Source organism: Astatotilapia calliptera, chromosome 18 (assembly GCF_964374335.1).
Source record: "Astatotilapia calliptera chromosome 18, fAstCal68.1, whole genome shotgun sequence".
NCBI lineage: Eukaryota > Metazoa > Chordata > Actinopteri > Cichliformes > Cichlidae > Astatotilapia > Astatotilapia calliptera.
In genome coordinates this window covers 34,187,621-34,302,675 of record NC_137439.1, presented here as the reverse complement: position 1 = coordinate 34,302,675, position 115,055 = coordinate 34,187,621, and the positions used below count along the sequence as shown (strand labels likewise).

The 115,055-nt window shown below is 42.5% G+C and overlaps 4 protein-coding genes and 2 long non-coding RNA genes across 13 annotated transcripts; 3 read left to right on the top strand and 3 right to left on the bottom strand.

Annotated features, from left to right (window-relative positions):
• Window positions 1–1,214: 1,214 nt before the first annotated feature.
• LOC145421790 (uncharacterized) lies at window positions 1,215–2,093 on the bottom strand. Of its 2 annotated transcripts, XR_013903157.1 has the most exons (3): window positions 1,745–2,055; window positions 1,461–1,671; window positions 1,215–1,377 (listed from the first exon to the last, which is right to left on the bottom strand). It is a non-coding gene; the product is annotated as an uncharacterized LOC145421790 (long non-coding RNA). The 2 variants fall into 2 exon arrangements; XR_013903156.1 differs by having other exon boundaries at window positions 1,461–2,093.
• Window positions 2,094–9,710: 7,617 nt separating this feature from the next.
• atg10 (ATG10 autophagy related 10 homolog (S. cerevisiae)) lies at window positions 9,711–16,315 on the bottom strand. Of its 5 annotated transcripts, none has more exons than XM_026148440.2 (7): window positions 16,195–16,315; window positions 12,585–12,689; window positions 12,362–12,508; window positions 12,112–12,286; window positions 11,604–11,701; window positions 11,433–11,530; window positions 9,711–10,248 (listed from the first exon to the last, which is right to left on the bottom strand). In XM_026148440.2, exons 1-7 carry the CDS (start codon window positions 16,270–16,272, stop codon window positions 10,158–10,160), a joined length of 792 nt encoding a protein of 263 aa, XP_026004225.1. In that variant the 5' UTR covers window positions 16,273–16,315; the 3' UTR covers window positions 9,711–10,157. The 5 variants fall into 5 exon arrangements, with proteins under 5 accessions (XP_026004225.1, XP_026004224.1, XP_026004226.1 ...); XM_026148439.2 differs by having other exon boundaries at window positions 9,711–10,278; window positions 16,195–16,307; XM_026148441.2 differs by having other exon boundaries at window positions 9,711–10,278; window positions 16,106–16,265.
• Window positions 15,274–19,021, top strand: LOC113009873 (THAP domain-containing protein 6-like). Of its 2 annotated transcripts, XM_026148442.2 has the most exons (4): window positions 15,301–15,921; window positions 18,184–18,376; window positions 18,456–18,542; window positions 18,624–19,021. In XM_026148442.2, exons 1-4 carry the CDS (start codon window positions 15,842–15,844, stop codon window positions 18,834–18,836), a joined length of 573 nt encoding a protein of 190 aa, XP_026004227.1. In that variant the 5' UTR covers window positions 15,301–15,841; the 3' UTR covers window positions 18,837–19,021. The 2 variants fall into 2 exon arrangements, with proteins under 2 accessions (XP_080148709.1, XP_026004227.1); XM_080292583.1 differs by having other exon boundaries at window positions 15,274–15,921; window positions 18,456–19,021.
• An 864-nt stretch (window positions 19,022–19,885) lies between these two features.
• Window positions 19,886–75,677, bottom strand: fam110b (family with sequence similarity 110 member B). 2 transcript variants are annotated; one of them, XM_026148438.2, is made up of 5 exons: window positions 75,540–75,677; window positions 47,356–47,471; window positions 31,035–31,617; window positions 28,639–29,042; window positions 19,886–25,723 (listed from the first exon to the last, which is right to left on the bottom strand). In XM_026148438.2, the coding sequence occupies exons 3-5, from the start codon at window positions 31,155–31,157 to the stop codon at window positions 24,814–24,816; spliced, it is 1,437 nt and encodes a 478-aa protein (XP_026004223.1). In that variant the 5' UTR covers window positions 31,158–31,617; window positions 47,356–47,471; window positions 75,540–75,677; the 3' UTR covers window positions 19,886–24,813. The 2 variants fall into 2 exon arrangements, with proteins under 2 accessions (XP_026004223.1, XP_080148706.1); XM_080292580.1 differs by lacking the exon at window positions 47,356–47,471 and having other exon boundaries at window positions 75,540–75,653.
• On the top strand, window positions 31,614–44,591 carry LOC113009874 (uncharacterized). The gene is made up of 3 exons (XR_013903155.1): window positions 31,614–37,638; window positions 37,721–39,200; window positions 41,321–44,591. It is a non-coding gene; the product is annotated as an uncharacterized LOC113009874 (long non-coding RNA).
• Window positions 75,678–101,859: 26,182 nt separating the features above from the next.
• On the top strand, window positions 101,860–114,469 carry LOC113011112 (tissue factor-like). Its single transcript, XM_026150495.2, has 7 exons — window positions 101,860–102,047; window positions 103,266–103,380; window positions 107,145–107,234; window positions 108,066–108,157; window positions 108,520–108,698; window positions 109,223–109,388; window positions 113,232–114,469. The coding sequence occupies exons 1-7, from the start codon at window positions 101,981–101,983 to the stop codon at window positions 113,366–113,368; spliced, it is 846 nt and encodes a 281-aa protein (XP_026006280.2). The 5' UTR covers window positions 101,860–101,980; the 3' UTR covers window positions 113,369–114,469.
• The last annotated feature ends 586 nt before the right edge of the window (window positions 114,470–115,055 follow it).

Below are 115,055 nucleotides of genomic sequence, written 5' to 3'. Positions count from 1 at the left end.
ACTGTGCCATGATCATAGGGCATAGACTGCTGACCAAAAAAATCATTTCAGTCCAATTAAGTGTTATACTGAACACTTGAGTATAATTAGTTGTTTGTTTCTTTTCTCTAGCCGCTAATCTCCTTATTCACCTTATATTCACCTCTGCACTGCTGTTCATGACAGGGAACAGAGCCAAACAGCTGAGGAAGTAGAAGAAGAAAGTCAGCGAAGGTGATGATCTGGGGCCATAAGGGAGAGTGAAGAGTGCTGAGATGGGATCTGGACACTGCGCTATTCCATGTCAGCTGAAGGGCTTTTTCCATCATCTGTCAGTTTCCTGTAGAGAGAAACCTGCTGATGGCTGGAAGATCCTCTCAGCTGGGTCAGTCTCCTCCATATGTTTCTTGCAGGCTGTGTCAGAGTCTGTTAAAGACTGCGAGGAGCCCTGATGGCTGACAATATCCAGAGTTAACACAGGGCTCTTAAGGCTCTCTACTGTAAAGATGGGATCCCACCACCACAATTCAATTCATTTAATTCAGTTTTACTCATACAGCACCAAATCACAACAACAGCTGCCTCAAATCACGTTATATTGTAAGGTAAAAACCCTGCAATAACACAGAAAACACAGTCTATGAGCAAGCACAAAAAAGTTCCCTTTTAACAGGAAAAAGCAGAACCAGGCTCAGGGAGGGGCAGTCATTTGCTGCAACCATTTCGGGGTGAAGTGAGGGAGACAGGACAAAGACTTACTGTGGAACAGAGCCAAAGATTAATAATAACTCGTGATTAAATGCAGGGTGGTGTGTAAACACCTATTAAGTGAAAAAGGTGTGGAAAAGAATCATGAGAGGCCTCCAGCAGTCTACACCAAGGATTCATATAGTCCTAACTATATGTTCTGTCAAAAAGGAAACCACTAATGGCATGAAAGCATGGATAAGTCTAGAAGTGGTATGTAACTGTGTACATTCACTCAGTACATTTATATTTAAGAACTTTACTGAAGCAGAGTTTTAGTGTATTTCTGTTTCTGCATTTTGGTACTTTCTACTTCAACCTCATATTTTGGATGCAATATTTGACTTTGTACTCATACAACGACCAAGGAGGAGAGGAGGCTGCAGTGGAAGCGGGTCACGAGAGCACCCCGACTGTCACAAAACGGCCGGAGGCCGAGCACCAAAAATCAAACCCACGTGCAGAAAACCCAAAGCGGAGGCTGAAGAAAGGGTTTAGCAAAGGTTTATTAACTAGCACAGAAATGACGTTTACGATAGTCCTTGATTTAAAGCTTGACACATGGGGCGTGAGGGTCTTGGCCAGGGGAGAGGGATAAGCAAGGGGACAGGTCCAAGAAAGCATCGGGAGCTGCTGGTGATTAGGTACGTACTGGAAGAGAGGAGAGCAGTGTTAGAGCGGTAGCCAATGAGGAGTTCTGGAGAGGGTGGAAGCTATGAAAATCTTCGTCTTACTGTGCAGGTGGGAGATGGAAGTGTCGAAGGAGAGGTGGTGCGGTTCAGGTGGGTTTGGTGGTGTGTGGCAGCTGTCCTGAGCGGTGAAGGTCCAGAGGTGGTGTAAGGGCAGGAGGGCAGGCAGGTGAGGCAAGGAGATGATTCTGAAAGCAGGCGGGTTAACCAGATTTCCAAGACGAGAGGTTCAGTGTGATGGAATTTCCAGGAGTAACTAGAACACAAGATGCAAGCTAAGTAGAGCACTTGAGATTCATGGACATGAAGCATGAGGCCTGGTTACCAACATAGGGTAGTTGACGAACTGGCGAGGAAGCAGCGTCAGCAAGCAGCTTAAATCTCCAACCTGATTGCCTCAATCAGCTTCAGGTGAGGGAGGCAGTAGGCCCTGCCCATGGGTGGATACCAGGGAGGGCCAGACCTTCAGTGGAATTTTACAGCCACACACCCAGACCATGACACCGACCTCCTCGAGCACCGGAGCTGCCTTCAGCTGTTCAGCGCCAACTTTAAAAAGAATGAAGAAATTAAGAGATATTGGAGAGCAACAAGGAACCATTTACACTGAAGAGAATTCTCGGTCTCACTGCCAAGGAGGGTCTCCAAGTTGTTTTCTGCTGTGGTAAAGAATGTTGCGAGTGAAAATATTGAACTCAAGAAGCTGGTGTACGTGTACCTGATGAGGTATGCCGAGGAGAAACAGGACTTGGCATTGCTGTTTATTAGTATATTCCAGCGGACCCTTAAGGACCCAAACCAGTTCATTAATGTCATGTATATGATTCTGAAAAGCATCTTTCTATATTATTATTATTATTATGTGGCCTTGCAGCAAGAAGATCCCCAGTTCAAATCTGCTGGTCAGCAGGACCTTGGTCTGTGAAGTTCGCATGTGGCTTCCCTCTGTTCATCGTGGTCTATGGACCACCATGAACTTAAAAGGCTGCAGAGACAGATATCACCGTGTGATCCAGGTGATGGCATCCTTCATGCATCCTTTCATCAGGTCCAGCATCCCCCACAGCTTTCTGCCAAACACTAATTCAAAGGGAGAAAATCCTGTGGAGGCCTGGGGCACCTCCAGCACTGCAAACAACAAAGGGTCTAACCAGCGATCCCAGTTGCGTTCATCTTCGTGAGTGAATTTATGAATCATGGACATGTCAGAGGTTGGTAGATGCTGGTCCAAACAGATTTAATGTCCAGTAATTCATACAGTTCTTTTACTTTGTGAGACATGAATATTGTGCACTGGTCAGTCGATATCTCTTTCAGGATGCCAAGTAGGGAGATGACCTGAAACAGCGCCTGTGCTACACTTGGCTCGACAAGGTCCATGCTAATGTGCTCAAATGGGACTTCCATTAATGGTAACGGGCACAAATGCGCTTTTGGAATTACCAACTAGTTAACTAGGCTGAGCTGAGCATAGGGTGTCGTCACAAGTCTGTTCTAGTGGAAAATGTTCCATGAAGTGAGTTACCGGGACCGGCGGTGCCTTCACGCCCCCCTCAGTGTCGGACGACTGCTTCGCTGCTGAGCTCAGCACAAACCCTGTATATACCCTTTGGCACCTTATTACACTCAACAAAAATATAAACGCAACACCTTTGTTACTGCTCCCATTCCCCATGGGATGGACGTAGAGACCTAAAATTCATTCCAGATACACAATATAACCATCCCTCCCAAACAGTGGTCACAAATCAGTCCAAATGTGTGGTAGTGGGCACATCTGCTATATTGAGATAATCCATCCCACCTCACAGGTGTGCCACATCAGGATGCTGATCTGACATCATGAGTAGTGCACAGGTGTACCTCAGACTGCCCACAACAAAAGCCCACCCTGGAATGTGCAGTTTTTTGCACTATTGGGGGTCTGGGGACCCAGAACCGGTCAGTATCTGGTGTGACCACCATTTGCCTCATGCAGTGCAACACATCGTCGCATGGAGTCTATCAGATTGTCAATTGTGGCCTGTGGAATGTTGGTCCACTCCACTTCAATGGCTGTGCGAGGTTGTTGGATATTCGTGGGAACTGGTACACGCTGTCGTATACGCCGGTCAAGCACATCCCGAACATGCTCAATGGGTGACATGTCCGGTGAGTATGCTGGCCATGCAAGAACTGGGACATTCTCAGCTGCCATCTGCCCTGAACAATGTGAACCATGATTCATCCGTGAAGCGCACACCTCTCCAACGTGCCAGACGCCATCGAATGTGAGCATTTGCCCACACAAGTCTGTTACGGCGACGAGCTGGAGTCAGGTCAAGACCCCGATGAGGACGACGGGCATGCAGTTGAGCGTCCCTGAGACGGTTTCTGACAGTTTGTGCAGAAATTGTTTGGTTTTGCAAACCAATTGTTCCAGCAGCTGTCTGGGTGGCTGGTCTCAGACGATCTTGGAGGTGAACCTGCTGGATGTGGAGGTCCTGGGCTGGTGTGGTTACACGAGGTCTGCGGTTGTGAGGCCGGTTGGATGTGCTGCCATATTCTCTGAAACGCCTGTGGAGACGGCTTATGGTTGAGAAATGAACATTCAATGCACGGGCGACAGATCTGGTTGACATTCCTGCTGTCAGCATGCCAGTTGCACGCTCCCTCATTGCTTGTGGCATCTGTGGCATTTTGCTGTGAGACAAAACTGCACATTCCAGGGTGGCCTTTTGTTGTGGGCAGTCTGAGGTACACCTGTGCACTACTCATGATGTCAGATCAGCATCCTGATGTGGCACACCTGTGAGGTGGGATGGATTATCTCAATATAGCAGATGTGCCCACTACCACACATTTGGACTGATTTGTGACCACTGTTTGGGAGGGATGGTTATATTGTGTATCTGGAATGAATTTTAGGTCTCTACGTCCATCCCATGGGGAATGGGAGCAGTAACAAAGGTGTTGCGTTTATATTTTTGTTGAGTGTAGAACCCAATACGTCTCTCTGGGGGAGGGTGTCAGAGGGCCAGCAACGCAGAACACTAGTCCCACCTCCATCAGACACTGATGCGATCGCCAGCCTCAGCTGTGAGCCTTCCAGCCACACTGACAGGTGGTCCTCGGCCAATTTTACAGCAATTTCCAGGATAACCAGCCGATGAAAGTGGACCCACTCCACCGTTCCAGCCCGAAGCCACTCGTTCCACATCCCTGAAGGTCCTCTCCATGACAGGGAGGCTCATGGTGTAGTCGGGCCTCTCCCCACAGGAGCGGCACCAAGCGGTAGGGCCCACTCCTCCTCCGGCCACCAGCACACCTCCACCATGGGCGCAGAGATCTCCTTCTCCTAGGCGTCATCTCCCTCCACCATCCGGTGAAACATCACAGGGAGTTTTCCAATACCTCTGTCTGTCGCTCGGCTTGGCCCTGCACTGCCTTCAGTCATTTACGATGACTGTTACATTACCGCAACTCAAATCACCATTTGCGCCAGTGACTCAGACGGCTGCGCGGGACGAGGCTCCGACATGCCGGCCGGGTTTTGGCACCATTTAAAAGGGCCGGCACAACTCAGTACTAAGCCTGTGTTCTTTGTGCTTCTTTCACACATGCCTGCTTTTCCCAAGACCTCGCACCCAGAGGTGGAGTGCCTGCTTGGTGCTCCGTTCCAGTCGTTGCTCCATCAGCTTCTTCGCACTCTCTCCTCTTCCCAGTGGCTACTAAAATGTGGAAGGCATGATTAGATGACGTTCACCATCTGTGACAATCAGCCTCCCCCTGACACCATGCCCTAAACCCACTGCTCCACCCGTCCTCTGCAGTTGAGCCACCAACCACACCCCACGACAAATTCATTCATTTCTCATTACTATGCATTACTCTCATATACTGGATCATGTATAACATGCCTACAGTCTCACACACTTACCTAAATCCCTATCTAATGAGGACACGCTCCCTTTGAGTGTTTATGTTTTTAACACAAGCTAACAGCATAGCTGAAAATGACGATGCGTGCACTTCAGGTGTTCATTGTCAGCCAAGGTTTTTCTGTCTTGTGCGTAGTTTGCACTTTAAAATCACATTCATGTGATTAAAAATAAAATCAGTCCAATGGCTACTCCTCAGATGTTGCAGACCTCTCTTCCATATCCTCCTCCTTCCATATGAAATGAGCTAGGATGACTTTATGTACTTTAAATATTCTTTAAAGATAAAATTTTGTTACTGTGTCAGGTGTGTATGTGAATTACGTGCACATACAGTGTGTTGGTAAACTTAAAAGCATAAAAATGCGGTAATTTTATTTTTCTGTTTTTGTTGGCCATGGCACCTAAACTATGTAGCATTATCTGTCTGCACTGACATGAGAGTCAGAGAAGTATTAGCACACAACTTCTGAGGCCAGTAAACAGCCCCCTCTGCTGGGTATCCTAGCAAACTACATGGAGCCGGTCTCTGGTACCTCTGCAGCCTCTTGATTTTCCAGGTAATTTCCAACCGCCTCAAAAGTTTGAAAAAAAAATCTCACCTATACAATCTAAAACTATACAATCCATTTTTTTCTATCCATCCATCCATTTTCTTTTCTTTGTCTGTGGCTGGGTCGCAGGGGCAGCAACCTAAACTTATCTGAGGGAGCACGAGGCATATCGAGGCCAGTCGAGAGCTGGGGCCTTCTTCTGGTAGGTAATGCCTGAAACACCTCACTCAGGAGGCATCTTAGTCAGATGCCCAAACCACCTCCTCTCTCAGGTTGCTGAACGCCTCACCCTATTTCTAAGGCAGAGCCCAGCTACCCTTGGAAGAAAGCTTTTTTTCAGCTGCTTGTATCTACAATCTCATTCATTACACTAAACACATAAGTGATTGTGGTGTCGTCCAAATCCAGCATAACATTCTGCCTACTGACAGGTAAATTGAATAACAGTGATTATCTCTTCATCATGGCAGCTGTGAGTGGGTGGAATATATTAGCGAGTAGTGAACATTTAGTCCTCAAATGATGTGTTGGAAGCAAGAAAATGTGCAAGTAGAGGGGTTTAAGAAAACAAAGCCCAGATGACTGGATCAGAGTATCTCCAAAACTGCAACTCTCGTGGGGTTTTCCTGGTCTGCAGTGGTCTGTCTAACAAAAGTAGTCCAAGGATGGAAGGGTGGTGAACCAGAGACGGGGTCATGTAGGGCCAAGCACCACTTAAGCCCACGTGGTCCAATCCAATAGATGAGCTACTGTAGCTCAGACTGGGAAAAAGGTTCATGTTGGTTCTGATAGAAAGATGTTAGAATACACAGTGCATTGCAGTTTCTCAACTTACAACTTAAAGGACTTAAAGGTTACGGTTGTCACTTAATTGTCCAGGCTTTCTTCTAGTTCGTTTTTGTAGTTCATGTGTTAAATCAGCTTGCCTTGTGTTTGATATCATTCACCTACCTGCTTTCACAGACCAGTGGATATGGGCTTTGGACTCATAGTAGACACAGTAGAAGCCTGCCTCCACATCAAGCCTGCACAGCATGTCATACATGCTCTTATTCCGGTCTGAGGTGGTGATATCCACCGCTCAGCCGTGATAGTGCAAAGACTCTTCAGAAAAATAGCCATCCTGATATTTCTTTCCATTAGCTTCAAAAATAATTTTAAGTTAAGCTACACCTCATGATATAATAGTTTTCTGTATTTTTGTATTTCCACTTAGTTTTTTTTAACTAAACAATGACCTGGTTTAATATGTCTTGTTGTTGATCTGACTTTGCATTTAAATCATTTTAGAAACTGTTTCGGACCAGCTGATTCTTTTAAATAGCATCCTCATATGCAAACCATTAAAGGTGGTTGGGTGTCATCAAGGGGTGTAGACTAGATCTCCTGAAAGCTGCACGCTCAGTCCTGTCTAAGTTTACATCCACAGTCACAGTTTGTATTTGTGAACATTGCAGCATCTAACCTTTGGATGAATTAACTGGGATATGTGCATTACCCGTAGATTAAACAGAATATAAAAGAATTTAAAATGAGCTTTAAACCTTCCCCAAAGGTTGATTCAGTTCATCTGGACGCAGCGTTTTGTGGGAGAAACGCTTCGTCACTCATCCAGTGACGTCTTCAGTCTCAGCTGACTGCAGGTTTCAATCTTATAACAATATATTTGCATAATGACTGAAACCAGCCCACTGAAGGAGCAATGGACTGGGAGGTCATTTCCTTTAACTGACCTCCCAGCCCATAATAATGAAAACACAGATGACATCTGACCAGGATTTTTACATTTAGTCTTCAGTATGAGGTCCATTTTGATTTGTTTGAGTTTAGGTACCAGAACTACATCATTCGGCTTTGGAAAATATTTAGAACTGGGTTCAGACACAGCCATTTAAACCCTTCAATACATTCAAGAAAAGTCCATTCTCTTTGATCCGTGTCGGTTCTTAGCCATCCAAGTCATTGTAGAATAAGAAGCTTGGAAAGAACGCAGCTGGACTTGTTTAAGTTTCGTGGAGAAGTTTCACTTCTCATGCAAGAGGACTCTTCAGTTCTGAGAGTACTCTGAGCAGGTCATCTTGAATACATCTGGATGCCTAAATACACTTCCTGCAATTTAACTATCCAATTAGTATAACCGCACAGTAATAAACGGGTATGCCTAATGAAGTGATTGTTGAGTATTAGTACACTGTCTAAAAATACCTTAAGCTCAAGTATAAATCTTAGGGGTTTTTGTTTGTTTTTTAAAATAAGGATTCCAATTCCTTCATGTTCAAATGACATCCACCTATACAGTGTGTAGTGTTACTTTCCTAAACACTTAAGTCACCCTCGCCAAACTCCCGGTGGCGCCATCTTACCTAAGGTGTCCTTCTGTTCAACTTCCCTGTCAGACATGCACCATACACACAATGCAGTTAACTGATAGCATTATTTAAAAGCTTTATTCAACTGAAGCTGGATATCTTAGTTTAATATCTTAAGTGACCTAGCCTACCTACTTCCAGAGGCGCAATATCCACAGACTCAGTCAATACAGGCTGATGGACATCTCAGCCTGCACGCGTGCGATTGTGACTTTATGACGACACTTACCTTTGGTTTCAGACGTGGAGCACCTGAACTGGCTGCTTTCCAAAGCAATGCTGAATGGTCTGTGACAGACAGGGTAAGGCTGTAGCTCAGGAGGCTGAGCATCTACTGATCGGCAGGTTAATGGATCAATCACAGGCTGTTCTGGTGAAGCGCTTTGAGTGCTCAGAGTAGAAAAGCACTATATAAGAACTGTTCTAAATATATTCAAATTTTGATAATTATCAATACAAATTTATATACTATGCCATCCAGAGACCTGAAAGCGGCACTGTTTAGTGCACAATGAGATGGAAATGTCCAGTGAGATCCCATTTGTGGTCGTCTGTCCTTTCACAGTGGCCTGACATCTAATTATGACACCTTATTTATTCATCATTATCTGTTTCTTATGTCATGAACTGGCTCAAAGAAAGCAGGAGATTGCAGGGTTTACTTTAATATCGAGTCAGCAAATCAGTGTATGCTACTCGCTTCAAAGTCCGACACATTTTAAAAATGCCTTTTATGCTTTACACTTCAGTGTACACCATTTTAACCTGCCTGTCACTCAAAGTACTTGAGTTTGCTTTACAGTAAAAAAAATGCAGCATTATCATTGGCAGTGTTCCAGTCATCCTTCAAGTCAAGACCGTAAGCAGAACTACTGCCTACCACCTACGTCATCAGCAAGATTTACTGTATACGGTCCACGTTGACTGTGCACCTGAGAAAACCGTGATGATGGCTTGATAGTATTCTTACTTTCCGGAACACTAAGCAGCAAACAAAAAACCTTAAATTAAATAGAACTTGAATAGTTACATAATTATCATTAAAATACAAACTATTTATTCAGAAAGGTGTTCTGCACTTGCACCGATGGATTGAACATTTCCCGTGAAACGCTAATTACATCTATAATAAAAATATCTCACAGGCTACACTGATGTGGCTCCGTTGAAAACTCACCACCATCAGCTGACCATATTACTGTATTGACTATATTTAAAAGAATCAAATGTTGAACTGTTTTCCCACTCAGAAAGATTCTGTGGAATACTCGGCCACGCCCACTTGTTGGAGATTTCCCACCAGGTGTTTCTTTCAGCATTATACAACTTCTCTTAACTCTCCTCCAACTTCTTTTGAAATGTTTTGCTGGTATAAAATGTACAAATGCATTTCAAAAAGGTCGTGATTGGTTTCGTTTTGTTTTTGTATCATTTCAATGAGGTCTGCAAATCCCAGGATTATATTTTTATTACATTTTGCACAGTTGAGTCTAAATTCTAGCACAATATGTATTGTATACATTACATCAACACAAATATTAAATGTATTAATAGCACAGGGCATCTCTCCAAAGCACGGAGTTGGTATCTAATCAAAACGCTGATTTTGACAGTGGTCAAATTAAAGGAAAAAGAGCATCTCACTACGAGTTCAAGCCGCCATGTGCCACTGATTCTCCATGTCTATGGATCTGTAGTGGAGAGATGGGCCGCAATTCTTCTGTAAGATATTCCATGTTTTGATGATGAAAGTGGAGAGCGTTATCTAACACTGGTCCAAACTCTCCCCGGACGGGGGAGATGTCACTCATTTGCAAGTCTTCCTTGCAAAATGTCGCACAGAGCCGCCTCCCGTCTCCATGGTGCTGCTCATCAAATCTGAAGCAGAGCGCTGTAGCTCTAGTCAGGCTCACTGCTGCTGGGAGAGGACGGATGGAGCTGGGTGCAGTACTTCAGAGGGACGTCCAGACCCACCACAGGACCCACCACACTGAGCCACAACAACACATAGTTCACTGGCCTGCCCACACACACACAGACACACACACACATATGTATGAATCCAGCTTTTCAAAAAAACAGAGGAAGCCACAACTGCATCAAAAAGAAAACTGCAAAGAGTCACGATGTACAGAGTCGACACCCTCTGTCAGCTCAAACTTTTATATACTGGGACAACAAAGGAACCAGATCTTTACCAGGTTTTAAAATGATTTAAATACAGACTCGGATAAACAACAGAACATGAGGTATTATACCACGCTGTTACTTATTGAACAAAAACTAATCCAAAACGCAGAAGCAGAGATGTCGACAGCAGGACTGTATTTCATGTTACTGTTCTCAGACTGGTTTGATGTTTCAACGCACGATCGTAGTGATGTTAAACTCGTGTTGCAAATGACTCTGAAAAGCAACGAGACTGAAAATGTAACGAGTTGAAATCACAGATATTCGTATAAAAATGAAGGAAGATGTTAGAAAAGTAAAGAAAAAAGTACCTGAAAATTCTACTTAAGTACAAAATCAAAGTACTTGTACACACACACACACACACACACACACACACACACACCTGTATTTCTGCTTCGTTTTGTTAGTTCCAATATGTCTTGTTGTTGATCTGACTTTGTATTTAAATCATTTTAGAAACTTTTTAGGATCAGCTGATTTTCTTAAACAGCATCTTCATATGTCACCATCAGAGGTGACAGAGGGTGTAGACTAGATCTCCTGAAAGCTGCACGTTCAATCCTGTTTAAGTTTACACCCACAGTCACAGAGTAACAACCAGAGCTACGAGTGGACAGCTGCAGAGTCCTACGGTTCCCGAGTTAATACTTTGAACCAAACTGACATTCAGTTAGTGAAAGCAACAACACGGTGTATGCGTCAGTGTGACACCATGTGTGTTGATGTGATCTGATTTTGCAGCAGCAGAGTTGGTCTTGAAAAAGCATCCAGTTTTCACTAATGTGGACCTAAAAATAAGTTTGTTTTTTGAAATGCAATCCAAATCCAACCAGGCTAAAAATACAAAATCAGAAACATGCCACAAAAGCCTGAGAAATATTTTAATACAGGAGTCAATGTTCCCGAGCTGCCTGATCAACAGAGCAACACTGAGCTACCTCAGAGTTTTACATCAACAGCGCTGTGGTTCGGCGACCCTACCTGGGCTGTTCCTGAGCCTCCTGCAGCACAGGCCTCATGAACTCCTCCGTTCTACAGGGGTGGAGCATAAAGAAAGGCTGACCCAGCAGAGGATGCTCCTGGCACACAGACACAAGAGTAAGTGGACTGTCAGGAGAAAAGTAGAGATAATGATGCCGAGACTTCCTTTACCTGTTGAGTGATTGCAGTCAAAGGACTGTTCTGAAGGCAGTGTCTGAAGTTTGGATGAACAGAGCTCCACACGTCCTCTAACATCAGACTCCGACCCTCTGACAAAGAGCAGTGCAAAACGGGTGAGTTTATACCACAGGGACCTGCTGAGGGACGACCTCCTGCCACAGGTTAGTGCATCATCACCAACATTAAGTCTGAGTCGCCTTCATACTGATGAGTTTAGTTTTCATTCTTCTGCCCTTTGTTCTGCTGTTTATGTTTCGTGGTTGTGTTACTCGAGTTTAACCAAACATCATCACTTCCACCTGTGTACTTGATTTACACAAAATACCGAGTCCCTTGAAAGAGCTACACAGCAGTTGTGGAGAAAGCTGCTGCGGTGAAACACAGCTAACATCATGTTGGTGGCGAGTGGCAGCAAAGGCAAACGCTGCGGTATCCTGCTCAAACAGGAGGACACGGGGGTAGGTGTGTGTGTGCCGTGGCTGCCGTATGTGTGACTAACCCAGGGTGAAAGCTCTGAAATACAGCACAGGAGCGCTGTAGCTGCAAGAGTACAGGATGTGATACTCGTACTGAAGCACGTGGCTGCTGCCTTCAGACAGCACGCAGACTGCATCGTCCTCATCACCGCCGTCGCCTGTGATGCCATCAGAATGAAAACGGGTAGCAACAACAGGCTGTGGAGGAAGAGACACATTTAGTGATATTTACTGGAGAGACAGCTGGAAAATGAAGCGCTGTTCAAGTTTCACCTGCGTCCTTTCCTGCTGCTGCAGTTCTTGGATGGGGTGAGCGAAAATAGGGGAAACTGAAGCAGCTTCCTTCTGTTTCTGTGCATCACAGCAGTCAGCTACGACTGACCTGAGAACAGTCTTCCTGAGGTAGCCCTCTTCTGAACCCTGTACCAAAATCAGACTGCCTTTAAAGCACAGCTCCAGGCTGCTCATCAAGATCAAGATTGAGAGGCCTCCTCACCTGGACTGCCTCCCAGCTCCAGCCATCTCTCAGATGCTCAGACTGCTGCAGGAGGAGCTGACAGCAGGAAAAGAACTCCTTTTCATTCAGCGCACACCCACTCATCTATGCAGAGGACACACAAAAACAAAACAGTATTTCATGTATAGTCAGACTGTGGATGCACGTGTGCCGATATAAGTTGGGTGCATAAATATCAGGACCAAGACAACTCAGATGCAGGTGAAGTGCAGCCTTTCAGCTTTCATTCAGCAAGTTGAACTAAAAGTTTGCATAAAAATATAAGTAACTAAAGCATTTATTTAACACAATCCCATCATTTCAGGGGCTCAAAAGTAATTGGACAAATCAAATAACTGAAAATAAAATGTTCATTTCTAATACTTGGTTGAAAATCCTTTGCCGGCGATGACAGTCTGAAGTCTTGAACTCATGGACATCACTAGATGTCCTCCTGACTCTCCCAGGCCTTTACTGCAGCAGCTTTCAGTTGCTGTTTGTTTGTGGCCTGTCTGTCTTCTACATGTGAAATGCTCAGTTGGGTTAAGATCAGGTGACTGACTTGGTCATTCAAGGATATTCCACTTCTTTGCTTTAATAAACTCTTGCAGTGCAAGCTGTCCAGCGTTCTTCATGGAACACTGGATATGGACACGCCTTACTCATGGAGAGTGTTGTTCATGTGATTGGCTGTTGTGAAGTCTTTTCTCATCACCATGGTAATGATTCTGCAGTCATCTGTAGACGTCCAGGTCTTTTTGTGTTTCTGACTTCACCAGTGCTTGCTTTCTTTCTCAGGATGTACCAAACTGTAGATTTTCCATATTGTGAAGACATTTCTCGGATGGGTTTGTTTTCGCAGCTTCAGGATGGCTTGTTTCCCCTGCATGGACAGCTCCTTTGACCACATGTTGTCTGTTCACAGCAAAATCTCCAAATGCAAGCACCGCACCTCAAATCAGCTCCAGGCACAAGGAAGGAACTGCCCACACCTGCCTGTGAAACAGCCTTTGAGTCAACTGTCCAATTACATTGGTCCCTTTAAAAACAGGGTGGCACATGTTAAGGAGCTGAAATTTCTAAACTCTTCATCCAATTTGAATGTAGATAGTCTACACATCATGTCCACGTCCATTATAGAACTATAACTGGAATATGTTTCAGTAAACAGGTTAAAAAACTAAACTTGTGTCAGTGTTCAAATATATATGGACCTGATTGTCTTTGAGCTCATTTTACGTACAGATGCACTGACCTCATATTTAGATGGAATATTGCTTAAAGGCAAGATGACTCGTGTATTTCACCCTTGCTGTGACAGCGTTTTTCCTACGTTTGCATAAGTGTTTAAGTTGACTGCTAACTGTGAGTTACCAAACCTAAATGCGCTCACGCTAGAGATGCTCTTCTGCTTCTTCACTCCCTCTTGCTCATTATGGTTGATGTAACAGTTGTTGGGACACTTTTGTTACACTTACAGTAACGTAAAGCATAGTCTTAATTGATATTATCCCTTATTGTCAGGGATTCCACATGGGAGGTGAAGAACCACAAATTGTTCATAGTTAAAGCAAAGTTACGTGCTACATATCTTTATGCATGCTCAAACAACTGGGTAAGTACATCCCAGAAAGTTGATTCTTTTCATCTGGATGCAGCGTTTTTGGTGGGAGAAACGTAATGCAAGCTCTTCAATGCAACCACAGCATTGTAAGAGCTTGAAAGTACCCTTAGTGCACAACCAGCCAAAGCGCCACAAAGACTGCGGGCGCGACACGTGATGGGACACAATCAGTCTCCTCAGACCGTGACCTGTCCTGATGATAAGAGGTTAAAAACAGAGCCAAAGGGTCCGACTGTCCAAGGTGGACGGCTGTGCAGGTCTTGGAGGATCCTCTGATGTTGGTGTAAACCTGATCCAGTGGTTTTCCATTCCATGTTCCAATGGGAACGTTTTTGTGGCACTTTGGTAACACAGACTTCAGGTTTGTGTGGTTAAAGTCCCCCGCCATAATAAAGGAACTAGCCGGAAGTCTTGTTGTTTACTGATGGCATTATGCGGTCTACTCACAGCTAATTTTGCACTGGTCCATAGATGACTGTACACAGCAAAGACAAACAGTGTGCTACGTTCAATGCTGAGATGAAAAGGTGTCCATTTTAGCAATGTGAACTCCGAGTCTATGGAAAATGTTTTTCTCCAACAGCAACATCAGTCCAGAAGTTGTCTTTCAACAAATGCACACACCTCTTCCTTTGTTCTTCTCAGCCTCTGGTGTGCAGTCCACTCTGTAGACACTGTGTCCCTGTGTTTCCACAGCTGCATCTGGCATGTTCTTAATACAGCCATGTCTCGGAAATTATTGTTCCACACCTGTCACTGACAAACTAGAGCCTCAAATCATCCGTTTTGTTGAAAAGTGAGCGAGAACTAAACTGTGCCGAGACTAACGTAGCCCGGCTCTAATCAGAGAGTGTGCAGGTCCAGTCGGTTTTGATTCCAGGGCCGAATTTCTAAAAAAGAGATTTAGCTTTGAGGTGGATCAGTGTTCTTTTTGTACTGACGAAAATGAAACCCTAAAACATTTCTTCCATGCCCTATCACACAATGCTTTTGGTGTGACATAAAAAATTGGATTTCTCTAAAAATGAATGATGTGCCACCATTTGAACTATATCATGTTTTTTTATATGGATCATCTAGCTTTGGATGTCTCTGTCAGAGATATTTACCCAACATGGTATTGAGTAAATATCATATCCATTGTGCTAGATGGGGGAACTCTAAGCCTTATTTCCCTGGTTTTATTAATGATTTTAAGTTTTTTTTCTTCGCTTAAAAAGACAAAGAGCAAATATGCCAAACATTTTTACCAGGGTATTGCCCATCTCCTGCTATTCTAAATTTTGACTTATTTTATGTTTTTTGTTTCACTGCTCCCTTTTATGCACAATTTAAATGCCTGCCATGTATCTTTTGTTTTTTTAATTGTACTTTTTTATTCATTTACTTTTTTATTATTCCCCTAATTCTGTATTTCTTGTACTGTTTCTAATTTTCATTTGCATTATTATCCGTGTTCCTCTTTGAGAGTTTGTATTTTGCAATTGCTCAATAAAAAAACAGTTTGTTTTCCGGATCACGTGACCACTGCGTTCATGATTCATACGTGGGTTCCTCATCCGGCTCCTGAGACGTGTTTATACCGCCGCCATATTGCAACGGGGTTCCTCGGGTCAGCCCAAAATAACAGAACATGCCAGACTTCTGTGCCGCTCTCGGGTGCTCTAATCAAAGGAACGCCAACACCAAGCAGCAGGGAATAACTTTCCACAGGTGAGCCGCTACAATACTACTGCTGTACGAGCATAGCATCTAGTTTACGACTATTAGCGTTTCTTCACACAGCAGAGTGTCAACAGCTTTAACACAGTTATTTAACTTTAAGCTGCCAAACCATTAAAGCGTCAGTGAGGCTGAACATGGAAGCTGTGAGTCAGCTGGGTGCTGTAGTACTGACCCACGGCACGCGACGGATGCGTTGTCTGTGGTAATGTTGCTCCTGTGTGCGGGTAGAAAACGGCTCCAGTTTATTTCATCTGCACTCACCAAGCACAGCACTGCGCGACGGGTCCCGTACGAAACTGCCACATCCGTTTTACGACAGTTCCTACCGCTTTCTGTCATGGCATGACGTTGCAGCAAACGTATTTATTATTTATGCCACAGTGATGTGCGACACCACTGATTTCCTTTCCGATCCTTTGTACAGAAACTTAATGTGTGATTTAAACTTCTAGCTTCATAACGATCACAGGACATCAGACAACTTGTCCTTGTTGTTTAATTATGAAGGATTATCATGTAGAAATAAAAGCCTGAAGTTGTGCGTTAACTGACGTTATGTGAACACGTATATCGTGTCATTTAACATGTATGTACTTGCCTGGACATTTCAACAAAAATACTCTATTCACACTTTCCCTCATCCACGGTAGTGCAGCGCCACACTACAAATTTTGGTATCAATCCAATACCAAGTAAACACAGGGCCACTATTGCCGATATCCGTACCAATAATTGTAAGTTATTCAGGCAGCTGATTGGGGGAGAGTGGTGTGCCATCACTTACCAGATTAAGTCTCAATTTGCAAATTCTGAGCACATTTTGTTCACCACTATATCACTGTCATTGTTACTTTGCAGAATAATTAGTTCACACAACAAAACACACCTTTCAGCTTGTCATGTGTTTTGAAACTGGGTTTTTGGGGACCTGGAATGTAAATGTTTCTGTCTCTAAAGCACACAAAAAGGTTTGGAAATTTTTTGTAGTGCATGTTTGAGGTTTATTTTTTCAAAGAAATAATTAACACAGTTCAGCGGGCTACATACTGAATTTGAAGGATGAAAGCGAAGTTGGACCGATCCACCCGCCTCTAACGTTTACGTTGTAAAGTGGGACTCCAGTTATTGTTCAGACAACAAGAACAATGAATTGCATGGCCTTCTAAAAGTGATATTGGAAAAAAAATAATAGCTGATTTTTGAATCCAGTAAGTTCAGGTAACAGATGTCTTCATGTACCTGTATGGAGATATTTCCCCATTCAAACAGCAGTGCCCACTTTGTCCCAATGCGCCTAAACAAGAGGAAAATGCTGCTCGTTTGTTTCAGGCAATCCAGCACACCCAGATCTTTGGAGAGTCTCAGCTGCTGGAATAGTTTTTGATCATTTCAGTTTCTTCAGATGTTAACTGTAATTATTAGAGAGATTATTATATTTTTGTCACCACTCTTCCTTGAATACTTGAGATAAAAAAAATCTAACTTTAGTGCTTTGTATGTTAGAACTTTACTCTTCTCATTGACTGAAGCACCAACAACAGCACAAGCAAGCTTGGGCCGGGGGCTAGTTACGTGGTGCAGACGGGGGGGCCTGTGACTGCCCCTGCCATGCTTTGTGTTCCCCTGCTGAAGCATGAAAGAGGCTGGGGGTTTATGAGTCGTGGTTCAGTAGAGCACGCCTGTCCTTGCAGTGGTTTGTAGCCTCTTGGATGTTGATGTGACTCACAGCCACAGGTTCAGATTCAATGGGGGAAAACAAGAGACAGTTCAACACGAGAATGTGCTGAATTTCAGATCTTATCTTTCAGATATCAAAGTGAACATGAAGCTCATTTTCCACATTATGGTCATTCTAGGAGCCAGAAAAGAGAATTCTCCTGGGTATGCCCACTGGGTAATGACTTGCAGCCAATCAGTGCACAGTGTCCTTTGTTTCTCAGTCAGAACCAGCACTTCCACACGGTCAAGGGAAAAACGGCTTAAGGCTCCATAATGGGATATGGTGAACACAAAAACAGGCAGCTGTGTTGAATCAGCAGTGCTAACATGAAATGAGAAAAGCTGAGAATAGTTCATTAAAAGGAGGACAGGGTGCATCAACATGTGGTTGTGTGTATACAGCGTTGACTTTGAAGCTCAGAGGGGGGAAACCTCTGAGTTCTGAGGGACCACAGTAGTGTACTGTGTACCTTGTTGCTACAGACAACAGGACTACATGCTGTTCTCCTCATAAGGCTCTTATCTCTGTAGGTTCCCGAAGGACAAAGTTAAAAGGCAGTTATGGAAAATGGCCCTGAAGAGAAGAGACTTTGAGCCAAATGACCGCTCGGTTGTCTGCAGCTGTCATTTTAAAGCAGAAGACTTTGACAGGACTGGACAGACAACTCGTATAAGAGAAGGAGTGATCCCATCAGTTTTTTTATTTACAAGACATCTTGGCAAGGTGAGTATCACATATCACAGGCTGTGTTGAACCGAGTGATAACTGTGAGGAAAACCTTTTGCACTCTGAACCTTCCCAGGCACATACTGCAACCAGAACAAGCAGGACCTCTCAGAAAGCTGCAGAAGAACCCCCACAGGTGCAGGATGTGGAGCAAACAGCATCTGTGAGTGACAGCTGCCGTTTACACATTCTGGACCGTCATCAGTTAGAAAGCCACTTTTCATTCAGTCGTAATATTTTTCAGGATCATCAGTATGCGCTAGACCCAGTGCAAGTAAAAAAGCGGTTAAATGAGGCCCGGGAGAAGTTGGAAGAATTGCGTCGGGACTTAAGAAATGCTAAGGATCGGGAAAGAAGGCACAAAAAGACAGTAAAAAGCTTGCTGGAGGATTTGAAACACAAACACATGCTCTCAGAAGAACTGCAGCAAAGACTGGATGATATTCTGCTTGGCTAAACTGTGGCCTCTCTTTGTCGCTCCACTGGCCTGCGATGTTCCTACAAAAACAAAAAAACGTTGCTCAGATTTGATATTAAAGTTCTTAAAAAAACAGTGTTTCCGTGACAACATGTGGGTTATATTAGTGTGATCCTTTGTAAATGTTCAAAATAAAATCTATAACACTTTTTTAAAAACCATAACAAGTGAAGTGATAAACAGTGATAGAAGTTTATCAAACATAACATTCATACTGGAAGCAAAGGAACCTCTCACTCATGTCTCATTAAGTGCTCGTCAGCAAGCAGTAGACTGCTTTGACAAACGTAGCAGCACAGGTCGCTGTGTGCTGCTGTTCCAGGCTTTAGAGCAATTTAATGGAATAATCTGACAAATAATCTGACCTGCTGTGTTGTGGTTTCAAGGCCTGATATTGCACATAACCTAAGTAGTCTTGCAGACACAGCATGCTAACGATGTCTTAGTCAGGAGCGTCTAAGATCCACTCCAGAAGGCTCGGCTTGTATCTCAGGGCAGAGTTGTGAATAATCCCGCAGCTTTTTACTTTCACATTAGATTTTATGTGACTATTATCAATTCTTTCCCGTTTTGTTGAACTATTCCATTGTCTGCTACACAAACCCAGATTCTTAAGCATTAACAAGCTGTTCTTTTAAGCTTGGTTCATGCGTGTTATAGAGCTCAACCTTCGTGCAGCTCCTCTGCAGTAACATTAAGCACACCTTTGATCTCACGAGTATCCAATCAGATCTCGAGACATATTTTTGTACTTACAATAAATCATTTCATCTCTTATAGTCACTCCCATTTATATTTATTTAAAAGCCCAGCTCTATCATTTAGAGTTGCTAGTATTGAACCGATCATTGTAATACTTGAAGTTAACAACCTTCACCTTGAACGAGTTCAGTTTATTTCTGTAGCACCAGATCACAGCAGTCGTCTGTGCCAGCCCAGCTTCACGTTTGGACTGAAGAGAGCAGCCGCTGCTCAGGTTCCACCATCTTAGTTTAACAGGTCAACACTTACAAACATGAGCGGCAAGACATGGGAAAAGAAGACATTTATTGAAATAATGCAAAAGAAACTAAACACGAAGACATTTTTGTAATTTTTTTCTCCCAATCAAGCAAAATGTAACAGTTTCCACATCAAAAAACATGATCAACACTGAAACAGTCATGCCCGGCTCAATCCGACAGTTCTGTTTGAGGGCAACAGCAAAACAGCAGAGCTTTGTTCCCGGTCTTTTATAACACAGAAAAAACTGAAACACAACACACCGTCCTTTGAAAATCAAATATACATTTTCTTACAATATTTACACTTTGAATGAAAAGTAAAACAATTACCACTCTACATCCTTCTGTCCCGGAGTCAAAGGAAAAGCACATCATGTCGACAAAAGTGAAAATGGCACACAATGTCGCTGCTGCCGTACCATGCTGTCAGGGAGAAGCAGCAGGGTTTGCTTGATTCCACAAAGGATGCTGGGAAGACGTGAGACAAATGAAGGGTCAGGAACATGCTCAGCCTCAGGACAGGGCCAGTCCTCCAGCTGGCTTCACTTCACATCCACTGTCTTAGGAACATTAAACATCCCGCAACTCATGACAACTGTGTCCACACACTTTAGGATCACTTGGTTGGTGTTTTGTCTAATAACTCTGAGCTAGGGGTGGGGTTGTTGCTATTGTGAATGGGTGTATGTTAACCTAAATCATCAGAAGCCCCTCGGACACTGCACGACTATGGTAACGAGTGTCCTGCTTTACTGTTAATTATCTTTTACACAGGAAGCATCGCATTGTGTTCACTAAAACATCAAACTAGTGACTAAGACCAAAAACATAGTAAAAAAAGGGTTTAGGAGAAGTGGGCTAATTGTGTCACACATTTGCATACATGCAGTTGGAGGGCTCCCCCTGCTTGTCATTAAAAACAATGCTTTGACTTATTAAACATTTTAACCCAAACCACATAACCTGCAGCTGATAATCGGGTGTTGTCGCTGCATGTTCCTAACCAAACAGAGTAGAAAAGCGCGATATAAGAATCAGAGTTTAACAATGAATTTCATGACTTTTTTTTAATGTTTTCAGAGCACTAGTTTGACATTTTTAGAGGTCATATTTATATTCAGTATGCTGACAGTATCACTGTTCAGCATCATCTAATTATATCCTCTCCAATGTTAAGTGGGTATCTTCAGTTGCTTTCATGTTTACTACCATTTTCACTTGTGCTGGCAGTGTGTGCTCGCTGACTGAAGAATCAAGCGCTGGTTCGGGATCTGACGAGAGCCTTTTATACTGACACTTGGACTCAAGACACAACTCATTGCGTCTCCTCTAAGGTGCAGAGGCTGCTGGGAGAATGATGAGTCCTCAGAGAAAACCACTGCTTTCCTGGTACTTGTTTCCTTGCAGCTGAACTGAGTTTTTGTGTTTCACGAGGCACGTGTTATTTTCAAGAATTTGATGTTTGGAGGGTTTTTGAGATTATTACAGCTGTACACTTTGTTCATAATTACTCAGAAGAACAAGCATTATACTGTGACCCTAACTGCTCCAGCTCAGCAAAGACACGTCCCTGTGCATCATTTCAGGAAACAAGAACTTGTTCCTGTACCTGAGAGCACTATGTGAACAGCTAACCAGTGATGTACATTTAGAAATGTTTCATATGTTACATTCACTTATGACTGCATCTACGCTGCACCTGGAGTTCTGCAAGTATGAAACATTCAAAGCTGTAAGACATCTGGCAGCAGCTGTGTCCATTAGGTGAAGCTTTTCCATTCTGACACTGATTGTAAGCACGAAGGTGCTTTGAGCAAGCACCTTGTTTTTGGTTGCATTTGAAAGTGGACGGCTTTATAGGGAGCTTAACTAACATGTGAGTCATCTTACCCCCAACCCAAATTCAGTTTAACGTGGCAGAGCAGACTCCAGCTGTTTCAGACGTTTATGCTTCCACAGCACCAACACTATCTGCAGTGCAGGATGAGGGGCAGTGAAGTGAAGCCAGCAGGGTGCTTGGACCTTTGCAGGCCTGTAAGTGAGCTAAAAGGAGGTGGTGGTGGGGTAGATGGAACTGCTGGCTGAGGCACTGCATTCACACCCATATGGCTTCAGGCCTTCAGACATGTCAGCGGCTTGCAGACAGATGTGAAGGGTGGTGTGGAACTCAGTAATCCGGCCACCGTCATTATTAGGAGCAAACAAAGGCAGAACGAAAGACTTTGCTCCTGTGATGGACTGACTGAGGGTTTGGATACAGTAGAGAGATGGAGTCAGCGCAGGGTGGCAGACGCACTGCTGGAGCTGTGTGTGGCTGCAGCGTGCAATCAGCGTGAGCAACACTTCAGTCTGACACCTTCATACACTGTTCTGCACTGCAATACGGTATGCATAATATTGCTTTCAGTGTAGGTGTTTGCACGTGGTGACACATGATGATTTGTACCAACACTGTTTCGACAGGAGAGTCTTGGTGTCCTGCAGCTTCACTCACGTTCTCAATAAAGGTTTGGACCGTCTGTGGATACATCTACAGGTCTGATTGTTTCAGCTTCTTCAACACCGGGCGTTTGGTTTATTTGGCTGCCACCAAAGAAAAGTCAGTAGTTGTGGTCTGTTTAATAGTCCCACTGACATCGGCGGCATGAAGTCAAGGTTTGGTACTTTAACACTTCTGTTGATGTCACCCTACGTCATGAAAGCAGCCTCACGGAAGAAATCTGTTCATGACCACAGTTAATTTTGACTTGAGTGGTACAATGGCTGTCTGAATGGGGAAAGGCTCCAACCCTCTGTGACCTTAAGATGGAGAAGTAGTTGGGAAATTCCCATTAAAACCACGGCTCTAATATCAAAAGCTTTCAAATTGAAACTAGAGGTCATGGTTTTCTCTAGAATACTGTAGACTCTTCACTTTACAGTGTAAAGTGCTTTGAGGTGACTGCTGTTGTGATCTGGTGCTAAATAAATACACCTGAATTGAATATGTCGTCTACAGATATCCCACCACAGGACACCTAAACTCTCCGCTGAAATGTTCTGTTGGCTGACACGGCAGCGTAATGAGACATTTGGCGATAAAGGCCAAAGAGTGCAATGATTTGATGGTGTAACCACATAAATATGCTCAGAGTTTGTGACATTAGTTTTTGTTTCATGTTCCTTGCTTTCCTTCTTGTCTCACTCACCACCCGCTCCGATGTCTTTATTTCGCAACTCTAACACCGTCTGTATTTCAGAGTTTTTCAACAATTTGCAGCAGCTTCATTGAGGCAAGTGACGAAGTCATCAATCCATCCTTTAACAGTCACTTTACGCAAATATCAAGTGATTTTACCGAGTTTGCTCTGACAGTTCAGTCGTGTTTGCAGCGGCGTCTTTCACAAGGTGTGTTTAGCAGCCTCATCAGCACTGCGTGCGGGCTGTTCTCACAGTGGACATTTGGACTTGTTACTGTAGGAAAGCACAGACGATGACTCCGTTCCACCAACTTATGAACAGTGACAAGTTATGGAAACAGGTGCTACTTGATAAGGATTTTCACTTTTTATTTAAAATTCATGTGCTGTTTAACCGTGGGTTATAGCAACAGGCATTTTATTGGGGCCATTTGTTAACTGCACTGTTACCCAAACCTCACAGTGTTGCTGTCTGGGGTTGCCAACTGCCCCGTTTTAGCTGTATAATGAGCAAACACTGGTTTGCCCCTTAGTCCACTTTAAATGTCCCATTTATTGACCATTACCTACAATGTCACATACAGTGCATATGTGCACTACACCCAGCTGGTTGTGTATTGTGCTTCTGGCATGCCAGAGTGTCCCGTATTTGTTAGCTAAAAAGTTGGCAACCCTATTACTGTAAGTGAATGATGCTACTGATGTTTCTGATAAGGCAAAAAGCTGGAAACTGGGGAGCTGATCACCTCAAACAATCAGAAAAGTACTGTGAGGAAGAACTTCTGTGAGGTGCTAGACAAACCACAACGAGTGTGACGTCATTCACCAATGGTTTAGCAATAAGCTACATGCGCTGCATTGAGTGCAAATTTAGGCAGATTGTGTGAAAGACAGCTGCCTCCGTCCAAGAAATGTGCTGATTTAACGGGTCTTTGTTGTTTAAGCTTTCAGTTTATCACATGTATACATTTACTATGCAAACTTAGTCACAGGGTCAGAGGTTAGGTTTTTTTTGTTTCTTAGTGTCCCAAAGGGAGAACATATCCAAAGTATCTGTAATGAGCGATAAATGTAAGCAAGACTGAGGCCTGTATAAAATATTTCTGTGCTAGCTAAAGACAGTTAACCTGTAGCTTTATTTTTCTAACAGACAGCATTTGTGAGGTAAGATGATGTTCAACCACTTACAACTGGCCGACTGTTTCCTACTGAGGATGTGACCATGAAAGAGCACAAAAGTGGACTGAGGAACATTTCAAAGACGATGAGTGCAGGTGTCAAAGGCTACATTCAACAGAGTGTCAGTCGTACTGATGTCTGACAAGTCCAAATGTCCTCTGTGAGAAACGTCTTCAATCCTTTCTACTGCGATGGCCACATTATGGATCCTTGGACAAATGTAGTGCATTTCACTTTTGTTCCTGTTGCTTACACAACAGTTCATACAGTGTCCACAGAGAAGCAGTTAACGGCCACTCTAGAGTAAGCACTGAATTTGCTTTTCCTCTTCCTGTTCTTGGTGTTTTTCTTGTTCTAAACTTTGGAGGACTGCAGTCTTTGTCTTTTCTATAATCTTCAGACACTATTTTGTCTCTTTCCTTACCTGGCTTGGGTTATACCTGTGCACTCCTCCCTCTTTCATTCAGCTACACACAGTTGAAAAAGTTTTCGTTCAGCAATAAGACAACAGCCTCTTTATCGGTGAGAAATGCCGCTGCAGTGATTCCTTCAGAGATTAGGACAGTTTGTCTTTAGCCTAAAGAACCTCCACTTCTAAACATGGGACACTTTGTGTGACTCTCTCGCCTGCTTAATGCTATATAGCCATTTAATGACCCTTGCATTTCGCTCCACAGCCGAAATGCCATATGGCACACGCTCCCCAGCCTCCTCCTCTTCGTCCTCACCCTCATCCCCATCTGACAGACCATCATTGGAAGATCGCCGAGAACGGTCGCAGTCAGAGGAAATCATAGAAGCTGATCGGAAATTCAAACTGACGATATCCGAGTTGGCCCGTGCAAAGTTCTCCGGACCAACCGCCTCCAGCTCCTCAGGGTCGAGTCCGCAGTAGTTAAAAAAGCGTTCCACATCAGCTCCGGCCCGGGCGTAACGGTCTGACAGGTCTGATTTAGATCTGTGCAGCGAGGAGCGACGTGCCACTGACGAACCAGGTTCTAGCTCGAGGTTAGGATCAGCTAACATTTTTGAAGGATCTCCAAGATCACAAGGTAGCGACTGAGGGGTGGTGTTGTCACAAGGTGAGGGGGATGGGGCAGGACGAGGGGGAGGCAGTGACAAAGAAAGTGCAGGAGGAGGGAGGGAAGCAGGTTTGGGTTTTGGAGGGAGGGGCGGAGCTGAGGAGCTACTGGATCGTGCAGTACGGAGCGGCTTGCCATTGCACAGTCGCAGGAGGTCGGAGGATGAGTGGGAAGTAAGCAGAGGTGGCAGCGGGGACCGAGAACGATCCATAACGCCTCCTTCGCCGCTTCTCTCATCTTGGACTCGTCTGCTGAGATTCAGGTTTCCTCCCTGTTGCGGACTGCGACGCCCCCCGCTGTTGATCGGGGGAACCTTCAGTGAATGGGAGAAGGATCGGAGGGAGTGTGAGGTGCTGGGACTGGGAGTCGAGTCGGGTGGTTGTTCGTTAAGAGTCATGGTAGACCGATAGGTTAACGGCATCCTAGGAGCAGAAAACAGAAAGCTAAAATCCAAGGAGTCCAGCACAAACTAAATAAAGACACAGACACAAGTATTTGGATGGTAGCTTAGCTTTTGAAAACTTGCCTTTATAAACCACCACCATCAGCAGCCAAGTTAATGAACACCAGCCAACTGAGCGGTTGCTATAAGCACAGAGCTAGATTTACTTTTGATGTGCACCAGAGCAAGCCCCGATTTTGATGTTGGAACCTCCTGGTACTAAAGAGAATCCGTGACCGCACAGCTGAATGTTAGCACCGCCCACAGCTCTTACAGTATTTGGCTACGTTAAATAGGTACCATCTGTGGACAGCCGAGTCAGTCTGGGCTGATGTCACCACGTGGATTAGCATTCACAGCGGCGTATGGAACTATATTTATTTCAAAAGTTCAGAGTGAGAAAAAACATTATCTAAAGTCCTGTCACGTAATTTCAAAGTGCGTGCTGTGTGCATGCTTCTGCCGTTTAGCACACGCATGCCGCTGAACGCGCTCAAAGCCAAATCCTGCTCGCCAAATTACTTTTCACAGTTTGGAGGCCAAAGAAAGATGTGACAATGTAAAGTTTGTGAGTGGCATCATGGCAGCAACACGAGCACCGTTTTACATCGGATTTGTTTACAATTTGGAAAATAAGTTATTATCAGCAACTATTGTTTACTGTGTAGCAGTAGAAATGCTGACGACTGTCACTAGATCACTTAAATACTGAAGAAACACTTCAAACCAGAAGATTTTAAAGTGTTGAAACCATTATTCTGGTGTACAATATAACATACCTTTAAAAAAACAAAACAAACAATCGTCATATCAAGGAGCAATAAAAAGGAAAAATATTTTTTGTAGTCAGTTGAGTAAACTTCCTTTTTCAGCAGCAGTCCTGTGAAAACTAAACTGAACCACCCTGAGCAGCCATAGCTGGAGGAGTCGTTTTCTTTATGGTTTTATCAGACTCTCACATTGCTGTGGAGAACTTCTGTCTCCCTCTTCTTTACAAGTCATCGAGGTTTTTGGATCTTTGTTTGTGCTCGGCTAGCTTAAGGTCTGTCCACAGCTTTTCAGTCAGGTTGAGGAAAAGAATCAAGCCTCTGCAGTGGCCCAGTCATTCTGATAGAGTTGTTTCTGTGATTGGGATAACTGGGCCTTATCACTAATACGTCCCAAGAAATATCAGGATTCTTGAAACGTGCCCACCAACCTATTTTGTTCTTACAACTAAACTAAACCAACAGCCAAAGTGGAGAAAGAGGTAATGATGCTGTAAGACAGAAGCCTGCACCGCTGAGGGAAAAAGAAGGACAAAGTTTGACTGAACCTGAAACTATCAGAGGAGGAAGCCAGAAAGTTGTAGTGATGACTGCAGTGACGAGACAGGAAACAAAAGTAATTCACCAAGAAAGCAGCAAAGCTCGAGCTAATAAAAACAGAAACCAGGTACATTTCTATCAGAACAAAAAAACTCACAAAATTGAGATTCTCCAGCATCTCTGGGAAATGAAACTGTAAGACATTCAGCAACAACGGAAATCATTTCATTCTTATTATCATCAGTAATAGCAAAAGCAGTTTTCAGTGTCAAGGCTTGTCTATGACAGCCTGGTCTAAATCGTACTTCATCGTCTTCATCTGTGGGTCTCAGTGAGTGTGAGGCGCTCAGATCATCATCCCACCGCCGCCATGCTGACAGTTGGTGTGAGAGGTTTGTGCCGTTTGGTTTTTCTCTTAAAGTAGAGATGCTGCTGTCTCCACTTTGGTCTCGTCTGTTCATAGGACATTAAACCTAATTGAATCGCGAGTACACAAAAATCTGTACGTAAATTGTGTATACAAACGTTACACGTACAAATGTTGGTTATTTATCATCTAGCTGACTTTGTTTGCGCTTCATGAACACATATTTAAAGTGCAAACAAACAAGTTATGACGGCCCGGCTGTCTTTTGGTCATTATCTATAGGTTTCGAATACACCAGAAGCCACATTTGTCTTCACTGCAGCTCATCTCAGGCTGACACTTCACTTCCTGCTTTCTTATTTTGCTTGTCATATTTTTGTCTTTTGCATATCAACATTGACCTCCAGACTTTTTGTTTAACTTAGTCACAGTGAGCATCTTAGCAGAAACTATTTTCAGAAGCTTTTCCGAGCTGGAGCTTTGATTTTTCATTATTAATATTTTTTAAAACTGTCCTCACAACAGTGGAAACATTTTGGGAAGCTGTGCCTTTTCAGGCTTCCTCTTTGGACACAACTTTTACTTCTTTCAGTCAGAGCTTCTCCAGTTTTGCTGGAGGCGGTCGTGTCTCAGGTGGTAGAGCACGCCATCTACCAATCAGAAAGATGGTAGATCTATCCCTATCAGCACTTTCTCTGCTTCACCTGGAGGTAAACACTACACGTCTTTGGAACTTCATGTCAGGGGTTTGATTCCTGACCAGGGCATCTGTATCCAGTAAGGGTCCCTAGGCTAGACCCCCTTTCAGACTCTGCAGGCCTGCTAACTGAGGCCTGCAGAGTCTGGCGTGTAGCTCGTGGGCTTTTTGCAGTTTCTCTGAAGGCTGCATGGTCTGAGCTGGGGGGAATTTGCTGGAACGTGCACTCCTGGGAAGACTGTGGCATTGTGTTAACACACCTGACTGCTGCAGACTAGCAAACTGCCAAAACCTCTGATTTTACAGCTGCGGTCACACTTGATGATCAGTTAATCAAATGCTTTTGATTAACTGGACAGCAGTGAGGTTGTATATAGCTTTTCACAGGACTGTACCAAATATAACATACATTACCAAGTTACACTCAAAGTAACACGTTTAGAGAAACTTTCTGAATGGAGATATTTGAGCGCCACATAATTATTGATTACATATGTACACAAGATAAAAGTATATTATTTTACCCCGATGGTGTCCAACTCCTGGGCATTCCACCTGTTGACCTCATATGCACAGCACTCTTAGCTCCACCTCCAGATCCTGCTGCTGAAGAAGACGATGAGTTTAGCAGATTTTTTAGGATCTCTAGGTTTAAATTCTCCCGTTTGATGCTGCCACAGCTTGTTGCGCACGTGTCTGACTTGGCATTGTTATTGGATGCTTTGAAAGGTAACCCGCCTCCACTGCCTCCTCCACCGATGCCAGGACCTCTCTTGGATAGCAGGGGATGGCCAGCAGGTGGTTTAACGAGCACAGGTGGTTTGATTGGCTCCTGCTTGGCATTGATGACTTCCTGGCTCTTGACATACTTGGCCTTATCAGCTTCTAGTCTTTCAACAGCACTGAGGCGCTTAGGGTTTGGTTCCACCTGAGACACAGGTTAAAAAAGAGAGATGGCATTGAATCAGTCCCTTACCTTATTCTATATGCGTGCAGCAGGGGTAGGAATCGAGTTGTTTTGGGTTATTTCTGTGTGTTTTTTAAAAATCTGTTATTGTGTTCTTCTCACTCCTTGTCTGAAACAAGCGATAGGAGACAAACATGATACAACCCCGTTCATTTGGTGATGCAGCTGCAGATCATCTCGGAAGAGATTCACGAGTTCATAAAGTCAGGAAGTGTTACACTGCCTAATGTTGGGATACAACGAGTGAGCATTGGAAATTTATCCACTCATCTTTTTTCCCTTTTGCATCACATAACGTTTGGACACTATAGAAACAGACACTGATACATCCTGATTTTTACCAAAGTCTTTCTACAAGCACGTCTCACCTATGCAGCACTGATGTACAGAATCAGCAAATGTTATTAAAAATGCTTTAAAATTTGGCAGCTTTGCCTTAGAAAAAGCTTTAAAACACTTTTTCCCCAGCACGTTATATTTGTACTATACAGGCACAGCTTCGCATCTGTACGAATTCTCTGGCTCGCCTCAGCGTTTTAAAGGAAGAGTGCAGAGGTGATGAGCATTACAGGAACAAGAAAAACGACAGCACGCAGCTCCACCTCTGATGTGCATTTGGAACTGAAACAAGATAATGGCTCTGTGGTGATCGGGGCAGGTTAACTGCCATCTTTGCCATTACACAATTCTATTCTATGCTTATTTATATTTAGGACTTTCTGAGTTTCTCACAGCCCTAAATTTGCAACAAGCTTCCACACTTTAAACATTTACAGCTAAGTGCATATCTACAAGGTCATGTAAAAGTTGTTGCAATTGTGTCTACGAGCAACTTGACGGCAACAGTGACAGCCTACATGATCAGCAACAGACGATGGAGCCCCGTCAGCAGAGCACAGCAATACTTCATACAACTCTAACTGTGACGTGGATTAAGACCAGTCAAAGGAGCTTGCAAAGAAAAGCGTCTGGACTTCTTTAAGTTGCTTGAAGACGTTTCACCTCTCATCCGAGAAGCTTCTTCAGTTCTAAGGTCAAATGGTGGAGAGTCCCAGATATAAACCTAGTGGGAGTTTCCCCCCACAGAGGGACAAAAGGACCCCTGATGATCCTCTAATTGCCTGAGCCAAGGTGTGTAACTGGGTGTGGGTCCCAATCAGCCAGAGTTTCGGGTGTGTTCATTGTGAAACCTGGCCCCACCTTATCATGCGAATTCCTGAGGTCAGATGGCCCAGGATGTGAGTGGGCATTAAGGCGTCTGGGAAGGGATCTCAAAACTGGATTATAGATGGCAGAGAGTTGGTGTCGTAAACCCCGCCTCTGTTCAAAGATGGTCGCTCACAGTGGACATAGATGGCTTCTTTCACTCCTCTTTCAAACCATCTGTCCTCTCTGTCCAAAATGTGAACATTGGCATCCCCGAAAGAGTGACCTTTGACCTTTAGATGCAGATGGACAGCTGAGTCTTGACCTTAGAACTGAAGAAGCTTCTCGGATGAGAGGTGAAACGTCTTCAAGCAACTTAAAGAAGTCCAGACGCTTTTCTCTGCAAGCTCCTTTGACTACAATGACCTGGATGACTGAGAACCTTCACAGACAGATTAAGACCAGTGTTAGTTCCAAATGGATGGACACCTTTTTCTGACAGTGGTACAGTGGGTGTTACTACAACAGGATATTAATTGCATTGTAAAGCGCTAACTAGTTCTTTTTAAGACAAGTTTCACTGTACAATACAGTCACAAATGGTGCAGGCATTTTGATCAGCGCTTATTAAAACACGGTATTATACGACTCACAAATGACCAATTATTATGGAATTATATTGGTTATACAAATGAGCTCGACCCTGGAATTTTGTGGCCAAAACACTTAAAGTTATGACCTCTGATGCTTCAGTTCAATCCCACATTTACCTGAACAGATCTCTGTACATCCTAACACACACAGTACCTGTCTCCTGAAGTACTCGGGGCCCTTGTTGAGGATGCGGAGGGGTACAGTGGAACTGAAGGGCGTTGCAGGGCCAGCAGCCTTGCTATCTGGCAGGGCTGGAGTCAGTGTCTCTGTCGGCATGGCAACAAGGCGATTGGGGTGGTCTGCCGTGGTGGCAACGGGTGTGGGGGGGTCGACACGGGGTGGGGGCACCTGAGGACCCCCAAAGCATGAAGACAGAAGGTGTAGAAGAAAGTGTCTAGAGAAAGATGAAGCTCCTGGCTCGTCTCATCGCCCGTGGGACTGAACCGAACTCTGTGGGTGGGGGCAGTTACATCCACTTGTGTTCTTTCTATTAGCAGTGCTTCTACAGAAACAGCTGAGATGGTCTCCTAGTCTTTGGCGCTTGGATTCTGTTGACCTATTTGTCGAGCAAGATGGGCAGATAGATGATAGGAGAGTGAACGAACAGGAAGAACAGTAGGAGTGTACTGGGCAGTGAGAGAAGTGGAGTTTCCAGCAAAAACACGGGACAGCAGGAGACCAAAGTCCTGCTGCTCTCCACCTTTGCTTCAGCGTTCTTTTCAGTTCACCACACGATCTGAAAGAGGTTAAAAAAACAGAAAGAAAGACAAAAGCCAATCAGATTAGGGTAACACACTGACATGCACCTAGCAACAATAGCAGGAATAGCCAGGACCACAGAGGAAGTCCCTGCAAGGTGTCATGGATGGTTTGTCATCACACCAACAACAAGCTACACAACATTAAAAAGTGACAACAGTTATATAAACATCTTAAAACGTTGTTGCCTTCATCCAATCTGGAAAATACATTTGTTCAAACACAAGGCGCTTATTTTGGGCATTTCATCAGTCACACAAACTGATGGCTGCACCAGGGACAGTTTAGGATTCAATATCTTGGTCAAGGACACCTTGTCATGCTGTGAGCCACAGTGGGCCCACTGTCCACGCACAGTTCAAAGCTAGCATTTTGCACAGCACGAGTAGCTTAGAAGATCTTTGGGGGTGTTAAAGCAACACATGTTGGTACCCAGATGTCTTCTTCTGGAAAAGTCTTGATTACTTCAGAAATTCAGTATCAGACCACACTCCTGATGTACAGCAGCATGGCTCCATATCACAGACTGCTGGTTTACCTGTCACCCACTGAAAACACTGGGACCACTGTAACACAACAACAGTCCTGGATGACTGAGCAGCTGAAATCCTCTATCAAGCACCGATGGGAAAACCTTTGCCTTCCAAAGAGCTTTCTGTTTTCAGAATTTCTTCTCTTTTTATTTTCATTGAATTGCTAGTTGTGCCTTTCTGTTTAGCTAATATCCTGAAACCAAACGCTGTTCTTCGACCATGATTATGCAGCAGAGATTATTCAAAACGTAGAGACTGCAACGGGATAAAGAAGGCACTAAAGGAGAAAGGCATTCGTTTACAGACACTAATAAGAGAATCGACTGTGACAACGGAATCCGAACCTACAGCAACGCACACGAAGCAGCGCTGGAACTAAAGAGACGCAGCTTCAGCGTAGTGGTATCCGCTCTGAGAGAGGAGGATGCCTCAGCTGCAACCAGACGGAAGGAGCAACTAAAATGGCAACGCCTGGAAAAGAGCCAGAAGGAAGGCTGATCTACAGCTGCAGGGAGAGCCAAAGAAAAACTCTGGATATTCAAAAGGAGCACCCCGGAATGACTACGATGGTGTGGTGTGGGAACAACAACGGGTCAGATGTAAATTTGCTTCAGATGCTTATAGCTGGGAGCAGCTTTCGAAATTAAGAGCGCTGGACAAATAGGATGGTGCTTGTTTCATCACTAGCCCCCAGCGTAGGGCCTTGTCTTTACGACAGGCCTTTCCCATGACCCACCAGCAGGGTTATGGAGCAGGACAGTTATCTGCCCCACCATTGGAGTTCACAGTATTATTTGGTCTTCTTCCATGTTAGATGTTCCATTACAGTTCTGGACTCTTATAGAGTATCATTTTTGTTTATAGGGCTGACTGTTGGAATGTTAATGGTCTTGGCAATCCTATAAAAAGGAGTAAAGTCACTGCAAAAATGAAAAAGGCAAGAGCAGCTTCTCCCAGAAACACACATGAAAACGAACATGAGAAGATGAAAAGCTAGGCTATATAAACTCTTTCTGCAGTTCATGTAAGAACAGCAGAAGGAGGGGGGTTATTACACTAATATCTAACCGCGTCAATTTTGAAGTGATGAAAGTGGAAGCCAATAAAGATGGTAGAGATGTCATTGTTAAAGGCAGAATCAACAGCACTGTGTCAATATAGACGCACCTCCAGAGAGTGACCTGACATGTCTCAGGCTTGTTTTTGATCAAGTAGTCTCCCTGAGTGAAGGTATTTATAAGAAGAAGGAATATTATATCAAACTACAACGAGCACTGGACAGCATTCACACAACATACTGTGTCTAAAAATGTGGAAATGTTTTAAAAAATTAAGGAAAGTGAACTATTTGAGGTGCTGAGGGATTTCCATCCAGAAGAAAAAGACATTACACATTACTCTGCAACTCACAAGGTCTATTCCAGAACTATTTCCTGATGAACACTACAGAGAGACAGAGGGTCTCAGATTGTACAATTGGGACAGCTGACACATCAGATCATAACACCATTCACCTGACAGTTAACCTGGAAGACTTAAAACGAAGGACCCAACAGAGACTAAACATTGGAATTTTGAACAAAAAAACAATAGTGCAGGAAATAAAGAAAGAAACTCGAGATTGTAATAATTTAAACAAAGATAATGAAGTGGAACCCACAACAGTCTGGGATACGGTTAAGGGTGTAAACTGCAAACACTGATGAGCATCTGGTTTAATCACATTGTCAAACACCAAAGTGGTCTCTAACAATGAAAAACAAAGCGTTTCTTTAAATACAGGGGTGAACAAAAACACACCTCTTACATATTGTCCCATCGCATGAGCCTATACCCTCAGCTCCCTCCTTCAAACCTTTCCTTTAAACAGAGAGATGCACCCTTGTTTTTCACTTAGCCGTCACCCAGAGATTTACCTCTCGAATCCTCCCTGATAAGGGAAGGAGCCTCACCATCTGTTTAATGTCTCCCATGAACTCACAATGCCCCACTGTGTGTGTGTAGAACACATGCGATGCTATCCTACATGTATATAACTACAGTGGCTTGCAAAAGTATTCGGCCCCCTTGAACTTTTCCACATTTTGTCTCATTACAGCCACAAACATGAATCAATTTTATTGGAATTCCACGTGAAAGACCAACACAAAGTGGTGTCTGTGAAGGTTCTCAGTCATCCAGGTCATCATAGCCAAAGGAGCTTGCAAAGAAAAGCGTCTGGACTTCTTTAAGTTGCCTGAAGACGTTTCACCTCTCATCCAAGAAGCTTCTTCAGTTCTGAACTGAAGAAGCTTCGCAAGCTCCTTTGAATACAAAGTGGTGTACACATGAGAAGTGGAACAAAAATCATACATGATTCCAAACATTTTTTACAAATAAATAACTGCAAAGTGGGGTGTGTGTAATTATTCAGCCCCCTGAGTCAATACTTTGTAGAACCACCTTTTGCTGCCAGTCTTTTAGGGTCTGTCTCTACCAGCTTTGCACATCTAGAGACTGAAATCCTTGCCCATTCTTCTTTGCAAAACAGATTAGATGGACAGCGTTTGTCAACAGCAGTTTTCAGATCTTGCCACAGATTCTGGATTGGATTTAGATCTGGACTTTGACTGGGCCGTTCTAACACATGGATATGTTTTGTTTTAAACCGTTCCATTGTTGCCCTGGCTTTATGTTTAGGGTCGTTGTCCTGCTGGAAGGTGAACCTCCGCCCCAGTCTCAAGTCTTTTGCAGACTCCAAGAGGTTTTCTTCCAAGATTGCCCTGTATTTGGCTCCATCCATCTTCCCATCAACTCTGACCAGCTTCCCTGTCCCTGCTGAAGAGAAGCCCCCCCAGAGCATGATGCTGCCACCACCATATCTGACAGTGGGGATGGTGTGTTCAGAGTCATGTGCAGTGTTAGTTTTCACACACAGCGTTTTGCATGTTGGTCTCATCTGACCAGAGCAGCTTCTTCCACATGTTTGCTGTGTCCCCCACATGGCTTGTGGCAAACTGCAAACGGGACTTCTTATGGTTTTCTGTTAACAATGGCTTTCTTCTTGCCACTCTTCCATAAAGGCCAACTTTGTGCAGTGCACGACTAATAGTTGTCCTGTGGACAGATTCCCCCACCTGAGCTGTAGATCTCTGCAGCTCGTCCAGAGTCACCATGGGCCTCTTGGCTGCATTTCTGATCAGCGCTCTCCTGGTTCGGCCTGTGAGTTTAGGTGGACGGCCTTGTCTTGGTAGGTTTACAGTTGTGCCATACTCCTTCCCTTTCTGAATGATGGCTTGAACAGTGCTCCGTGGATGTTCAAGGCTTGGGAAATCTTTTTGTAGCCTAAGCCTGCTTTAAATTTCTCAGTAACTTTATTCCTGACCTGTCTGGTGTGTTCTTTGGACTTCATGGTGTTGTTGCTCCCAATATTCTCTCAGACAACCTCTGAGGCCGTCACAGAGCAGCTGTATTTGTACTGACATTAGATTACACACAGGTGCACTCTGTTTAGTCATTAGCACTCATCAGGCAACGTCTATGGGCAACTGACTGCACTCAGACCAAAGGGGGCTGAATAATTACGCACACCCCACTTTGCAGTTATTTATTTGTAACAAATTGTGGAATCATGTATGATTTTCGTTCCACTTCTCACGTGTGCACCACTTTGTGTTGGTCTTTAACCTGGAATTCCAATAACATTGATTCATGTTTGTGGCTGTAATGTGACAAAATGTGGGAAAGTTCAAGGGGGCCCAATACTTTTGCAAGCCACTGTAAGTGAGAAAGTGATATTACTATTACCAAAGTGATCAATATATTAAATAAAGGAATTTCCATTACAAGAGGTAAACTGATTTCTTGAGTTGAATATGACAATTTAAAAAAAGGGAACTAGGAACTAGGCAACACCAAACTGACCGGAGTGAGGAATTATCAAAAGAAATAAGAATAATAAAACACACCCTGGACAAAAAACACATGTGAAGAACGGGGAAAGAAAATGCTAAACAAACATTTTATGAATTGGGATCAAAAGCAACACAAATTCTAGCGAGGCGCCTTAGAACACAAAGAACTAAACACTCAATACCTAAAATTAGAGACCTATCTACTAATGAATTCGACCCAGAGATGATTCAAACAATCTTTAAAAGTGCCTATGAGATGCTGTGCTCCACACCTACTGATTCAAATGTGACTGAAATCCAAAACTACTTGTTCAAATTGGACCTTCCAACAACAGACACAAACCTGAGCGAAGCATTAACATCTATGAAGGAATTAGACAACGTTAGCAAACTGAAGGCAAACAAAAGCCCCGGGAGTGACGGAGCTTTTCCTTTAACTGGACACTTAAGGCTACTATCCAGCCCTCAGGGACGCTGTCATCCCAGTAATCCCAAAAGAAGGCAGAAACAAAGACTACTGTGAGACTACTGTTCTCTGTTATAGAGAGGATGGGTTTTAGTAGGAATATACAAGCCCTTTACATTGAACCAATGGCACCCTTCCAGACAGATTGACACTCTATAGAGCCGCTACACTTGCTGTTTAAGCCCCTCGTTGTTTGTCTTGTTCACTGAACCCTTGGCCCAAGAAATCAGGCAAAACAGTGACATTAGAGCAGTGGTTCACAAGTGTGTGGCGCACCCCACCACACACTTGTGAACCTCGCAGAAAAGTCATGCAGAACTAATGTTGAACATCAGAATCACTTTTATGGCGCAACAAAGAAATTTAATATACTATTTAATAATATGTGCATCTGCTGCAGCCGCTGAAAAGCTGCAGCCGCTGAAAAGCTGCAGCCATGTGTGTGTCGACAGCCGCAATAAGAAGTGTACTGAAAAGTGTGAACATGTGGTCGGGTCTGTCATACATCGTTTACAGTGATGCCGAAACCCAGGATTGGGGCACGAGACACCCAGCCACATGTTCGCACTTTCAACTTACACACGCGGCTGCAGCGGCTGCGCATATTATATATTATATAAATATCAGGCAGGCAGGAGGCCAAGGGTTTAATTCAAAACTTTGCAGTTAGAGAAGGAGCACGGAGGACTCTCTTTACCGAATTTAAGATAACGTTTGTGTCATGGTCCGTGGTCCTGTGTCTGTGGAATGCGTGATGCTCGGGTAGCCACACCCCCGGGCTGGGCCATCACCAGCACACCTGCTCTCCATCCCGGTGGTTACACGGAGATCCACTTAATCCGGCGCTGACGGATGCTCCACGCCAGTTCGTAGTCATCCCCACAGTGGTAACCAGACTTCCACGAAAAGTGTGCATTCTCTTCTGCTTGGAACTTTGTTTAACCTGCCTACTTCTGTCCAGGTTTCTACTCGGCGTCTGCTACCTGCCTGTCCTCCGGCTCAACTGGATCTCGCGGTGCTCACCTGGCCCACTCGCCATTCCACGGACTTCCTGCCCCCACGGACTGCCACACTTCCCTCCCGAGCTCCCACGGTTCCGTTCTATCGTAAGCCCCTACTCTAACTCAGTCCTGATATGTTCTCCCCGCTTCCTGGCTCCCTAGTAATCATCTCCCCTTTCTATTGCAGCCCCCCGCCGTCCCGATCCCGGCTTCCTCGTGTCATTGTTTCCCCGGATTTTTAGTTTCTGTTTTGCTCTCTACTTTCCCCGGGTCGCCTTTCGTTGTTTTATTAAAGTGTCTTTTTGTTAGCTCGGAGTCTGCGCCTGGATCCTTTCGTGCCCGCACACCACGGCGCATGACAGTTTGTAGTCCACCCAAATGAGATAAATAGTGTGTTGATGCTCTTCAGACTTCCACTTCCAGAGTTCCACCTCAGGCCAGAATATGAGAGAAATATATCAGACCCCAGGAAGAGGATAACATACTTGTAACAGAAACACTGGCAGTATGGACAGAGATAGTAAAGAGATATGAACTGGAGGGAGAGTGCCATCTGCTGCTGTGGCCTTCACACACCAGGAGAGACTGACCAGACTTTTACAAGTGGACCGACAGAGGCATAACAGCAACAGGCAGCGTGGCTGATGGAAATACCTTTAAGTTATTGGAAAAAGTAAAAGAAACAAATAATTTAAAATAGAGAATAAAGACTTATTCCAGAATCTGCAGACACTTCTATAGTCGTGTCCAAATTCATGGGCTGCATCCTCCTGAGGACCCGGCCTTCGCGGTCTACGTGGGCTGGGTCCTCAGAAGGTCGGGTTGGCCGGAAGTAAACGGCTGTGAAATTGGACGGTCTAGCCTTCTGATTAGCGTCACCGCTGTCTCAGCGTCTGCTCCTTGATATCTAAAATATAACAGGACACTGGTGTAAATTCTCGACCATCTCACACTTCTGTTTAATCAGTTTTCTGTTTGATGTTTATTCAGCTGTGTAAAAACCACCCGGGGGATTAATAAAGTTTTATTTTATCTAATCGAATCTAATAACTTTAATCTCAGCCAAACCGATTTACTCACGAACAAATAAAACACTGAAAAAAGCCAAACATTAACATTTTTAGATTATCTAAGTGAATTATATATTACGTTTAACCTGAGTAGCGAAAGACCGCGGTGATCTGAAAATGATGTGCCGGGAGTTTGCTGTTCTCGGCGGCTCCAGTGACCCTCGAGCTTCCAGCTATCTATCGAGCTGGTGGGTAGCAGACGTCTCCGAAAACGTCGGAGCACTTTTGAAAATATGTGATATCTTGATAAACTGACAACCAACAGCTACATTCTCGCCTGAAAATGTTTATTTATAAAAGTTTATTTTGTGACCCAGAAAGAGTAATAAGAGTAATATTAAAAACTTAGTAGCGTCCGCCATTGTTGAAAACTGGAATTGGCTGAGCTGTGCTATGAATTCTAGGATAAGGTGGGCCACGAAGGACACACTCGACCCATCCTTCAAATTCGGAGAAAAAGAGGACACATTTGTCGGCTGTGTTCAGAGGAGTCTACGAATTTGGACAGCTTTCCGTCGCATCGCTGTGATGTAATCGGCCTACAAATGCCTCAGGAGGATGCAGCCCATGAATTTGGACACGCCCTATGACACTCAGGTGAAACCACAGCTACCAGTTAACTGTAGTATGCTGATGAAGACGATGTGGAATCCTATCAAACAGGTGCCATCTACAGCAGTTTCTAAACTTAACAATTGGTACTTTTAAATACTCTAGGAACAACAAGTAGGCCTGCAGAGCGAGAGCGAAGTGCTCTAATGGGGTGATATGGTACTACAAGGTCATTAAGATAAGATGGGGCCTGATTATTTAAGACTTTGTATGTGAGGAGCAGGATTTTGAATTCAATCCTGGATTTAACAGGAAGCCAATGAAGGGAAGCCAAAACAGGAGAAATCTGCTCTCTCTTTCTAGTCCCTGTCAGGACTCTTGCTGCAGCATTTTGGATTAGCTGAAGGCTTTTCAGTGAGTTTTTTGGACATCCTGATAATAATGAATTACAGTCGTCCAGCCTGGAAGTAATAAATGCATGAACTAGTTTTTCAGCGTCACTCTGAGACAGGATATTTCTAACTTTAGAGATGTTGCACAAATGGAAGAACGCAGTCTTACATATTTGTTTAATATGTGCATTGAAGGACATGTCCTGGTCAAAAATGACTCCAAGGTTCCTCACAGCGTTACTGGAGGCCAAGGTAATGCCATCCAGAGTAAGAATCTGGTTAGATACCATATTTCTAAGATTTTCAGGGCCGAGTACAATAACCTCAGTTTTATCTGAATTAAGAAGCAGAAAGTTAGCGGCCATCCAGGTCTTTATGTCTTTAAGACATTCCTGCAGTTTAACTCATTGGTGTGTGTTATCTGGCTTCATGGACAGATAGAGCTGGGTGTCATCTGCATAGCAGTGTAAATGTATGCTATGTCTTCTGATGATGCTGCCTAAGGGAAGCACAGAGATGAGTCCACTGTCAGAGGCCATAAGAAGATCATTTGTAACCTTCACTAAAGCTGTTTCTGTGCTGTGCTGAGCTCTGAAACCTGACTGAAACTCTTCAAATAAACCTCTGCAGATGATCTGTTAGCTGTTTGACAACTACTCTTTCAAGGATGTTTGATATGGAAGGAAGGTTGGAGATTGGCCTATAATTAGCTAAGACTGCTGGGTCTAGAGATGCTTTTTGAGTAAAGGTTTAACTACAGCCAGCTTGAAGGCCTGTGGTACATAACTGATTATTAGAGATAGGTTGATCATATTTAAGATCGAAGCATTACTTAATGGCAGGACTTCTTTGAGCAGTTTTGTAGGAATGGGGTCTAAAAGACACGTTGATGGTTTGGAGGAAGTAATTATTGTAGTTAATGTGGTTCTCTTATTTAAAACTGAAGTAAAAAAACAAAACAAACAAACCCTGATTTTCTTTTTTTTTTTCTTTCAATTTGAATTAAGCTGCAAGCACCAATCAGCAGGCCCTGGCACCTTTGCTCACCTCCGTAGTCATAGCCCTTTATTGTGAGGATGTAGCCCCAAATGTAGTCATGTAGTTCTAACAGTGATCAGTATGAATACATATTGTGCACAGTATCATTTAAGCAATGCTATCAAACCAGATTAGATCAATATTAAATGTGTTCTATATTTGAAAGGTAAGCAGCAGAGCTGCTCTCCATGCTATTCCAAATAGCCTTCTATAATCTCAACTTTGGTCAGACCCCCCCTAACCCTGACCCTTATAGAAGTGCTCTATAAGGGTGACACGGTACTATGAAGTCTTTAAGATTAGATGGGCCCGGTTATTAATGACTTTATCTATGAGGAGAGGGATTCTATGTCCTTTTCTTTTTCAAAGTCCTCCATTTGGAAACAAATGTCTCTTTGTCCAAATTATTAATTATTAATTAACTGTATAAAATTACAGTAAAGTAACAGTAAAATTTGTTTTGTTCCCAAATGATTCTGGAGATCATCACAATGAAAAGTTAGTCGACACGTTTGCATTGCCCTTTTTAAAATTATGCTTTTGTGACATGAATGTGCGTCAGGTGGTGGTCAGGGCTATCCAGACTGACAAGTGGGACATTGAATTCCACCTCTCTGGTGGGGAGGGAGCCTGAGATTGTCTAAATTGGGGTCTGTACAATAGCAAATGCAGAAAAACATGTTTTAAGAAAGCAAATAAGTTGGTGTTCAAAAGAATATGATCGTTTGCTTGCAGAACACCAGGAGAGACGAGTCCTCCGTCACAGATGGTGTGGTCAGTGAGGATGGTCACCTGCAGGTTCAAGGTCATTGCATCTCCAACCCACATCCACTGCCACTGTACCTAAGGGAAGTTCTTCTGCACATACATTTGGATCACCCAAATCCATGACAGTCGTTCAGGCAGTCATGCCTGGACTGGAAACAAACATCTCTAAAATATTACAACATACCAGCTTCTGTGACTGAATGCAAAACAAATGTGTTGTTTGACCTAGAGACTGCACTTGTGACTGAACAATAAATACATTTTATATTGATTATATCAGTAATGTACCTTCCAATACAAAGTTATGGAAAGTCTAACCTTCAGACTAATTTCAGAATAATTAAATCTTTCTTTCATTGTAAGGTTTAAATTGTCCATCAAATAAATGTAAAAAATTCTTTTTAAGGCAACGAGTTTGCAGATTTTTTAAGTTCAAAAAAGTTCAAACTAATTCGATTGAACAGTAAAATTACAACAGGATTTGAAACGGTGCAGCATATTGAACTGAAGGTTTTAAATTCTAAGGGCAATGGAGAAAGCATCATCGGATGGCTGTTCCTGCTCTTAATGTGTTATAGCCCGGTCCTCTCTGGCACAGCTGGCTGCCGGCAGAGCCCGCGGGCACGCCACTGCAACCCCCTCTGGCCTCTGCTCCGTAGCTGCAGGGTGACCTCTCGTTTGGGGCTCTACTCAGCTCTTCCCAGGATCGTGGCACGCCCCCCCCCCCCTTTGGTGGTCCTCCTCGGGTCCTTGTACTCTGGGGCCTCTGGATATCTGGGGCCTGGATCTCCTCCATACCTGCTTCATGCCCTGGAGGACGGGGCTGTGGCCCCCCCACACCCTAGCAGATTGTTACATGGAGAAACCTTTGGAATTCAAGCATGCTGATCCACACAGGTATGCACACAGGTGTACACACGGGTATTCACAGACGCGGACTACAGCTTTCTTGGCTGCTGCCTCAAAGCACATTGTGCGCTGTCGATCTTGTGTGCTGCACAATATCGTTTATTATTTAATATCTACTGATATCTACTGCTAGCTAGTTTATTGTGATGGTGCTGTTTTTTTTTTTATTATGTTGCTCTTTGTTGTTTGCTTTCTCTTCTGTTTTTTTTCTCCATACAGGTGATCCAGGTGTTTTGTTTGTTTTTCTTTTTTTTCTTTCTTCCCCCCCTTCTCACCGTCTCTTCTCCCCTCTGGTTTTCTTTCTCTCCCTCTCTTTCTTTCATTCTTTCTCCCTGTCCTATCCCCCAGTCATGTCTGTCCCGTTTGTAGCAACTGAAAATAAAATAAATTCATAATTTAAAAAAAAAAAAGTGTTATTGCTACTGTTTTTTATTTTATTTTTCATTATTTTCCCAGTTATTTGGTTATATTGTAGCGTTGTACGGATATTTAAAACAGGTCACGTGTCTTAGTGACAAGCTGAGCTTGCCATTATTAGATTTTGCCAGCAACAAAGATTTGGAGAGGAGATTGCTACGTTGTCAAGTGGGAAAGGTTCTGTGAGCAGACACAGCTCAATTTATAGATTAGATCCTTATCTTGACGATGAAGGCCTCTTAAGAGTTGGGGGACGACTGACAAAGGGCTCCTTATCAGAAGAAATAAAGCATCCCTTTGTTCTTGCAAAGGATCAACATGTAGCAAGTCTCATCCTAAAGCACATTCATCAACAGCTTGGTCATAGCGGTCGTAACCACACCTTATCCACACTAAGGAGAAAATACTGGATCACAAAGGCCAACTCAGCTGTAAGGAAGGTTATCGCAGAATGTAATTTTTGCAGAAAATATCATGGAAAAGCCTTGGAGCAAAAGATGGCAGATTTACCCAAGGAAAGAATTTTGCCAGATAACCCACCATTCACCAACGTCGGAGTTGATTACTTCGGACCTATTGAAGTGAAAAGAGGACGAGGTACAGCTAAACGCTATGGAGTCATTTTCACCTGTTTAGCCAGCCGAGCAGTGCACTTGGAAGTGGCTAGCTCTCTAAGCACAGATGCCTGCATTAATGCTTTGCGCCGTTTTGTGAGTCGAAGAGGTCAAGTTGCTCACATCCAATCGGACAATGGAACCAACTTTGTCGGAGCAGACAGAGAGTTAAGGGAGGCTCTTGAATTGCTGAAACATACCCAAATAGCGGATGCTTTGCGACACATTGGAATAAGATGGAGTTTTAATCTGCCTGGAGCGTCACATCATGGTGGAATTTGGGAACGGATAATTCGTATGATCAGAAAGATTCTGAGATCCGTTCTTCAGCAACAACAGTTGGACGACGATGGATTAAATACGGTTCTATGTGAAATTGAAGCAATTTTAAATGACAGACCCATCCCAAAGCTTTCTGATGATCCAAAAGACCTAGAGCCACTTACACCAAATCACATCCTCCTGATGAAAGGAAAACCATCTTTACCACCCGGACTATTTGACCCTCGGGATATGTATCTGAAGAGAAGATGGAAACAGGCTCAGTACATCTCAGATCTTTTTTGGAAACGATGGATACGCGAATACCTGCCTTTGTTACAGGAGAGACAAAAATGGAACCAAAAGAAGAAGAATCTAAAACCTGGAGATATAGTCATTATAATGGATTCTTCTGCACCACGTGGTTCCTGGCCACTTGGAAGAGTTCTGGAAGCCATTCGTGACAAAAAGGACTTGTGCGATCTGCACGTTTAAAAACAAAGACTAATATTCTGGAAAGACCTGTAACTAAACTTTGCTTGTTACATGAGACTGTAATCTAAAAGTGTGTTACTTATGTTTATTTATGTGAATGTATAGGTCTAAAGTAGACTGTATTAGTGGCTCCTTATTTTCTTTGTGATTAGAATTGCCATGTCTGATAGCCATTTCAATTAGGGGCCGGGGTGTAGGAGCCATTCTTGGGTTAATACCTTATGTGGTCACTAGAGGTCACCTTTTTCTGTTTTGATTATGTAATGTAAAGGTATTTAAGGTAGACGCACGTAATCGGCGTCAGGTGTGTCATTAAGAAGGCAAACAGTTTGTGACCGTTGCGCTGTTATGCTAAGTCGATACGGAATAAAGACCAAAAAGGACAAGATACATACTGCTGGATTTATTGGACTGTGAACTTAATTCATGCATACCAGTGACATCGCGTCACCCCCGTTAACGACCACCTCAGTGGCTTCAAGCGTAGGCTTAGCCTCTACAATCTGTATAAATAAAGGTGAAATAAAAATTAAAAAAAAAAACCCCTCTGCAACAAAAACATAACAACATGGTCAAATACTAAAGCTGTGCTAAAATGATAACAGTCCCCGCTTTAAACATTTCTCAGAGAACCAGTCATATAACAGATAAAAATGTGTTGGTTATTTTGTTGTTTTAGAGCCCGATGGGGAGTTTACAGGGGGACAGGACTGATGGTAAATGGAAATGAACTGGTTCTTATATAGTGCTTTTCTACTCTTCCTGAGCACTCACAAGTTTTATACAACATGCCTCATGATGATGGATGCATCAGAACTTGGGGATAGTATTTTGCAAAAATATATTTGGGCATGCAAACTGGAGCAGCCAGACTGAAAAAACAGCCTTCTGATTAGTACATGAGCTGCTCTACCTCTTGAGCTACAGCCACTCAATCAGGAAGTCAACTGGAATTCACTTTGGAAGATTTATTGGCTTTTTAGTAATCTAAAACTGTATGGGCACAGCCTGGGTCTTCTTTATTTATTTGTTCTTGTCTCCTACATTTAGGCAAAAGTAAAACAGACGCCTGTAGCACTTTGACCATGTTGGGATCTCAGTGTTAGCATGGTTCACACCAGCAGGTTGGGAAATGAAGGGTCTTCTCACTGAGTCGGCATCAAGAAACCGTGTGTGATGACTCAACTCCACCTCCTCTCTTTTTTCTCATTTCTCTCTCTCTCTGTTACTTCTAGGCATAGAGCCAAGGAACACAAGCAAACACACACATGCTCACATAGCCTCTAGCTCTTTCTATTTCCTGAGTTAGCAGCATGGTGAGCAGAGGCAGTACACTCCACATTCCCACCAGTATTCATCATACTTCAGCGTCTCTTTCAGAAATTAGCTTTTGGTTCACAATAACCTGGATGAGCAGAAATATTGATTTACATGACCTCCAAGCTGTATTTTTACCAACAGACAGGTAGTGAGGAATAAAGCAAGCTGACACCCATCAGCTATCTCACGTCAACATTCAGATGCAACATTTTCTTTTTATATGATTGTTTCTGAACCTCTGCGCTCTCTCTACACTATACACTGAGAGGGTACCAACCAAGAAAGAAGGCCCTGCTCTAAGATTGACACCTTCAAGTTTGACTGACATTTTCAGCTGCCCACATGAGCAAGCCAAAAGCCTTCAATCCTAAGAACACTGTTCCAGATGTCAAGCATGGTGGTGGCAGCATGATGCTCTGGGGCTGTTTTGCTGACAGTGGTACATCACACAAAGTACACTGAATAATGGAGGACAGCCTCCAAAATCTTCAACTCATCTTCAAACTCAACAGCTAGACATGTGACACTTGGAATATCAGGCACCTCTGGCAGCTTGGAACACATTGAGGTAGTTACACAGCTGATCAGAGAACCCCAGAGAACACAGGTGATCTAGTCGTGCTGTGGTTGGATCTGGCTAATGCCTACGGATCGATACCGCACAAACTGATTGAACTTGCACTTCACCACAACCCTGTTCCCAAGAAGATTAAAGACCTAATCCTGGATTACTATAACAATTTCAGGATGCGAGTCAGAAAAATCAGAATGGCATTGCCTAGAGAAGGAAAAATAACAGGTTGTACCATCTCTATAGCTGCGTCAGCTGAGGTTGTGTGCAGAAGACCCCTGTCCAAGTCTCAAGTATGGCAGCCCCACCTAAGAGCCTACATGGATGTGAAAGAGTGAGCAGCAAGGAGCATGGTCAAGGTGGGTACACTCCAGTTTAGGATTACCAAACTGAATGCAGGCAGACACACGGTTGGGCATTAAAGGAATCGCCAAGGAGAAGCCCATTCAAGCCACACAGACAAGGTGGCTTTAGATTAAGGGGGCTGATCAGTGGACTGCTCCTGGGACATAAGTCGAGGCCTGATCAACCCCAACCGGGTCACTTGGGTGAGTCAGCTAAGACCCAAAACGCCCCATGACCCCAGGCAACGGGACTGTTCATAAATGGTAAATGTACTAGTGCTTATATAGTGCTCTCTACTCTGAGCACTCAAAGTGCTTTACACAACAACACAATATCAATGATGATGCACACCAGCGCATCCTAGGAGATGTTTCTTGCATATGTACATATCCTTGTTTCTTTATGATCACTTCCACCTAGATGAGATTCCCAGTTCCAGACTCACTGAAGCTTCCCCGCAGCATATTACTCCAAACACCATGTTTCACTCACAGTGTGCACTGTGTCTCTGCAAAAGTGGAGGCAGTCCATTCTTGTCCAGGGTTTTGGTGCTTTCCTTCTTTGAGACTACGATGGCCGACTTGACAAACTCATCCATTAGAGTCTTTCTACAGTTACTCTGTAGAAATTTGGAGCTAACCCTCAGTTTGAACTTGATTTTGCAAGCTTTGTGCCTTGGCTCAATAAAATAAAGATAATTTGTGCTTTCTGAAAAAAATAACTAGTATGTTTAAAAATGCACTTTTCATTTTATTTTTATAGGAGGGAAAATAATTTTACCCTCATCTGCACGCGGCCATTTGGTTATAACATCAGTGATACTACAGCCTGGGGAGCTGCTATTCAAATTCCAAAATAGCATTTTATATGATATGATGATATTGCAACTTAATGAATTACAATTTCTACACTAATACAACACAGACCAGGAATTCTGCTCTCTTGGGTTTTGTTTATTCATAAAATAATTTTGGTAAGCTGTTGGATCTTCAAGCTGCATGTCTCAGGTTTTTTTTTAAACTAATAATATCTTTAAAAAAAATGTCATTACATAAACTGAGTTTTTTTACTTGTTTAGAGCAGTCGGCCTCCCTGGACGCTTTAAGCTTTCGCTATTGGCTGTCAGAGCTGGACTCCTCCTCCTTCTCTGCCAGTTGCTCCAGATTATCAGTCGGTGTCACAGTGCCTAAAGAAAAGAAAACACATTAGAAAATAAAAGATTTGATCATGATGAGTGACATTACTGACATCGAAATAGAGCTTCTTACATCACTGGTGCTGCTTTTACTCCAAACATAAGCAGCGAGCAATATAAGCAAATCGAGAAGCTCGCTATATTCCAAGATCTAGAAATGAAGCCATTTAAGCACATGTTGCAAAACAATCCAGAGAGATAAATATCAGAGAAAAGGATTCCTTGATGCATGTTAGTATCACAGAAAGTCATTATTATTATTATTATTACTATTATAGCGGTGTCATTATTATAAAACATTATAAAAACAGACAGTAAGAGTGGGAGGCCAGTGCTTAATGGAACCAGTCCTGTTGTTTGTCCCAGGATTTGGACTACTGATATGTTACACATATCCATCCATCCATCGCAGCCAGGTCAGCCAAATGTCCCAGAAACAGAAAACTGTGATCTAAAAGGAGTTTGACCACCACAGCTAGAACAAGCTGCCTCCATTTGAACCAGATGCAGGTACGGCCTTTTCTCCTTGACCTTTCAGTGCTACTGATGCTTCAGCTGATTGATGTGATGATAACTGAACTGTACGCATAATGCGTGCTGCTGGAATGACTTTCAGTAGTTGAATAAATTAACAAAAGCTTATTTATCTTTGCTTCTAATCAGGATGAAATATGAGAATTTAAGGCCCTTTTGAAGTGGTTTTCTTTCTTCAAACATTTCAGACATTTGCTATCAACCTCTCTCCTCAGCTCTCACACACTGTAGTTCAGCGGTCCCTAACCATTTTTTGGGCCACGGACCGGTTTAATGTCAGACAATATTTTCACGGACCGGCCTTTAAGGTGTCGCAGATAAATACAACAAAGTAAAATGATACGACCAAGACAAAAACTGTGGTATTTTGTAAATGAAGTAATTAAAGCGAAGTCACTGTGCAACTGTGTAACTTTATTAGCAGCGTACTCCTGAAATGCGGCAACAACACTGAGAGTAACATCCTCCTCTCTGCCTATAGTCTATGGCTGTATCCCAATTCAGGGTCTGCAGCCTTAAAGGCCGCATTTTAAGGCCGATTACGTCACAGCGACGCGACGAAGGCTGTCCCAATTCAAAGGCTGCTCGAAATGCAGCCTCAAATGCGTCCTTCATTTCCCTGAATTTTAAGGATGGGTCGGTCTATCCTTCGTGGCCCAACATATCCCAGAATGCATAGCGCAGCGGTGGGTGTGGATAATTTTGCCAAAAAAACCGGCGGAAACGGGGCGGCCAAAGAGTAAACTTTAAAAAGTAAGTACTGAATATTATGTCACTTATTTATGTGCGAATGTTTAATAAAGAAGAACATTAAAGCATTACTGTTGGCCACATGTCGGCAAAGTTATGTGACATTAGTGATGTTAGTACTGACTTGGTTTTAAAGCCTTTACTTTTAAATATACCCCGTTCAATAGTCGACCTTAATCTTACAGAGATTGTGATGATTTTGTGGATAATTAAAGTCAGTCATATATCCACAAACACAACAAGCTGAAAGTCAGTGATGCTGCTCAGTTTGCACAAGCAGGATCCACTGCACTGTTAATGTTAGCTATGTTATATTGCTGCCTCTGTTCGGTGGTGTCGAGCCAAACGGACTTTAAAGTGTGTTTGAACGAGCTGACGGTTTTTATAGGCCGATGATTTTTTGTAACGGTATAAACAATGAAAGGTGGTGGATTGGCCAGATGCTGGCAGATGTGTAAAAATAACTCAGTTGTTTGGTGGTGGCTATGGCGGAGCTTCCACAGAGGCAGCAGGTGGATGAGAGAAAGGGGAGGCAGGAGGAGGAGAGCCCCAAGGCAGCTGCAGGTCCGAGTGTCAGGTGAACTGAACTTCAGGTAAGAAGTTATGACCTGCAGTCTATCTGGGTCAGATATAAACCAAGTTTAGGTGGAGTTTATTTTCGTTGTGCTGACTTTTCACAGTCAGTTACAATAACTCGTGCTGCGTGCTAGCTAGCATGACGGAGTTTCTATACAGCTGGGTGGGTGCTATGATGTTACTGATGGTGAACTTTATTTTGTTCATAAGGTTAGTTAGTAGAGTTGCCAAATGTTCTGTAAAAAGACGTTATCGTCTCGTATTCAGAGAAAATATTACGCGTTTCATGTTGAGCTGAAAAAGAACAGTTTGTCCCGAACTTCAGCTAGAATGGAAAAAGACACAAAGCTGGAGTTACTCTGTGTTTACGCTGCACAGCTGCCTCTTCTTCTCTCATTCTCTCCCTCTCTCTCCTGTTGCTACTTCGATCATGAAACTGATCAATGATCAGCTGATCGGCTTTTCTCTCTTCTTTGTTTATCGCCCACTTTGCGCCAGAAACAGGAAACCAGTGGATGTCGCGCTAAACAACAGCAGCACGTTTAAGCTTGATCAGCTGTTGTTAGAATTTATTTAATATTACTTTCTAGTATCAGCTGATGTTTGCTGGAGCCACAGCTGTAAAGCTGCTGGTCATGATATGGTTTGGATATGTAGTGAGAGGGAAACATGAAGATGAAACCAGGAGATGTCCTTACTGAACCATCAGAGCTGTGATGGAGAAACAGGTTTACCTTTTAGGTGACATGGATGAGTTGAAGGGAAGTTATGAACTGTTTCTGAGAGACAAATAACACCAGGATCCTTTTCTAAGCAGCTGACAGCTGGTAACTGTGCAGGGGCGGGTCTAGTTCTGCCAGGGGGGCAGGTAGGGCATTAACAGGGAGAGGGGGGCACAAAGAAACACTTTGTTATTCTCATTTAAAATGTCTCGCTTTTATTAATTAATGATCTGAAGCTTACAACCAAAGTTTTTATCTGACGTAAAATGTATAGAAACCAACAAGACTGTACATCACTGTCACAACAGCGTTTGTTTTCATTCAAAGGCTTTATGGCTTTAATACCTGGGGGGCTGGTCTCTCGTCAAAATGCCCGGGCCGATTTTTTGTCCCAGTCCAGCCCTGGACACGACACGCAGTGAGTTAATCCGAGAAGATGCATTAAAAAAATTAATGGCCGGGCCAGCGGTGCACATCGCAAATCAGCTCGCATAGACACATTAGTTGTGCCGCTTCTTAATGACGGTATCTTAGCAACCCCAACTACCAGATTCATCTTATAATTGGCTAAAAATCACTTCGCCTACCGGTGAGAGGGACGTTGCTAGCTGGCAGTTTTTTTTCAGGCAATGTTGAAATTTCTTCATTCCGACACTTCAAATGCTTCAGGAGCTGTCTGCTCAGCGCAGCATCAGCACCGCAGAAATACACGGATACATCCGTAGACTCGAGACAGAATTCACAATGGGTTTTCGGGGCTTTCAGGTGTTTGGACCAATGTTTTCTTTTCTAATCAAATCAAAAAGCTTTAATGAGCAGCTGGATTTGTCTCGCATTAACTGGTTGGACACAGAGGACATCGAAATGCAGCTGATTGAACTGAAAAGCTCGACTCTGTGGGGTCAAAGTTTGTAGAACTACGGACGCAGCTGGAATCCACAGCTGTGCGTGTTCATGGAGCTGCATGTTCACCTGCTGGACGTCACTACCTGACAAGTTTAACTGTCTTCAGAACATTGCAGAGGCCTTATTGACAGTGTTTGGCTCTACATGTCTGTGTGAGCAGATTTTCTCTCACACGAGTCCTCAGGTAGCCGTGTGAATGCTGGACACTCGGAGACCTGTGTGTCTGAGTGGGAGACCAGAGGTCACATTAACATGTGTGTCTCTGTATTAACAAACATGCCATATTGGCCCAGTTTATTTTTCATATCATTGTTGTGAGGAGACCGTAAATAGCATTTGCATTTTCTGTTGTTCAGTTCATTTGCTGTTGTGGATAAAAAGTCTTTTTTTGTTTCAAAATAGCTGATAACTATTCGCTGATAGCTGCCAACATCTGTGAACAAATATAATTCTATAAAGTTTTTCTATATAGTGAGTAACTGTTAATTTAGAGTATTATTAAATTTATTGCTAATACAGTCATATGGCACACTGACCTCTGAGGAAATTTTAGATGCACTCATCACCAGAAAGGTTGCCGACCCCTTTCTGTTCCCTGTTTGTGAAGGACTGCTAGAAAAGTTTAACATAACTGTCTGTGCTGAATCAGTCTTATTAGGTAATGTTCAAATCATTTTATCATCCCAGTGTTTTCAGTGTGGGAGAAAGTACTCAGAGTACTCAGGGCCTTCAAGTTACACACTATGAAAGGCAGCAACAAGTTTAATGTTCAGAAACCTAAAGTCTGTATCAGCAGCAGAATGGAGCTAAAATAAATGTTTGTTTCAGTTCTATGAAGCTTTGAGTATTTTGGATCAGTAGCTGCTGTGTTTGTTGCATCATATTGCTGTAACTGTTTATATGCTTTATATATTCTGAGCTAAGTTGATCTATAGTGTTACATCATATTCTATAAGGATGTTATGTGTTTGTAGACTTTCTGCCCAGTTTGACCCATTTAGCAGACGTCAGCCTGTTTAAGGCTCTGATATCTATTCTGTGTGACTTACAGCAGTTATGACATGGTCTGATTTTCTCACCCAATAAAGGAATATTTCATATATCAGTCTACTCTTCATTCTATTAGAAACAGTTTTCACAGCTCGTACATTTTCATTTCACACATATATGTAAGCATTGAGCCAAATTTAGTAATGCCAACAAATTAAACGAAGAATATTATATATAATACATCTATATACACTGTCAAAGATACTTGAGTGTCTTTGAGTGAAGATTTAAGGTGATAGGAAATATAAATAACTGCAACTTGAATCTTTACTGAAGCTCAGAGTTTGACAGAGTTCAAGTTCACTGCTGTAATAACTAATAATGATTAATATGATAATAACTTCGATATTGGCCATATTATATTTACATTTCCAAAGTGAGATGACTTTAGTCTCATGAGCAACATTAACTAATTGTTATTTACTAACTAATCTTAAATGACTGTTCAGCACAGACATGAAGCCCAACAATCATGTTTACAGTCCCGTGGTCTCAGCCTCAGATACTCAACTAATCAAAGTGATGTCATGAAAAAATGAACAAAAAAAAAGTTTTTCTCCATTTCTGTCACACAAAGCTGTATGAAACGTTTCTCGCGGTTAGATCCATGGTTGCTAGGCAACCTGAGCAGCGCGACGAAGGCTAGACCGTCCCATTTAAAAGCCTCTCACTTCTGCACTTCTCGTACTTCCTAGTACGCACCGTACAAAAAATAAAAATAGTTGTTTTTCTGTTTCAATCACTCATCTTAGCAGTAGGATTTACATGAAAGGAGAAACAAATTAAGTTTGCGTGAAAATGTAAATTTTTGTCACTCTCTGGTCAACTGACTCAGTGACTCAAATGACTCCAAGAACCCGATTCACTTTGGTGAGTGACTCATCCAAACTCAATTCAGTAAAAATAATCGAATTTACCATCACTGATGTAAACAAACAATCGCTCTACGCTCTTCAAACATCAAAATATATCATTTGATTTTTTTTATGACAGCAATGGTGAGTGTTCCACCCTCTGCTCTTTTTAACTTAACGTAATCTTTCCGTTTTCGTATTTTGGACATGATTTTTGAGTCCACCTTCGCAGTAGCAATTGACTGCAAAATAAAGCTACCAGAAATGTGCAACCCTACATCCGGTCTTAAAACAGGAAGTTAGCATTTTCTCGTGCACGGGGTCTATTAATGCTCTCTGGTTGCTATGGTAGTGCGTAAATATTTCTTTCAGAATAAGACACACAACTACAACATGGGAAAAAACCCAGGGAAACCATTTTACTCACCGTCTATACCTAAAAACACAAGCCGACATGTATTTTTACATTTCTGTTTTCTTGCATTTTACTGTGACTGTATGTTGAACTCTGAGGCCAAACTATGGGTGACCTGAAGCTGTAGTTCAAGGCTTTCTGTGTGGACACAGACAGCGCAGTAGAGATGATCCTTCTGCTCTGCAGATGGCGTTAAAGCTCCACACTGCAACAAATACCCACAAAATATGCACAGTAGGTGCCCACCATCCACAGTCTGAGTGAGACCAGATTCATCACGCTTTTCCATTTGAGTCTGTCTCTGCTGGCCATTTTGTATCAGCAATTTTAAATGTTTTCTCCTGGATTAAGACATATTTGTCTCTCCAGTCCACATGGACACTCTCAGGCTCCTCTCAGTGGAAAAGCACAACCTGGTAGACACATGCAGAGTTTTACAGTGACAAAGTTGACAGGAATATTAAAATTAATTCAAAGTGGAGACATAGCTGTGAAGCAGAGACTTGTAGAGAAGCCACTGGCTGAATGTTGGATATCAGTTCAGGTCAACACTGACGCCTGACTGACAACACACTGAAAAAATGTCGCTTCTTCACATCATCACATCTCTGTGAGGCTCTTCAGTGTGAAGAAAAACTGCAAAGCTGCAAAGGAGTACTGCAGCTTTTCCTCAGCCCGACTCAGCTTCGACTGGAACGCATCACTGCCTCCATGCAAGTACGTGAAAGGAGTTCGTGCAGTGCGTCATACTAATGGCTGTGATAGTCTACCCACAGCTCACAATGAGGTCATACTAGGCCAAACAGTCCTTACAGTATGACTTCATATTTGTATTGTTAATTACAACTAGGGCTGCCACGATTACGTCGACTATCAAAATCGTCGACGACTAATTTAATAGTCGACACGTCATTTGAAGCTTTGTAAGATCCCAAAAGATGCAGGAATAAGTAGTAGGATTTAAGAGAGTAATAACGGACTGAAACAGAAGATGGCAGCACTGCATGTACAAGGATGCAGGGGCAGGGATAGCTCAGTAGGTAAAGTGGTCGCCCCATGATCGGAAGGTCGGCGGTTCGAATCCACTTAACGGCTACCCTGAGGTACCCCTGAGCAAGGTACCGTCCCTACACACTGCTCCCCGGGCGCCTGCTTAGTGGGCTGCCCACTGCTTCACTGAGTGAATGGGTCAAATGCAGAGAAAAACAAGTAATTTCCCCATGGGGATCAATAAAGTATCCATTATTATTATTATTATTATGCCAGCTGCCGTTAAACTCCGAAGAAGAAGAAGCTGTGTCCGGTATCGTGCCAAACTAGGGCTGTATCCCAATTCAGGGTCTGCAGCCTTAAAGTACGCAGCCTCAACGATCCTCAAGGGCCGCGTACTCGAAGACCGCTAAGGCTCGTAAAATGGGACGGTCTAGCCTCCGTTGCGCTGCCCAAGTTGCCTAGCAACCATGATACTAACAGCTGGAAACGTGTCATACAGCTTTGTTTGACAGAAATGAAGGAGACAATCTTTTGTTCATTTGTTTGTTTGTTTCTACATGAGCTTTGATCATTCTCTGTAAGATTAAGCTCAGCTATTGAACGGCGTATATTTTAAAGTAAAGGCTGTAAGTTAGTACAAACGTCACTAATGTCACATAACTTCGCCGACATTTAACATATTTTCAGGCGAGAATGTAGCTGTGTAAACTTCAAATAAATATCTGCTCAGTTTATCAAGACACCACATATTTTCAAAAGCGCTCCGACGTTTTCAGAGACGTCTGTTACCCACCAGCTCGATAGCTAGCCGGGGTTCAAGGCTCATTAGAGTGTGAGATGCTCGAGAATATACTCCGGTGTCCTGTTATATTTTAGACAGCAAGGAGCAGACGGCTGAGTTTATTAAACTTCACTCAAACAATCTGCAAATTTCTTTAAAATTTAATAAACTATCATCTTGTCTTTATTTTTAGTTAGCACATACCTTAAACACTTCAAGCTGTAAGATAATGATAGTTATATACGAGCAGATGCTGCTGGTGCAATAAGCTGTAGTTTTACGTCCAATGGATGATGATCTGATTAGTCGACTAATCGCAAAAATAATCGGTGACTAGTCGACTATCAAAACAATCATTTGTGGCAGCCCTAATTACAACAAATTAAACATGGCTAAAGGAGGTGACACACAGGTATTGTGTTTGTGTAAAAACGTTACAGTTTACACTTACTGTAAGTATTGACTTCCAGCTGTCATCTTAGTTTAGTTCTTCCTGGTCCCAGCCTACCTCATTTACTAGCTGACATCATCTGGGCCTGTGCTGATTGGTTCTACATCAGTGACTCACAGTGGTGAGTGTGTGAGTGGTATGTGGCGTACATGCACCAGCTCAGAGGTCCAGATGGTCACTCAGTGGGAGCTGGAGTCCCACCAAATAACCTGCTAGCTATACTAAAACTACACAGCAGTAGTGCTTCTGTACATTCAGAAGGAGAAAAAACAACAGAACACCTACACCGTTAAAGTCAGCAACACTCAAAAACGTTTGTCAAAAACATTGTTAACTCTGCAGTGGACTGCAGTAGCAGGTTTTCTGGCAGGTTGTTTGTGCAGCATATTGATATATAAGCATGCTGCATTGCATGCAATGCATGAGGGGCGGTTTGGGGTTTAGGTTCTTACTCAAAGACATGTTGATACACAGGCTGGAGGAACAGGGGATTAAACCGCTGAACTTTTGATACGCATACTATCCACCCAAAGATACCAAGGCTGCTTCAAAGCGATAGATATACACAGAGAAATAAGCTTATAGTTAGGGCTGCATTAGCTGACCATGAACTTCAACAGGTCTAAGCCTGCTGGGGGCTTCCCATGATGCTGTTTCTTTGTGTTTATACACCGCTCTGCATTTAATCATTGGTTATTATTAATATCTGGCTCTCTTCAACAGCTTTGTCCCGTCCCCCTCCCCTTACCCCTAACTGCTCACGGCAGATAATTGTCCCTCCCTTGGTTTTGCTGGAGGTTTCTTCCTGTTAAAAGGGAGTTTTTCCTTCCCACAGTCGTCAAGTGCTTGCTCATAGGGGGTCATCTGGTTGGGGTTTTCTCTTTATTATGGAGTTTTTGCCTTACAATATAAAGTGAATAAAACTTATAACAATATTAAGCCCACACCAACCCCATTTTTTTGTTTTTTTTTAAAGACTTATAACACAACAGCAGCAGTAATGATGCTGTGAATGATGTGAACGTCTTAACAATTTATATCATGATTAATTCATCAGCTCTTGGACTTTAAATTCTCCACAACATGCCACAGAGTCTGTTTTCCCCAAAGATGTTTTTCCTCATCTAAGTTACTGAAGCTGACCAAAAGGAAAACAGAGTACTGTAAAATTAGTTAGCAAACTACCAACAAATCTGTTAAAATTCTCAAATCCAAGTTGTGTTTTGAGTCAGCTGCTTGCCCACCCCCCACCCCCAGCCTTATATTTAGCAGCTCCCTCTTGTCCAGTAGGGGGGCCTTAGAGCCCACCCCCACACAGAGGTCATCTGGTGGAAACGCTCCTGAAGATTTAACTGTATGTTGAGAACATAGAATTTGAAAGAGGATCGGGGTCTGTCACATGTGAAGAAGAATACTGTGGGCTCCTGCTCTGTGGCAGCCTGTCCACCTCAGTGCCTGCTGAGTGTGTGGGAGGAAAAGGAAAAGAGGCTCAAATTAGCAAAGCACACAGTGATGTGAGCTGATGGGGGAAAGTGGACCAGGACACACAACAGAAAGGAGAGAAAACAGAGGTAAGCCAACTCCAATTCCAAAAAGGTTTGAATGCTGTTTGCTGTAAATCTGATTTACAAATCTTTCAATCTATTCAACATAGGAAACATATCAAACGTTTAAACTGAGAAAACAAATAATTTCAAGAAAAATATGTAATATTTGAATTTGATGGCAGCAGCACATCTCAGACAGTTGGGGCAGGGTCATGCTTCCCACTCTGTAGCATCTCCTCTTCTTTAACATCACTCCACAAACTTGTGGGAACCGAGGAGAGCAGCTGCTGGACTTTTGGGACAGAGGAATGTTGTCCCATTCGTGTCTGATAGAGGATTATAGCTGCTCAGCAGTCCTGTGTCTTTGTCATATTTTTCACTTTATGATGCTCCAAATGTTCTCAGGTGGTTAAAGGCCTGCACTGCAGACAGGCCAGCTCAGCAAGGTGCTTTCTGAAACACATCTATCTGGGTGGGAGTATATGCTGCTCTAAAACTGCCAACTCCAGAGGCACTAACGCACCCCCACACCACCAAAGATACAGGTGTTCTTGAAGTGAGTGCTGATGGCAAGCTGGATGGTCCTTCTCCTCTTTAGTCTAGAGGACGTAGTGTCCATGTTTCGATCCATTTTGGTCTGGAGGTCCGGCTTTGGTCCAGAGATGATGGCTTCTGTGTTCACAGACAGTGATTTCTGTCTGTTCCTGAGCCCATGTACTGATTTAATCACAGAATCACATCTGTGTTTAATGCAATACTGCCTGAGGACTTGAAGACCATTCGGGATCTAATGCTGATTTTCAGCCTTGCCCCTCATGCACAGAGATTTCTCCTGAACGTATGACTTTGGAGGATGAGATATTCACACTATTTGCATTCCACTGAAATTGTTCCACAGTTTTGGAGCTCTACTAATACAAAATAACATTTTGCTGCCCCATCCCAACTTTTTTGGTACGTGTTGCTGCTAAATTCCAAACATCCTGTTTACAATTATATATTTTCTCAGCGAAGATTTGATAAAACAAAATAAAGATTTATGAGATTTGCAAATCATTGGATTCTGTTTGTGTTTACATTAACCAGAAACCCAACTTTGCCCAGACTGGAGCCTAAACATAACATGTCTCACTATATGCTCCACTGTGGATGACCCACTCTGTCACCTCCCCGTTTCTCTGTCTCTGTTCCAGTTGCACTTCCAGTTCTCTCTAATCCTATTACGGCTCTTCCAAGCAGAGCGTGAGTATGTGTGTGTTAGCATTCTTACATTTTCATATAACTAAGATCTCTGTCGAGGCAACGTGCAGCAACATCGTCTTTTAATAATAGAGAGAGAGGCTGGAAGGAGAATGTATAGGCTACACTACACGAAAAACAAATCGGAATAATTTATTTCTTCTGGAAATGTGACCACAGTACAAAAATTGTTTAAACGTCATACTGAAACTTCAGACTATTTAGATACTCATTCCCACAACAAGGGCCCAAACTAGGGGCACTGGAAGGGTTGAGGTCAGGCAGCACAAATCCAGCTGTTGTAGTTTCGCCTCTGAACGCCACCACAATGGATCGGAAATCAAATAAACAATACGAGCAGCCTAATTCAAGGGGTTTTACAAAAATGTTAGGTTCATCTTTTAGGTCTTTCAGTGATTTTCTCCACTTGTTAGAGGCTGACAACCAGAGATGTGTAATCTGATTACTTTTTTCAAGTAACGAGTAAAGTAAGGGATTACTATTGCAAAAACGGTAATTAGATTACCGTTACTTTCCCGTAGGAACGCTGCGTTACTGCGTTACTAAAACCGTGATTTTTTTGTGAGAATGTCTCATGACAGTGACGTAAGCGAGTGTGACGTTAGTGACAACAGCTGTGTGCAGATCAACAATGGATCATATATCGAGTGCGGGAGAGAGTATGAGCGTGCAGCGTTTAAAGCGTGGAAGTACTGACCTTACTTTGAGTTTGACTCCATAAAAAGTGACCAAAACTTTAGTGTCCGCTGTGCGTGGGAAGAAAACTTCTTTTTACACCGAACCCCCCCCCCAAACAAGCTCCGAGTGCACAACGACGTAATGGGAAACTCACAGAGAAACTCGCGGATTCTTCCACTGACCGCGGCACACCTGCACCAGGGTAAACCTCCGCCTGCCCCACTCCTGCTTTACAGGTGAAAATAGAGCAACAGGAGCGCTGAGTCTTTGATTTTATTTATTTTCTGCTGTGTTTTACTTGCATCTATTTGAAAGACTGAGTGTAAACACAAAAAATATTTTATTTTATGTGCTGGAATGTGCAGAAAATAGGTTTAAATGTTAAACTAATTTCTTCCAGTCAGAGAATGTTGCAGATAATTAAATTTTTGCTTGATGCATAAAGCTTTATCACCTATTCAGGTTGTAAATCGTGTTTTTAAAAAGTAACTAAGTAACTAAGTAATCAATTACTTTAGAAAATAAGTAATCAGTAAAGTAACGGGATTACTTTTTTGGAGAAGTAATCAGTAATTAGTTACTGATTACTTTTTTCAAGTAACTTGACCAACACTGCTGACAACTATGTGGACAAACTAGGACCATTTCAAATATAAGGATTGTTTTCCATACTTAGGTGAAAATTGACTGCCTGAAGTCTTGAACCCATGGACATCACCAAATGCTGCTTTCCTTGCGATGTTCTGTCACACTTTTACTGCAGCCATCTTCAGTTGCTGCCCATTTGCGGGTCCTCGTCTTTAGTTTTGTCCTCAGTAGCTGAAGCTGCTCTGTTGGGTTGCTTTTGTAGCATATTTGGGGTCAGTATCCATCTGTTCTGAGAAGCCCTGGAAAGCATCAGTCTGAACCCGAGCAAAGAGTAAAACCCTGTACAAATCACAATTCATGCTTCTGCTTCTATCAGCATTCACATCATGAATCAACACTATGCTGAGTTCCACTGGCAACACTACAACATTACCTCCACTATGTTTGACAGATATTTGGATCATGGACCGTTCCTCTCCTTCTCTGTGCTTTTGTCTTTCCAACATTAGTACAAGTTCATCTTGGATTAATTTGTCCAAAGACTGTTTTTCACCTCTCAGAACTGTGAAGGTTTTACATGATTCCTATGAAGTCTACACACCAGACGTTTTCAGCTTGTTTCACCTAAACTTTGTATTTCCATTCATTCCTGCCTTCTCGAGAGGCTTCTTATCATGGTTAGATATTGTGAAGTTGGTTGTCTTAACCAAGGAAATGAATCTGTGATTGTACACCTCAGTTTCTGCAGTGCTCTTTCAGGCCTTGTGTTGTAGCTGAACAGTTCATCCATTCTTTTGTAAAATCTAACAGATTTTTTGCTCTCTCTCTCTCACACACACAGTTTTTGTTTCAGACCAATGAGTGCTTTGCTCATTTGCACCAATATCTCTTTAACTTCAGATAATAACAAAGGGCACTGGACATGCTTGCCACTCAACTGTCCAAGTCCCATTGATGCTCCAAATATGGGGGACCGTGAAAAAAATGGCTGCAATTTATAAACAGTTAAGCCAAATCTTTTGTTGAACATCTCAAATTAAAGCTGTAAGTCTGCACTTTAAAATCCACTGTGGTGGTGGACAGAGGCAACGTGACAAAAACTGTGTTGCTGACCAACAAATTGTGGAACTAACTGTATAGTAAGACTAATATTCTGCAACATTTAATTTGCAGACTTACCATAAGTCTGCTAAATTCCACACATTTGATGACTTGGCGAATTATGAAGCACACGATTACTGTACACATTGTTGCCCGAGTCAGGCAAAAACTGGCATCATCTCTTTGAGCAAACTACAATTTTCAGGCAAATTTAACAAGGTTCATGAAGAAACCTGCAGAAAGTAAGCAAAAAGAGTGGCAATAGAAGGCTGAAGAAGCCCTGGGTCAGATAAGGGAGACAAGATAAGCTGTGTGCTGGAGCTAATGGGTTTACCAAAGACACAGATCACATCTTACAAGCAGACTTACCCTACTGCTTTAATCACAGCACTTCTACAGAACAGCTTTTTCTTCACCACCTCAACTTATTGGACTCGTGTCAACGGAAATTACTGTTCAGAGATTAAGTGGCTCAGTAAACAACTTGGAAACTGCTATAAAAAGATTCCTTCTTCTTTGTTCTTTCTTTCAGGATATTTCTAGGAGGAGACTGAAGAGTAGCAGACTATAGCATCTATTATTCAGAAGGTTGCTGGTTCAATCTCTGGCTGTTCCAGTCTGCATGCTAAAGTATTCTTGGGCAAGACACTGAACCCTGAGTTGGTCCTGATGCATTCATAAGAGTTCAGAGCTCAGCATGGTTCTCCGCTGGCAGACTATAGGGGGCCATGGACAGCCCATCTATGAGAAGAGGGTATCTGTTGCCATTTGTAGGCAGTGTCCAAATGTGGTTCAACCGATCTATGGGACACTGTTGCTTGTGCTGCTGCTGGTCCATCAGCAGCTGTAGAGAACAGTGAGGTTTTAACAAACAAAGAGATAAAGTGAAACTGAGTGTTAAAAACACTTAAAGTACCCACAGCACCCACAGTGTGTACTTTTTATGCTGCCTTTTTTTAAAAACTTGGATATTTTTTAAAATCTCATTTCTTCCTCATTATGACGCTCAGTTTGAACTTCAGCATCATGACCATGTTTGACCATGTCTACAAATTTACATTGCTGCCATGTGATTGGCTGATTAGATATGTGTGTTAATGAGCAGTTAAACAGGCTGGTGAGTGTATACTGGACGTGAAACAAAAGAATCAACTGAAAAGATGGCACATTAAACCAAATGTCTGAATATAACTTGAGTGGGAGCAGGTTATGTTCAACATAAGTTTCTAATCCCGTAATCTCATTTTGTAGCACTTCTTTCTTCTTTAAACTTGTTCTACACACCTGTAAAGTTTTATCACTGTATCTTGCAGGTTATGTCACTATTGTGTTGCACTATTCACCCACAGTCGCCACAACGTTCACAAGAACGTGTTTTGCCACACTTCCAAACATATATGCACACTTTACAGAAAGGGTCAGAGCAGACTACCTACTGAGGAGACTGAGATCTTTTGGAGTGTAAGGGATGCTGCTGAAGACCTTTTCTGACTCTGTGGTAGCGTCAGCCATCTTCTGTGGTGTTGTGTGTTGGAACAGCAGCATATCTACAGCTGAGAGGAAGTGGCTGGATAAGCTAATCAAGAAGGCCAGCTCTGTCCTAGGATGCCCCCTCGTTTTTCCATTGTCTGTAAAAAGTCTCGGTTTTTTAAGCACAAATATACAGCACATTTTGTACATTCTTTTTAAAAACAATTACCCTACTCCGTTGCACATTTCTTTGAATCCAAGTATGCTATTTTTAATAACAGTAAAGTATTTTTTTTCTTATGTTTTAAATTTCACTTAAGAGACCATACAGTCTCTTATTCCTTATTTTTGCTCCATGCTGGTCACTCTTCTACTGGAACACTTGAATTTCCCCAGTGAGGGACGATAAAGGATATTTCTATTTCTATTCTATTCTGTACATACAGACTGACTGGGATCAGAGACATTAGAGTGCTGAGAGCCAAGTCAAAGCAGCACGTGTTAATCCAGGCAGGGTTTGTGCCACAAATAAACTGACAGCCTTGTGAAAAACTTGTGGTTTTGATGGCCTCAATCCAGCTGCTACACATATACATTGAAACGGACACAGAGAAACCCTAGGGACTGTAATTTGGACACAAAAAAATCCCTTAATCTGCAATAAGTACCAGTCCACTTTACGAGTAAAAATGCAGCCCTACTGCAAACTAAACATAAGACAAGCAAACAAGATTCCTCTAAAAAAGATAAATAGTAATAATCTGCATATCTTCCTCTGCAATTTAGACATTAGCTGGAACAAAACAATCCTCACAATATTCACCAGTGTTAGCACTAGTTTAAGTTTATTAGATAAAGGTATGAGGTAGATAAAGGGTAAACAGTACATTTCAAATCTCCTGCACACATGTGCTAAGATGCTGTGGGTCCTATACAGATACTGTGACAGGCCTCTAACTGAGAACACAGATGAACTCTCCAGCCTCAGTTCCCTCACAGTACTGCAGACACTGCTGAAAAAAGCTGTTATGTAATGTTATTAACTCACCAAATGAATGGCACTAACACACCGTGATGAACACATGCATGTCAGATTTCAGGAGTCAGTGTGGGGATGCTCCACCTCCACTATGCCGAGGAATTCTCCCTGCAATGGTCACTATATAAGCATAGAGGCCAATGCAAGGTTCAATAACTTGTACGCTGACTGCTGAATGAGAATATTTTAAAAAAATTAAAAATTCCCCACTTGCCTATGCGGGCGGTCTACTCTTCAAGCTCTGGTCCTCTACCAGAGGCCTGGGAGCTTGAGGGTCCTGCGCAGTATCTTAGCTGTTCCCAGGACTGCGCTCTTCTGGACAGAGATCTCCGATTGTTGTTCCTGGAATCTGCTGGAGCCACTCGACTAGTTTGGGAGTCACCGCACCGAGTACTCCGATTACCACTGGGATCGCTGTTACACCTCTGTCCACATTTTTTCGAGTTCTTCTCTGAGCCCTTTATTTCTCGTGTTCCTTCTTCCTGATGTTGCTGTCATTGGGAACCGCTACATCGATCACTACGGCTGTCTTCTTCTGTTTGTCTACCACCACTATATCCGGTTGGTTAGCCACCACCATTTTGTCCATCTGTAACTGGAAGTCCCACAGGACCTTAGCTCGGACATTCTCCATCACCCTTGGGGGCGTCTCCCATTTTGACCTCAGGACTTCTTGTTCTTACCGTTCAGCTGACTCCTCAGGACTTGCCTGACCCTCTGCAGGTACTTGGTGGTTGCAGCCTTTCTAGCGGCCTCTTCATCGTTCCCATTTGCCTGTGGGATCCCCAGGTACTTGTAACTGTCCTCTATGTCTGCAATGTTACCTTCTGGTAGTTCGATCCCCTCAGTTCTGACTACCTTCCATCTCTTTATTATCATCCGACTACACTTCTCCAGTCCGAAAGACATTCCGATCTCATTGCTGTATATACTGATGGTGTGGATCAGTGAATCGATGTCTCGTTCACTCTTGGCATACAGCTTGATGTCATCCATGTACAGGAGGTGTCTGACAACTGCTCCGTTCCGTAGTCGGTATCCGTAGCCAGTCTTGTCAATGATCTCACTGAGGGGGTTCAGGCCTATGCAGAACAGCAGTGGGGACAGAGCATCTCCTTGGTAGATCCTGCACGTGATAATGACTGGTGCTATGGGCTTGAAGTTGGCCTCTAGTGTTGTCCGCCACATCCCCATTAAGTTCCTGATGAAGGCTCTTAGGGTCCTGTTGATCTTATATAGTTCTAGGCATTCCAGGATCCAGGTGTGGGGCATTGAGTCATAGGCCTTCTTGCAATCAATCCAGGCAGTGCACAGGCTGGTCAGCCTAGTCTTGCAGTCTAGGCTGACTGCTTGGTCTATCAGTAGCTGGTGTTTTGCGCCTTTGGTATTCTTGCCCATCCCTTTCTGTGCCGTACTCATGTATTGACCCATGTGCCTGTTCATCTTAGCAGCTATGATGCCTGACAGGAGCTTCCACGTGGTGCTGAGGCAGGTTATTGGTCGGTAGTTGGAGGGGACCGGTCCCTTCTGGGGGGTCCTTGAGGATCAGGACCATCCGGCCTTTGGTTAGCCATTCTGGGTGTCTCTCGTCAACCAGCATGGTTACTGGACCCTGTTCAGGGAGGTTGCTGTGGTCTGCTCTTAGATCCACTAGCCACTGAGCATTGCCATTATGAGTTGCGTCCTTCTCCCATATGCTCTTCCAATATTGCGCCGTCTCCTGCCTTGGTGGTGCCGATTTCATATTGTTCCTCTGCCACTGAGAGTACACCTTGGCTGGTATACACACACACACACGCACATATATACATGTATATGTAGACCCAGTTTCGGTGTCTGGTTGCTGGGTTGGGGTTAACATTCATTCAGCTTTCACTTTGGGTTCTTGGGCGATATGTAAAAAGTTTCCAACTGACAGTCCAATAACCGATGATAGGCGATATATTCATGCAGACTTTTTGATGGGCAGAGCAATGTAATCATGTATGGACTGATTTGCGCGTTTCAAATTTGTACGTTTTGTTTGGAGGGAATATTTCACCTTCTTATCTTGCTTGTTTCAGTATTAACATAGATACTTTTTGGATTACTCATTTATTTATTTGAGATGCACCAAATCGCACAAAAGACTTAACTTTACGTCAGAGATTCTTTTTATGTTCGCTGGCAGAGACATTTTTAACTTACTTTGTGTTTAATTTTGTATTTGTTGTTTGGTCGAGTGTGTAAAACACATAAACACTGGAACGGCCTGTAAACACAGTTATAGTGGAAAAAAGAAGCCATTTCTTCTTTGTTTCCCTCCCCACCATTGTGTTTTGGGTTTTTTTGTAATAATATGTTTTCTGAACTCCTTTCTTTCTTTCTGTTATGAGTCTGAGTAAATGGTAAATGGCCTGTATTTGTATAGTGCTTTACTAGTCCCTAAGGACCCCAAAGCGCTTTACATATCCAGTCATCCACCCATTCACACACACATTCACACACTGGTGATGGCAGCTACATTGTAGCCACAGCCACCAGTAGGCAACGGGTGAAGTGTCTTGCCCAAGGACACAACAACCGAAACTGTCAAAGCCGGGGCTCGAACCGGCAACCTTCCAATTACAAGGCGACCTCCCAACTCTTGAGCCACGATCGCCCCACCCGAGTAAATGAATTGCTGCATTTGTTCGCAGCTGGAAGAGGATGCTGTTAAAACAGCGCTATTATTTTTACGGTTGACTGCTTCTCTTAGCTTCAACCAACATTTTTAGCAAACTTACTCATGGGCAAATAAATAAATCACTCTTGTAAAAACGATCAGCGGAAGGCTCAGCCTATCTTCAATATATTCGTCCAGTCGCCCAACCTTAAATTGAACTACTCGTTCTTGTAGAGAACCAGTTCTCGATTCCCATCCCTAGGAGTGGTACTTGTTGTTGCCCTGAACCAGGGAATACTTGCAGCATCCATTCATGAATTGCAGTCTGAACTGAAGCACAGACTGATGACAGTGCTTGCCATGTTTTCCAAGGATGGCAAAGCAGAAAGATTTAACATCTCTAATCTGATTGGAGTAGACATGTAAAAGCCCCTCCCCCACTTCATCTGCCTGATGCTCACACATCCCTGGATTCATTTTCACCCAGACGCCCTGATGTGACCCATCAGATTCTAATCTTAAATTACCTGAAAGAGTCCAGCAAGTACAAGAAGGAAGCTGAGTTAATGTATTCTTCAACTGCAAGTGTGTGTGTGAGACAAAGAGAGAGTGAGGCTGTGTGTGGATCCTACTTCCTAGGTAAAATCAGCTCACACATTTGACAGGTAGTGCGCCTCATGCACATACATAGTCTCTGCAACATGGAGAGCATGTGACAGATGGCTCATGGAGGATTTATTTCCATGGATACACACAAAAATAACTGCAAAGTAAAACGCTGTCTCTAATATTATTACACTGTGACTAAAGGACAAGGTGAAACCATTAAAATAAAGATATAAAAAAACATCATAAACAATAAAAGAAAATCATAAAAAGAAAGAAATGAAAGTCTACAATCGCTGTGTTTTAAATTCTGTTATCCAAATCCCTTCAGAAAGTATTATTCCCAATCGTTGTTTTTTTGTTTTGTTTACACACTGAGGTGGACAACAGCACAACGACAACACCTTTACAACCAAATATGGGTGTAGGGCACAATCAGCCAAGGTTTCGGGTGAGCTCATTGTGAAACCTAGCCCCACCCCACCATGTGATTTTCTGAGGTCAGATGGCCCAGGATGTGAGTGGGCGTTAACCCATTGTGACGACCTACACCCATTTTCACACCTTGGCTCATGTGATTAGGTAGAGGATCATTAGGGGGTCCATTGTCCCTCTCAGTGGGTTGCTCCTACACGGCTTAAATCTGGGACTCTCCAACATGTGACCCTAGAACTGAAGAAGCTTCTCGGATGAGAGGTGAAACGTCTTCAAGCAACTCAAAGAAGTCCAGACGCTTTTCTTTCCAAGCTCCTTAGACTACAATGACCTGGATGACTGAGAACCTTCACAGACATACTTCATCTAAACCTGCAGCATGCATAAAGTCATTAATCAACCACTTTGCCAAGTTGACAGAAGCTGCAGATCAGATCAACAGTTAAGACTCCACATCGCGAATGGACAAGCAACTGATTATGTTACTTTGTCATTTGTTTGTCATAAAAAAGTAATAAAATAGTTACAGAGACTGGGTCCTGTGTGTGTGTGTGTGTGTGTGTGTGTGTGTGTGTGTGTGTGTGTGTGTGTGTGTGTGTGTGTGTGTGTGTGTGTGTGTGTGTGTGTGTGTACACATATTTAGACATCTTTGTGAGGACAGAAAATTGACATGCTACTAGGGCTGCCAACAATGGCGGCAGCTGGTTAGTTCTAATATTACTCTTATTATTCTTTCTGGGTCACAAAATAAACGTTTAACATATTTTCAGGCGAGAATGTAGCTGTGTAAACCTCAAATATCTGCTCAGTTTATCAGGACACCGCATATTTTCAAAAGCGCTCCGACGTTTTCGGAGACATCTGTTACCCACTAGCTCGTTAGCGAGCCGGGGGCTAGGTCACTAGCGCCGTGAGAACACTGGACTCCCCGCAAATCGTTTTCAAACCCACCGCCGTCTTTCACTACTCAGGTTAAATATATATGAGTCACTTAGATAACTTAAAATGTTATTGTTTGGCTTTTTTTTAGTATTTTATTTGTTCCTGAGTAAATCAGTTTGTCTGAGATTAAAGTTATAGTTTTTACACAGCTGAATAAACGTCAAGCAGACAGCTGATTATCAGAAGTGTGAGATGCTCCAGAATATACTCCAGTGTCCTGTTATATTTTAGATAGCAAGGAGTTTATTAAACTTCACCGAAACAATCTGCAAATTTCATTAAAATTTAATAAACTATCATCTGTAGTTTTACGTCTAATGGATGATGATCTGATTAGTCGACTAATCGCAAAAATAATCGGTGACTAGTCGACTATCAAAATAATCGTTTGTGGCAGCCCTACATGCTACTATACTTGTCGGGACTAACAGTCAGTAATGGGGACGAAATGCCGTCCCCACAAGTTTGAAGGCATGTTTGAGGCTCAAAATGTGGTTTTAGTGTCAGGATTACAGTTAGGTTATATATAAATGTCTCACTGTGACGCTAAATGCTAAGCCATCAGGTGTTTTAAAAATTAATCGGCTATGTACCACAGGCCTTCAAGCTGGCTGTAGTTAAACCTTTACTCAAAAAGCATCTCTAGACCCAGCAGTCTTAGCTAATTATAGGCCAATCTCCAACCTTCCTTTATATCAAACATCCTTGAAAGAGTAGTTGTCAAACAGCTAACAGATCATCTGCAGAGGTTTATTTGAAGAGTTTCAGTCAGGTTTCAGAGCTCATCACAGCACAGAAACAGCTTTAGTGAAGGTTACAAATGATCTTCTTATGGCCTCTGACAGTGGACTCATCTCTGTGCTTGTCCTGCTAAAAAGCTGGTGGCCTAAAAACATGCAAAAAAGCCTTATTTTTCCTCTGTACAAATGCTGAATATAAACTTCAGTTTCATTGGATACTGCCTTTACACTGCTATGTTCGTCTTGCTTTCATTTCTAGAAAATAAACGTGCAGTTGCTTAAATGTCTTCTTTATCTTATCCGGTCTGTAAGTCAGTGACGTCAGACTTACAGACGAGATTCTGGGTCCAAAGTCAAACGAACACTGTGGGTTTACTGAGAGTTAAAAACTGTCTAAATTCTTTCATCTTTAATAAAAGGATCAGTGTTGCTGCTTTACTATGGAACGCCAGGACTGCCATAATGAATTAATTAAATACACCATTAAATAATTAATTAAATGTGGCAATAATTAAATACAAATGGGAAATAATTAATTAAATAAATATTTTTGACACATTTAATTAATTATTGACACAAATGGCAACTGTTCAGAGACGTGGTTACAAAGAGGATTTCAAACTCCAGGCTGTCAGTCACACAGTAGAAGTTGGGAACAGAGCAGCTGTGAAATCTGTCTTTCATATTATGCTCAGCGTCTTTTAGTTTACATTTTGACTGCACAATTGTGAGCTTTTTGTTATGCACAAAAACAACATTGTTTTATTTTAAAATTAAATATCGCGATAGAATATGGGTAAAACGCGCATGCACAGTGCCTTTGTTTTCATACGCACATGGCGGAAAAGGCACGGCGGTGACGGAGAATGACAAGGGCGAAAGCGGATCGTTAAATGAAACGGATGAACCAGAACTGGTTTGTAAAAATGCTGCAACTTCAGTGGTGTGGAACTGGTTTGGCTTTCGTCCGTCAGATACACAACAAAGCACTATTTTTGGTAGAGCATGCTAGCGGGCCGTCGTTATTACCGTGTTGTTTGATTTTAAGTGTGCCATATTTTCCAATCCTTTGATTTTTCTGAAAATCGGCAGTGCCCCTTATAATCCCGTGTGCCTTATATATTAATCCTGGTTTTGTTTACTGACCTCGAAACGATTTTATGTGGCGCTCGAAAATCTGTCAAATGTTTAGTACGACTTTGCTAAGCTACGAACCCGCACCACTTGATGGCTTGTCGGAGCATTACGGCTATCGTAGGCTTCAACATAATATTACCGTATTGCGTGTGTATAACCTCTTTTTCAGTTTTGAGGATATTATACATGGTTATGCTGAGGATATGTTGGCCAATTTCCACTGGAAATGCCTTTTGGTTAAACTGTCAGCAAAGAATTTACATTTGCATTGTTAAAGTTTATATAACTGTAATGCACATAAAAAAAACAGCTGCTTGTTTAAGAGAAAATACATTGATGGGTTTTTTTGCACTAATAAAGTTGAGGAGTTGTAAAGTATTTTTTCTAGTGTCAATTATATCGTCAGTTATATCGTTATCGCAAATTTTCAAATCTATATCGTGATAAATATTTTGGGTCATATCGCCCTGCTCTACTACTAACAACTGCGCTGCCAAAAATGTGTCAGTGCAAAGAAAAGGAAGAGACCATGATTAGCTCTTCATTCACTGTCAGACACCTTAATAATGTTCAGTTCAAACTGCAGAACACACACAATGCAGACAGACGCCGAGCTGTAACAGAGGAGAGGCTCAAAGTAGCACACTCTGCTTTTTATTGTTTAATCTGAGAGTCACTGGAAATGGTAAAAACTAGTCCCTAAGGACCCCAAAGCGCTTTACACAACCAGTCATCCACCCATTCACACACTGGTGATGGCAGCTACATCGTAGCCACAGCCACCCTGGGGCACACTGACAGAGGCGAGGCTGCCGGACACTGGCGCCACCGGGCCCTCTGACCACCACCAGTAGGCAACGGGTGAAGTCTCTCGCCCAAGGACACAACGACCGCCCCAAATGTAAAAATACTGGACACTGGTGATCATTTACATGGGTGAGTACAAATTCAGAGTCGGTGCTGTTTCACAGTTACTCTGCACAGCTCTCTGTATGTCACCACTGACAGCAGAGCTGGTTGTACAGTAAACTTTATTGGAAATGTCCCTTAGCACAGCAATGCACGCTCCAGTGTTGGGTAGTGTCACATCCTGAGTAAGCCCTGCCTTCACTGCGGTCGCTGCAGTTTGCTTCATTTACCTCCATCATTTGAATGTGCTCCTTCTAAAGGGGTCAAGTCATTGCTGCAGTAGGTTTAGCCTGATTGTCTGAACTGATTCTAAAGAAGAAGAAGCAGCAGCACTGTCTTTGGAAAAAAGAAAACACTTTTCAATAACTGCTAATACATGACGTCTGTAACTTCACAGATACCTGGGAACCCATCATCTCATGCATTTGATTAAATCCCTGTCAGCTGTTCCTGGTAACTGCAATCTAAAGCTCCAGCTAGAGCAGAGAAACAGCCTGACTAAATCATTCACAGCAGAATTCATAAAGGCTACAGACAGAAGCTGTGCACTATGAGCAAGGACACCTGTGGCTCTCAGGTAAAACTTCCTCAATCTACATCTCAGTCGAAGCTGGAAGCACTAAACTCTAGGCTTGTTTCTACAACAAAGCAAAGACTGTGCAACTGACTGCCCAGACAAATTTAAAAGGTTATTGCATCACTTAAGTGTGCACAGGATGAAGAGGGAGCGCAAGGTGAGAGCTCTGCAGTGTTACCAAAGCAAAGGTCAGGTTTTATAAAGGGCTCTTCCATCTTTCTTCTTGCTTCTTTGATGCTGGCTCAATGTAGCAGTGATCTGAATGAAGAGTGGAAGTTACACTACTTGTTAACTGCTGAGCACACAGTGAGAAAACTAACTTAATACTGGTGCAGGACTGTTAATGACAGCACTGTAAAAAACAGCTTCAGTCATGTTGATGTTGACTTTTAAAGCGGAAAAAGCATCGCCTTCACGCAAACACACTTCACACATGTTTTTGCTTTTTTAGGCAGACTTTAGCTCATTGAGAAGAAAAACTAGACTCTGTAAGAAAGCAAGAATTTGATTCAATAACCGCTGGTCAAATTCAACATTGTTCACTTCTGACTCAGACCTCCTGGTTGGGGATAAACAGAGGAGTTAGTGGCTTCCCTGTGGCCATGTTTTCTGCTGCTTGGCCTCCCTCAAGGTTTCCCGTTCACACGGAAGGGCAGAAGGTTTTCCTGGAATAGTTGTCCAGTGGTTTCACTGCTACCTTAAGCCTTCTGTGTATGAAGCTGCTTGTCTCTTATAGCTGTTTTAGGATAGTTGCTCTCCCTTTAACTGGTTTTCTATGTACATACACATGGAAAGTTGGGAAGGTGCAGATGGAAAACGTCTGCCTTTTCTATTGGTTATAGTGGTCCTGACTAAAATACCCAGCAACAGATGACATGAAGATGTACTTCAGCTGCACCACAGTGTTCACTCAAGCCTGATCAGAAATGGACTCAGTGGAAGTGTGGCTTCTTAAAGTGGACATGAAACACTAGATGTATAAAGGCCATTGCTGCTGCTGATTACTGCCACACCTGTTCTCGATCAAGAATAAGGTGATCCAAGAAAATTCAGGAACAAATGAGAAACAACCCTCAGGTCTGAGTCTGAAAAGGCTAAAGCTGTGTAACTTCAGCCAAACACAGTACGAGCCATTTATCCACAAATGGCGAAAACATGGAACTTATATTGTCTTTGTCTAACGTTTACATTTGCTTGATACTCTGAAACACTGAAGTGTGACAAACATACAAAAAACAGGAATTCAGGAAGCTTGCAAACACGTTTTCACACCACTGTAATTTCCTCTGGTGTTAATAACGTACACGACTGAAGAGCTGGCAGTCCTTACAGGAACAGCATCATTTACAAAGGTGAGACACGTGTCCTTCACATTCAGACATTTTGGAAGTAAAGTGTTTCACATTTCATGTAAAGATACTTTGAACCTTCAAAACACGAACAGTTCTGTGATGCGCACTCGTGCTGGTTATTGCTGACCCCTGCAGTTTTCACACTTTGGTTACTAAGAGCAGAAAAGTGCTGGAGACGAAAGAGCCTGGGATTTTCACAGATTAAACTTTGTCTAATCTGAATGACAAAAACTCAATCTTCAACATCCTGACCTGGAGTTAGCAGCAACTTTCTTTAGCCTCACTGAACTACAGCTTAGCAATGCATGAACCAGTCTCCCACCTGCAGCTTGTGGACAGTGACCTTCCAAGTACAAGCACTAACTACTGCTGCCAGAATCAGTCCATGGCAGCAGAGTCCATCTGACTGCAAGATGAGAGCCTGTCCAGCAGTGACGGGGCTTAAAAATTTGGCCTATAAGGAAACTGATGGTGCCGTTTTCTCAGAAGGATGAAAAAATGAAATCATAAAGCATACCTGGGGTTCCTGCCCAGTAATGTCTGTGTGGGAAACACTGCACTATGAACTGTACTATTCAGTCTGAAAATACAGAGACATTGTTTTTGGTCTGTATCTTATATACTAAACTGTATTCTGTGTACAGTTTCACACAAAACTCTATGTGATCAAGACTTATTTGCTGCCCTAAATGACTATAAGATGCAGGAATGATGCCCAGAGAGCAGACGGTGAGCTGCTGCTCTGTGACAAGCTTAATGAATGTAAACTTACCCATAATGTAAAAAGCACTGTTGTACTGTTGGCTGTGATTTTTAAGCTGAGCACATGTACTAGACCAGCGGTCTCCAACCTTTTTTGCGCTACGGACCGACTTTTTTTTCATGGACCGGCCTTTAATGTGTCACGGATAAATACAAAAAAATAAAACTAGTACCGGTACCAAAAAACAGAAAATTTATTCATAACACAGGTGAAAAGACCCAGGAAAACCGAGTTAACGATAAAAACAATAACAAAATAACGCTGAAAACCGATAAAAACCCTGAAAACTATACATTTCACACCTGAGCCTAAACTCTCGCGGCCCGGCACCAAACGACTCACGGACCGGTACCGGTCCGAGGCCCGGGGGTTGGGGACCGCTGTTCTAGAGTATATATTGTAACAGTAGTGATTTCATTTCTGTTCAAACCTCTTCAGCCCTTCCTCATTTCTTTATATTTCACTAGGTAAATGTGTAACAGTGATTTACTGAATCGATTCCATGATGTAAATATTTGTTCTGTAAAAATTGTGTGTTTCTGTTTGTATAAGTGCTTTTCTTCTGTTGCTGTTACAACCAAATTTCCCCTTGTGGGACAATTAAAGGATTATTCTGTTCTATATACGCTGCATAACAGAGTTTGTACAATGTTAACAAGCTTGAAAGCTAACACTTGGTATTACTACTAATAACACCATGACTGATGTTCCACTGAGTTTCTTGTGTTTGATTTTGTTTTTAAATCCATGAATGCTTTTACCACAGTGGCAGCGTGTTTGGGATCATTGGGGTCACAGGCTGAAAAATGAAGCTGTAACAAATCAGTTTTCAGACGGTAGCTAAAATCTGATGGTACTTTGCAGTTTTCGTAATTCCATGAATTTTAACACTACTGGGTTAAATACAACCCTAAACCATGGCAGAACCTCCAACGTGTTTGCCACTCACTTTCCTGACCTCCTCCATACTTACTGATGATGAAGCACACATTGTAAATTTGGATTCAACACTAAAACTGGTCAATGGACTGGTTCTTATATAGCACTTTTCTACCCCGTTGAACTGGACTGATACTGACAGCGACTTGTTGCCACAGCAGCCTTTTCTCCCCGTTTCCTTTCAGTAAAGTGGACACGAAGCACTAAATGTATAAAGGCTCATTTACACCATGCTCCCAAACGCTGACATAGATGTAACACTGGCTGTTTGGCTGAATTTAAGAACAAGTGCTTAAAGTTTAGGGCCATCTACTGTCAGTATGATCCCTGGGTTACATTGATTACACTGGTCCAGCTTTTTGGTCTGGTGATTCAAACGGACTCTGCTCCACACTGTTGTCATTTAGAGAGTCCTTCACGACATTACAGCTAACAGGTGGAATTTCCCGTGTAACTGCAGCTAGCCAAAGAACCACCTACTGCTAAAGACAGCATGAAAGTGGACAGTGTTTCTTATGGTTAAAGGGTGGAACAAGCACAAAATGGTCAGGCATAATCAACAGCCTACAAGTAAGTGAAAAGGTGTGTGTGTGTGTGTGTGTGTGTGTGTGTGTGTGTGTGTGTGTGTGTGTGAGAGAGAGAGAGAGAGAGGGGGGGGGGGGGGGGGAGAGAGAGAGAGAGAGAGAAGTGAGTGTGCGCACACCAAAAGACAATATTTTCCTCCCTCAATGCTAGCATGAGCATCATATACTGCAGATATATCTACAGCCACTGTGACATGGAGGAGGAAGACAAACGTCCCCAAAGCATTCAGAGGTGTCCCTATCTGTGACACCATGTGTCACGAGCTGTTTACAACACCAACTACACCTGCATGCGCGCGCGTCCCCGCGTTGCTACTGCTGCTGCTGGTGGTGGGGGTGGTGCAGTGCAATGCAATGCAATGCGACCCCCCCCCGTCACAGCAGCACAGCCATGGATGTTACACCTCGGAATGCCTGTGTGCTCCTGCGCTGGAAGCTAGCTCTGCACCACCACCCCTAACCTCACACGAAATCACATCAGCACCTCTCATAGGGCTTCGTCAGAACAACGGATAAGTGCTACGTTATATGATTTGTCCTCAGCGCCTGACTGGATCGCATTATCCCGAACAATAGCCTTAGTTACGACAAGACTGCTAATGAAGAAAAAAAGACAGGTCCTGCGTTTCATCAGAAGTGTCAGTGCCGTTTCAGCCATTGCAGCTATGAAATGCAGACAGGTTAACATCACAACTAAGCTAGTTAGTTGTCCTTACCTGGATATCCAGCTCCAGAAAACAAAGGATGATGCTGCGGTTTCTCTCCGTTAGGTCAGAGCGTCTCTTCGGCCTGACAGCATCCTGTTTCCAGTCAGCAGCACCGCTGTGAGGCTGCGCGGCAGCACGAAGGCCGCTTCCGGTCACAACTTCAAGCATTATGGTCGACTTTGACTCTCGTTAACGTTTATATAGTTGTCTATTTATAAAGGACAAAGAAGATATTCATTATACCCTAACAGATTTTAGTGAACCTCTGATAACTTGTTTATGTTGGCGTACTGGCATTTTATAAAGTCCAATCATAAGATGCATCATAAGATGCATCCAATCGTAAAAACAACAGTTAAAATGAACTACAATGAATGTAAAAGCATAAAAAAATCAAAAAGACTAGTCGTAATAAATATTGTAGCATAATTTAATTGAGTGATGAGTGAATGAATTAATATACAGATACCTTTGATGTACTGTAGCTGGGCCTACTTTTACTTTTATTTTGAAAGGAAAAACCCTTGTTTTCCGCTTAGTGATCCACTACTGCGGCTACCTTGACGGGGGCTCAGCCCCTGCAATAAAGTAGATAGATGCGGCTGAACGGGAAAGCAGCCTTGGACTGTCTGCTTCTTTACTTAATTTTAAATCCACTCTTAGCATAGACAGTCTTTTATCTCGATTTTCTACGTGGTGTCCTTCACTTTCCCCCCGTGACTCTTTGTATTTATGTTAGACGTTGGCATATCTAGTTCTTTGTTGGTGAGTTCTCCCCTGTGGAATGAATGGAGCGGTCCAGTCATTAAAGGGCCAGTGCGAATCTTATTTTTGACAGCTGGGTGGCCCACATGCATGTGCTAACAGCTAGAATAAGAAGCGGGTTTAGCATTTCTTGCAGCAGCACCCCAAAACTGGCTGAACAATTTCATTGTAAACTGTCCCATTAAACACATGAACACTGATTTAAGTTTTGATCAGGAATGGAGTGTTGCAAGGTTTTTTATTAGAGCCTGCCGATAGAGGAATTTTCAGGCAACCTTGGTATCCTGGGTGGGTAACATGAAGCCAGAACAGCATCTGGTTTTGATACTGAAAACAAAATGTAATTGAAAGATAAAAAAAAAACGTGAACTGAAAAAGCAAACACTGACACTGAATTTTTACATTTACAGTGTTTTTCCTTTTATGCTTGCAATTTCTTTTTTGCTTTTTTCTGTTTCAATCCATTGTCACTGCTTTACATAACAGCAGTTAATGCATGCAATAATGTATTCAATAATCGTGCTGTCTGTCCAGACGGCACAAGTGTACTTCACAGAATAGGTGCACAAGTGAAAGTCCATTACACTAGAGATGTACCGATCTGATATTAAGTATCAGTCTGATATTGACCTAAATTACTGGATCAGATATCGGAGAGAAATAAAAAAATGTAATCCGATCCATTAAATATCAAAAAAGCACCTCACAAAACTTGCGACATGGCGTAACTCGGCTCATGACCGTAGCGCGGCGGAGCAGTATGCATCACGTGCAAAACGGCATGCACCTGAACATCAAGAAGACTGAGTACCTTGAATGCGGCCCCCAGATCAACAGTACCATCACTATCGACGGCGAGCCGCTGACTAAAGTTGCCCAATTCAAGTACCTCGGGTCCCTTGTCACCTCGGACTGCAAAACTCTACCAGACGCCAGACTCCGTGTCAACACATTGTGGAGGAAGTGGCATCAGGTGAGTGGAGTCTTATGTGACAAGAGAATGCCAATCTATCTTAAGGCAAAAGTCTATAAGTCAATTGTGCGCCCAGTGGCACTCTACGGGTCAGAGTGCTGGCCAGCGACGACCAAACACGAACAAGCTCTTCACACCATGGAGGTGAAGATGCTGAGGTGGCCTCTGGGTCTCACACGACTTGACCGAGCGAGGAACGAAGATGTCAGGAAACAATGGGGAGTGACACCGATCACAGACAAGATGCGAGAGGCGAGACTCCGATGGTACGGCCATGTTGTCCGTAGCGATAAAAATTCCATCGCAAAGACACCCCAGCAATTAGATCTGGATGGAAACAGGCCACAAGGAAGACCAAAAAAACTCTGGATGGACCGAATCAAGGATGATATGAAGGCTGTGAATGTTACACCAGAAGACGCCCTTGATAGGAAGAAGTGGAGGAAGGCATGCAAGATAGCGGACCCTGCGTCGCGGGATATTAACTGCTAGGAAGAAGAAGAAGAAGATTAAGTCTAATATACCCTAGTAAGCTATAGAACTTTTTCCTTTGGGAAGGTACCATCTGTGCAGTCTGCAGTTCTGTTGAAGAAAGATGTTGACTATATTTAATTATTCTTGAAAAATAATGGATTTCTTTGCATTTTTTTTCACACTGCATCAAATTAAAGTTGATTACGTCGATTAAGCATCATGAGGTGGAGGGTGGTTCCCTATTTATTTATTTTTTTTTGCTGGGAGCTTGCAACCCTATTAATTAGGTTGCTTACTGTCAATGGAAAATTGTATTTAGTAGTCAGTATAATCTTTTAGTGATATAAGTTTGCATATGGTAGAATACTGCATGTAGTTATTTGTATTAGAAAATATTCAACCATGTATACTTAGAGGCATATAATTAATTGTGTGTGATCTCTAACAGGCTGCAGGCTTGGGGTGCATCCCAGGAATGCACCCCCACGTCTGGGAGCATGAGAGCTCATACCTTCTTTTATTGTTTTACGGCAGGATTAACGTAGCTATGTCTGTTTTAGTTTAAGTGCTTCTTTACATATAGATGAACTGCTGGACTTCCTCACCATGTTATCTAGGGTGGGGGAGACTACCCCCTTTCCTGACCAAGGATGTACCTTTTGTGCTCTCATGACCCTTTGATCAGCAGGACACACACACACACACACACACACACACACACACACACACACACACACACACACACACACACACACACACACCTACTGAAGTATAAATAAAGATTGGGGCAGTTTCTTAGTGCGAGTCTCAGTCTGGAGGCTGCCCTTGCTAGCAAGAAGTTCTGTGTGTTTCTCTTCTCTGAGTCTTTACTGAAGAAGTGTTTTAGAATATTTTCCCTAACACTTACTCTTTAAAATACCAGAATAGGGAGGATGGAGTAGGTTTAACCCTTTAAAGCCGGTCGGAGCGGCACGCTCTGTTTTGCATAACTATTTTTAAATCCCAGTAGCACTGCAACCACGTAAGCTAGCGCGATAATTTTTTTTGCATATGAAACCGGAGGAGTTGTACTTACATCTTATGCCATCAGGAATACACGTCAGCGCGAACTTTCGCATGTCCACCATTACCTGCCCGAAACCGGAAGTGACATTTTCGCGAAAATGTAGTTTTTTACCATCAGGGCTTCATGAGCCTATACTGGTGTTTTTATAAGTTATCTTTGACTTTATGACTTTATGTGTCGTTTCTGGGATGCTTAGGACTCATATTGCATTGCTGGATATAGTTTATTTTGATGCATATGCTGCTTTTTTGCAAATTTGCATTAGTGATGCGCAAATCATGAACGAATCGTTCAATACTCGAGAATCACTTTACTGACTCATGAATCATGATTCACAAACCCAACTGACTCACTGACTCATCCCTGTTGCTGTTAGCAGCAATGTATCTAGCTTATAATTAAAATTGTGGAGAAAAACACAACATCCAGTATCTTAACAAAAAAAATTCTGCTCTGAACTGGAAGAAAAAACCCTGAGTAGAAGCTCACATCAAGACAATAGCTCCTCGGTTCACAGTAGCATCCCTCTGCTAACATGCTAACAGCACATTTGAGCTACTCACCCCCTCCCTCCTGTGCTGAATCATAGAGCAAACTAATCACTCACTCACTCACTCACTCTCTCACTCACTCACCCCCTCCCTCCTGGCTCACAGCTTCTTCTTCTTGGTTGGCAGCCAATGTTAAGGCGCATTACCGCCCCCTGGCTCACAGCTCAGTGGACATTTAGATGAGAAAATATATACACTCAACAAAAATATAAACGCAACACCTTTGTTACTGCTCCCATTCCCCATGGGATGGACGCAGAGACCTAAAATTCATTCCAGATACACAATATAACCATCCCTCCCAAACAGTGGTCACAAATCAGTCCAAATGTGTGGTAGTGGGCACATCTGCTATATTGAGATAATCCATCCCACCTCACAGGTGTGCCACATCAGGATGCTGATCTGACATCATGAGTAGTGCACAGGTGTACCTCAGACTGCCCACAACAAAAGGCCACCCTGGAATGTGCAGTTTTGTCTCACAGCAAAATGCCACAGATGCCACAAGCAATGAGGGAGCGTGCAATTGGCATGCTGACAGCAGGAATGTCAACCAGATCTGTCGCCCGTGCATTGAATGTTCATTTCTCAACCATAAGCCGTCTCCACAGGCGTTTCAGAGAATATGGCAGCACATCCAACCGGCCTCACAACCGCAGACCTCGTGTAACCACACCAGCCCAGGACCTCCACATCCAGCAGGTTCACCTCCAAGATCGTCTGAGACCAGCCACCCAGACAGCTGCTGGAACAATTGGTTTGCACAACCAAACAATTTCTGCACAAACTGTCAGAAACCGTCTCAGGGACGCTCAACTGCATGCCCGTCGTCCTCATCGGGGTCTTGACCTGACTCCAGCTCGTCGCCGTAACAGACTTGTGTGGGCAAATGCTCACATTCGATGGCGTCTGGCACGTTGGAGAGGTGTGCGCTTCACGGATGAATCATGGTTCACATTGTTCAGGGCAGATGGCAGCTGAGAATGTCCCAGTTCTTGCATGGCCAGCATACTCACCGGACATGTCACCCATTGAGCATGTTCGGGATGTGCTTGACCGGCGTATACGACAGCGTGTACCAGTTCCCACGAATATCCAACAACCTCGCACAGCCATTGAAGTGGAGTGGACCAACATTCCACAGGCCACAATTGACAATCTGATAGACTCCATGCGACGATGTGTTGCACTGCATGAGGCAAATGGTGGTCACACCAGATACTGACCGGTTCTGGGTCCCCAGACCCCCAATAGCGCAAAAAACTGCACATTCCAGGGTGGCCTTTTGTTGTGGGCAGTCTGAGGTACACCTGTGCACTACTCATGATGTCAGATCAGCATCCTGATGTGGCACACCTGTGAGGTGGGATGGATTATCTCAATATAGCAGATGTGCCCACTACCACACATTTGGACTGATTTGTGACCACTGTTTGGGAGGGATGGTTATATTGTGTATCTGGAATGAATTTTAGGTCTCTACGTCCATCCCATGGGGAATGGGAGCAGTAACAAAGGTGTTGCGTTTATATTTTTGTTGAGTGTATTTAACACATTTAAGGAAAATACTAATAAAATAAAAATAAACAAAATAAATGTTTATTAAGCAATTTTGATAGGAAATTGCTTAATTTTTGAAATGTTTTTGCTCTTTTTTGCTCTATAAAATAGTTGTTTTTCTTTTAGAATCATTCACCTTAGCAGTAGGATTTACATGAAAAGAGAAACAAATTAAGTTAGAGTGAAAATGTACATTTTTTGCACTCTCTGGTCCACTGACTCAGTGAATCAAATGACTCAAAAAAACAGATTCACTTTGGTGAATGACTCATTAAAAATCGATTCAGTAAAAAGAATCAAATTTACCATCACTAATTTGTATTATAATGTTTATTTTCGTTTTTCCTGCAGTGAATAAAAATTGGTGTATTTCAAAACTAAAACTATGAAGACACTCAAAATAAATTTCCTGTGGTGGGAAACTATTTTGTGCAACTGTTTTGTATTTACAGTTTTGAGGGATAAGCCTCTTAAATTTCTCTAACTAGAAATATATGTTAAAAAAACAAAAACGATTTTCAATTTTTTTGTAGTTTATTGCACTTTTTTGCAATTTATGTAATTACTATGGACTTAATGCATACATATTATTAAAATTTGGGCTATAATGGTTGTATTGATGTATATCAACTTGAAATGCTCCCAGAAATGGCACCACAGTGTCATGGTCCCCGTGCCTGCTCGGCTGGCCCTGTGTGGCTACATGTTATGTTTTGTCTTTTCTCTCTCTCCTCTCTCTCTGCTCGCTGCCTGGGCGGAGCTCATTGTGAGCTCCCGGCCTCCACCACCTGTAGGCAATCACCTGTGGCTCCTCACCTTGTTTGCTCCCGCTACTTAAGGCAGTGACTGAGAGCACCTCGCCACTGGACTATTGAGTAACGCTCGTCAGTGCTACTTTAGCCTCAGCCAGTTTTGAGCTCTGTCCGTGAAAGTTCCGTGCTAACTCTTGTTCTCTGTATGCAGATTTCTCGTGCTTGGTTTGGTGACTCTGGACGCTTTTCCCGACCCCTCTCCGCACCCCTGGGAACCCTGGCCCCCCTCTCCTTCACCTGTATATAGTGCACCTGGAGTGTGTAAATAAACCTGTTTTTCTGAGATTTCAGTCTGCGCCGAGTCCTCCCTGCTCCTCCGTGACACACAGCATGTAAAAATATAATATAAGCTCTGACGGACTTGGTTCTATGGTAGGTCTTAAAGGGTTAAGTTTATTAGATTGATCAGTGTTGCTGAACTATGAAATATTTTGGCTGCAGTGTATTTTTTGCATACAGGTATAACAGAATAGCTTTAGTGTTTGTTTGTTTTTTTTAAAGTTAAACTTATACAAAATGCAGCAAGATATTAAAAAAACAGTCTTAATTAAAAAACACACTATATCGGATTCATATCGGTATCGGCCGATATCCAAATTTATGATATCGGTATTGGACATAAAAAAGTGGTATCGTGCCATCTTTACATTACACTAAACATTATTTTGGTGTATTGCATTCAACTGTGTCATAAAATGTAAATAGAACCCAAGTGAATGTAATAATGTCATAATACTTTTATAACCGTTTTATAAAATTTAATGCTGGAAAATTGTATGTTAAAAACAAAACAAGGAAATTACTGCCATGCGATATTTTCTTAAAAGAATGACTAGCAGAGAAAATGCTTGTCACATACATGCACGTAAAGATGAACAAACAAATATTTTTTGAATTAAAGTAAATATACCTGGTGAAACATTTATTTTTACACTTTAGCATCATGCTTACATTTTACAACATTTAGCTGCTACTTGATAATAAATGTTTATAAGTCTGCTTTATGCTACATTTCTGAAAGGAAAACAATATAAACATGCTGAGAGAGGTGCTATTTTAGTAAGACATCCTTATAAATACAAAATTCATTAACATATGTAACTATTGATTTTTGTATTATTTTTATGGCATACAGGTGGAAAAGATTCTGACTGTAAACAGCTTTTACAGGTTGGATATTCTTTGACATAGATATTAGGTTTCTATGTCCCAATGAGCCATTTGCACTAACCAGCGACAGGTTAACTGTAACATGTTTGCAATACAGATCCCAAGTTTCTACGAGACTGAATTTAAAATATAGCAGACTTCAAGCCAGATTGAATTGATATGCATGCATTATGAAATGTACCCTAGATAATTGTTTTTCATATTGTCATGGGAGACCACACCTACCTCCCAAGTTAACTGCAACCAAAGATAACCAGTGGGGGTAATAGTGATGGGATTTCCAGCTCTTTTTAGAGATCCGGCTCTTTCGGTTCGGCTCACTAAAAAGAGCCGGTTCTTTCGGCTCCGAACCGGCTCTTCAGGTTGTTTTGTTGCTTTAATTAATTTATTATTAACAATAATATAAAATATAATAATATAACAAAATATATAAATATAATATATAAATATAAATATAATATATAATATAAAATATAAATATAAACGTAAAAAAAAGTGGTTTTATTTATATATGTTTATATATAAATATATGCGGTGGCCCCTAGAGACAAAACACGTACAAACTCCAAAACACATTTCTAGCATTAACTGAACTTCCAAAGCAGAGCTACTAGATCACTTAAATTACACAATTGAAAGCATGTGTGTATTGTTTGTGTATTTATACACAAGCATTCATATAAATTCAAATAATTAAAAAAAAAAAGTTCATTTACCTGTTATTACCACACACCAAATCTGGTCGTTGGTACTTGCTGGCTTGTGTAGCCACGAGGTAACAAAAGCTCAACACTGCGCCCAGCATCCTGGAGCACTTCTGTTGTGTTTTATACGTGTTTTGAGCTTTTATATGCTTCTGAGTTTTTACGTGCTTCGGAGTTCGTACGTGTTTTTACGTGTTTTGGAGTTTGTACGTGATTTGAAGTTTGTGTGTGCTCTGTCTCTAGGGGCCACCGTAAATATACTTTTATTTATTCACTCCACATAAAATGTAATAAATAAATCATATAATACAAAAATCAACTATTCACATTTCAACTTTTAACTATTTAAATTTTCAGCTTTTTCCTTTTAAACAAATTTAAAGTGAAACAACACAAAACACTGCAAACCACAACACAATTAAATATAAATTAAAATATAAAAACAAAAAGAACATGCATATTCTCTGTCATATGGACCTGCATGAATAAACTTTCTGAATCCTTTATTATCTGCAACCGAAAATAGTTGTGGATGATCACTATACCTTTCTAATGTGACGTTGTTGTCCCTGGCTCTCTTTCTCTCTCTCTCCTGCTCTGTTCCTGTGCTACTCAGTGTAACTACCGCCCCTCCCCCCCTCTGCCCAGCGTAAAGCACAAGGCTCGCGTGTGGAGTGAAGCGGGAAAAAAGTGCGAGAGAGAGAGAGAGAGAAAAAACAAACAAACCACGTCACGAGCCGGCTCGCGTCGTTCACGTCAAAGAGTCGGCTCTAAGAGCCATTTCGTTCGCGAACGACCCATCACTAGGGGGTAAGCCACTGATGTGCTTCCAAGCTAGAAGCCCTGCTCACATTCACTGCCAGTTAAACACCTTGGAGAAACTCACTAACCCTAACAGCAAAGTGACATGATGTGACTGGTTTCAACTCAGATATTCTGCTTTTTCCTTTTGGTGGATGAAAGCAACTCTTTGCTGTTTCTGCTTCCATGCTGATGCCAAGAAGAAGGAGAATCCTTCAAAGAAGTGACGTTCATAGTCTCAATCCACAGTGTGCCAATCATGGTAACACACTGCATGTGGTCATACAACAATCAATACACTGATCAAAAACTGTGAAATATTTATTTTTGTTTGGAGATGTGTTATATCCGTGCATGCAAGTGTTTGTTATTGAACATTGTCCTGTTCTGTTTTCTACTTTGATGCCCACCTACACCCCACAATACTGTTTTAAAACATGTTGTTTTCAGTGTCTGATCATTGTCATATAAATTAGTTTTACATGAATGTTGCTGTTTCATTTGTGATCTTTTAATGCTTACTGCGGTACACGTCTACATTCGAGACATCGATGCCTATTTATGAGACCGTGTATGCAAACAGTACATGCAGCATGCTGTAGTTTCTTTTTTAATTTGACAGACTGAACTCAGAATGTATCTGCTTTTGACTAAGCAAAAATCTGACCCAGTTTCTACCTGTCACGGTCTGGCTGGCAGACCGTGGGGATGTGGGGAAAAGGAGGACCCAGGCGCGGTACTCTGTGTATAAACAGTGCGTTTATTTACAGTGATGGAAAGTAACAATAAACCCCAGTGTATTCCCCAGACTCCCGTGTCGTGTCTCCCTCGTGCCCTCTGCTCCCGTGTCAGCAACCCCCGGTGCTCGCTGCTCTCCCAAGCCTTCCACGCTCCACCTGTGGGAAACAATAGCGGCAGCTGTCAGGACACTTAGGAATGGCAGGCATACACTTTAAGACAAAACCTAGACAGGGTGACTAACGTGGAGTCTCATGCAATGATCCCGCGTCGGTGGGAGCTCCAAGACTCTCCTAAGTAGCTCCCCCGACGAGCCCTGATCAGCGGCAGGTGTGTTGCTTCGGGTGTGGCCAGTCCCTCCGCAGGGCCACACCCTTCAGGCCTGCAGGTGGCCGAGCTCCATCCTCCAGACATACACACCCATACCTCGCCTAAACATATGAGTGGGACACAGACTAACACAGCACAGAGAAACACACATATGTACACGCACAGAGAAGGGGAAACGACACCAAAAATACATAATAATACACAGGTCCATGACTGCCCAGGGATCCTAGGTCGCCCAGTCCCAGGACCCTGACACTACCTGTATCTACTGTTTCATGATTTAACTGAAGTTTGCTAAACTATAATTGTCAGTGTTTCTCCTGCTCTCAGAGGGCAAAGGAATGAAATAGACTATTCAAACTCTCTGTCATTAGATACACAGTGTGAAATTCATAATTCTCTCAACAAATAAAACTATAATGGCAAACATGAACAGCTCTGCTTATTTCTGAGACAAAACTTTATTCTTCGACTGTTTTAATGTTTAGACAGTGCACATTTGTAGGCTGAAACTGTCAAAGAAAGCAAATATATATCCATTTACTTTCTGTTCACCATAACCTCAAAACTATATTCAAAAAATGTCTTTATCCTGTGCTGTGTGTGGAGGCTGTGCTCGATCACCTCAGTCAGTGCTAGCTAGCATGACTGAGTTATGGTCTCCATGGTTACATCACATTTTACATTATTACATGTTAGCAGCTTCCAAAGATATAGCTCTCTACAGCTGTAACACTTTCACTGTTTGCAAATTATTTCATATGTTTGATAGTTATGAAGACTGGATATGTTGTAAGCTCATGCTAGGCGGTTGCTATGGTGTTTGCTGTTTTTGGGTGGAAGGCGCATCCGATTCCTGTTGTTGGCTGTCCACCGTAGGAGGGCTGCGTTCCATTTCAAAGTGCTGACAGTCTGCTGTAACTCGGATTCAAACCCCACTTTCTCCTTTAAGAAAAAGCCTTTTATAGCTGTTGGTGACACACACACTAACACACATATATACTGTCACTTCACCATAACAATGCAACTTTACTAAAACCTTTAGAGTATCTGATATAAAATAGAAACATGAAGCAACAACAGGTTTAATGATAAAGACCAGGCTCTTTAGTTAATGTTTTACAGTCCTGAATGACTCTTTGGACATTCATATAATTCACCGAAGTGGAGTTTAGAATGCACTTTATATTCAGACTGTGTAATTTTTTACATTGTTACCTTTAATAATGTCATGACTAAGGTTTACTGGCTGGAGGTTTGATGGATCAGGCGGACGATAGAGTCAAAGACAGACTTGAATACAAACAGCCATGTTCTCATTTGCAAGAATCCTACTTTGATTTTAGTTTACATTCATATTCTTTTAACCAAACAGTATATAATTTTCCTTTGAGTTTTATCCTTATTTTTATTTGTATTTTATCATATACATCTGTATTTATGTAAATACGTACACTATAGCTCTTAACTATTACAGCGTAATATTTTGCACGATATTATACATTTTATACTTTTATATAGATATTTTTTATTATAAGTTTAGTAAGATGCACAGTCGGGGGGGGGGGAGTACTTTTTAGCCGGAAAAAACATTTCACTGTGTGTTGTACGAGTTATAACTACATGTGACAAATAAATAAAGAATTGAATTGAATTGAATTGGATGTACACTGCCTTTTACTCAGGGATCCCAGGACACATTCCTGCCCCACCATGAGCCTGGGAGCATATGTGGTTATCAAATGAAAGGACTGATATTGAATATGAATATTACATGCAAATTGAATTATATTACAAATTCCTAGATATTTGTTAAATCCAGCAAGAGTAATATCGATTACATATGTCTGAATTGCTAACCCAAGCTTAATAAACATCAGTGTTACATGGGTAACTTTGATTAAAGTTTCAAGTATAAAAGAAAAGCAGCAAAAAAAAAAGCAAAATAAAAAAGAAAGTCTAACATTTTGAGGTCATTTTCTTCCCAACTGACAAGAAAAATGCTTGTCAGACTCTCATAGCGAACGATCACTATTTATGATGACTTAGAGTAGTAAGGCATGTTAGATTGCGAGTTGTGTACTTGTTTTAGTATCCTTCTGTAAAGTTAGAGTCACCATCTCTAATTTATACATGACTAACAGCATTATTAATAGCATATATCCCACAACTTAGACATTCACATTACTCACACTCTCATTACACATACATATAGGATCTTGGGGGTGGGCACGATACACGGAGTCCAAATTACGGTACCATCAGGGTGTACACCTCACCCCTGGCGTCGTTGCCCACCTCTCAATTTTAAATACACGTAGACATTGAGGGCTAGCAGGAGGGACTATGCGCTTACCTGGTGCTCTCTGGCAGGTAGCTCCATGCCCTCCTGGGTTTTAATTGCACCGTAGAACACACATGCATCAACACTACATATGAGCGGGTGGAGGGAGGTTTGGAGTCTTCTCTCACCCCCGTTCTCTGCGACCTGCTGGAGCGGGAGGGCTAGGAGGAGGAGTTGGCCGTCCGACTGCGGTCTGGAGTGTGGGGCCTCCCTGCTGCTGCGGAGTCGGGGTGGTCTGCCTCTCCCCACCGCAGGGAAAAGGGTAACACCACCTGGGTCTGGGTGCAGTTCCCCCCTCCAGGGGCAAAGGTACCTAGACCCGGTTTGTAGAGTACGCTTGGGGAGTGTGATCGTGTGTACAGCGTCTCTTTATGTCTGTCTCCATGTTGGTTGAGTGTGGAGTAAGTGCATATGAGAGCATGAGGGTGGGAATGGATGTTTGTATCTGTGTGTGCCTGTATGTCTGTGTCTATATGTCAGGTTGGGTATCAGACGCCACCTCTCTGGGGACATCTCAGGCCCTCCAAGGTTTGGAGGCCTATCTCCACCTACCACCACTTCCCCTGCCGGTGGCGGACTCCCTCAGGTGTCGGTGCGTTGGTGGTTCTTTGTGTCTGGGGGTGGGCGTCTGGGTACACACCGACTCACTCCTTGGCGGCTGCTTATCGGGGCCTGGAGCCTGGGGCTCGCTCGGGCCACTTCGGAGGTGGGGTGCCCCCGGCCTCTCGGCCTGGGGCTCGGTCACTCAGGCACAGCTGGCTGCCGGCGGAGCTCACGGGCGCGTCACTGCAACTCCCCCTGGCTTCTGCTCCGCGGCTGCTGAGTGAGCCCTCATCTGGGACTCTCCTCAGCTCTTACTGGAACAGTGGCGCGGCTGCCCCTCTGTTGGTCTTCCATGGTCTCTTGTGTTCTGGGGGCCTCTGGATGTCTGGAGTTTTGATCTCCTCCATACCTGCTTCACACCCTGGAGGACGGGGCTGTGGCCCCCCCACACTCCCTAGCAGATCGTTACATGGAGAAACCTTTGGAATGCAAGCATGCTGATCCACACAGGTATGCACACAGGTGCACACATGGGTATTCACAGACGCGGACTACAGCTTTCTTGGCTGCTGCCTCAAAGCACATTGTGCGCTGTCTATCTTGCGTGCTGCACAATATCGTTTATTATTTAGTATCTACTGATATCTACTGCTAGCTAGTTTAATGTGATGGTGCCGTTTTTTTTCTCCATACAGGTGACCCAGGTGTTTTGTTTTTTTGTTTTTTCTTTCTTCCCCCCTTCTCACCGTCTCTTCTCCCCTTTGGTTTTCTTTCTCTCCCTCTCTTTCTTTCATTCTTTCTCCCTGTCCTATCCCCCAGTCATGTCTGTCCCGTTTGTAGCAACTGAAAATAAAATAAATTCATAATTATAATAAAGGTCAATCAAATGGACCAATATGGCAAGGCCATGATGATCCACTTGGTAAAATAAATCTGCTTGGCATCTTTCTTGGCCTTAAGACAACAATTCTGATGCTAAAGATCCAAACGGGACACAAAAAAAAGAAAAAAAAGAAAAAAAAGAGCATATTTCTTAACATAATTAGAAAAACGACACTTTGTAAATAAGTGAAAGTATTGTTCCTAATCCCATCTGCTTTGAAATACTGGACTTTCAAATTTACCTCATGAAAGATAATAACTCACTGTGGCTCACAGTCATTATCTCCTTTCTCTGTGATACTGTGAATAAATGCTGCTGGTAACTCACTGTGGGAAAGCTGTGTTATTAAAATGAAAACATCTGTGTCATGTGTAACACATTCACAGAGGAAGAGGACACGCAGAGGCTGTATTAAAATCAAAAATCCAAATCTTTAGTCAAAAACAGGCTTAACAGAAAGATAAGCAATCCATTAAACAGTCTACAGGGTCAAACATACAGAGAATTCAAACAGCAGTAAAAAATAACCAGACACTGAAAAACTTAACACGGTGATGTGGGAACAAAGAGACACAGCTGTTTACAAGCTCAGTTACAAAGGAGAAAAACTGTTAAAGGCAGCACGCAAACAGAGCAGAACACAGAAAGAGTAGAGATTACAAAATAAATATGGAAATTACTTCAAACTTACTGAGAGCAAGGGTTACCTGGACTACTTGAATATTTGATAAAGTCACTGAGTCAACAATTGAGTGTGGCTGGTAAAGATGAAAACACATACAGAATGTAAACTGTCTGAGTTTGGTGAACTTTGTTAGTAACAACGCCAAAAAACAAGACAAAACACACAAACATACTAATGATTCATAAATAATTAAAAAGCATTTAAACATTCTGTTCATGAATTTTTACAGTCTTAGTTCTGCTCATTTTCATCTTCATAATCATACTTGACACAGGGAGGTCCTGAGGTGGGCGGGGCTGTCTCTGGTGGTGTAACTATGAATGGCAAGAACAGCATCTGGCACATGCTGGTGAAACATCACAGCACACTGGCATGGTTTCCTTTCCAGCTGACACTTCAAGATTGAAGGGAACAAGAAGAAATAGTGATATGGCATGTGTCTAGAGTGACCGCATGATGGTTACTGTAGGTCACTATACTTACCAACAGCAGAAGCAGACAGACCAAGAAAAATCAGATGCTGAATGTTGCAGGAACACACTCATCTGTGGTGATCACTGAGGCCTGCCATGTTCTTTTGTTGAAGTTGGCTGGTTGGACGGCCTGACAGCGATATCCTGCCCATCTGTGGAAGTTTGAACACACACATGCAATGGCTTGTCTGAATTATGGTCAAAGTTGGATGTTAAGTTTTGTCCTTTAAAAACTTTTGTGTATTTGAAAGTACTAGAATTTAAGGCTAAAATGGCTCAGATCGTCTGTCTCTAAGAGTATCTCATTTGAAAGTGGAGACAAGTTTATCCACTGATCCGCGTCGCTTTACCTGGATGTTTTCTTTGAAGCTGGATGAAGACTGCTCTCTCTCTCAGTCCTGTTCTAGCTTTGCAGACCAGTTCGCTCTGGGGTTACAGTCATCACCTGCAGCAGGAGACTGGAAATTCTCCATGTTCAGAAAAACACTCCTAAAGTGACCAACAAATAAATATTATTAAAGATTTAAACACTTCATTAGACAGTGAAAACATCTGCATCTCATTCCACTTTCCATTCCTACTCTAAACATCAGCCGACAAAAATCACAGTAAAATGTAAAGAACACACTACGTACAACATGAGAGGCCATAAATTCTACAACTCACAACTATTTCTTTTCTAGCTGTGGATGGTTTATCTTCTGCCTCTTATGAGAGATCAGATCTTCATTTTCTCTGCTTTGTCTAACCTCTACAGAGCCTCTGCATCTGTACGCATAGAAAATGTGGAATATACATTTGATGACACAGCACAGGACTTGTGCCCTCTGGTAGTTCTTCTGAGGAAACACCACAGTCTCTCACACTGTCACCATCTGTGAGCACAGGCTGCTGCTCTGCCAAATGTAGAAAATCACACACAGAAGTGAAGAGTATTGCTACTATTAAACATTAGAGCTTCTTTGTGATGTGTGTGAATGAGAGGGAGATAGGTACTGTATAATACTGAAGATGCAAGGAGTAGTTTAAATACCTGGAGTCAACCGTAAAAGGCAATGGGCACCCGATTCACATGTTAACAGTCCATACAATGGGCATTATTAGCAGAAATCAGCCCCATAGATATGGGCCAGTAGGGGCCTTCTACACCTAGTTTGTTCAGAAGGTTGTTATCATCCATTCAGATGGGGGATCACTAACAGGAGGATGGGAAGACTCCCTAGATAAATATAATATGATAATTTTAACCGGTGATTTTAACCTGCACATAGATAATCCTTCTGACCCTGCAACAAAAGAATTCTTAAACATTCTTCACTGTTTGGATTTTACCCAGCACGTCACGCAGCCGACTCACAACAGAGGACACACTCTGGACCTGGTCATCACCCATGGGCTGTCCACCAGCGTGTCCTCTGTTGTTGACTTGGCTGTCTCTGACCACTACTGTGTGTTTTTTAACATCACCGGTTTTATTCAGCGGGAGACCTCGGTGCGAACTGTGAGGAGGCGCTCTCTAACCTCTGAAGTGGCTGCAAATTTTACCAGGGTTTTAGACGAATGCCCCCCTGTGATTCTACCTGCACCCTGCGATTTGATTTTTAATCATTTCAACAGCAAACTGAAGAAAAGCCTTGACTCCGTTGCTCCACTCACCACCAAAAAGATTAACGTAAAACATGCATCACCTTGGAGAAACGAAGAAGTCAAAAAACTCAAAAGAAATTGCAGGGCAGCAGAAAGGAGATGAAGGAAAAATAAAAATAATATCAACCATCAAATATTTTCCGAGCAACTTAAAATGTACAATAATACATTAAGGAAGTCAAGAAATTCATACTTCGCCAAAATAATCAGTAAAAACAAAAATAATCCCAAGGTCCTCTTTTCCACCATAGATCATTTATTTAACCCTGATTTTAACAGCTCCCAAAGAACCCCCACAGACTCGCTCTGTGAGCAGTTTGCAGACCACTTCAGGGGAAAGATCAGCGCCATCAGATCTGATATTTTATCTAATCGCCATATGTTTGTAAACACATCTGAGGGCTCGAATGTACCTGAGGAGACACTGGACAGCTTTGTCCTGGTTAATGCTGAGAACTTTCAGAAGGTTTTCTCCACAGTGAGACCCACCACATGTCTTTTAGATCCAATTCCTTCTTCACTCTTTAAAACACTTTATGGATTTTTTGAGGCTGAGCTTTTATACATGATGAATTGCTCTCTTCAGTTGGGTGTCTTCCCTGCTGCCTTTAAAACGGCGGTGGTGAGGCCCCTTCTGAAGAAGAGCAATTTGGATTGTAATGATTTTAATAACTACAGACCTGTATCCAACTCACCATTTTTAAGTAAAGTCTTAGAAAAACTTGTTTTTACTCAGATTACTGATTTTCTGAATGATAGACAGATCCTGGAGATACTCCAGTCTGGATTTAGGGTGAACCACAGCACAGAGACTGCTCTCCTAAAGGTTTTAAATGATCTTAGATGTAACTGGGACGCCCAAAAGCTCTCAGTCCTGGTGCTACTGGATCTAAGCGCAGCCTTTGATACAGTAGACCACGCTATTCTTTTAAACAGACTGAAACACATGGTGGGCCTCTCTGGTGCTGTACACAACTGGTTCACTTCCTATCTCTCTGACAGAACTTTTATGGTGAGTATGGATACATGCTCCTCTAAGATCCATGAAATGACATGTGGTGTGCCTCAAGGGTCGGTTCTAGGCCCTGTACTTTTTAATTTGTATATGCTCCCTCTCGGCAGTGTCATCAGGAGGCATGGAGTGAACTTCCACAGTTACGCTGATGACACGCAGCTGTACATCTCCGTGTCTCCTGATGACACCAGACCAATGGATGCCCCTTTTTAACTGTATTCTAGATATAAGATCTTGGATGGCAGAAAACTTTTTACAGCTTAACCAGGACAAAACTGAAGTTTTAATTGTCGGTCCTGAGGCTCAGAGAGAGAAACTCTTGTCTAAATTAGAGGCATTTTCACTATGTCCTTCACTACAAGTGAAAAACCTGGGTGTTATTTTTGACTCTGAGCTTGGTTTTATCCCACATGTTAAACATGTAACCAAAATTGGATTTTATCATCTAAAAAATATAGCCAGAGTCCGCCCTATTCTCTCTCGGGCCAACACGGAGATGCTGATGCATGCTTTTATTACCAGTCGCATTGATTACTGCCCTGCTCTCTGGTCTTCCTAAGAAGAATATTTCAACTTTACAACTTTTGCAAAACTCGGCAGCTCGTGTGCTGACGAAGACCAGAGGGCGGGCCCACATTACACCGGTTTTAGAATCGCTGCACTGGCTCCCCGTGTGTTTCAGGATCGATTTTAAAGTTCTTTTACTGGTTTTTAAATGTCTTAATGGTCTTGGGCCTTCTTATCTCTCAGATCTGCTTTTACCATACGAACCCTCGTGGACCCTGAGGTCCTCTGGTACTGGCCTTTTGATTGTCCCTAAAGTCAGGACACATACTCACGGAGAGGCAGCGTTTCAGTGGTATGGTCCTCGTCTGTGGAACAGCCTGCCGGAGGAGCTCAGGGCCGCAGAGAACGTACATGTTTTTAAGAACAGGCTCAAGACCCACCTTTTTAATTTAGCTTTTACTTAGCGTTTATTTATTTTATGCTTATTTATTCTATCCTGTTATTCTATTATTAATTTAGGATTTACCTAATATTTCTTGATTTTATTCTTATTCATTTTTTAATCTTCTTACTCTATTTATATTTATATTTATATTTATATTGTATCCTGTTCTTATTTATTTTATCGTTTTACCCTGTATATATCGTATTGCGTCATATCTCCAGTGTTTCCTCGGAGGGCGCGCTCTGCACCGGGGCTGTTATTGACCGTGGCTGCTGGGGCTCTGGGGTCCTCTCAGCCTGGTTGGGGGGCTCCTTTGCTTCCCTCCTGCTGTGTGCCCAGCCCGGAGGCTGCGGTCTGTGACCGGCTCCCGGTGCAGACGGCTCTCTGTTATAGTGTTTCCTCACTTGGCTCATGCGAGCCCAGCCCAATTTTTACTCTTTAAGTGTGCGCGTGTGTGTATGTGTGTGTATGTGTGTGTGGGGGTGGGGGGATATATGTGTATTGAGAGTGTGGGGAGTGAGTTGGAGGGTGGGGTGGGCTGCTTTTAACTATGTAAAGCACTTTGTACTACATTTTTTCTGTATGAAAAGTGCTTTATAAATAAAGATTGATTGATTGATTGATTGATAGATTCTGGTGGATATGGCAGTGTTTACAGGTAAGACCATTGCAATGGAGAGCATTTATAGGGACTATAATAAGTCAGCGAGTGTCAGTAATGTTAATGTGGTTACCAGGAGTGTTATTATCACGTGCTTTACCGTCTTTATGGTGCTGGCTTAAAGTTTCGGTGTATAGGTTACTCATACTGACTCAGGGTCAGTGTAAAATAAAATTCTACCTGTCTGAAAGAAATCTGGCTCCTTTAATCAGCCGGACAGATCATCAACAAACCTCAGGATGCAGCTTTAATGACCCTCTTAACTGCTGCCGGAGCATTAGTTAGAAACTTCATGACATCAAACGTCACATCAAACATCATGCAAACACTGTCTGGGAAATACTGTACAAACATTTGCTGTCCTTGACTTTAAACAATGCCTGTCTGTCTGCGCTGAACCTTTTCTAATCAGGTTGGAGTCAGGCTGGATCAGCTGAATGTGTTATCTGTAAATATCAGTATTTTTTATTTAGGTGTGGGAAAAATACTCGTCTCATTTAGAATTGTTAAAATGAAGGTGGTGAGGAGATGTATGACCAAAGGTACCATAATCAATTCAAAATACTGGACTTTGTGAGGTCTGTTTAAAGTAGACTAAAAATGAACTGCAGGTTCCTGAGAAGTGGACCGTGGGCACAGAGACACATGGTCATAGTTGCAGCCAGCTTGCAGTCGTTTTAAACAGACTTGCTACTCTAATGTCTGTCTCACTGTAAGTCCTGCCACAGACTGGAACCCATTGTGACCCTGAATTGAATGGGCAGAAGAAAACGAATGTTTTTTTTAAAATTGTTCTAGAAATCCGAGCTGTCGGTGTGTCCTTGGATTTTGTGCTATTAATATTAGAGCTAGCAATCTTTCTCACAGAATCCCTACAATAAGCTATTTCCCCTGAGATTACACCAATATTTAGCTGGAGGCCATGACAAACGTGCTGGGTACATGAAAGATGTAAATCAAACCACATCTTAACTCCTCACAGTTAAGGAACACATTCATATTTAACTGAAAGATAAATCAATAATTTTCCGTATATTTGTGATCAATATTTGATTACTGATTCCAAAATGGCCTTTATGGAAATCCTGTTTGGGTTTTTTCATTTTACGTCTCTTTTCAGTTTGCCAGGGCAGCTCTCCACAGTCACTGTCCACATGAGTCAGAAGCACTCTGCTGACATCAGCAGCAACATCCAATATCAACCCAGACAGCATTTTCCAGGTGCCTGCTCGAGTTTTTGGTTTTTGTCTGTGACTGGAGAGTTAGATTTTCCTGAGGGCTTTTGCAGCTCTCTGTGCTGGAGGAACAGCTTCACACAAAGTCAGTTTTCAGAAATCTGTCTTAGTGTTTCTTTCTCTGTAAAATACCTTGATGTTGTGTATGTTTAAGTGACTCCATGAATGCAGCCTATGCCTCATACGATGTAAAATGTATAAATATTGCTTGTTTTCTGGAAAATGGCCATGTTATTTTACAGGGAAGGAGACACAGATTGCATTTTAAGTAAGTTTAAGTATGTGGTGGGGCGTAGTCTGCGGTGCCATGCGAACGCAACTGCACGGCATCTGCAATCATGCCCCCCATGTTAAAACATGGAGAATCAGGGTTTGGGTAAGAGTTGCAAGTAGTTTTGTGGTGTGATGTGCGGCTGACAGCCGAGAGCTGCAGCCAGAATAAATAAAATGGATCCAACACCGAGTCTGTGGTCCTGGCGTGTCTCAGTTACCACAAAGTACACCATCAGTAACTTCACAGCAATTCAAAAGCATTAAATGTTTTGGTGTTAATAGTCTTCTTGCAAAAGTAGAGTTAATTTTGCTCTAAGTAGAGTCACAATCTTTTAATGTAACTCCGAGGTGTAAAATGATAGTAGTTAAAATCAGTGAGCTGTCGCCCCGACGCCATGTCCATGAGAAAGGCGACAGCTCACTGATTTTTAATGCGTCGGTGGGTCCACTCTTTGTGTTTATGTCTTTTTTTGCGCTGATTCTGAAGCTGCAGGTTTTATCTCTCGCCAATATTGACTGAACCATCAACAAAAGAAGCCAAACGACGCTTCACATTTCGCTTCACGTAAACATCGTCATGAATTCCTTCTGACTTTTGCTGTTCTGCTTCCACCACGATAAAATCACACTTCATGCAGAGCTTTCTGTCTCCCTCTCTCAGGAATAGGTTTCCCATCCAAAAATCTCTGTTTTCTGCATTATTCGCTTGCTTATTATGCACCTGTCTACCGTTGTTTACAGCGCTGTCGGCCACAGTTTGTTTTTTGTTTTTTTACTGACTTCCAAAAAGAAAGTCTCATTTCTGTTGGTCAATACTGAACAAATGTAAACTTTTTAAAATTATGCAAAATTGCAAAACGCTCAGCTCTGTAACTTTGTTCTGCTTCACTTCAGCAGCATCAGGTAACGTTCATATGATGATTCATGGTTTTCTTTCGTTTTTGTTCTATTGCACAATATTTTGAAGGTTATCTGCTATAAAAAGCCAGGCCACGAAAATGTCCATGTTGTTCTGTGTTTTATCCTCAGTTACTTTGACACAAAGGCATCTGCTGTGATGCTCACACCTTTGATAAAGGCTCACAAGTGTCAGCTGTCTTTTTATAGATATAAAAATATGGATAAGTGTTTAGAATTATAGTCAAAGGAGCTTGTGGATGAAAAGCGTCTGGACTTCTTTAAGTTGCAACTTAAAGAAGTCCAGACGCTTTTCTTTGCAAGCTCCTTTGACTACGATGACCTGGATGACTGAGAACCTTCACAGACATTCTGTTTAGAATTATAATATTTCTGACTGTCTGAGGCAAAATTTCCCAAATTCAAATCGAATTGAATCGAATCCATTCGTGGATTGAATCGATTCGGGACCTTGTGAACTGGAATCGATTGATTCTAGAAATCAGTGATGATACTCAGCCCCACTTGTTAGTCTCGGTAATGGTGGCGGTAGGTATTGTCCGTAGAGCCGCATTCACATCATCTAGTAGATCCTCAGAGGATTTATATGAACAATTGTGTTTAAGGTACCCTATCTTGGGTGTGGATGATGATATCACCCCCCTGACCTGATGACTGCCCCTTGCCATAGCATTTGTGTTGTACCTCATTGAGCTCCACTTGTGATAGCAGATGCGTCTTCTAAATGGTGGAACACTGAGTTACTAGTTGTTTTGCAGTTAGTCTAGAAGTTGGGCATCACAGGTTCCATGTTTCCATAGCTTCCATGTCCTCTTCATGTAACCCCTTCCACTGAGATGATCCTAGCAGCGCCCTTGCACAAAGCCCTGCTTCGCCCAATAAAAGTTGCACAAACTAGCACCACTAGCGAACAATGGACTGTGAGATCAGTTTCTTGATCACCAACATGCAACTTGTCATAACCATTAATCAAAAACCACTGATCAGAGACCATTGATCAATGACTATGAGTGCCATTCACAGAGAGTTGGGGAATAGCTACAATCACAGTATTGTAAGATGGTGACAGATGTACCCTTAGCCCCCCTCCTCAAATTAAAGGTGGCCTTTCCCTTTTCATGTAAATGGCCTCCTTGACTTCCTGCTCAAACCAGCGTTCCTCCCTGTCCAGGATGTGCATATCCTCATCACTGAAAGAGTGGCCACTGACCTGTAGGTCAGGTGGGTGTGAGTGACCCAGGGTCCTTGAGCAGTGTGGACTCTCATTATTATTGTTATTATTATTATTATTTGTATTTTTGCTGCACTGTGCTGCCATTCTGTGTTCCACATTTGTATGTATACGCAGGCATGTGTGCGTGTGTGTCTGCAGGTGTGGCTGTTTCCTGTAGGCTGGGTGACAGGCACCCGTAGGCCTGGTGGGTGTGGCCTTGCAGGAGAGCTGGCCACACCTGAAGACCATGCCACTCACCTGCTGCTGATGAGGCTCGTCGGGGGTAAAAACAACTTTTTTAAGTAGCACAATAGTTACTTTTCCTAGTAATTAATTACTTTTAGAATCTTGTAATTTAGTTATTAACTCAGTTACTTTTTTGAAGAAGAAGTAATTAGTATCTATAATTAATTACTTTTCCAAACAACTTGCCCAACACTGCTGGTTCTACTGTTGATGAAGCAGCAGCAGCAGCAGCAGCTAACATGCTGGTTAATTTGACACAGTCCCAGTGTTAAGAGATAAACTCATCACTGTGCTGTATTTATTGTCCCTTTTATTTCAAATTTTCCATGGATTTAACGAGTACACGTGTTTTGAAAACAGAAAGACACCAGCTGGGATTTGAATGTTGCAGCTGACAGGCATTTTAGGACTGTGAGATCATAGCTGTGTGACTCCACACAGCAAAGCAGGAGGCCTGAATGTTCACTCTACGTAAAGCAGCCTGGTGTGAACAAACAGCACAGGCAGACATGTACACTGCTACGATGTGAGTCAGGTACTTGAGTGAGATGTGTCAGAGTGACCGGGTGAGTCAATAAATTTCCTTGCAACCTTGTGAACACCATGCTGACTCCTTCCGTGAAACTGGCATTCCTTACATGACTATCACTCATTAGATTTCAACATTCCAGCATAGGGAGGACGCTGCTGAAATATTACACTTTGTTAGTCAAGCCTTTCTGTCTTATGTCTACAAATTAAGTCTAAGGCACCACTTAAAGCTCTCGGGACAGCACTTGGCTGAGCACAGCACAGAAGGGATTAGTGGTGATTTTCAGAGTTTGCTTGGGTGGATATTTATTATTCTAAAAAGAGAAGAACAGCATCACTGCGACTACGCAGGCAGGCTTTGGAGACACTTTTCTACAGTAGTTTTCTGTTTACAAAATCTGCATTGAATAGACTGAGAGCTCACTGTATGTTGTGGGCTGTAGAGCCCACCAGAGACAGTGTTGCTGTGTTTACCAAAGTATTCCTTCGTTTAACAATGTGCGTATGTACGTAGAGGTTTTGCTCTGTCTGATAGTTTGTTTGGGGTTTTCGGCCTCTTCGTCTTCGCTGGGCCTCATTGAGAATTAAAAGCCTTAAAAGTTACCAGATGCAAATTCCAGAGTTGGAATCAACTGCATATGTTGTGTTTGCTTTATTTGTTATGAAGTAATGAGGAAGCAGGCCTCACCACACCAGGAAAATACTTTCCAGTTAATGGTGCATTTTAGCCTCTGAAAATGGAGAACTGCGCATAGAAATGGTTTTCATTCTTTAAAGGTTAATGCAATACTTTTGTTAAACCCTTCATTTACTGTTAAACTGCACTTAAAAAAGGAAAAACAACTACTTTTGGACCTGTCACTATGTTTACTTGATGTAAACACTGACTTGGTTGTTGAGCAGTGAATTTTACAAGACTGGCTGCACCATCACACTGATTTCGTGTTGCATGTGTGCGCTGGTGTTGGTGCTGCAGTGATCAGAAACATGTGTCCGGGCTCTCATTGTTTACAGCAATGCTTTGTTTATTAACCAGTGCTGAGAAGAAGCAAAGCAGATGCTCCGACACTTTAACGCAGGAAATCCTAGAAGAAACGACACACGCTTTACCACGTAAAGCTGTTTCCAGTATTTAATCCACATCATCATCGTTTCCTTGACAAAGTGAAATGCACAAAACAATCCTGGAGTTAAGCTAACCAAAAAAGACAAATACTTTGTACGCTTGTGGGTTTTTGGAGTGAGTGTGTGTTCCTGCGTACATGTGGAGGAGGGTCCAACGTTTGTCACTCTGGTGCTTACATGATACCAGAAGGTTTCATGGAAATGACTGCGACTGCTGAACTTTTCCCACATAGTTACTGGCTCCCAGTGAGGCTTTTAGATGATCGGAAATAGGTGAAATCATGGGAAGCATGAATTCCCACAAGCATATAAAAGAGCTGACTGTTTTCTTCACAGCCACATTCCTTGGCATTTTTCCCTGCTCTGCTCACCCAAGGGACTAATGGATGGAGAGCAAAGGGAAGGTAGAGTCTGTAAAAGTTCTCATAAATGTCTTGTTTTTTGTTGCATTTGTACAACCGACATTAGAACAACAAAGTGATCTATTTTTAGTTTTTTAACTAACTAAAAGCCTCAGTTCTTCCTCACGGTTACTTCAATAGCTTAGTTTCTCCCAAGTTTCCGAAAATATTAAATAATTCATGTTTTTATAGATGAAATATCATCAAATGATAACCATGCATTTATATGCACTTAAATATGCTGACATTTTGTCAGACTTACAGCTGCCAGTCATATTCCAAGATGAAGCTTTGTTGGAATTATAATATACATTATTAACATTTCTACCAAATGAACAATCTACATTTCATGTTTCTTGGCAGGATCTCCTTCATCCTGCCAAGAAACCTTCTGTCTTGATGAATCAAGAGCTTTTTGAATGCCCAACACATAAATCTCACTGCAGTGGACTGAATCATGTGTACTTGCTGGTTCTTCACCTGTTCCATAGTGAGGAGAAGTATTTGCTGCAATAACATCCAGTCATCCCTAACAGGTTTTTTCAAGCTCAAGTATACTGTAGCAAATGTTTTGGACCTGACTGTGAAATTGGAAGATGAGAAATTATTCTTACAACATTTCTAAACCTTTAATTTTGTTGGCAGTGACCTTTTCACTGACACAAACATGTGACTTTAAAATATGAACTGAGGCTCTGGGTGAGCTGCAGTGTATTTCATACATGTTTATGGAAATATGTCTTCACTGCTGAGAACTTTAAAAGTGTTTTGGGAAATGTTTCAAAGTGACTGAGCAAAAATTGTAATAATGCATCCTATTTTGTACTGTGTGGTATTTGTATGCATTGCTGCTGAGTGAAACTAGAAAGAAACAAGTTTCCCGGCAACCTAGAAGTTAGTAAAACTGAACCACTCACACAAAGCCTATTAGTTGTCAAGGCAACAGGGCATCAAACTGCGTGCACTCACAAAAACACCATTGAACAGACAGACCGTGGGGTGCAGGCGAATTCCTTTCCACAAAGAAGAACTTCATGATAAGACAGGTTAAACGTAAATATAAGCATTCTTTTGCAAAAGTTTGCACACTGCACGATCGCAGTCCAATTCCTGTAAACGTCGTAAAGGGGATGAATAAGAAGGAAAACAGTTCGGATTGAGCAAATTGTTTCAGAACATCTCCTCCCCCATTCCCCAATGTTGAGGCAAACATGTGGGAAGGATCAGCATACCCCACCCCATTACCCTTGTGTGTGCAGCTGAACGGAAGCGGCACCAATCCTTTTCAGCTCCTTCTGCTCTCTTCAGCTAACAGATCAGGACAGATCAGGACAGAGAAAGGACACGCTGGTACTAACATGGCAACTGTAAAAACTCTGCTTTGGCTGGGACTCTCTCTGTCTGCCTTCGGCATAACCACTGCAGGTAAAACACACAGCACATGATCGGCAGACAGACAGACAGAGGCGACTGGTGTTAGACATTTTACCTAGACACCAGTGTCATGTCTCGTTTCAGTTTTAGCATATCACATATCAAAGTTTAGTCCTTACAACACAGCAGGCTCTACTTCATCTGATAGAGAACACAGACAGAAGAGTTAAGCATCTTACACAGGACTTAAAGTTTCATGCTTGGTATTATGATGCAGTAAAATGTCCAACAATTACAGATGTTCTGAAATATTGCAGAGAATCTGAAAGAAATTTAGAATATTTAGAAAATAGCAGTGGGATGGTCCCGTGGGTTTCTGGTCACATTTGAAAGAAAACTGCTTTTGCATTTTTATTCTTACTCTGATGGCATCTAGCTTTCCATCAAGTTTTGCTCTCACTGACTGCTTATGCAAAATTAAATATTGGTTGTTTGCTAATTTTCTTAAATTAAACAGTGACAAACTGAGCTTCGTCTGGTAGGAACACGTACCGTTGTGTAATAATGTGATATTCATCGCATCACCTCTCCTTCCTGTACTCTGAGATCCTCCTTCTCGCTTATTGTCATTATGCCATCTGCTCATCGGACCCCCTCTGGGCTTCAGAGCCTTGAACCGATTTGCCCCTCATCTTTAGCTCTCCCACCACCATGTTTGAAATATTGATTCGCTCTCAGTCTGAAAACTCTGTTGTACTGACTTTTAATTCTACGACATCTTCCAACTTTTATTTGATCCATACTGTGACTTGTAATTGAATTGCTTGTATTGTAAACTTGAGTGTTTTGAAAGGCGTCTGTGAATAAAACATATTAGTAATGGAGTACTCATTAACCATTCCATGACGGTGCACAGATGTGGGGATTTTCTAAATATGCTGAACTAAACAAAATCTTCCACTACAGTTTTTAACAGATGCATTCGCTTTATGATTTTATAAAATGTATAACTTTCTGTTATGTAAAACTCTCATTTTGGACCTGTGCCCACCTTTGCTGACTCGCAGACTTTAATTTGGTTCTGATTACGAGTATGAAGATGTTGAGGGAGTTGTCATCATTTTCTCCAGCTTAAATAAATGGTTCATTAAGATCCTTCATTCAATTCAGTTATTGTAAAATAAAAACAAACACAAAAACCCAACGAAAACAGGAAGCAGGAGTCATGGAAAACTGGAAAATACTGACGATGTTTTATTTTATTCACAGATGTGAACTCAGTCCCCAGAGCACAAGACGTCCACTGGGTGTCTCTGGACTTCACCACACATCTTCGCTGGAGTGTGACGTCCTCTGACTACACATACACTGTCAGGTTCTCACGGTGAGACACACACACACACACACACACACACACACACACACACACACACATTTTGAACCTCAAAGATGCCTTTAAACTTCGGGTATTTTGAGGCTCTTCCTCCTCAGTTTGTGGAGGAAGTAGAGTTGTTGTTGGGCTTAAACGACCAGTGAGGCTGTTTTCTTTGACCAAGAGAGACCTTCTGAGATGTGCACACCCAGGAACTTGGTGCTGCTTGCCCTCTCCACAGCAGCACCATTGATGGTTAGTGGAGCATACATGGTGTGAGCTCTCATGAAGTCTACGATGATCTCCTTAGTCTTCTCCACATTCAGGGAAACCACTATTAACTCTTTTAGTAACTTAACGCCGGTAGTAGGTCTCATCGTTGTCGCTGATGTGACCTACCACAGTTGTGTTGTCTGCAAATTAGATGAAGAGGCTGTGTGATGATGTGCAGTCGTGGGTCAGCAGAGTGAAGAGAAGTGGGCTCAACACATCCTTGGGGAGCAGTGTTGGGAAGGTTACTTTTAAAATTCCACTACAGATTACAGAGTACATTGACAGCAATGTATGCTGGAGGTGTTGCTGCTGACCCGTACTGCCTGCTGTCTTAATAATAATAATAATAATAATAATAATAATAATAATAATAATAGATTCCATTTATATAGCACTTTTGAGACCCTCGAAGCGCTTTACAATGCCACTATTCATTCACTCTCGCATTCATACACTGGTGGAGGCAGCTACAGTTGTAGCCACAGCTGCCCTGGGGCAGACTGACAGAAGCGAGGCTGCTATATTGCACCATCGGCCCCTCTGGCCAACACCAGTAGGCAAGTAGGGTAAAGTGTCTTGCCCAAGGACACAATGACCGAGACTGTCCGAGCTGGCGCAATCTTCCGATTACAAGATGAATACCCAACTCTTGAGCCACGATCGCCTCTTCCTGTCAGGAAATCCAGCAACTAGTTACAGAGCGAGGTGCTGATCCCCAGCTGATCCAGTTCACGTCTGAGCTCCTGTGGAATGATCCTGTTGAATGTTGAACTGAAGTCTATGAACAGCATTCTGATACATGAGTCTCTCGTGTCCAGGTGTGTGAGGGCTGAGTGAAGGGCAGTTGAAAATGCATTATCGGTCAAGCAGTTTGACGGGTATGCGAACTGAAATGGATCCAGATGTTTTTTGGTTTCCCACAGTGTGTAAATCACGGCAATCCTCCTGGCACAACAGTGTACACCACGGCTATAAAGTTAGTTGGACCAGATTTTAAAACCAAGGAATATATCTGGGCCAGATATTGTTTAGCAGCCAGTCAGCAGCAGATCACGATAAGTTTCAAACCAACACAAATGTATTGAAAAAAAGTTGTTTATTATTTTTTCCCTTTTAAATCTTGTGACATTTCACACATGCACATGAAAAAACATATAAATGAGCTATAGCTGAAGAGAGCCTGCGCTAGTAGCAACACTTTTTTTATTCACATTTGAAATAAAAAAAATAAAAAATATTTGGACAATTCCCTTTCAAAATAAAGTTCATACTTATGTGACCCGGACACATCTTAAAGTGCATTTAACAGAATTTAAAAAGAACAATCAATCCTATCAAAGCTATCAGTGCACAAACCCATAGCAGTAACACATATGAATACAACATTTACTGCTGCACACTGAGGGAATGCAGGTTTGTTTTAAATCAACAGTACACAAGTCTACAGTAACCTGACATTTGTTTTGTTTGGCCCTTCTGTTAAAACACTAAATGGGTCTCTGGCAAAACTCATCACCTTTGTGCGTAGAGCAAGTCCATCCAATCGACCAGAAAACTTCTCTTTCAACCTCGCAGTGAAATCAGTCATCACATCCATGACTTGTGCCGCAGATGAGATGCTTTTGCAGAGCCCTGGAAAATGCAGCAACCGGCCTGTGCTCAAGTCGGTGGTGAAAGGTTCGGCTTGGCTTGGAGTGCACGCATCTGTTCCACAAGCTCAGTGTCAGTTTTGCCTCTGCCTTGTAGTCCCACATTGAGGTCATTCATGTTTTGAATATGTCGCTCAGAAAGCAGACACTGGCCATGAAGCTGTTGTCCTCATGCAGTTCAAATGTGTTTCTGCTGTTTTTTTGCCTGCTGTTGCAGAGGAAAGTTGTGCTCTCCTCTTTGAGATCACAGAAATACTCCAGTGCACTGCCTTTGGACAGCCACCTGACATCATTGTGCAATAACAGGTCATGGTGCTCAGCAGACATTTCTGAGAGCAGCATGTGGAATAAGCAGTGCTGGAGGCTTTAATCAATTGTAGCCATCACACTGTCCATTGTTGTTTTGAGCTCTGTGCTTAGTTTTGCGCACAACACCATCTGCTGCACAATGCAATAAAGGTTTGAGGTGCAGCAGCCAAACCACTCACTTTTCCTGCCATGGATGAAGCCATGATGATCTACTCACCAGAAGGGTGGTGGTTCGATCCCAGGCTCCTCCAGTCTACATACCAAATATCCTGGGGCAAGATATTAACCCCATGTTGCCCTCCGATGCATCCATCGGAGTGATACAAGCACTAAAACCTTAGATAAAGTGCTTGTGTGACTGGGTGAATGCACAAGTTGTGTAAAGCGCTTTGAGTGCTCAGTGAGAGTGGAAAAGTGCTATATAAGAACCAGCCCATTTACAAGCATACAGACATGCTTCATTACCACTGTCCTCAAAAAAAGCTGAAATCTTCTCAAAGATTATCTCGCCAGCTGTGTGGTTTATTTGTTTTACTCTGCGTTTCTGCCGCAGGCAGGGCCCGTCGGAGGTTGCTTCTGGGCCTGTGGCCCTTTGAACAGGTTTGGTGAACACTAGATTACTCTGTTTGAGCTGTGGGACCAGATCGTTGGGGCGGACCAATTGTTGGCGCAGTATGTTTTGGGGTTTGAAAGCCATAGAGCCACTTGTGGCCCACGTCACCCCTACTTCTGGCCCATATATTGACATGAAGAAATATAACGCAAGAGAGAGAGAGTACCAGTGTGTCTATTTGGTAGTTCAATGAAAGGCTTCGGTTAGTTAAGAGTGAGGGGAAAACATTTGCAGTTTTACCTTGTTATACAATATTTGAAATTTTAAAAAAAATGGAAATGTTTGTGAGTGTTTTCTTGTTTGTTTGGGTTTTTTGTACTACTTGAACACTAAAGTGGCCCTCCAATGAGATGACAGTGCCCACAGTGGCCCACAGCACATTTAAGTTTGAGAGAAAATGCGTCTCAGCCGTTCCAATACTCCTGACACATGTGGGGCAGCTAACGGTTTCCGCTTAGGCAGCAGTTGTCCCGTGGATTACCTGGTCAATTCTTTACGAGCCTTCCCAGCTTTGGTCCTAAACTGACACAACACTATGTTAGTTTCTAATGAACATCTTTAACAAGATCATACAACTCATGGGGTTCAATGGGAAGTCAAGGTGGCGAGGGAGAGCCAGAGAGCCCCATGAGCTGGGAAGACTAAATATTTCAAGTGTCCTGCATCTGTCATCGAGGAAGAACACCTAGAACCTAAAGAAAGAGTTCACACCTACAGGCAGGCAGTCACAGTGATAGAGTGATTCAAATAAATAACTGAAAAAGTGAATTAACCTCGATGTATTGCTTGCATATATCATGACTATGTGTACAGGAGGAAATATTTGCTTGCCAAAAAACAACACAATCCAGACATGTCAAGCGGAACATTTCCATTGAGTTTTAAAAACTGTTTTCATAAGCGCATGTCAGTAACTGCCGTGTGACTTGCAGTGAAGATGCTGACTGGGAAGAAAGTCCTAATTGTATCCAAATATCAGCATCAGAATGTGACCTGACTCAGTCCCTCAAGGCCTCGGATAGGTAAGAACACTTCCATCACCCTTAAACACATCTGGTAGGTTTACATCGAGCTTACTTTATACTTTTACTTTTGATTTTTTTCTTATTGTCAGCAATATTTGTGCTCTGTGATTTTACTCAAGAAAAGTTATATGTACACTACCAGTCAAACGTTTGGACACACCTTCTCATTTAATTGTTTTTCTTTATCTTTACTTTACAAATTGAAGACATTAAATCATATGAAGCAACATATATGGAATTATGTAGCAAGAAAAAAAACATTGATAAATACCCTTTTGCTTTGTTGACAGAGCTGCAAACCCTCGGCCTTCTCTCGGTGAGCTTCATGATGTAGTCGCCTGAAATGGTTTCGCTTCACAGGTGTGACTTGTCAGGAGTAATTTGTGGAATTTCTTGCCGTTTTTATGGGATTGGGACCATCAGTTGTGTTGTGCAGAAATCAGGTTGGCAGAATGAGGTCAACAAGTTCTCATCATCTCCTCCTTCAAGCCTGTTGGAAAACCATTTCAGGTGACGACCTTACGAAGCTCATCGACAGAATGACAAGCGTGTGCGAAGCAGTAATCAAGGCAAAGGGCGGCTACTTTGAAGAATTTAAAATACATTTTTTGAGTTGTTTCACACTTTGTTGTTTACTACATAACTCTATATGTGTTCATTCATAGTTTTGATGCCTTCAGTGAGAATCTACAATGTAAATAGTCATGAAAATAAAGAAAAATGACTAAATGAGAAGGTGTGTCCAAACGTTTGACTCGTAATGTGTTATATAAGTGCAGATGAATGTGCCTCCAAAGCATATGTATTCTTTGTGTCCCTATTTCACAGGGCCTACTTTGCTGATGTTCAAACAGAAATCATGGACATGGACTATGAACTCCCTCACACTCAATCTTCCAGGTTCAATCCCTATAGAGAGAGTAGGTTATATATGACACACACACACACACACACACACACACACACACACACACACACACACACACACACACACACACACACACACACACACCCTTAGCCTTCACAGCTTAATGTCAATCAAAGCCTGGACCTGATCAGGTCATCCATGCATCCTGATCCCTGTTGTGGCTGAGCCCATAATGTCAAGGCTACCATACCTGCACCAATCAGGCATTCTGCATAATGTTTAGTAGAGCACCCATCCACTCAAAAACTCACTCGCTCTAGTAATGATGTTGTAAACTAACTGAACTGACTTTTAGCGCATGAATAAACCTTTGCAGGCAGTCTCAGCATAACTGTTGGTTGGTCCTGTCCCCAGGTAACATCAGTGCTGTGAGTTTCACTGTGGCGCCATTGGATGACAGAAGAGTAATAGTGAACATCACTGATCCTTTAACCTCCATTTATGATCGTGGGAAGCAGCTCAGCATCAGAGACATTTTCAAAAAAGATCTTAATTATAAGATCCGCTACTACAAGTCTGGAAGCACAGGAAAGGTAATCTGATGTTAACGCTAAAAGTGAAATGAGCTGCAAATTATGTTGTTAAACTGAAAAAATTACACCTTTTTCATGTAATTCTGTTAGTGCTCCACGTTAGGCTTGCTCACACGAAGAATATGGGCTAGCAATGGGCCTTACTATGGGTCCCTCTCTGCTTAGTGTGGTCAGCCCATTCTATAGGCACCCACACAGTGGGTGGGTTAGTTAGTTAGTTAGTTAGTTAGTAACAAGTTCATCTGGGCCTTTAGATTTAGGGCCTATGGCTAGTTTCATTCAACACTGGTCAGTATTACCAATGTAATTGGACATCTTCTAAAAATCCAGAACTGCAGCTCTAAGAATTTGAAATAAAGAACAACAATGTGGCATTTGTGTGTGTAGGCTAGCTGTTTTCTGCTGGGCCTGGTCTTACGATCAGTCAAATGAAGACTTGACCCAAACATCCAAATGTCTGCTTGGTTAGTTGGTTAAATGTTTACAGATGAATGACAGTAATCTGTCCTGCTGTTACCCCTTAGAGAGATGAGATATCAAACTCAAGTATGAAAGTGATACCGGGGCTGGATAAAGGAGAGAGTTACTGCTTCATGGTGGCAACGTTCATCAGATCCAGACCCAAAGCCACTCAGCAGGGATCCTGGAGCATGCAGCAGTGCACAGAAAGTTCCCAGGACAATCTGCAAGGTACACATATTCTACATGCAACTCTGTAAACTATTTCAGCTTTGGTGAATACATACTGAAATTTGTTATTAGTTGTTTCAATTGCAGCTTCTTCCTCTTTAAGTACTCAAGACCAGAGTAATAAACAACCAGTGTATATCAGCATTAGAGGGAGAGTGCTGCCCCCTGCTGGAAATTAAGACACCTTAATTTGGTATTTTGTCAGATTTGATTTGATTCCATTGGCTTCATAGTATCGTGGTTAACACTTGGAGCCTTATGTGAAAAATCAACAGCTCACGATTAGGAGGAGGCACACCCAGCCTCAGTGGGTCATAAGCTAGTGTACTCCGAGTGCTGTATAAATAGGAGGGCACTGAACATCTGTGCCAAATATGTGGAGTCATCCACTGTGACAACTTTCTCAGACATAAGGGACTGGCTGACAGGATGTGATTTACAGTTTTTTACAGACGCTAGGACACATTTCCCAATACTTAGGTCACGTTTGCAAAACTCCTCACACAGTGAGCACAACAGAAGTCTATGTGGGCTAAACTGAGGACCAGTTATCATTGTTTTGGCACAAAATGCATTCAATGACTACATCTCTCAAATTTCATGAATTATCTTCTCACTCAGACACAACAACTGCCAAAAATCTTTGTACGGACAGGACATTTTGCATGTGCTTACATACTGTTTTCAAAACTGTTAAACTTATGGCCAAAACAATAACACAATGCAAAACTTGAAAAGAGCAAAATGCAACAGCAATATTTTATTGAAACATATTTTAAATCTAAAAATGCAGTTTAACCAGCCACAGCTGATTCTCATTGTAGATGAACATCTACACAGGTGTTACTCCTTCAATCTTTCAACTCCTTCAATTCTGGCAGCCAGAAGATTCTTTCCTAGGTGTGTTGCCCTAGATGACATAAGATGTGATGTGGATGAGAACCTGTGGCCAAATGGAGGAGACCGAGTAGATTAGCATTACTATTGTATGTGTATCAGTGGATGGTGTGTATACAAATTCTTGTATTTTGGGATTACTTAGTGCAAAAAAATAAAAATACATAAACAAATATTACAGTTTTTTTACAGCCGCTAGGACACATTTCTCAATACTTAGGTCACTTTTGCAAAACTCTTCACACATTTCTCCTAACTGACCCTCAGCCTGGCAAAGCAGTTCATTTCACATTCAAAATGCACTACAACTACCAAAACACTTCATTCAGGTCTCAAATGAACACATTCTTCCAGAACACTAGCAAAGGTTGACAGCCGACAAACACACTTTGTCACCCACAAAACAATGACCTAAAAAACACTAACAACATGTAGCATTACACAGTGTTTCCTTGTGTAAAACAAGGACACATCTCTGTTTATAATTTCAATATATGTTACTGGAATGAATCAGACATCATGTATTTATATTTATGTATTTTTATTTTTTTGCACTAAGTAATCCCAAAATACAAGAATTTGTATACACACCATCCACTGATACACATACAATAGTAATGCTAATCTACTCGGTCTCCTCCATTTGGCCACATGTTCTCATCCACATCACATCTTATGTCATCTAGGGCAACACACCTAGGAAAGAATCTTCTGGCTGCCAGAATTGAAGGAGTTGAAAAATTGAAGGAGTAACACCTGTGTAGATGTTCATCTACAATGAGAATCAGCTGTGGCTGGTTAAACTGCATTTTTAGATTTAAAATATGTTTCACTAAAATATTGCCGTTGGATTTTGCTCTTTTCAAGTTTTGCATTGTGTTATTGTTTTGACCATGAGTTTACAGTTTTTTCTGATTGCTTAAGCACATTTTTTGTAACTATTGGCTAATTTTGCAAAACTCTTCACACAAATAAGAAAACCTGTCACCCAATAATCAAAACATTGTAGTTCTCTTGCAAAAGCAAACACAGCTAGATTAACTCCTCACACCTTCATAAAAATGGTGTTTCCGTATCAAACAGTACACACAAGCCATCATCTACTAAGCACACAATGCGCCAACTGCACACTGATGGTATGAATACAAAACACATCTGGCTTTTGCTTTCTCTGTGCACAAGGTAGGCTATGTCAGTGTGAGCTCATACTTCTGTCATAGATCCATAAGCATAGAGGGATCCAAACTTCAAGTACTGGTGTTTATTCACACACATCAAAACAAACACAAGTGTTTATTTCCAAGTATAGGATTATTTGCAATCGCCATAATGACTATATGGGTTACTTGGTCTGCAGTGAACATGCTGCCTCTGCCCCCAGCATCTGGTCATCTAGCAATTCTGTAAAGTAACAATTTCAGTAGTTTTACAGCAATGGTATTGGTGTGTTTCTCATTGGCATATGGCAGTGCTACAAATCTTTGTGCGAAGTGACTGTACTCACCGATTCTCATTTCAAGATGTCCTTATGATGCTTGCTACAGTGTAGCGGCTCGAGTTAGGCTGGACCCGTTGGCCAGCTTCCCTCAGGGTCATTCCACGGTTGATTACATGGTCCACTATTGTAGCTCTGATGTCATCAGCAATTCTATTTCTTACTCTTCTTACCCTTCCTCTCCCCCCTCCTCATCTGCCTCTCCCCCCTCCTCATCTTCCTATCCCCCCTCCTCGTCTTCCTCTTGCTCCTCCTTGTCGTCCTCTTCATCCTACTTCTTCACCTCCACGTCCTCTTCCTCGGCCTCCTCTACTTCTCACTCTTTCTGCTCCCTCCATTGTACTCCGCACACACAGCTTACCTGTATTATAGTGCTTAGGCTGATTGCAAAGTGAACTAATTATCTAAAAAAGTTTTCACATGTGAAAGTGTGCCAGACAGTTGGCAGATTAGTGTTAATGATAGCCATACATGTGTATACTTTTGCTAGGAGTGTGTTGGAAATTTGGTAATTGAGTGTTGTGCAGTGAATTGTGCCTACAGTTTTGCAAAGTGTGTGTTACAAAATTGCAAACTGAGTGCAAAGCAGTTTTTGTGCTTTTAGTTTTGCAAACTCAGTGAGTGGTTTTGCTATAAGTCTGAATAGTTTTAGAGATTGTGCTACAGGAATCACAGTTAGGGTTTAAGCATTCAGAAAAAACTGTAACAGTTTTGAAAACAGTATGTAAGCACATGCAAAATGTCCTGTCCGTACAAAGCTTTTTGGCAGTTGTTGTGTCTGAGTGAGAAGATGATTCATGAAATTTGAGAGATGTAGTCATTGAATGCATTTTGAGCCAAGACAATGATAACTGGTCCTCAGTTTAGCCCACATAGACTTCTGTTGTGCTCACTGTGTGAGGAGTTTTGCAAACGTGACCTAAGTATTGAGAAATGTGTCCTAGCGTCTGTAAAAAACTGTAACGAATTCTGCATGATGTCTGATTCATTCCAGTAACATATATTGAAATTATAAACAGAGATGTGTCCTTGTTTCACACAAGAAAACGCTGTGTAATGCTACATGTTGTTAGTGTTTTTCAGGTCATTGTTTTGTGGATGACAAAGTGTGTTTGTCGGCTGTCAACCTTTGCTAGTGAATGAAGTGTTTTGGTAGTTGTAGTGCATTTTGAATGTGAAATGAACTGCTTTGCCAGGCTGAGGGTCAGTTAGGAGGATTGTGTGAAGAGTTTTGCAAAAGTGACCTAAGTATTGGGAAATGTGTCCTAGCATCTGTAAAAAACTGTAATGATCTCCCCCCCCCCCCCCCTCTCTCTCTCTCTCTCTCTCTGTGTGTGTGTGTGTGTGTGTGTGTGTGTGTGTCTGTGTGTGAATGAGGCATGTTGTATAAAGCACTTTGAGTGCTCAGGTAGAACCAGTCTATTTAACAGTGACCCTCGTTCTTTCTGCAGATTTGAGTGTTGGAGCATGGGTTGGTGTAGGCTTCATCATGTTAACAGTCCTCATCGTCATCGTCACGGTGACCGTCCTCTGCTGTCGCCAGAGAAACAAAACTCTGCAAACGTCTCAGTCATCAGCACCAGTGTAAAGTGCTTGGGTTAAGTTTGCTCTCTGAAACCAAGTTTACACTGTATTATGGGTATTATTTCTGTATTTCATATTCAAGTTCTTTATTTAGTTGACACTGAAAGTGAAAGACTTCATCAAGAATTTGGTCTTTCACATTCACCAGTGTTTGTCCTTTCATTTGTGTGATCATCGGGTACATCAGGAAAACAGTAACCAAAACCAGTCTGCTACAGCAAAGTCGTGATTTGTGTCTAAATGACTGGATTATTAGAATGTTCATGCCTGAAGTACGGCATCATTTATTAGCTTGTCTTCTGGCGGAACCTGCGTCCAACCCATGCGTTTGCATGGAGCTCATTGGCTGTAGAGTAATTTTCATTAAACAACATTTCTTTTTCTAAAGTAACTGAAATATATCATTAAGTCACAATCACAGTTTATCTGTAATCTTCATTTGTAAAAAACGTTTAAATGGTTCAAGATTATAGAAAAAGCAAACAGTTTGACAAATATTTTGGTAAATGTGCAGCACAGTGGTTGGGTGGTTAGCACCTGGGTTTAAATCCAGCATCTGGCTGGAGCCTGTCCTTTCACGTCATGTCTGCGTGGGTTCTCTCTGGGTACTCTGGCTTCCTTCCACAGTTTAAAGACATGCAGTTATTGGGGTTAAGTTTGGTGAATCTAAATTGCCCATACGTGTGAATAGTTGTCTGTCTCTCATTTCTCCTTGCAAAACCTTACACCTTGGTTAGGCTCTTGCCCACTGTGACCCTGAAATGGTTAAGTAGAAGAAGATGGACGAACAGCTGGTAATTGAAGCTGTTTCAAGTTCGTTTTGATGTCATATCTGCATCAGCTTGATGTGCTGTTTTGTCAGGGGTTACTTAGGAAGACTTTCCAACATATTTGTGTGTCTGAGCCAAATCTTTTGCCTTTTTCTTCTTTTTGACCCATTATGTTTCAAATTTGAATGTCCAGGTCTTATAAATCACCACTGGTGGTTAGTGAACACAGTGGATTATTTAGCAGCTATTTTCTCACGAGTGGGGGGAGACAAAAGGTCCATGGATTATTCTATTTGTATATAAATAGTGTTAAATAAAAGCTGAAGATTACTTTACTACTTTTATCTCATCTTGTTGTTTTCATCGATCACTCAGATCCCAAATGTAGCAGAAACATCAATTTCATACTTCTTCCAACAGCCACTGCTGGTGGGCCTTCCTGAATCCATTGTACTCATTTCCAGTAAACAAAGACTGGTCTTGGGCCCAGCTGGCCTGCCCCAGCACCAGGAATCCAGCGCTTCCTATGCTGGAGCCATGTGTCAGTAGATGCAGTTACAGATCCTTTTTTCAGCTCTCACTATGTAACATTGAGGCCAGATTCAAAGGCGCTACAGCAGAACTGGCTCCCTGAACAGAAGCGCTCCATCCTTGTCTTTGAAATTGTCTGTGAATTGCCTCAGAACAGGAAAAAAGAGGATAATTGTGACACATAGTCTTTGATTTATGAATATCTGAAGGTAAAAATGTTACAAACATGAAACAATTCTTTCTTACAAAGCACAATTAATAAAACATCTTCTCCAAATTCTTTATCAATCCAATCTTATCCTTTCACTACGCACCTCTTTACCCCACAACTGGTGCTGGCTCATGACTGCCCTTCCCAGAGCCCGGTCTTTCTGGAGGTTTCCTCCTGTT

Coding starts and splice junctions, on each gene's coding strand:
- LOC113009873 (XM_080292583.1), top strand. CDS start 15,842: ATGCCAGACTTCTGTGCCGCTCTCGGGTGCTCTAATCAAAGGAACGCC. Junction 15,922..18,183: donor CAGGGAATAACTTTCCACAG/GTGAGCCGCTAC, acceptor TTATCTCTGTAG/GTTCCCGAAGGACAAAGTTA. Junction 18,377..18,455: donor TTACAAGACATCTTGGCAAG/GTGAGTATCACA, acceptor GAACCTTCCCAG/GCACATACTGCAACCAGAAC.
- atg10 (XM_026148439.2), bottom strand. CDS start 16,272: ATGACAGAAAGCGGTAGGAACTGTCGTAAAACGGATGTGGCAGTTTCG. Junction 12,690..16,194: donor GTCGCGCAGTGCTGTGCTTG/GTGAGTGCAGAT, acceptor TCCTCTGCATAG/ATGAGTGGGTGTGCGCTGAA. Junction 12,287..12,361: donor AGCAGCAGGAAAGGACGCAG/GTGAAACTTGAA, acceptor CTTCCTCCACAG/CCTGTTGTTGCTACCCGTTT.
- fam110b (XM_026148438.2), bottom strand. CDS start 31,157: ATGCCGACAGAGACACTGACTCCAGCCCTGCCAGATAGCAAGGCTGCT. Junction 29,043..31,034: donor CCGAGTACTTCAGGAGACAG/GTACTGTGTGTG, acceptor CCTGTGTCTCAG/GTGGAACCAAACCCTAAGCG. Junction 25,724..28,638: donor AGGAGTTGGACACCATCGGG/GTAAAATAATAT, acceptor TTCTGCTCCTAG/GATGCCGTTAACCTATCGGT.
- LOC113011112 (XM_026150495.2), top strand. CDS start 101,981: ATGGCAACTGTAAAAACTCTGCTTTGGCTGGGACTCTCTCTGTCTGCC. Junction 103,381..107,144: donor TACACTGTCAGGTTCTCACG/GTGAGACACACA, acceptor TGTGACTTGCAG/TGAAGATGCTGACTGGGAAG. Junction 108,158..108,519: donor GTTCAATCCCTATAGAGAGA/GTAGGTTATATA, acceptor TCCTGTCCCCAG/GTAACATCAGTGCTGTGAGT.